This window comes from Streptopelia decaocto, assembly GCF_964273445.1.
Source record: "Streptopelia decaocto genome assembly, chromosome: Z".
Classification (NCBI taxonomy): Eukaryota; Metazoa; Chordata; class Aves; order Columbiformes; family Columbidae; genus Streptopelia; species Streptopelia decaocto.
This window is the reverse complement of record NC_138657.1, coordinates 58,540,524-58,684,702: the sequence shown is the minus strand read 5'-3', so window position 1 is coordinate 58,684,702 and position 144,179 is coordinate 58,540,524. Positions and strand designations below refer to the sequence as shown.

At 39.0% G+C, this 144,179-nt stretch overlaps 1 protein-coding gene across 1 annotated transcript; it reads right to left on the bottom strand.

The window, feature by feature from the left end:
- Positions 1-64,529: 64,529 nt before the first annotated feature.
- FGF10 (fibroblast growth factor 10) lies at positions 64,530-130,801 on the bottom strand. Its single transcript, XM_082074728.1, has 3 exons — positions 130,204-130,801; positions 72,241-72,344; positions 64,530-67,720 (listed from the first exon to the last, which is right to left on the bottom strand). The coding sequence occupies exons 1-3, from the start codon at positions 130,538-130,540 to the stop codon at positions 67,523-67,525; spliced, it is 639 nt and encodes a 212-aa protein (XP_081930854.1). The 5' UTR covers positions 130,541-130,801; the 3' UTR covers positions 64,530-67,522.
- Positions 130,802-144,179: the final 13,378 nt, after the last annotated feature.

The window sequence follows — 144,179 nt, the reverse complement described above, 5'->3', positions numbered from 1 at the left end:
CTGAGTGCAGCCTCAGCAAATTTGCTGATGATACCAAACTGGGAGGAAGGGCTGACACACCAGAAGGCTGTGCTGCCATTCAATGAGACCTGGACAGGCTGGAGGACTGGGCAGAGAAGAACCTGATGAAATTCAACAAGGGCAAGTGTAGGGTCCTTCACCTGGAGAGGGACAACCCCAGGCATCAGTACAGGTTAGGGGCAGACCTGCTAAAAAGCAGCTCTGCAGAGAAGGACTTGGGAGTTCTGGTCGAAAACAGGTTGACCATGAGTCAACAATGTGCCCTTGTGGCCAAGAAGGCCAATGGTATCCTGGGGTGCATTAGGAAAAGTGTGACCAGCAGGTTGAGGGAGGTGATCCTGCCCCTCTACTCTGTCCTGCTGAGGCTGCATCTGGAGTACTGCATGCAGTTCTGGGCTCCCCAGTTTAAGAACGACAAGGAATTACTGGAGGGAGTCCAGTGGCAGGCTACAAAGATGATGAGAGGCCTAGAGCTTGAGTCTGTTCAGCCTGGAGAAAAGAACGGTGAAGAAGACCAATGCTTATAAATATCTCAGGGGTGGATGTCAAGAGGCTGGGACCAGACTCTTTTCAGTGGTGCCCAGTGATAGGATAAGGGGCAACAGACACAGACTGAAGCATAGGAGCTTCTATCTGAATATGAGGAAAAACTTATTTATTTTGAGGTTGCCAGAACACTGGAACAGGTTGTCCAGAGAGGTTGTGGAGTCTCCTCCTCTGGAGAAATTCAAGACCTGCCTGGACACATTCCTGTGTGATCTGCTCTGGTGAACCTTCTTTAGCAGTTGTGTCTTGGACTAGAAGATCTCCAGAGATCCTTTCCAACCCCAGCCATTCTGTGATTCTGTGATTTTGTGAGATGAAGCACACAGCAAGGTCTGGAAAAGTTCTGGACATTTATATGAGGTTTAAGAACATCAGAGTTACACCTGTTAAAGCTAACACATTTTGAAAGGACTCACTGTCATGTTTTGATGCATAAACCATTGTAAAAGATTAGGATTCAAGATGAAAGCTAGTATGACAGATGATTATGCAACACCTGCCTGTGCTGAAATTCTTACACCTTTCTTTGGTAGTTACATCTGGTATTTACAATTGTTACAGATAAGGTACTGGCCTTGGAGTCTGAGTGGCAGAACTGAATGGCAGATGTTGGGATTACTTTGAAATAGTTTATAACGCTTATGCTTTTCAAAAGTATTTCCCAGTCTAGGAGGTGTGAATATGCCTTAATGTACAGGTAGAGAGAAGAGTGTGCTACTTGGCTACTCTGTTGATTTTTGCAATTCTTCTTATACCCTTTACTACAGGTATTTAATACAGATACTGAGTCTTTATATTCAACTGAGATAATGCCATAAATAATAACAATTGGTATGAGATCATGCCACAAAGCTCAGCTTTGATTATGAAGTAAAAATATGTGTTCTGAAAGTTAGTGGGATTTGCTTTTGCTTTTTCTTCTTGGTGCAAATGTAACATTTTATGTATCTATGTGACTGAAATGTATGTATCCTTGCATTCTTTACGAAAAACAACTTGATATAGTGAAATGACAGTAAAACAAATGTAGAAAAAAACACCCAGCCACTGAAGCCACTAAATTGTGCTGAATTCCAAACTGTGACTTTTAAAAATTGTGTAATTTAAACTACAATCTTCTTCTTGAAGGGGAAATGATCTTCACACATGTGATAACCTGCTGGAATCATGCTGAAAGGAAAGGAACCCTACATTCTTGCTTATATTTTCATGTTTCTCTGACTAAAGAGACCACAGCATAGGGCAGAAATACCATGTATCTAGAGAGATTCAGGGAATGGTGAAGAGGTGCTAATGCTGTGGCTGGATGAAAACCTTGGGGAATGGATTACAGTTTGTGAAATTTTGGAAGTCAGTTTATGTTGGTGGCAAAAACTCGAGAACATATATGCTTTGCATATCACATCTAAAACACTTATCTCTCTTTGTATCATTTCTGAAAATCTTGTTTTGTCCATGAATAAAAAAGGTCTTTTGTCCATGAATAAAAGGCAGCAGGAGACAATGAGGTATTTTATTATTCTCTCAGCACCTTAGTTCTCTCCCTGTATTTTCAAGGGAACAATTCATGTGGAACAAACATGTGCAAAGAACACAAGATCCACATAAAAGGGCACCAAGCATCCTGTTTGTGAATAGTTGTCATGTAGCTGCAGCCAGCTGCCAACATGTAATGATGATTTATGCTTTGGCTACCATTTGCTTGGCTTACTTGTGATTGGCTTTTAATCCTGCCTAGATGGAACGATTGGGCTGCTTTCAAAAGACATGGCACTTGAAATGGAGCAGTTGTTAATGCTTTTCTTAATCTGTCCATCAGCTGAAGAGCTCTAATCAATCTGGTTGTAACACTGATGAATAAAACTCACAAAAAAAGGGAGCAAAAGGAGCAGCTACAAGGTGCACATTTGGGCTCGGGGAGCATCAGCCATGCCAAGTAGTCAAGCTGATTTCCCTGTTGTGCTTATGGCAGCATTGATTAAGAGAGATTTAGAGAAAGATGCTTCATCTTGCCAAAGAGTATAATAGAAACTACAGAGAAGAAGGATAATTTTGGTGAAGAGGACGTGTCATTGGTAATCATCTAGGCTGAGGAACAATGAAATTCTGACTGTTTGCATGAGGCCTCTGCTTAAATGGCCAAAAATAGTTACATGTAATTACCAAGTTTTCAGCTGCATAATTTGGCAGGGTTATGAAACATGTGCAGAGGCTTTCCATCGCCTCATGTGGTCTTGTGCTTGGGAAGGGTGAAAAATGCTTAAACTGAAACAGTCCTAATGTATGGGTTCTCTGCTAGACCAGTATTTCTAAGTTAGTTTCCAAAGGTCAATTACTTTTGAGTTGGGAAGTTTTGCTAATTAATTCCTAGCCAACATGGCTTCTCAGCTTACAAAAGCAAGCAAACAAAAAAGGGACAAAAAAACCCTTCCTAGGGGGAATGTTACAAATTAAAAAGAAACCCTCAAACCAACAACCCTTTAAGTTGTCTTATAAAGTTCAAGTTTTGTTTCTGTGAGTAAAAGGCCTTGGCAAAGACACATTCTATCCATGCAACAGAGCAAAAGTGTATATCACTGAACTCTCTGTGACCCACACGTGAAGTACCTAGAATACAGTACCAAGCAATCGAACCTAAAAATACCATCTACATTTTAACTGTGATCTGAAAATGTATGGAAAAAAATGACCTATCCGTATTTGTTTGTTTGTTTGTTTTTTGTTTGTTTGTGTTTTTTGTTTGTTTTGTTTTTTTGGGGTGTGTGTGTGTTTGTTTTTATTTGTTTTGCTTTGGTTTTTTTTGTGTTTTGTTTTGTTAGCATGGATAATATAAGAACTCCTCAGAGTTGAAAATTATGATTTTACAGGTGTCAAGATGTCTCACTATATATTTTTTCTAGACATAAGCCAAACAACATGAGTGGTTCTGGTTTTTAATTGTATATAACCTCTACTTCCTTAGGCATTTTAATTCCTCCATTTCCCATAATTTTTAAATAGAAAGTGCAAAATCTTCTTCTTACTACTATATGAAAAATAATTGTAAAACACCAAAGTTCCAAGTATCCTGGCTCAGCTTCCTTTTAAGTTTAAATGGAAAGTTATGAAAACATCAGTATAGCATCATTATTTTCTAGGTTGAATGTAGAAAATCTGTAGAATTTCATGTGCATGTGTTTATCTTTAATGAACATTTTTAGTGGGTAGAAGTGTCTGCTGTGTAGGTAATTACTATATTATTTCAATTCTCTTTCCGTAAACCATTGACTGACCACATAATGGAGAACCTCTAAGTCACCATTTCTTCCACTAGGACTTCATCCCATTCTATATTAAAGAAATAGTTTACCATTTAGTAAGAAATTCCATGAAAAAATTCATTCATATAAAATTTTATGAATAGGAATTACTGAGGGACTGAGGAATTACTTAAAGACTATTTTCTTTTTTTTACATATGGGACAAACCCAAGTATGAGGTCTAATTAAGCACCCATAGGAAAAACAGTTAAGATTTTCTCAGTTGAGAATATGCAAGAATTTTAATGAGGAAAAATCATGTCATTTGTAGTGATTTTGAAGTTAGTTACCTTCAACAGCATCTATTTAACTGCAGTGAATTATTAAGAAGTAGAACAAAATATGCAACTGTACTTTGGAAATGGCTTATATGAAGCAGCTTAGGTTCATCACTTAGGATTCTCTCCTGGGTGCCACATTGCAATGTGCAAGAAATAGTGAAACATTGTAAGAAGTCAGGTTAGATACTGCATATAATATATACTTACTAGGCTTATTCAGTATGGTTATATAATTTTGAATTGCATCCATAAATTGGAGAAAGAATAAGGTACCTGTGTTAATAACCTTACAGTTAAATACATTTTAAATACGACTCATATTAAGAATGAAATAAAAAAAGCAAATGACAACAGAGTGAAAACTATATTGAAAGCTAAGCAAAATTACTGTCTGTATAGAAGCTGCATGATAGAACCAGACATGGAGATTTCTGATCCACGCCCCTCCCCTCCCCCCATTTTTTTTTTTTCTAATTCATTAAAAACTGGCTGAAAATAGTTTTTGGTATTGTGTTCAATTGTTGCAATTCCAAAGACCACTATGAAAAGCTTAAAATACTGAGTTGCAGCTCATCCTTTTTTTTTTCCAGCTGAAAAGCATACCACTATTTTTTTCCCACTTTTTCTTTCCTTTTAAAAAATTCTTTCTATTTCTAAAATACTTGTTAAAAATTATAAGAGGAAATATCCTGTCTCAGCTTCTTATAAGTTTAATTGAATCTTAGAGAATGTTTTTAATACAGTATCATAGTTTTCTGATAAATTTCTAGACTCTGTCAGATAATACATATTTAAAACAATTAAAACAGAGAGTCTCTTGTTGGAAATAACATGAAAAAACTTAGATAAAACAAATATTTTATTTGTACTTTAAAATGTTTAAAATGTTGAGCAACACTATATAGCCTCTTTATAATCTTCAACTTTGTTAAGATTTGGAAGACAGGAGGAATAGAAGGTAATAGTTGGAGAATGAAATATCTTATTGATGTAAATGGCAGAATTCATGATCATTTCAGTTGTACTGGAGCTAACATATATATAATTTTTTGGTCTTTAGACAGCTGAAGAGAATAAAATAGTTTCACATCATACAAAATAAATTACTCTTGTCAGCAAGCCAAAGACATATAGGTGTATTTTCAATTAAAATATCAAATGTAAATTCATTATTAATTCAGATAATACAATAAATGCATTAATTGAAATCTGTCACCTATTTTTTTTTTTTTTTTTTTTTTTTTTTAATAGAGGATGGAGGTTAACTGAAGTATCCAAGAAAATCAGCATACGGTTAATGGAAATTTGATTTCTTCTTCCTTTTTATTTAATAACAGATATTTGAAGACTTTTCTTTAGTAGATCTCCATCTTTGAAAGCTTTTTTTTTCCCTCCTTGTGTTTTGTTTCTTGTTTCCTTTTTTGCTTTTTGGACTTCTGGACAAAGAGCTGTTTGAATATACTGATGGTTTGGTGGTAGGATGTTCCAGGGTTTTATGAGGCTGGTTTGTTTTCTTGGGATATAACAAGCCCTTTCAGGCTTGCAATCATGAACAGCTTGAATGGCCAAAAGGCAATTAATTACCTCAAGATGAGAAAGCCTTTTGCACTAGCATTTAAAAATTTAGCAAATAGAGCTAATTAACTTTCATCCTGCTGTCAATCTATTGGAACCTAGGCACTAATTTAGGCTCTTAAACTAAGTAACTGTTCTCATTGATTGCTTCTGACTAGACCTATGAGAGGAGTAAGTTTGTCCCAGGAGTAATTACTCTTATGATCCTTAGATTCACAGTCATTCACTTGCATTCAGTAGGTACTTACTCTTGGTGTAGTCCTGGGAAAATTAGGGTCTATTAATGGCTGGCTCTACTCAAAGTGACCAAGTGCGATAGAATATATGGTAGGATGTTCTGGAGGTGTGGAGCTCATGTGACTTTATGTATTATAAGTTCTCCAAATGTAACTCCTTTGCTTTGGGTGAAACACCTGTAATATACTGACACAAAGGATTAGCAGCAAATACCTGTATGGGAGGTACTTAACATCAGATCTGAAAATAAGAGAAATAATATAAAGAACTGTTTTTTACAAAAATGCATATTTCATTTTAAGGATGGTTACATCTTCCGATCCTCATTCACCTGAATTAGAAGGTAAAATTAATGGGAGATAAAGGTATTTTAATGTGAAAAAGATGGTGCCAAAATTATCCATTTAGGGGAAAGAAGAGCCCTAGTTTTCCTACTGAGCTTTACCTTTGTTCTGTTAAACACCATTGGGTTATGTCCTTTAGCCCTTCAAACCATTATTTCTCTTTCTATACTTTGCTAAAATGTTGAGTTCCTTCTTAGGCGTTAAAACTCCTAATAGGGCAGTGAGGTGTATGAGACACGGGGATTCACCATGCCTTATGTAGTTTAAGCACAAATGTATGGAGCCCTGCAACAGCAGCAACAACAGCACTAATGAGCACTATGCATTATACGTAGTAGTATATATAAAAAACTGGACAAGCCAGTCTTTTGAATAGTTCTGTTCAATCTAGTGGGAATACTTACACATGTGATTTTGCAGGATTATAGTTCAAGTCTGTAGAGCCAGTACGTCTGATTGCAAAATATAAAACAAACACGGCCAGAATCCCCTATCCACATTGCCTGTGCAGTAAGTTACTTAAAAGATTTTCAGCAATTATTTGTGTTAAAGATGGCTTTTAAAATGCATTGTTCTGTTTTAGTGTTGAAGTGCTTCAGATATCCCTTGGACAAGTGCAGATAATTAATTAAAGCAAAGATTTGTCAGAGTCTCATGAAAGCACACTTGTCAGGCAATCTTTACTATTATTTTAATCTCCATTGTTTCACAGATTGTTTATGTTAATCTTCCCCTGCCCTTTTTACTGTTCCAGGCAATTTTGTGGCAGAATTGAAAGTGGAGGAGGCTAAGACAGACAGCATGAGGCATGACAGCCGCTCGAGCTCTCCTAGCCTGTGTATGGTTTTATGTGCTTTTAATTATCAATGTGTAGGAGTTTTGTCAAAAAAGCTGGGCGTGTGGTTCCTTTTGTTCTTCTGTGTCTGTTGTGGTTTATATTTTAAATGGGACACAAATGTGATTTATAGTGCGTGGCATGATGCAGTTAGGGAAAATTGGTCTTTTCCAGGCAACACAAACATGAGCAGGAGAGAGTGCACGTGAACAGCATGTTCCTCTCAGCAGAGAAGAAACTCTCCAGTAAAACTCAAGAAATGGAGGAGAGTAAACAACAGTACTCTTCAAAAAAATGAGAAAAATGTCAGTGGCTCACTTCCACTGTGCCTAAAAATACGTATGATTGAAAGGCAGAGCTGTAAGACATCAAAGACTGCAGTCTTTCAGCAGAATCACACTGAAGTGTGAAAAGCACCATGATGGCAGGGAAAGTGCTGTATACTCGCCAGCAAAGCATGCACCATAACACCGGGGTTACCTTTTGGCCAGCCCAACACTGGGTAGCACAGCTCAAAGCAATCCGGCAAAAAGATGCACATGGGGTCCTGGCCTGCCGCCTGGTGATGTGGAAAAATTATTTCCAGACTTACAGGCTCTTGTCAGCCTATAAGACAGGAGGACACAGTACTGTGGCAGGGATGAAAACGTCATGGGTAAAGTGTGTGACCTGGGAAAGGTAAAACACAAGAGAAACATGCCTGTTCCTTTTAAAAAAAATATCACTGCATAAACCAACAGAGACTCTGAGGATTTATTCTTCCTCGTGATGGTCTATGGATGAAGTACACTTCACATTTAATTTAATGAAATTAAAATATGCAGAAATATTTTTGAGGTTTTTTCTTTATACAACCACTGTTTCCTGATAAATGCAATCAGAACAACTGAAAAAAAATGAAAAGGAAAACTCACAGAACACGCTGTTTTTTTGTTTCTCTAATTAAGCGAGTTATTATTTAGGACTAAGGCACAGCATCTGAAATGCAAACTTTTAATGCGGATGTGATAATCCCAAGAAAGTTTTTGGAAAGGTCCAGCCTTCTCTTACTTCTAAGGATGCTGTAATACATTGTGACGTTAAACTCCCTCAAAACGGCATAACTCAAACTGCTTATTTTACTACTGGTAATTAGAGTAACAGACAACTCATGAACCTGAAATGAAACACAGACATGACTTGTGAAAAGAATGAATGCACAGATACGTAATCCAAAAGGCAAAGATAGGAATTCAAGTTCTAATTAAGAGCAGTTCTTCATAAGATAGCACTTTGTAGTAAACGCCTGAACTCTGCAAAGCTCAGTCAGTGGGTGGCAGGGTGTTTACAGAGGCATTTTTTCTCTGTTTAAGGAAGTCTGATATTGCAATGGGTTAAAAAGACCTTCAGGGTGTTTGGATTCTCCCTGGGCTACCTGCTTGGGAAGGATAAGACTGGACTTATGGATAACTCCAAGCCCTGGGACAGTACAGCCCCCAGTTGCTGAATTCTTTAGCTCAGAGCTAGGGAAAAGATTTTTGAGTGTGGCAATAAAAAATAGACAAACGGTGCTAGAAGTATATGCTGCCTGCAATCTGCATTATATTTGCATACAGGAAAAGACAGAGAAATAGTTTGGTGCTTAGAACAGAGAAGAAAGTGAAAACCTATGTGAGGGAAATACATTTTTCAAGGCAGTTTGGTGTGTGGTTTGTGACCCTAAACAGAGACATGCTCTTTAGCACCAGAAATATCTGTAAAGACCTTCTAGAATTTTCCTCAGCTCCTTGTTTGAAGTGTCCCCTACCTCATTCCACAAACACACAACAAAATACTGTGCTATGACAAGAAAACTAAAACCACTTCTGCCTCAGGGTATGCATGCTTTACTTTACTGGATTATATTGCTTCATTCCTAACGTTTCATTCACTTACTTAAATCATTCACAAAAGATTTGATTTGTGTACATTAATGCAAAACACACTTTACTGGAAGTTTCATGCATTCTCACTCTCCCCATTTCAGGTATTTACTGTTTACAGCTGTGGAAATTCTGTATTTTGGCACTTTTCAATTCTCAAGTCTAATGATATCTATATTTTAAACTCACTGATTTAAATTAACAGGCCTGTTACATAAATGAATTGTTAGGTTAACTTTGTCTTGAATACTTACAGTCTCTGTTTAAGGTCGTAGCCAATGCACATGGAACACACAGCTTCTAAGCTGAAAATTAAAAAAAAAACCCTAAAATGGCAGAAAGAATGCTGTACTAATTTGCCCTTCCTTTTAAAAATCCACCAGCTCTACTAAAATTACCTAATCTGAATCGAAGTAGGAAGATCATCTGTGAAATATGCAGTGGCTTCTCCCATCTGTGGCCTTGTCTTGGTCTTCTACTCACTTAATAATTTGATTTTCAAATCAGCACAGGGATCTGCAGATGTATATCTAATTCAGAGTATTTAAGTATGGTCAAGTCACTTATTTTGTGGGATAATAAATTCCCCCAACTCCACACATGCTCTGCTTAATTTCTTGAACATTTAAAGTGGGAATGGAGATAGTTTGCATTTACGGAGCTGACACAGAATCCAGTAAATTTACCTGTAGTTGCACTGGGAGTAAGCTTAGTCCATGTTTTCTCTCTGTTTTCTGAATGATATAGGCAGAGTATTTCAGTGTAAATCTAGGAGTGATATTCCCAACAATCTGGTTTATTGCAATCGTGGTATTGCCTTGTCCCCACACAATTCCTCCTCTCTTCCCTGATGAAATCCCTGTCGAGCTCTGAAGTCGCTCCTATCATGTTTCTCTGAAAAACATCGAACACCAGTGAAGCCCTTTAAACTCCAAAGCTGTGTTTTAAACTAAAAACAAGCAATTTAAATAATGTAGAACAGCAAACTTTTAAAAAGCACAGCTGTGCTGGGGGAGAGAGGATAATACTTCCCCACAGGTGTTGAGGCTGCATGGCAGAGAGAAGAGGGCAAGACAGCTTGCTGCCATCTTGTTCCCTGTTCAGACATTTGCGCTGCCTTCCTCGGTGACAGCAACTGCCACCCAGCCACCCCCGTGCCCCTGGGAAAGGTCCTTCTCTGTTATGGATTGGCTTTGCATCAGCTCCTGGCTCTTCCTCGGCCTCCCCACAGCGTGGCCCTCCCTGTTCTCCCCAGGCGCCTGCAGGTGGGACCTGGGCAGACCACTCAGCAGCTCTGACATGGTGCTCCTTCTGGAAGGTTCCAGGGGGCCTGGAGCCACTGCTGCCAGAGCACAGGGTGATCAGGGCATAACCTCTAGGGCATTTTCTGCTTCTCTACTCAGCTGAAACCTGACCCCGTCCTCACAGCCTGGCACCAGCGCTCTTGCACCCTGTTGTCCTCAGCCTCCATTTCTGACTCGTTCCATCAGCCAGGCAGCACCCTCGTCTTGCATTTCACTGCATTCCTATGGAAACTGTGGCTGTCTGGCCACTCTTCTTTTGGCTAAGCCTCTGTTCATCCTTGTACTATTTGGAGACTCCAGACTAGTGAGAGACCCACAGAATCAGCAGCTGAGGCTGCCCATACAGGCAGTGCTGCCTTCTGCTGCCTCGAGGATGCTGAACCCAAGATTGCAGTGGCATCCCCACAGCTCCACAAGAAAGCTGGTTTTAGGGAGCTCTAAGAAAGGGTTATCAGTAGGATTTTGGTCTCCCCCTTCACCTTCACTGCTCCTCTGACCTCCCATATGCTCTGATTCCCTTAGGGTCTGCAGCCTGTTGTGGAAGGGAAGCCAGGTCCCTGGCTCAGCAGGGTAAACAAGCAGGAGCTGTATCCTGCTACTGAGAGGACTGCCCACCCTACTGTAACGTGGTGTAGGACTCCCATCCCCAGAGTGGCTGGTGAAGGAATGATGATGCTGCATGCCCCTGGAGGGAAAAGAAACTTTCAAATTCACATACTTATGCCTGTATTGAGTCTGACAATTTGTGGTTGAGCTAAAGCATTACTGGTACTTCATTAGCTTCGCTGATGTGTATTAATAAGCACAGCACAAAAGTTTTAACTGAATTCAGTGTGCGAAACTGCTGTCTACTGTGTTTCGGTAATTCAGATTGCAGACACACTAGCTACTGCTGTTTTTACTGTTTTCCTTTCATGCCATTTTTTTTTTTTTTTTTTTTTTTTTTTTCCCCCAGACACTCGTAGTGTTTGTTTTGTCCTCTGTCAATCATCTGGTGCCTACCCATTATCACCTTTTGGGAGAGTTCCTGATTTCCATTAGGCTGGAGTAGGCCAAATTCCTGGAGCTTGAACTAGCTCAGGAGTTTTGATTGCAAGGAATGGAGGAGTTATTTTGAGACCAATACTGCAACATGGAAGGCAATGTGATTACATAGAATTAGGAGAGGTCGTGCACTTTAATCCATCTTTGAGACATTTAACCCCTGCTGGCATAAAAATGTGATGTTTTTTAATGGATATATAAAATACAAATGAACACTAATATGCTAGGGAAAGAAAATCAATGGTGCAACAAGCTCAGGATGATTGCATAACAAATACAAAGCTAACATACCTCTTTTTGGAAACGCTTACTATGCTTTGATCCACCATTATGTTTGTCTTGATAACATATTATTTATGTAACAGATTATGCTGTTGGCTTCTGAGGTTGTAGTCACATGATGAAAAGTCCAGTTTTCTGTGAGTAGGAACATTAGGAAAAACCTTGTAGGTCAGCCAGTAGAAAATGGAGAGTAAAACTATTGCACACTTTCTCTGGAATAAATGACTAGTTACAGGCCAACATGTGCTTGAGGATTCCTGGCAGTTAGAGAAGGTCACCATCTGTTAGAGGTTGAAAAAAATGTCCATAATTAAATAAATGAGGTTAATCATCTTTGCTCAGAGGAACCCAGTTTTCCCTCAGAGCATTGGTGATTAGATTTAAGATTGCAGAAGACTGCACTGTAGGGACAATCTCACACTTGTACAAAGTAAACAACTAGCATGAAACCCAGGTTTTAAGAGCCCTAGTTTAAATAAAATTAAGCATAAAACATATAAATATCTAATAGGCTTTTAAGTATTAGTGGGGTTTAGGCAACTGAGGGGTGGATAAGTTTGTCCAGTCTGGATATCTAACAGATAGGCATCCTAAGGCTTCCTTTAGAGTCAGTGGAGTACCATTTGTTTTGCCATGCAAAGTGACTTTTGGACATCCTCTCTCAGGAGGATATGAGTTGCATTAAACTAATAAGTGCAACTCAAGCTCACATCTCTGTTAATGCACATCCTTATGGTTGCTTTATTACTCTCAGTTGACTGGAGAAAGAGCCTAAATGTTGACTGTCTCTGACTGTAGAAGTTAATAATGTAAATAAAGGTGAGATGAATCTGACCCCTGGTAAAAGCCTGGAGATGTACTTTTCTACATATTATTCATCTAAATACCCTAAAAAAAAGATGAGTAATTTTGAATGAGTATTGTTATTTGTAAGACTATAACATTTTTTTACAGAGCTGAATTTTCCTTCCCTAAACCTTCATTGTTTTCACCTGGCTTTCAGTTGCAGCTGCTGGTTTCAGATAAAGTGACTCCCTTTGTTTCCTTTTCCCAGAAATTAGAAACAATGTATGCTTTACAGTGATTATTTGCATTTGTGATATGTATAATGAGTAACCATAATCATAACATCACTGCACATTACCCTCTTGGCTGCATCTGAGAAGATGAAAATTATGAGCATGCTACTTTGAGTAGTTCAACTGCACCTTTGAATAACGGTTTCTGCTTTGTAAAGAGATTTATCTGCAGGTAGGTAAATTTCTCATGGAAATTGCTTAAATGGGAGTTCCTCAAAACCTTTGAGGGTATAGACAGTACTGACTGCCCAAATACAACTACATGATTTGAAGGTTGGTCTTCTTATAGGTCAGTTAAGTAATCTTTCTGGAAAAATTAAACAAATCGAAAGATGAAGACTCCACAATGTATCTTTCTTACACTGGCATAACAAAAGTTCCAAATCAGAACTTCATGCTTGCTTCCTGGAAAAATAAACATATTTAGGATAGCTACCAGGGTATATACTTAATTAATCTCAGAATTCCCATATTGACTTGTGAATTCTGTTCAGAATTTTGGATTCTTAGTTCAGTACCTTCTTGACCAAGCCATTTGTCCTAGTTGTTAATGTTGACGTTCTTCTCATAAGTGACGAAGGATGGCTTATTGCGTGACCACCCTCCAGAGCACCCGTGTGGCTCTGTCTGAAAGGTACTCTGTCTGAAAGGTACTCAGTGACCTGTCTATGGGTAATATTCATGTTTCCTGCAAGCTGATGAAATTTTGACTGGAAACTGTCAGTGGTCTTGTTCAGTTCAGTACTCGGTATTAGTAGTTATATGTTCATCATTAAATATTAGCCAAGCGATAATTTCATAGTTCTCGTAGCTGTTTTTTTTTTTTAATATCCCCTTGAACACATGATGTTCTTTCATTTTTTTTTTTTTTTTTTTTTTTTAAATTTATGGATAGAGCTGTTATGTCATCTGGTGACTGGTAATGACTGTATTGTTTGAACTGTATTAGGCTTCTTTTTCAGTAGAAAGACTGAAAGACTTATTTGAGGGATAATTGATCAGTTTTCACTTTTGGTGATCATTAGTCACAAACTGTTTTCATCATCAGTTGTAGATCCATTAATGTGGTGTTCTTTAGGCAAAGCTCTATTCACACAACATCTGACTGTGGACTCTTTGGGCCAGCTCTTATGGTTATTAGACTGACATACGCTTTCTGACTTCTTGGGTACCATGCTGTTGTCTAGGAGCTTCCTGTGAATGGTTGCACTTTCCTCCTAGCAGTATTTTTGCCTTCTTCCTTCTACCAGTGTCTCCCAGTGTTCATATATATTATTTTTTCGTGACTTATATTCTGGATCAATAGAAAAAAACCCCAACCTCTATGGGAACTGGCATTTGTTCAAGTTCAGTCTTTCATTCTGTATTTCTTTTGTAGTGCAAAAACTGGAGTGAAAGTCATGCCTACTTTAATTTACCTTTCTTACTGTACGATTTTCTCAGCTATCATGCTGGACTACAAGCAATAAAGACTTTAGTTATGGGTATGAAATAGCAATTGTTTACAAACCTACAAAATCCCTCAGAGGCCAGTTGTAGTCTATTATCTCAAATTAGCTCTTTCCAACTAATAAGCTGTGTGAAAAGAAAGCCCGAAGCTGCAGTAGTTCCAGCAGCTATTTTCCTGCCCTGGTTTTAATGATAAGTATTATACGTAAGCCTGTGACTCACTGTCTGGCCCTCCACAAACTGTCCATACAGTCTTAATTTCTGTGTCCTGATATCTGTGTCCTGGTGCCCATAATCCCCTGCTGCCATGAAATGAACTTACATCACTTCCAGTTCTGTCAGGGAGATTTCGCAGTGTCAGAAGCAAGATTTGTTCCAGTAAAAGTATTATGAGTTTGTTGAAACTAATTTTTTCTTTTACCTATGAATATAAACTAAGACCTATTTTGTGGCATTACAACTGCTGCCACCACTAGGAACATAATCAATATTCAAAGTAATAGAAACAACTTGGGAATGCAGCTTCTTTGTCTTGCCTTTGGTATTTGAGTCACAACTTCTGAATTCCTGCAGGGCAATAGATACATGTTTTCAGCTGCATGTAGAGAGAAGCCTAAGAATTAATAGAAAATTATACATCCTCATAAGTCATACTGATTACAAATTCTTAGTTGTGACACATGTTGTTGGAACATTTTGTTTAGGAGTCACTTGCTACCCTATTTCCCTGAAAATAAGCCCTACTCCGAAAATAAGCCCTAACATGATTCTTCAGAATTTTTGAGGATGTTTGAAAAATCTGGAGCTGTCATGCCAATTTTTTAAGCCTTCCTTCCTTTTTCTTCTTTTTTGGACCCCTACTCCAAAAATAAGCCCTAGTTACAGTTCATTTAAAAAAAAATAGAAATAGTGTCCAGGCAGCTATAAATGTACAAAAGTAAGCATCTTTTGGAGCAAAAATTAATATAAGACCCACTCTTATTTTAGGGTAAACAGGGTATAATCCCAAGAAGCTGAACTGTGGAAATAGCACTCTCCACTCCTGAATATCTTGTTCATATTAATAGGGTCCGTTTTTTGGTGTCTACAAGAACCATGCAATGGTTTAAAGGCACACTTTGTTCTTTAGGAACAGAAAGATCATCTTCAAGCTTCGGCAAGATTTCAGGTAATTTTGTGTCTCCCCGTCACTTACTGCACCACAAGTTTGAATTGTGGTTAAGCGTGTTATTTTGGTGGTTGTTTTTTAATTTACACCCTCCAATTCTTATAGTATTGGAGTCACTGTTATTAGACTGAAGTTAGCCTCCACTCCAGGAGATGATAGCTATTTTGTCCGCAAGAAACTTTCAGATGACGTGCTTATTTAAAACAGTTTTGTCTACATTCCAGAATGCTTGATTCTCTTCAAAAATTGAACTTAGCAAATGGGAATATATTTTTCCCCTGTTTTTGTGTCTTTTTATTCAAATTCTTGAAGTTTATAAGATATAACTTCTTGTCATAGGTACTCAATGAGCTAACTAGGAAAGATGCCCTCCTGGACTTGCTCTTTGTGAATAGTGAAGGATGTGATGGTAGGTGATTTTCTTGGCCACAGTGATCAGGAAATGGTTGAGTTTAAAATTTTCAGTGAAATGAGAAAAAGCAACAGCAGAATTTCTACCCTGGACTTCAGGAGAGTAAACACAAAGATATTTGGGGGGCTATGTAGCAGAGAACTCTGGGAATTTGCCTTTAAGGGCTTAAGAACCCATGAGTGCTGGTCAGTCTTTAAGAACCACCTTACATAATCACAGGAGGAGGCAGTTCCACTGTGCTGCAAGTCAAGCAAGTCAGCTTGGCTGAACAAGGAATTCCTTGCAGAGCTCAAAAGGAAAAGGGAATTTTATGATTTCTGGAAGCAAGGTCAGGCTTCACAGGAAGATTACAGAGCTGTGGTTTGTGTACGCAGGGAGAAGACACAAAAGGCCAAAGCTCTAGTAACCGGTCACTGTTGTGTCAGATAACAAGAAAGGCTTTTTGAAGTATCACACAATCAAAGAATGTTAGGGATTGGAAGGGACCTTGAAAGATTTATAAACATTAATGAAGTAACCCCTCAGCCTCCTCCAAGCTAATAAGCCCCAGCTCCCTCAGCCTTTCCTCATAAGGGAGATGCTCCACTCCCTTAATCATCTTCATTGCCCTGCGCTGGACTCTCTCCAGCAGTTCCCTGTCCTTCTTGAACTGAGGAGCCCAGAACTGGACACAGTATTCCAGATGTAGTCTCACCAGGGCAGAGTAGAGGGGGAGTAGAACCTCTCTTGATCTACTAACCACACCCCTTCTAATATGGTAATAGCAAAAATGTATGTTAATAGCAAAAAGAGGTCTAAAGAAGACATTCTGCTGGAGATGGTCATCTGACTAATTTGGCTGAAGAGAAAGTGGAGTCATTCAATACATTCTTTTCCTCAACCTTTAATAATACTTACAGACCTTGTCCTGCCTGATCTCCTCAGTTGGAGGACCACAGTGTGGGATGGGTGACTTTCCATTTCACAGAATCACAGAATCACGGAATCACAGAATGTTAGGGATTGAAAGGGACTTCGAAAGATCATCTAGTCCAATCCCCTTACCAGAGCAGGAACATCTAGATGAGGTTACACAGAAAGGTGTCCAGGCAGGTTTTGAATGTCTCCAGAGAAGTAGACTCCACAACCTCCCTGGGCAGTCTGTTCCAGTACTCTGCCACCCTCACTGTGAAGAAGTTTCTTCTCATATTTAAGTGGAATCTCCTGTGTTCCAGTTTATACCCACTGCCTCTTGTCTTATCATTGGTTGTCACCGAGAAGAGCCTGGCTCCATCCTCGTGACACTCACCTTTTACATATTTATTAACATTAATGAGGTCACCCCTCAGTCTCCTCTAAGCTAAAGAGACCCATAAAGGACTAGCTGTATCAGCTGAATGTTCAGAAACCCATGTGACCTGATGAAATTCATTCCAGAGCACTGAAGGAGCTAAAGGATGCAACAGAAGGACCTCTCTAATCATCTGTCAAAACTCTTAGAAGTTTGAGGAGGTTCCTTCTGACTGGAAGTCAGCCAGTCTTATTCATGGAATCATAGAATCATGGGGTCATTTTGGTTGGAAGAGACCCTTAAGACCATTGAGTCCAACCATAACCTAACTCTGGCACTAAACCATGTGCCGGAGAAACTAATCTTTACATCTTTTAAATACCTCCAGGGACGATGACTCAAACACTTTTCTGGGCAGCCTGTTCCAGTGCTTCACAATCCTTTCTGTGAAGAAATTTTTCTTCATATCCAATCTGAACCTTCCCTGGCACAACTTCAGGCCATTTGCTCTCATCTTGTGAGAAGAGACCAACACCCTCCACACTACAACCTCCTTTCAGGTAGTTGTAGAAAGTGATAAGGTCTCACCTCAGCCTCCCTTTCTCTAGATTAAACCACCCCAGTTCCCTCAGCTGCTCCTCACAGGATTTGTGCTCCAGACCACTCACCAGCTTTGTTGCCCTTCTCTGAGGTCTCTCCAGCACCTCGATGTCTTTCTTGTAGCGAGGGGCCCAAAACCGAACACAGGATTTGAAGTGTGGCCTCACCACTGCCGATCACTGCCCCAGTCCTGCTGGCCACTTGAGTTCTGATACAAGCCAGGATGCTGTTGGCCTTCTTGGCTACCTGGACACATGCTGGCTCATGTTCAGCCAGCTATTGACTGACACCCCCAGGTCCTTTTCCACCAGGCAGCTTTCCAGCCACTCTTGCTGGAGCCTGTAGTGTTCCATGGGGTTGTTGTGACTGAAGTGCAGGACCCAGCACTTGGCCTTGTTAAACCTCATACAATTGGCCTCTGCCCATCTAGCCAGCCCATCTAGATCCCTTTGTGGAGTCTTCCTACCCTCAAGCAGATCAACACTTCCATCCAACTTAGTGTTGTCTGCAAACTTACTGAGGGTACACTTGATCCCCTTGTCCAGATCATTGATAAAGATACTAAACAGAATTGGCCCCAGTACTGAGCCCATGGGAACACCACTTGTGACCGGCCACCAACTGGATTTGACTGCATTCACAACAATTATTTGGGCCTGGCCATCCAACCACTTACTAACCCAGCAAAGAGTATACCCATCAAGGCCATGAGCTGCCAGCTTTTTCAGGAGAATGCTGTAGGAAACTGTGTGAAAGGCTTTACTGAGATCTAGGTACACAACATCCACAGCCTTTCCCTCATCAACTAAGCAGGTCACCTTGTCATAGAAGGAAATCAGCTTGGTCAAGCAGGACCTGCCTTTCATAAACCCACGCTGACTCAGCCTGATCACTTTCTTGTCTTGTATGTGTTGCGTGATGGCACTCAGGATGATCTGTTCCATGACCTTCCAAGCATCTAGGTCAGACACACAAGCCTGTAATTCCCCGGATCCTCCTCCCAGCCCCTCTTGTAGATTGGTGTCACATTTACCAACTTCCAGTCAACTGGGATCTCTCCAGTTAGCCAGGACTGCTGATAAATGATGAAAAGCGGTTTGGTAAGCACCTCCACGAGCTCCCTCAGTAAACTTGTATGTAATCCCATGGTTTCTGACTATTTCCCCTGGTATTATTTGGGCTTCATTCTGCTCCTCATCCCTGTCTTCCAGCTCAGGGGCCTGTGGACCTGGAGCACAACTGGTAACACTATTAAAGACTGAGGCAAAGAAGGCCAATCTTCAAAAAGGGCACAAGTCCCAGGAAACTACAGTCTTGTTAGTCTAACCTCAGTTCCTGGAAAAATTATGGATTATAGTGGGTGCTTTTCAAAAACATCTAAAAATAAAGCAGTTATCAGCCACAGTAAACAGAGGTTCACAAAGGGAAATTCCTGTCTAACTAATCTGATATCCTTCTGTGATAAGGTCACTCATCTAATGGATGAAGGGAAAGTGGTGGATGTTGTTTTTCTGGATTTTAGTACTACTTTTGATTCTTTCCATCACAGCATGCTTCTGGGAAAGTTGTACAATTCTGGAAGGAGCAGCTTCACAGTGCACTGGGTGAAGAATAGCCTGACAGGCAGAGCTCAGAGGGTTGAATAGGGCTATATCTGGCTGGTGGCAGGTCACCAGAGGTGTTCCTCAGGGTTCAATGAGAGAGCAAGTGCTGTTCATTATATAAATGATCTGGATGCAGGAGCTGAAGGCACCATTATCAAATTTGCTGGTGATCCCAAAGTGGGAGGTGCTGTTGACTCTCTTGAGGGCTTAGAGGCCTTGCAGAGAGATCTTGGTAGATTGGGGCATTGGGTCATCTTTAAGGGGATGAAATATAACAAGTACAAATGCTGGATTCTGCACCAAGGACAGACAAATACAAAGCACAAGTAGAGCTTGGGAGAGGAGCAGCTGGATAGCAGCCCTGCAGAAAGGGATCTGGGAATGCTGGTTGACAGCACCTCAACACATTCAGCAGCGAGTGCCCTGACAGCCAAGAGGGCAAACCACATCCTGGGGTGCATCAAACATGGTATGACAAGTCAGTCAGAAGAGGTGATTGTCCCACTGAATTCAGAGTTGGTGCAGCCTCGCCTTGAGCACTCTTGAGCAGCTCTGGGGCCCACAATTGAAGGAGGATATGATAGTTCTTCAATGTGCACAGAGGAAGGCAACAAAGCTAGTAAAAAAGCTGGAAGAAATGTCCTATGAGAAGCACCTGAGGACTTCGGACTTGTCTTGTTTGGAGAAAAAGAGGCTGAGGGACGAACTCATTGCTCCCTACAGCTTTCTGAGGAGGGATGGAGGAGAGGAAGACGCCTGATGGCATTGTGATTTTAGTGGGCTGACATGATTAGGAAACCCTTGCTATGTCCCTGCCCCACACTGCTTGTTCTCTACGCTGCAAAGGGCATCCATGGTAGGGTTCCACACAGACCTCCCTGATGCACTGCTAACACCCCTGGATCACACCAGGGTAGCGGAGCTTCAGAAGCTTCAAATTCACTTAAACCAGAGCCCCCGTGAGGAAAGGGCTGTTGCAAGGCATGGCCGCCTTTGCCCAGGAGAACCGAAGCAGAGAGGCTTGTGCCTCTGCTCCTCCGTGGACCTGAGCCTCGTCCCATCTCCTGCCCCCACTCCTCTGCAGCCCACAGTGTGTGCAGCCTGTGCCTTGAGTCCCGTCGCCCGGGAACGTGGCACTGCGGTGCCACTCCCAGCCTGCAGGCTCTGTACCCAGTTTCAAGGCTGCTGGGTGGAGGAGGTAGCAGGACCCAGCGGACACGTGAGGAAGCTTTGGGTGCAGCACCAGGAAAAAGGAGAGAAAGCAGCACGAGCGGGGACAGCAACACCACCCGCAGTGTTAGTAATCCTGAGACGTTTTCTGCAGTTTTCATGCCATTATTTACTTTTATTGCCTAATACCGAGCTCTAGTAAGCCAGGATCAACTGGGGGTTGGCCTGATCGTCAGCTGCCATCACGGCCACAGTTTTGCGTCCGCTGAGGCACCCTCCCAGCATCACTGGTGGCTTCTAGGGTGGCTTCTTGCAGATCTGGGAGAGGTCCTCAGGGCTGCTGGCCCTCCTCTTCGGGGCTCGTAGGGGGTTGCTTGTGGACGCGTTGGCTGCCCCGGCTGGAAGTGGAGGGCCCAGGCACAGCCTCCTCGGGGTCCTCCTGCAGGTTCTTCTCACTCCCCGTGAGTGGGAATGGGAGTACTTGGGGGGCTGCCGGGCCCCGCAAAGGGATGGGCCAAGAGCAGGCTCGGGCTCGGGGCTGCCGTCCCGCTCTGAGGCAGCACGGGTGTCCTGGAGTCCCGTCCGACGTTGGAGTCACTCCGAGATGTTTCAGTCTTCCCCTCGGTGACATTGGAACCCCTCACTTTGGTGATATCGCCATCCATCGCTCAAGGACAACACCGTCCTTCTCTCATGGGCCTCACCGTGGGCTGTTCTCACGCACAGCACTTGCAGATGTGTCTGGTGTTACTGCAAGGCCACTGTCCACTCCATTCCCCCATCCCTGTTCTTCTTCTTGGCATTGGTGTTTCACATCAGTCCCACACTCCATGGCGGTGTCTGCCCAGGATCTCTTGGGGAGTGGCCTGAGCTTCAGCTGCTGTCACAGCCACGGTTTGGTGGCCCCTGAGCCACCCTCCCAGCGTCACTGATGGTGGGGTGGCTTCTTGCGGGGCTGGGAGGGGTCCTCAGCGCAGCCGGCCCTCCTCTTCGGGGCTCGCCGGTGCCTCCCATGGGAGCGTTGAGTGCCCCGGCTGGAAGTGGAGGACCCGGGCACAGCCTCCTGGCGGTCCCCCTGCAGCTCTCCTTGCTCCCTGTGAGTGGGAACGGGAGCACTGGGGGCGCTGCCGGGACCCCCCTGAAGAGCTGGGCTGGGGGCAGGAGACTCCCCATGGGAGGCAGCAGGGCCTGGAGCAGGCTCAGGGCTGCCCTCCTGCTCCCCAGCAGCACGGGTGTCCTCAAGGCCCAGCCGACGTCGGACCTCCGTGCTGCACAGGCGCACGACGGTGTCGATGAGCTGCTGGACGAAGCTCCTCGTGCGCCTGCCCAGGGAGGCCTGCAGCACCCGGATCAGACACTCATCATCCAGGCCGAAGTAGCGCAGGCTGGAGGTGACGAGTCTCTGTGCTGCTGCTGCCTCCTGGGCATCGTCCAAGAGCTGCCCCAGCTGCTGATGCAGCCAGGGCAGCAGGGGCTGGAGGACAGCGGGGTGGACACGGAATATGGACGCCCAGACATAGGCATAGAAGCCGCCCACTGGAGCCGTGGGCAGCGGCCCCGCAGCCGGTGGCCGGGCTGCTGCAGGCTGGTGATGCCCATGGGCGGCTGGGTGTCTGGGAGCCCCTGCTGTCAGGCGGACGACGACCGATGGTACAGGTGGTGGAATGACCCGCTCCTCATAGTCGTCGTCCGCCCGCACCGAGTGCAAGATGGAGGTCACCCTCCTCTTGCAGAGGGGGCACTCGGGCTTGGTCTCAGCCCACCGCACGATGCACGGGTAGCAGAACTGGTGCAGGCACGGCAGGACGTAGCTGGCCTCCTCCCAGCTGTCCAGGCAGATTGGACAGCGGGTGTCCAGCTCCGCGGCCATGCTCTCCACGTGCGGCAGTGGGCTGTGGGGAGCTGGGGATGTCACGCTGCTCCCTCTCGCTGGCGCTGCAGCAGCAGGTGTCGCGCTAGAAAAGGAGAGAGGCCACATTCCATCACTGGTCCAGGCAGGGCTGGAAGCAACGCCCAGGCCCCTCAAGAAGGAGAGCCTCTCGGCTCCCCAGGGTGAGCTTTCCCCTCTCAGCTCACCTCTGCTGCTGCAAACGCTCCGCCTGGGTGTCCCGGCTGCCCGAACGAGCCAGGGCCGGGCAAAAACCTCTGATGGCTCTGGGGTCGCGCACTGAGAGTTGCACTGAAGAACTCCCCGAACTCGACCTCAGCACCAGGAACTGCCTCGCAGAACACTCCAACCTCGCGTCCTCGCTCAGCTGGCGTGCGGGCAAAAACCGACGGGGTCAGGCTCGGCGCCCGGATACAAGCAGCGAGGGATGCGTGGTCACAATCCATCTCTCGGTGATGTCACCGTCCATCGCTCAGGGACATCTCCATCCAAGGCTTGGTTACGTCACTGCAAGCCATCCTTGCCCATAACCCTCGCAGATGTGTCTGGTGTTACTGCAAGGCCACTGTCCACTCCATCCCCCAATCTGTTGACCTCTGCTCGGGATCCGTGTTGCACACCAGTCACCGACCCCTCGCCCATGTCTCCCCAGGACCCCGTCAGGTCACTAGTACACGACTGGCGTCTCCAAGCACATGCGACCAGAGGGTTCACTCAACAACGCCTCCTGCCTCCCTGTGAGGCTGCAGCACAAAGTCCCACGGGCTCTGCCCGCACCCCAGCACTGCTGGCCATCCCTCTGCGCTCCCCTTCTTCCCCCCACAGAGGGTCACAGACAGCACTGGGCTGACTCTCAGGGATCCTGTTCTACCCAGGGGGGGATCAAAGCCCATGGCCGCCTCCAGCCCCGAGCCCTGGGTGTCCATTTGCTGAGGGCGGCTGCACCACACACACCCGGTGGAGACATCGCAGGACACGCTCCCTTCTCCAGAAGGGTCTTTGTGTTGGGTTCCTGATGCCCCTTGGGCCGGGCTGGTCTGGATGGGGCCCAGCCTCCCCAGATCAGAGTCTGCAGGGTGATGGGAGCACAGCACCAAACACATGGTTTACAGTCCATAGCCACTTTGTGCCATCCTTGAGCGTGTTGTCCTATTTGTTCAGCAAAGTGCAAAATGGGCCTTATCTTGCAGGTGTCCACAGTCATCTATTGCTTTGTGTTTTCCTTGATGGTGTGATATTGCCCCACTAAATTCTGTTCTTCCTAACAAAGCGCAAAACGCACCTTACCTCACAGGTGTCCGTAGTAGTCTGTAGCCATTTTTGGCTCCATTACGTAGAGGTAATTTTGGTAAAATGAGCAGAACTTTAAAGCATACAGTCTAAGATTTCAGGAAGTTCAGCTCACTAGGTAACATGAAGCAGACAGCATATGAAAAATCACACGATCTTATACTTCTAGGTGATTCGTTCTATCTCATATGCATTTACTCAAACTAAATGATTGACATGAAACTTAAACTGGGCGCATCCAGTGACCTGTGAGTAGGAGAAGACCATTGCCAAACAGCCACACTTGTTTAGCAGAGGGAGCTCAAAGCAGGCTCACCCAGGCATGATATTTATGGAATAAGGTGGTTGGCTTAAAGTCAAATCACATACAGCGGGCAAGGTCTGCACAAGGCTCCTTGTGCCCACAACGTATTGGTGTTCAGTGTGTCGTTCTGCTTCCTTGCGGGTTTCCTAGAAGGAAAGGCTGCAGCTCGGGCCTTGAGCTTCTTTGGAGCTGGAACCAAACTGCTGCTGATTTGGCTGGGGGGGTGGGGTCGAGTGCATCTATTACAGGGTCTGTAGGAAGGAGTCGGTCCAAGGAACAGTATCTGCCTGAACATCGCCATCAAGAACAGATGGACCATGACCTGGAGAGAGGCCTGAGGAGAAGAACTGTGTCGCACAAGTCTCTCCGATCTGGGGAGAACAGCTGCTGTCCGGAAGATGAATTTTCACCTGCTGCTTCAGCCAAACTTGCCCCCCACCTCCTCCCTTTTACCAAGGCCAACAAAGAGGAGCATGCACAGAGGCTCGCCGAGGGTCTTGAGGTCACCCAACGGACCAGAAGGAGACCCCTGAACGCGAGGCCACGCAGGCGCAGACGGGTTCTGGCAGGCGAAGCGAAGATTCTTCGAGCCTGCGCAGTTAAGCTTGGATGGTGAAACAAAGGTGGAGACTGGCCTCGACCCATGGGAGTGAGTGAGTGAGGGTGAAGAAGCCTAGAAGATGGTTCCTGAGTGGACATCGTTGAGGTCTCCCCACCAAAGGATCACGGATCATGACAGAGGACCAGCAGGATGCTGTTCGGGACCAGGGACCATAGGGACGCCTTTGGACGCACGGTGGTAACCAGCCGTCTTTCCCCCTTTTCTTTTTTTTTTTTTCCCTTTCTCTCTACTTTCTCTATCGTGTGCCGCTTTATGGGCAAAATAATAAAGCAGTGCTGTTTGATTGAATTGCAACCCCTTGGCATTTTGGTTGCCTTAATTTTGCGCTTCGAGATCAAGGTAAACGAACCATCACGAGTCCATCACCGTATTTAGACCATGTGTTGTTTTGTTTTAGACTTGCTTTCAACCTTCTGCAGGAGTGAGAGCTTTAAGACATGTCTACACAACCCAGAATCAGTTTAATATTCTCCTGCTTTTTAGGAATAGGGACTGTGAGGCTTGCATTCCATACACAGCAGCTTTCTGACAGTACAACAGAACTTTCTAATTAAGTGTTTAAGACTGTAACAAAGTAATAATAACACTTGTTTCATCAAGTGTATCCACTTTTGGATATAGTTGGCTATGTCAAGAGCCAAACAGCCATGACTGAGACAAAAGCTCAGTAGAATTGCACCATTGTCCCTCTTAATGAAAGGATCCTTGTGAGGACAATCCTTGTTTTTGTTAACTTGCCAAAGAGCCACAGCAGTTCCTGGGGAGTGAAACGTATGTAAATACAAACACTTTGTACACAGCATATCTCCTTGTCTTGGAAGCACCCATTATTACAGCGGTGTTCATGACCATGTTGTTCTGACAGCTTTGTGAGTCAGGAGTAATTCCACTGGAGCCAATGATTTTACCTTTGTTCTTATAATTCCTAGAGCGGTAGAAACAGCTCAGCCTTAACTATTGACTAGAGAAGGCTTTTAAACAAACATGCAAGATATTCTCACAATCACATTTAAGTTACAAATAGCACCTGCTATAAACAAGTAAAATGGCAATGCAGAATCCAGGTGCAGTTTCAATATTATAACTGCTGGTACTGCAATGCCAGTAGTTGATCCTCTTTTATATCCCTCTAGCAAGAAACAAATTATCCAGAAGAAGTCACACAAAGCCTCAAGAAAAATAAGAGGAATTAAAGGTGGACTGCTGGTACTGGTTGCCTGCTACTATCCCTTCCCAACATCGAGGTTGTCCTTTATCTTCAGTAATTCTCATCATCATAAGAAAAAATGTCTGTTATTCGGACTGTACCAAGCCTTTTTCCACAGAGGAATCTATGTTATCTATTGCCAGAGGCTGTTTTTTGGCAGCCTAATGGATTCATACATAGTTACTGATCTAGTGTGATTTTCAGAAGTCACTCATTCATAATACCTTTTATAATTAATTCTTTACTGGAATTCTTGCACCTTAGTCAAGAATGTCTAATTGTTTGAAAAGAGAATAAAGCTGTAGATCAAGGTGATTTTATTTGCTTGGCCACAGGCTGTCATAATGTCATAAGCTCAAGCCACTGAAAACAAATATAGCAGATCCAGTCCCTGCTTCTAGTTCAGCTCTTATTTGCATCACAGTTATATATGCATGTGGCAATGCAGTGATCTGCTGAAATATCTGAGACTTCTTGATCAGAGACTGCCTTCTCCACCTTGGGAATTAATATAAACAGTAAACTTTGCCAGTATTCCTGACAGGCTATGTAAATGTAACTAGGATTTTACAAGTATACTTTTCTGACTGTAACAGGAGACATCTCCTTGATGCATCTCTGGCTGAATTAAAGTCAGTTTTTCAGGCCTTTAATGTGGAATTCAGCTTGCAGATTGAGAAACCTACATTTAGGTAGTTACATATAGGTACCTGCATGTAAATGGTGTACTTAGGCTTGTATCATAGCCAATGGGGCTCTAGCTAACCTAGAGCACAGCTGACCCTCAGCAGCTCAAGACAAAGTATAGATCTTGCTCTTCAAATACCTTCTTAATAGATTCCTCAGTTGGTTTGCAATTTTAGTTCACATTCCAAACTTTTTCCTAAGGCTATTCTCAGACCATGACCCCGGATACAGCATACACGTAATGCAAATGAAGGAATGTATAGAGAGGTTTTGATTTATTAATGATTAGTAGTTCTTTTTCAGGCTTGCTTTCTAATTTCTTGCTCCTTCGAACAATTTTTTGACAGAATGCTAATTTGAATAATGTAAATTTTAAGCAACTAGATAGATAACTAAAACCACAATGATTTTGGAGTACCTCTTGTTTTAATGTTTATTATCCATAACATTTTATCAGAGTTTGAATTTGCTCTTATGTAATGGAAAAGTTTTGCAGTACCATTGAGAATTAGGAGCAGCAGGTTAGTAAGCAGCTAGAGGTTACACAGAAACTGTTTTAGTATCCCTTCTTACTTGGTTAAATATAAAGTGAAATGTGCTTGACTAGAGCATATATGCTTTGTCTATAACACTTGAACCACATTGCAAAGGCAGAATTGAAACCATACGTTAATGGAATGCGGATATTGATGACAGGAAGGATGTTCTCATAAACAAAGCATTGGAAGCTATCTCTCCCTCCTCCTACTGCTTGTTTCCATCTGCTGGCCAAATATATCTCATGACTCAGTTTATATTAGTTATTGGAAATAAATCTAAGAGTAGAGTGGACAATGAGAAAGGTAACTGCTCAAGCACAGCAGCAGCAGAGGTTGTGAAATCATTTGCATAAATGTGTATTTAAACAAAATGGGTATCCTGTGTGTGAGTGTAACCCTCTATTATAAAGGCAAAAAACTTTTGGTGCCAATCGTCATATTTTTCTGCTGTGACATTTAGTTATGGGCAACAAAGAACCAAGGAAACTTTTGGTGTCAAGCAGTTAATCTGTCTTCATGTAGGTGGAGGAATAACTGTGTAATATATATTTGATTGGTTCAAGACAAATCTCAACAGGAACTAAGAAAATGGTTGCTGTGAGATGAACTCTGAGAAAAATGTTGTAGTCCTGAGAGGGGAAACTTTTGCAAAATGTACTTACCTCCTCATAATATATACAATTGAAACTGGCATCTATTTTGCTGCGACTCTGTCATTACAAGCAAGGGAATTATTTTGCATCAAATCTCTTATTCATTATAAAATACTGAAGAGGCCTGGTGGTAAATACATTAAACATGATATAAGACTTCACCATTTTAGAAAACTTCCATGAAAGATTTTCATATCTGCAGCCTATAACTATCAGTTGTCTCTCCTGTAAAACTGACAGTACTTTAGACTGCTGTGGAAGAAGACTTTGAGGAGGTTTAGCATAAAGTAATAATATGAAGTATCATCTTTTCATGTTAAAGCAGATGTGATCATTGAAATTTCCCTATGATAGTTTGAGAAGCCTTATCTTCAAGTTGATGGTGGGTAGGTCCTGACCTTGGAGAAACATAGTAGTTGGGCAGTAATGTGAGTTAGGATGCATTTCATAGCTTGCCTACAGAACCTGTTAGTAGGCCTGTTATCAGTGAATGATGGGACTTGGGGGACGGTACAGAAAAAAGATTGTTCTACAACTTAATCACTGGGATGTTGCCCTGGAGTACTGTCCCTTCTTCTACATTGGAGTTTGTTTTTGTATAAGAAAGTGTATAGCCAGACTTTCCTCTCATGGATGATATCCTGGGATTCCTCAGTCTCTAGATATTCAACTGAGCACCAGTCAGTCTCGGCATTTCTATCTACAGCTAAAGTCAATGAGAAGTATATGGATAACTATTCTAAAAAACAGGTGTAAGTCTTAGATTCAGTTGTTCCAATTCTACAGACATGTTTGACCTTCACAGATGGTGTATACTGTTTATTAGTCTCTAGGGAATGGTATGTCATAAAAAATAGAAGTAGAATACAAGCACTTCTACAGAAAGATGATGACTAGGCAGTAGTTATTTCTAAAGAAAGGCTTTAAATATTTAAAGGACATATTTATAAAAATGTTCTGATGAATGCATAAGCAATGTGCCTTTCAGAATAGATTAACAACATTTACCTGAGGGACATTGTTATTTGATTCTGCTTTTGTTTTAATGCAAGTGTATTCTACTTTTCTCCAGGAAATTCTACATTCTCTCCAGGCAACTCTTAACAGAATTAAATTTTTTTTTTTCATGTCAAAAAAACAGATAGGTACAGTGAGAATACTTGAGGAAAAAAAAAAAAATTATAGACGAGTCTCCTGTGGTTACTGTGCAAAGATCTTTGTGGAAAATGCTGACATACTAGTCAGATATGGCAGGGTAGGGCAATATTTTAGGTAACTCTTTAGAGGGAAAAGAAAGAGTAATTTTGCTAAGAAATGCAGTACATCAAGAGGAATAACATTGTCAATGAGCTGGATTTGACTAACACTTCTTCAGAATTGTGCTTTGTATCATGTCCACGTTGCCTACATTCATATGCTGCCTGTTCCGCATCCAGCAAACTGAAGAAATTCCTAAAGGTAGAATTTTTATTATCTTCCCTGAAATTAAGAAAAAGTAAGCAGCTATGCTGTCTCACAATCTCAACAGTTGCCCAGAGAGATGGAAATACTGCCCAGAAATAGGTGTTTCATTAGGACAAAAAAAGTAATTATATGCACATCTTTCTTTCTATGAACAAACATAAACTCTCAGTTTTCAAGCAAAATCTACATGAAATAACTGAAGTATTTCCTTCACTGAAGATAGTTGATGTTCCTGCCTGGATACTTTACACAGAAGGATGTGTCAGCTGAGTCCCCCTGCCCCTTTCCCCCTTAAAAAAAAAAAAAAAAAAAAAAGAAGGAAAATTAAAAAGTGAAAAGAAAAAAATAAACGGAAAGATCAGAAACTCAGCAATATCAAGAGAGCTGGCAAACAGCAAATTGGTGGAATTTTCTTGCATGGGGGATCTTAAATCTACTTAGTTGGCAGAACTGAACCATAGATACTCCTCTAATGTCTTCAGTTCATCCTCAAAATACAAACAAGATTTCAGATGATTTGTAAACATGAATGCAGAGGATCCAGCTGTGGGAGGAAATGACTAATAAGGAATGCGTGACAACTTGACTTACTGTTGACTTCTCGAGTGACCAGTTCAAATAGCCAGAGGATGTGTTAGCTAAACCAACAACCAGATTCCAGTGGGTGGAGGTTATGACAACATTTGTCTTTCCAATCCCATGCCTGCTGACACAAACACAGGGCAGATTTCTGCTGTTTCTGAAGACTCTCTGACACATGGAGCAGGCTTGAATTTTGCATAGCTCACTTTATATTTGGATTATAAGAAGATACAAAGTAAGAGTAAAGGAGGGAAAGTAACCTAAACAGATTAATAGTAAATAGTTCTAAAACCATGCTGATTTACCTATTTCATTTTGATTTAGGATGGGTTGTACATTTTGGCACTTGTCTAGCAGGTTAGAGAGAAAAGGCTTTATTCATACTAAGTCATTAGGTCAAGATATTCCAGACAAGATACAAAGCATTAAAAGGAAGCATTATGATCCTTCTCTGAGCTTTCCAAAAAGACCAGATCTTTTTTACTGGAGTACTGTAAAGGAACTTAATTTGCAGACTCAGAGAGGATTCTGGCTCTAATAGACTTGAGCTGTGCTCTAACACGTCATGGTGGTTACAGATTTTTTTTTTTTATGGCAGAAGGCATAGGAATCACTTTAGAGACTCCTAATTTAGTCACTTTTCTCATGTTTCAGAAGACTAATTAAAACAATGGCCTGTCATCATGACATGCCCGTGTGCTATTGATATATAGTATATAGCCTCCGTTTCACCCCCTGACAAAAACATGACCTTTGCATCCTTTTACTGTAATGGCAAACAAGGTTCATAGCCCTTAGTTGGTTATTTTTTGTGTGTGTTTTTTCTTTGTGTGTGTTTTTGTTTTGTTTTGTTTGGTTGGTTGTTTTTTTTTTGTTGCTTTTTTTTTTTTTTTTTTTTTTTTTTTTTTTGTGAAAATTGAGACAGAGAGTTTTGTGAGATAATTGCCTTTCTAATTTAGAAATTGTGTTCAGGTCACCCAAGTGCCAGAATGCAAGGAAATAATTCTTCTTATTGTGTTATCCTTGGTCAGTTTTGTCATTTACTAAATGTACAGATAGTATGTGATCAGGAAAATTAAGGACAAGTGCTTTTAAATTCCCCCCGAAGCAGTCTAATTTCTTTCTATCTTCAATCACATAACTTTGAAAACTAGCATTTCAATTTTAAAATTATAAGAAAATTGCTTTTGGCTGGGACAAAGATCTCATTTTTCTTGCATATTCTGGTTAATGCTTTTCTTATATAAGCAGCATTTGGAATATGGAATAGTTATATGGGTGCCCAGAAATCTAACAGATCTGAAGATTCATTTCAATATGGCACCTTCAGTTCTGTTAGCAAGAGTTTGAGTCACTTCAGAGGAGCAAAAATATAGCTGCTGTTTCACTTTAATTTCTGTTCCATTACCCAGACAAAATTCATGTAGCAATCATCTACAATATCATTTTGGACACTCAAAACTCCATAATTCTGCTTCACTAAAATATATTATTGTCTTGAGAATCATAAGATGTAATAAAACGCCTTCTGGGATTTTCTGTCTTCTCCTGCTTGAGTCTTCTAATTTCAGGTGTTCAAGGATTTTCTGTGAAGGCACAAATGCTAAAATAAACTTGATTCTTAAAGAAAAGATAAGGTTTTCACCTCTGCCTTTGACTCCTCTACCTGACTCCATGCCTAAGGAAGCAACAAATGATACTGTAAAACTAACAATAAATTTGTGATTTGGACATAGTCTGGCAAATCCCTAATAAAAGTTTAATTTTTAATACAATTTTGAAGTTACATTTGCATAGGTAAACAAAAACTACACAGCACAAGAAGCTACGTCCACATCTTTGTTTATTCTTTATTCCATAGTTAATAATATGGACTAAAAAGTGTCATTGAAATTATGGCAATCACCAGTTTAACAAGGGCAAGTGCTGGATTTTGCACCTGGGACACGGCAACCCTGGCTGTACATACAGACTGGGGAACAAGATGCTGGAGAGCAGTCACGTGGAGAAGGATCTGGAGATTCTGGCCAACAGCAGGTTGAACATGAGCCAACAGTGTGTCCTGGCAGCCAAGAGGGCCAACCGTGTCCCGGGTGCATCCAGCACAGCATTGCCAGCTGGGCAGGGAGGTGATTGTTCTGCTCTGCACTGGTGCAACCTCAGCTGGAGCACTGTTTGCAGTTCTGGGAGCCACAAGATAAAAAGGATGTAAAGCTACAGGAGAGCATCCAGAAGAGGGCTATGAAGTTGGTGAAGGGTTTGGGGAGCAAGCCGTATGGGGAGCATCTAAAGTTCCTAGGTCTGTTCAACCAGGAGAATAGAAGACTGAGAGGAGACCTCATCCTGTCTACAGCTTCCTCACAAGGGGAGGAGAAGGGGTGTTAGGGAGTGGCTCAAAGATAAAGGACATGAATCCATGGAGCAGTTGCACGATCAGGGTTTGTTCTAATAAGAGTTTGTTCTAATAAGAGTTGTGCTCTAATGTTTGTTCTAATAAGAGTTGTGTTCTGATAAGTTAATGGTTTGACATGTTTTAGGAGCTTAGCATAACCAGGCCTCAATGCCTCAATAGACCTCAGCAGAGACTGCTGATCATGAGGGAACAGCAAGGACACTGTGACCTTGACAAATCTTGTAAACAACTCCAGGGAGGGGGAGTTGAAAAGGCGCGAAACTCATGCGGCCAGCTAGCCGCAGGTAGGAGGGTCAAGGCAAATGTAACCTTTGGACTTAAGCCAATCAGCAGGTGACAAGTATGCATAATTACTGTAACCTGTATAAGTATGTGTCGTTACTGGCAATAAAGTTGAACAATGCGTTATCACTCACATTGAGTTGGCCTAGCTTGTTCCTCCGCCGCTCGCAACTGGCGCCCGAACAGGGACCCTCGCCAAAAAGGGACTTAATTCGACATAAACGGAGACAACTACTACAGGAGCGGCGGGACGCAGAGAAGCACCGGGATCGCAGCGACCGGGGGGTCAAGAGCGACCGAACGCTGGTCATGCGGCGTGTCGTTCCGGAGGCCTGAGCTGTCCGAAAGGGGTTCGCCGTCTGCGGGGGCTACTACAAAGGGCTGCAACTGGTGCCAGAATCAGGGAGGCACCAGCACCTGGTGCCAGAATCAGGGAGGCATCAGCGATAATTATAGGGTAAGAGTATATTTCGTATATATAGATATAAGTGCTGGCAATATGGATCTCGAGGTAGCCCTAGATTTATTACAGCGCTTTTTAGAAAAGTGGGGAGTAGGCTGTATCAAGCATTTAGCAGGGTTAGTAACGTTAGGTAAGGTTAAGGGTTGTTTTCAGAATCCGGATTCTCTTTTTGATGTTAGTGAGTGGTGAAAACTAGGGGATGTGTTATGGGATATGGTTATAGATGACGATAAGGCAGCGCAGAAATTAATGAAACCATGGCGGGAAGTGGCGAACAATATAAAGCGCTATCAATTAGAAAAGAGTTTAGCCGTGGTCGCGATGGAGGGATTCGGGGGGGAAGGAGGCATACCGACAGGGACACCGTCAGCCAATGATATGTTGTTTGGGAATGACCGCGTCCCAATTCCCCCTAGAGGTATGCCGGTTACCGTGACTAAGAAAGTAAAAGCTGAAGTTGCTGATTCTGGAAGCTTCCCCCCAAATCCCTCCGTGACCGCGGTCCCCCTAAGACCCTCCGTGACCACCCCCCTCATCAATCCTGCCACGGCCAACCGTGTTCTGGGTGCATCCAGCACAGCATTGCCAGCCAGGCAGGGAGGTGATTGTCCCGCTCTGCTCTGCACTGGTGTGGCCTCAGCTGGAGCACTGTGTGCAGTTCTGGGAGCCACAAGATAAAAAGGATGTAAAGCTACAGGAGAGCATCCAGAAGAGGGCTATGAAGTTGGTGAAGGGTTTGGAGAGCAAGCCGTACGGGGAGCATCTGAAGTTCCTAGGTCTGTTCAACCAGGAGAAGAGGAGACTGAGAGGAGACCTCATCCTGTCTACAGCTTCCTCACAAGGGGAGGAGAAGGGGCAGGTGCTGATCTCTTCTCTCTGATGACCAATGACAGAACCTAAGAGAATTGCAGGAAAATGTGCCAGGGGAGGTTTAGGTTGGACATTAGGAAAAGGTTCTTCCCCCACAGGGTGGTGGAGCACTGGAACAGGCTCCCCAGGGAGGTGTCACGGCCCCAAGCCTGACAGTGTTCAAGAAGTGACTGGACAACACCCTCAGACACATGGTGTGAACTGTGGGGTTGTCCTGTGCAGGGACAGGAGTTGGATTTGATGATCCTTGTGGGTACCTTCCAACTCGGGACATTCTATGATTCTTTGAATATAATCTTAGTATTTTCCAGAACAAATCATTACAGCATCATTTGTTCATCCTGTTATCTGTTGATGAAAGTGATGGGTTTTTCTTTTGGTAGATTTCATGAAAACTTACACATTGCTCATAAAATTTGTGCGTCTTTCCCCTAAAAACTGTTTATGTATCAGAGCTTACCCTGTCTGCAAAGTTCATTGTTGTTAATTGATTGGTGAGCTACTGACAGTCCATAGTTTTAAGAACTACGATCAAGACCATGGACACTTAATTTAAATCCCTCTTCTCTTCAGTGTCATATCTTCTGAACCAGAGTAGAAGAAAAAACTCTGGAAACATGTTCAACAATTATTTCTTCTTGCTACTTCATTATGTAGTTTTGATTGTCATTTTAAAAAAACTTTTACATATAAAGTTATGCGTGTTTCTCTTAGCTTGGTACATTCCCAGCACTGGATACCCAGGCAGAAGTGTTTTTAACTGTTTCAACAAAAAAAGACCTTTGCATACATACTTGAATATAGTATGATTTCCTTAATAAGATATCAAAATTTGTCATAGTTACAGTCCATAATCACCTCAGTTGTTTTCAATTATTGAAAGTCCAGATAATAGATGTATACCTGATCTGTTCTGGGGCAGCCCCCCAAAAATTAGCTTCCTCCTCAACTCTTTTTATGCACACAGAGAGAAGATTATAAGTAGTATTCTGAGGTGGCTATTAATTTCTTCACTTCTGAAGAGGAAAAAGACAAAGGCTTTGGCCTGTCCCATAAATTGTCACTCTCTGTTTCTACTCCTTTCATCTTTTCTTTCTGTTATGCTGGCTTTTCTTAAGTGGATTAATACTGGTTTCTACTTGGGCCTCACAGGAAAACTCCCTTTTCAGCTTCCCAGCTAAGTAGGAAAACCATCCATTAAAGCTAGAATCTGACCTCCTACATAAGTTACACAAGGCATGAATCTCTTAGGCAATATAGGAAGTGGTTTGCAAACAGACCAAAGCATCTAACTGTTGAACTCTGCTGTCTTTATTAAGAATCCACATAAGTCAAGGTGGTTTTATTAATGACTGAAATTGTGCTTAGGAGAATAGAAATTACTGTAAAGAGCATTGATTGAATATAACACTGATAAAAACCAGGCTGGTTTGCATGTAGGGTGCCTTTACAAGCATTTAGAGTAGAATTTGCTCAGTGCAAATCTGTGAAATTCTGACTTAGAGATATGCTGCTTTATCCTCGTTGAGTTCTATGCTCCTTAAAATGTAAATCCCATAACACTTTTTCTGAACTATTACTTATTTATTATGTGGTAAGTGAGCTACAAGTGGCATATAAATGGTTTTCGAGAGGGATGTGTACATTATACACAGAAAGACACCACATATACACATATGTAATCACATATATACTTGTATGCACATACTCTCTGAGAGTAAGTTGTTACAAGCATGATCATAGCACTGGGCTGGGAGTAAGGACATGTCAGAGGACTGGTCACACTTCTGACAGAATTAAAGCAAAAGCTATAATATTGCAGGTAGTTATTGCAGGACTCTCTCGACAGAGACAAAAGCACTATGTTTACTTGTATTTTACCATACCTCTTATGAAGTGAATCCAATTCTGCCTACTTTTTTCCTGATAAAGGGCAAAAGACAGAAAGTCTCATGTTTAGAATACCCAAGCGATGTACTTAGTGTTAAAAGCATCTGGGATAACATAGTGATTAGCAGAGAATGAATACGTAAAATAACAAAAGGGCTTGTGCGTTCTTAAATCTTTGTATTTTCTGACTTAAGCTAAAACCAAACTGGAAAAATATTAAAATCAGATGTGCTAATAGATCACAAGGAATGAAGTTAATTTTGTCTGTCTGTTCAGAATCAAAGACATGCAAAACCTTTGGAGAATGACTGTTTTCATGTGATTTTTAGAATGAGACCTAAGAAGGAAATGAATTTTAGAAGTATACAACAATAAAAAAAAACAGATTAGCAAGCCTGTCATCCAAACCTCTTAAGGTTTGAAAAAGTTCATATTTTAGGTGGCAGTTTGGATTTATTGATGCTTTATCTGATCTGAGCTGGTATTTCCAGAGGAGCCAGTGAATCTATATAGATATATTTATACTTTTTCTGTTTCTTTGATATTTTTCAATGCTATGCAACAAGACTTGGAAAAGAATGAAGTTTTTTTAGATGTGTAAACAAGGCAAAAATATACTTTTTTCTTTTTTTGGATGCAAGTCCAAAGTCACATATCACCCACAGCAATGAGTTTGTACTCCTTTTCTTCACATTTTAGCTCTGCTTTCTATTTTTTGTATTTGATGACTTTTGCTTTAGTTTGCCTTATAGTCATCATATGAAAATGAACAGTCATCACCAGTTCATGTCTAATCCTGGTGATGTGCTTTTATCCAACTCCATGTATAAGATGTGAGAAAGTCTGTAAAAATCAGAAAGGATTTTCTGATATGTGGAATCAAGCATAGTTAAAAATGACTATAGAAACTGACTTCGTTTTGGCAAAGGTATGGTGAAAAGGTGGAACTCAAAATATGGCATTTGACCGTTCTGCTGAGGTCAGCTGCTCTACATGGCAAGTTAATTGCATCTTTGTTTTGCAATAGTGGAACTTCCTTTGCTTAATTTACAGTTGAAAAAATGCTTTTAAGAGGAAAAAAAAAAAAAAAAAAAGTATGTTCTTCTCAGGTGATGAGTGCACTGATAAATGCCATATTTCTTCAGCTTGAAATACTAAATTCTCTCAAACATATTTTTTTCCAGTGATTTGTGTATTTATAGCAAGAGTACTCTGCAAATTTGCATGACAGCCAAATGTCTGTGATACAACTACTTATTGTCAGGTCCCTGTACCTCTCCCATCCTCTCCATCCCCTGCCATTTAGTGAAGTGTTTCCAGTCACTGAGATTGTTCCCAACCAGAATGATGTGACCCCTGTCTACACTAGTAAACTATTTTAAACCAAAAAACAAGGCAGTGAGCTGCAAGGCGCGTATGGGGAGTGCTCTCTGTGCTTCTCTAGCTGTCACATTATGTTTGTTTGTACTAGTGTAGTTGCTGACCAACAAAAACTTCAGGATGAAAATCATGATTGTTATATTTGAATGTAATTATAAGAAACTTCTTTGTGCCAGTTCTCTTTTGTGCAGGAACGTGTCTGTAACAGATCAATTTGTGGTCTGATCTAACAACCATCACAAAACTCATTGACTTCTACTTTAAATATGAGACATCCTTCTTTGACCTTGACTTTTCTAATGCTGACCAAGATGTATATGTATGTGTAATACAGAATACCACACAAACAATTCCAAATCCACAATCCACCGAGTCTACAGCTCAGCAAGGAGAAGACAGGAAAACAGACATGAGACCATTCATCATGTTTCTTAACGTGGGGCTAAAAGATGCTCTCATGCAGCACTGTTAGGCTTGAGCAGATCAGCTTCTGGTATTTATCAGGTATATTATAATTTAGGTTATGCCTGTTTTCTACTTTTGAGATATGCAGTATAGGTTTTTGGTAACTCCTTTAAGACCATGGCAGTAAGACAGCTCATTAAAATTGACCACTTTACTTTGGGAATTTTGTGTATTATGACATAATCTGTACTAGCACAAGCAGTCTATAATAATAATTTATGATTGCTACAAATATGGGAGGGATTTTTAGCTAAAATAAATCCTGGGATTAGTATAAAGTGTGAAGGACATCCCAAGGATAGCAAAAGCAGGTGCTTCCTCCTGTTGTTTTTCTTCTACCTGTATGTTCTCCATTTGAATTTTCTTTGTTCTTGCATTACTCTGTGTCTTTTTATATTTATTTTCTTATTCTACCTATTTTCTGTGTGTCATTTTTAATTCACTTGTGTATCAGGATTGTCTCCTGAAAAACAAGAAACAAGCATGATAATCACAATGTTTGAGGGGGCTCACAATTAAATAAAGAGTCTTCCATCCTTTCACAAAACATGAAGTACTGGACTCAGTGATCTTGGTTATGCTTTCTGTAACATCAAGACTTGCTAGTGAGTACTGAACACTGCCTGGTTACCAACTTAATTTGTTTGTGTCTTAACCTTTTCCATCCCCATCCAGCCTCAACTATTTTGTGGTTTAAATCTTCCATGATTTTTTTTTTTTCTGTTATTGGTCTATGTTTTTGTCCTTCTGAGTGATAGAAGTAAGTATTTAGCTAGAGATTGAAGCTAATGATGTTTTCAGTGAAAGAAAAAGGCTCATGTAAATAGTGGGCTTTTCCTGTCATATATTATTAAGCTAGTCATTTTTATAAGCTAAAACCTTAGCTAATAAAGTGTATTGATTCTTAGGAAACTGAAATAAATTTCTTGCTTTAATGTTAAATTTCTATGCAAGTCAAAGACCCATTAAAGCCACTTCATGATATGTAGCTTTTAATTTAGCCAAACCTGAGTGATTAAATTGTTACCTGTGATGTAATCTGAGTCACCCAGCAATTTAACTTAGGCAAAAATCTGCCTTGTCATTCCAAGAGGAGTAATATCATCCTTTGCTTCAGTCTCAGGTAGACATTTTGCCCATCCACTGTGCAGTTTTGGTGGACATACATCACAGCAGCCTGCAATGTTTTTGTCCTTTAGTACTGACCCATATTTAAGGCAACAGGCAGATTTTGTAGTTCTGATAGATCAGAGTAGAATGAAAGTGCTACAGTGCTTTCTTTAAAATATTTAGCCATGACCAAGAGCTGTTAATTCTACAAGTAAAAGCCTTTTCTATTCGTATACTTCTTTCTTCATATTTTCAGGCAAATTAAATGCAACTTTAAGTATTCTCTTTAGAAGATTAAGATTGCACTGTTTCTTTGCTGCAGAAAAATCATCTATGTTACGTAGAATTTCTTCTTCCATTCCTGTGTAGACTGGCCAAATCCTGCAGAAGTGTGAATTATCTAAAGCACACTGAACTGAGTGGTGCTCTTTTTAGTTTTTATGGACTGTGGAATCATTATAAGTATATGGACACCAATCTTTTTTCATCCGTGTCTCTTGTGGGTCAGTTGTCACTTCTACAGGGAGATTATATGAAGACCATACCTAAGCAAGTGGAAGAAAAAAAGGATATTCCATTTTAAAAGCAAAGAATAGCCTAGTTATGGGTTGTCTTTTGGTGCCTGCATTTTTTTAGTGGTAAAAAATTGCTGTGATCTGGCATGGTCTTGATCCACAACATTTCATTAGTGTTCCCCTCAATTGATAATACTGCAGCTTCACAGGGATGGTTGTGAGGCATTTGCATCTGGCAGCAAAACTGCTTTGCAAGCAACTGTGTAAAGCAGAGTGGGTCAAATTTCATTTGGTTGCAATAAAGACTGCAAGACCAAATAACAAAAGAGAGGAAATGGGGATCTTTGCATATAAGTCAAGAAATGTTGAAAAATGAGAATTAGAATTGGATGTAATTAAACAGCATGAAGTGAAATTGGTTCTGCTCGATTTCTAATAGCAAGAGAGCCTTTGGATCAGAATGGCCTGAATGGATGAAAAAATCCTCAAAAAGGTAAGAAAATAAGAAGAAAAATATGGAGATAAACAAATAAAATATTCTCTTCTCAGTGTTGAACAAAACTACCTTAAAACATTACAAGAGTAGAAAAGAAGAACGCCCAAAAGTCAAAGACTCTTTTCCATTGGATCACAAGAATTCCATGAGCTATGATGTGATCCTAGTATATTTGCCCCATTTTCCACTCAAACCATGCTAGAGTTCTAGACATGGATGTAACAAAACAAAGCAGAATAGAACCACTATAAAGCTGAGTTATTCCCCGATCAATAATAAGATACTTCATATCTTTCAGCGAATTATAATGTGGTTGTAAAAATGTTTTCCCAGTCTGACACCTAGGTATTCAATCCAGCAGCACATTAGTTTTTATAATATTTGAGAAACCCTTTTGGTTCTTTTTTTGAATTACAGTAGTGAAAATGAAAAAACACAAATAAAACAAGCAAACAAAAAGGAAGTTACTGTTTTCAGATGTTATTTCACACTTCTCTAACTCAAACGTTGCATTGTTCTTTGAAATGTAATTTTTCAAGCCTTCCCAATCCACCCTGTAGTGATTGTGGACCAGTACTTTTGGCTACTCAGAGGAATAAACATTTTAAAATAAATAAATGCATAATTTTGGAAAATCTGCTTCTGCACACGTTTCGGCACAATGCACTCAACCAAAAATGTCAGACAGTTTTAAAACTGGAACATATGGAAGCGGCGCTGAGACATAAAATAATAAGCCACAAGAAGGGTGTGCATTAGCAGATTGCTGGTAAACTTCTTGGATGTGATGCAAGCCTGGAGACCAAAGGCTGAGAGACTTCAGTATCTTTAGAAGTGGGTTAATAGCACAGTGCTATACATTTTGGCATGATTAATTGGTACTAAATGCAGCTTGCTGGTTACATATTTCATTCAACTCTTTAGAGAGTTTCATATCTTTCCACTATGAAAAATAAAGATCAGTAGAAGAATAAGAGAAAAAAATAGCTGTGATTTTCAGTATACTCTCTCATTTTTAACAATTTTTCTTCTCAGCCATATTGGCTTATTCAGTCCCTTTTTGATGAATTGTTTTTGCCCCATGAAGCTGACTTGTTCTCTCAATAGTAGTTTAAGATGCAATGGCTATTATAAGCTGCCACTTTGCAATACTGAAGAGATCCAATTCAGCTTTTGCTTGTGTAAATTTAACTGTCTATTCATGTTTGCTCTTATTATGGAATCACTGTTATATTTCAGTGTTATTTCCACATGATAGATATTTAACATTACCTTGCACTTAAGGCTCTGGAAATGCTTTAGGTAGATTTAACTTGCTGAAAATGTTCGATCTATTCAAATGCTGTGTGCCTCTTCAAGGGCAAAGCAAAAGACCTCTTGCAAGATTTTAGTTTTCAGAATAGATATATGCCTGGAGGTGACTTGCACAGGGATATCCAAAGTATAGATGTACCAGAAGTATTTTGTAATCTCCCTTATTCTCTTCATGCTCAGTTAAAGAACTGAAAATTCTGTGGAGACGCTGTCTCATGGTTTCTGCAAAATGCTTCCTACAGAAACTGTAGAGTGGCAAAATTATACATCACTTGAATTTCTTTTTTTCATAGCCATGAAAGTGGCCTCTGTCCAAAGAATGCCTGTCAGTATAACTGAAAGTACATGTTTCATTTTGTTGGAAAACTAAGGGAGAGATGTTTCTCACCTATCTCTTAGTCTGAGTGACTCACGCAGATACCCTATGGAAGGGGGCTAACACCTCTGGAGAGTGACTCATACTCTCTTAAAATGTAACTTTGTACACTGAATAAAGAGGGTCCCAGCTGCCATTTAGATGGCTGAAGATAAACCAGATAAACCTGTAATCTATAAATCTAACCAGCAGGCTTAAAAATGTACTTCAGAAAAGAGCTTTGTATCTAGCTTACTTTTTATTTAATTAAAATGTAATAAGAACAAACATACATCGTCTCTGAAAAGGAAGTGGAAACTGCAAATGTATCTGCTTAATGAGATAGAACCATGTTAAAGGATCAAAGTGAAGTTTAACTATTTACATCTTTGTGGTTTGACAAACTGTCCATTGTAATTAAAGCAAGATAAAACCACAGCATTATAGTATCGTTCCTACAAAGGAGGACACCATTCTTCCAGATGTCATAAGCAAATGCTAGACTGGCTAACATCAGTTATTGTGGTAAGGATCAATATTTACATCCTGCTTTTCCAGTAGTGTGAAATTATGCTGTCTATATTATAATGGTTGTCCTAAAAGGCTGAAGAAAAGCATGTATGTGTTCCCAAATTGTAATATATTTTTAGCAGAGTATAGACAAAATAAACAATTGATTTTAATGTGCCATATTGTCTGGAAAAAAAAAAAAAAAGATTCATCTTCTGGGCTGCCAACCTAACTGGAAATGCTTTGTGAAATACCTGGCTCTGCATGTACTTTATGAGGGCAGGGAATGCCCAGTGGCTTCTTGTTGTTGTTGTTTTGTTTTGTTTTAATATGAAGGAGACTGGGAATGTAAGAAGGTGTTTTTTCCTTGAGCCATATACTTCTGTGAGTGCAGGTACACAGCAGGATATTTCTCTTAGGCTGCTAAAGGGTGAAATCCTTTTCCTTTCCTCCAAGTTTTTAGTGCAAAGTTGCCACAAAGAATTTTTCATTACTTTTTCTGGATGAAGAATCTAAATATTTTAAAAGTTGTTTGGTTTATGTAACTTTAAATCTCTTTTGTCTTCATTTTCTGTGATTTGCATTTTGACCTTTAAAAGCACCTTCTTGTGTGCAAAGACAACAGCCATTTTTCTTTGAGTGAGGCTAGAAGACAAAACACATACCGGTGTCTCACATGGCAATGTCTTTTTACTTAGCTCATTTTGCAGCTTTTATTGTGCAGGAGAACTCAACACAGATTCAGATTCTGCCTTGGAGTTAATACAGACATGCTAAAAAAGATCCTAAGCAGGCATAAATCAGCACAGATGCCACTAAAGGGAGTGGAACTGTATCTCATGTCAGAGAAGGGTCTGGTTGAAGATTTCTCTCTTGTTTCTTTCAGAACTGAAACCAAATATAAATTTACTAAAAGCCATACAAACACAAGACAAATCTCAACACTTTTTATTCTGCTGGTCAGGATGGATTCAGTAGGAGGTGCTAATGGATCTTTAGACCAATGAACTTGTCTTTGTGTCATGTGAACTTCACATCTCCAGATGGTGGGAGAAGATGTGCTTCTGAATTGCCAACAGCAATTTTGTGGCTACATGCAGTCCCGGTAGTAATAAGAAAATTAAGAAAAGAATGGCAGGAATGGTTGTTTTTCTGAAGTCTTTGCAATGAGACAAATGTCAATATTTTTAAGTCAAGCTGGTAAAACTAAAGTGTTGTCGATGAAATCAAACTATGGGGCCAGTAAGAAAAAATGTTGGCCTCTTCCTCCATTTGTGACTCAGAAGTTAGCTGTATTGAGTCTAATAATAACTCAATAGCACACTTCTCATAAAATAGCAACAAAAATGATTGTTCATTAAACACGTTTGAGCTGTAATGCTGTCTGAGGCACTCAGTGAAAGTGAAGGCAGTATCTGTGAAGATAAATTTATACTGTAGAAAGTACAGCGTTATCAAGTTTTGCAGAAGCCATGAGGGATTATATTACGGATTTACTTTTCTAATAAAATTCAGTCATGAAACTAAGAAAATAGTCAGTCTACAACCTAAAATAAAAAAAAGTTAATTCCTCTAGATGATTTTTTTGTAGGTGGCAAACATTTTAATAAATTAGAATAAGGTATTTTACAGCTAACCCCTTTTTAGCTTTTTCACCTTTAGCTGAAAATTTCTCATCAAATATTTTCCAGAATTTCTCTTAATACCTCCAGGAACTTTGAATCTGTTCCTGAACTACACTTTTTCAGGCACTGGCATGTTACAAAGTAGGTAGTAGTTACAATTTTTAGAAGGTGTTTACTGTCCTGAATATTTTTGTTTATGTTGAAATATAAAATTATTCTTGCATAAGCTACTGAAGCAGCAGATTACAGTCTGCTGGTAAGTTTTTGCTCTCATTGCATTTAGTTAGAAATATGACTGTATTAAACTAGTTTAATTTCTTGTTAGAACATTTTACTAGGATTTGAAATAAATGAGATATGGTTTGTGCATACAAGTATGGTCAATATTAGCTAGACAGGGATAAATCTTTGGAATCTGAGTGCTCTGATAAGTAGAAAATAGGAAGGTTTGACCACCAGATCACTTCTTCAACACCTTTTCTGAAGATTATTCAGCCCAGCATTTCCAGCAGTTTCATGCTAGGATGTAGTCTCAATGGGCCACAAACTTAAAAGTCCTAATGTTGGCTTCTCTGTACTGTGTCTTTCATTTAACAGTGTTCTTTCCATCACTGATCCTATTTTCAGATCTAGGAATTGTACAATGGAGGAGAAAATTCTCTACCTTTGGTGGTATTTGAAACTTACAGACACAGGGCCAACATGGTAAAAAAAAAATAGAATTAGATATGTCCGGAGTTATTTCTCAGATGTCTCAAATTAAACCACTTTTGACACAGTTATTAATTGTACAATATTTTAAAACAAACAAAGAATGCAAACAAGAAATAATAATTGTGTTAACAAAATTAGACCATCTTGGAATTGTATTCTAAGGTGCAAAGCCTATAACTCTGAAAACTCATTCTTAAAACTAGTTACAGTAAATAAGTGCTATGTTCCTTTGTGTACTTTGTGATACGTTGTAAGAATCCAGGGGTGCCATAATTAAGCACCACTTGCCAATATTTTCCAGCACTGTGTAAAGTTAACTACACATATAAAACATATTGTCTCCTGCTGCCGACTTTTTATTGTCCTGTGTCTGTACTAAATGTTGGACTGGTATGCTTAAGGAAATAATTTTGTGCAGGAAACCACAATAAGGTCTGGGAATAATTGTAACACAAGATCAAGATTAAAAGGTAGAATTTTGCAAAAATAATTTCCATTTTTTTTCAGAAGGGTTTATCTAAATACAGTAACTCTTACAATCAGTTGCTGTATAAAGATAAACATTAGTGAGAGTAGCTGATATTTTATGTTGCCGCATACCAAAACAGTTAATGTAAGGCTTGATCAAGCCATGACATTACCTTGTCATCTAGTTCAACACTCAGCTTGAAAACCATTTTGTTATAATATTTTACAATCCTTCTAGCCATGAACATTTTGGCTTTAAAGACTATGTCGTAGACATGGAGTTTGGCTCAGTCTTCCACTGATGTTGGTAAAGCTGTTCTTGAGAACAATTGCCAGCCTTAGAGATCTATACAAGACATGGCTGAACCTAGTCTGCCTTCCATTATAGTTTGTTCTAATGGAGATTTTCTTTCTGATGTATGAGGTCAGCAGAAAAAAAAAAAGTGTTTTATTCAGGCAGCTTCCACTTTGTTACATTCATAAAGTCTCCTCTCCTTGATACACAGTGGAAAGTTACCCTATCCCCTCCAACCCCTACGATTTTGTCCAAAATTCACTTTGAAATATTTATTCTTTTATTTGAGACAGAGAAGAATTGATTTATGGTTTTAGTGTTTCACAGACAATTCAAACCAAGTCCACAGCAACAGAACAAGCAACACTCTAATCTGTACAGCATGTGCCATCTGTAGAGGATGTAATTGCAAAGTGTTATAACCTCTTCTCTGTGGGCCAAACATGTGGAACATTCCCTATATGTTATGTTTGGCTGAAAATGTTTAATGTCTTGGTACTTTGTATTGGGATGAACAACCAGTAACAATGTACTGTTCCTAGGTATTGAATGACTGTATCAAACACAGCATTTGAAGAAGGGCTTGTAAAACACAAGAGTTTATAGACCTCATACAGCCCTCTTTGGGGTCAGGATGGAGGAGCTGCACTTTAGAGCTTTGGTATGAGCTTCATGAATTATATTTAATCATGTTTAGTTAAACTGATCTTGTCTTGATCTGAGAACTTAATTCATACCAGTGGAAACAAATGGACCAATGAAATAAAAAATGAGCAGCTGCTTTCTTTCTTTAGTGGGTGAAGAGTAGAAAATGTCAATTAGTGTTTTTTGCTATTAAAATGCATTGCTTAAAATAATGGATAAACTTTGAGAATTTCTTAATAGCAACAATGAATTACTATCTGTTGCCACAGAAATTCCTGACAAGTTTTGGACATTTTGTGAAAGGAAGTAGCGCATAATAAAGACAGTACTTTTCCTGAGGAGACAAAAATCTTATGAAGGCCCAGTCTGACTTTAGACATATGAAAGTTAGTATTTAGTCCAAGTTGGGTACCTAGGCTAATCGGGAGATAGCTGACTTCTCAGGACGTACATTTCAGGCTGAGAGAATTTTCTGAAGAGCTTAGTGTTAACATATATAGAGGTAACCTCCTGTGAGTTTGTTCTTGGGAGCCCTGAAAACACCCCTGGCATACGTGATTCTTTCTGTGTGGAAAAGGATGCAATGTGGGAAGAACAAGTTAGTAAGAAATACTTCAACTTGTTAGACAGGGCTGTGCCCAAGTCTGCACTTTCAAGAGAAGTCATCACAATTCAGCATTTGATTCTACAAGAAATGTCATTTTTTTTTGATGTGCAGGACAACAAAACAGAACAGACTTGAACATGGATTTTCTACTCCGTTGGCAAACGATCTAACCTACAGTTTAGTCTAAGCAGGTGAGTTAAGGGCATTGTAGAATTTCTAAACTAGCTAGAGACAGCTAACTACTATGAAGTACCAGAAGAAAAAAAAATTACAATTAGTTGTTACTCTTTTAATTTAACCAGTTAAATTAGAGGTATATAATTGTTTCCTTACTAATTGCATCTGTGATGTGATGTGATGATGTGGTGTGGTGTGGTGTGGTGTGGTGTGGCGTGGCGTGGCGTGGCGTGGCGTGACGTGGCGTGGCGTGGCGTGGTGTGGCGTGGTGTGGTGTGGCGTGGCATGGTGTGGTGTGGCGTGGTGTGGTGTGATGCGATGCAATGGACAGAGAGAGGGAGTTTGTCCCACAAGGGTGGATGAATCTCTGAAAAGGTCAAACTTACCTAAGTTCTGAGAACACTGTTCTGAGGGATAGCTAAGGAAAACAGCTCTGCCAGCCACTGTGTTTTGGAAGACAGCAGCCATATTTTTTTGTTGGTTTGCTTTTGCTGATGTAAGATCAGCTGCCTGAGCCCTCAGCTCCCATGAGTACCTTACACAGAAGAAAAACATGCTTAGGGGGCAGCTTGAAACCGAGCATAGGGAATTTCGACCAAAAAGAGAAAAGTGCCTATGAAATTTAAGCAGCAAATGAAAACTGTCAGGTTACAAATTTTGATTCAGGCACCTCTCATCTGTCACAGGAGTACTTTTGAATATTTTAGCCAGTTTTGTTTATATCTGTTTCTGCATGCCTTGCTAAGGTCATATATAACCACCCTGGCAAATGAGATTTGAGGTCAGAATTCCAGTCCAGTACCTTGCCCACAAGATTATCTTTATACTTAGACACTAGAGACATCTTTTGAAAGGTTTGTTCTGTGGTGAAGATTGCAAACAGATTTCCTGTCTTCTACAGTAAACATTTCAAAGAGGGATAGCTTTTGGGTTGAGGTGACACGAGGATCTAGCACTCAACAGTTAGCCTCCGGAAGTGGGAGGCTGTAATAATACATTTAATATGGGTTTTCTCTTGTTCTCCCCATCTTCCACTAGAAAAATAATTTCATTCTGTCAAGGTCGAATAAAATAGAAGTTTCATATTATTTAACCTGCTTTCTTCATCTGAGGTTCCTTAACACTTAAGTGCTCAGAAGACTCTAAGAACAAACTGAAAATCAGTTGAAAAACATGCTTGCTTGAAGCCTTAAGTGCAGCATTAAATAATTGCAAAACTAACCAGTCATTTTGTAATTAAATATGCATATTTAAATCACATCAAGGCACCAGGCTTGGCGTCTTAGTTTCAGCATCAAGTAGGTTTCAGTAAGGCACTGTTTATATTCAGTAACTTGCTCTTAGCATGCACTATAATATCAGAGCCTCTGTAGATTTCTAGTCTCCAAGATAAACTAATCTCCATACCACTCGTTTATCACCCAAACACAATCCAATGTGTCTTAAAGATCTCAAGGGTCTCACTTGCAGACCCTCCTGACCCCCTGTATCATGAGTATATTAACCTTTGTTTTACTGGAACAAGGACATAGAAAACATCTCAGACAGTGCATTGTGGAAATGTTAGCAGATTTATTTACAAAGTCTTCTAGAGCAAGTCTTGCAAAATTGGGCTGGCCACTTGGGACGAATATAAGGCTGCTGTTAGAGGATGTAGGAAGGCAGCTGGGATAGCCAAGGCCTCCTTAGAATTACAGCTGGCGAGAGGGGTCAAGGACGGCAAAAAGAACTTTTTCAAATACGTAGCAGATAAAACTAATACCAGAGGCAATGTAGGCCCACTGATGAATGGGGTGGGTGCCCTGGTGGCAGAAGATACAAAGAAGGCAGAATTACTGAATGCCTTCTTTGTCTCTGTCTACTCTGCCAGAGGCTGTCCTGGGGAGCCCTGTACCCCTGAGACCCCGGATGAAGCCAGGTCAGTGGAGGAGTTTGCTTTAGTCGATGAGGACTGGGTTAGGGAGCAATTAAATAGTCTGGACATCCATAAATCCATGGGTCCAGATGGGATGCATCCGCGGGTGCTGAGGGAGCTGGCTGAAGTCATTGCTGAACCACTCTCCATCATCTTTGCCAAGTCTTGGGAAATGGGAGAGGTGCCTGAGGACTGGAGGAAAGCAAATGTCACTCTAGTCTTCAAAAAGGGCAAGAAGAAGGACCCAGGTAATTATAGACCGGTCAGCCTCACTTCTGTCCCTGGGAAAGTAATGGAACAGTTTATCCTTGGTGCCATCTCAAGGCATATCAAGGATAAGAGGGTTATTAGGGGCAATCAGCATGGCTTTACCAAGGGTAAGTCATGCTTGACCAACCTTATTGCCTTTTATGAGAATGTAACAAGGTGGATGGATGATGGCAGAGCGGTGGATGTGGTCTACCTTGACTTCAGTAAAGCCTTTGACACAGTCTCCCACAGCATCCTCACAGCTAAGTTGAAGAGCTGTGGTCTAGACAATAGAGTAGTGAGGTGGGTTGCCAACTGGCTTAAGGAGAGAAGCCAGAGAGTGGTAGTCAATGGTGCGGAGTCTAGTTGGAGGCCAGTATCTAGTGGAGTGCCTCAGGGGTCAGTACTGGGGCCAATATTATTCAATATATTCATTAACGATTTAGACGAGGGAATAGAGTGTACTATCAGCAAGTTTGCTGATGACACTAAGCTGGGAGGAGTGGCTGACACGCCAGAAGGCTGTGCTGCCATCCAGCGGGACCTGGACAGGCTGGAGAGTTGGGCAGCGAATAACCTGATGAAATTTAACAAGGGAAAGTGTAGAGTCCTGCATCTGGGCAGGAACAACCCCAGGTTCCAGTATAGGTTGGGAAATTACATATTAGAGAGCAGTGTAGGGGACAGGGACCTGGGGGTCCTGGTGGACAACAGGATGACCATGAGCCAGCACTGTGCCCTTGTGGCCAGGAAGGCCAATGGCATCCTGGGGTGTATTACAAGGGGGGTGGTTAGTAGATCGAGAGAGGCCCTCCTTCCCCTCTACTCCGCCCTGGTGAGACCACATCTGGAATATTGTGTCCAGTTCTGGGCCCCTGAGTTCAAGACGGACAGGGAACTGCTGGAGAGGGTCCAGCATAGGGCAACAAAGATGATTAAGGGAATGGAGCACCTCCCTTATGAAGAAAGGCTGAGGGAGCTGGGTCTCTTTAGTTTGGAGAAGAGGAGACTGAGGGGTGACCTTATTAATGTTTATAAATATATAAAGGGTGAGTGCCATGAGGATGGAGCCAGGCTCTTCTCGGTGGCAAACAATGATAGGACAAGGGGTAATGGGATCAAGCTGGAACACAAGAGGTTCCACTTAAATTTGAGAAAAAACTTCTTCTCGGTGAGGGTGACAGAGCACTGGAACAGGCTGCCCAGGGGGGTTGTGGAGTCTCCTTCTCTGGAGACATTCAAAACCCGCCTGGACATGTTCCTGTGCGACCTCACCTAGGTGTTCCTGCTCCAGCAGGGGGATTGGACTAGATGATCTTTTGAGGTCCCTTCCAATCCCAAACATACTGTGATACTGTGATACTGTGTGAAAACTGGAGGCTGCCTTCTTTTTATCTATACATTTTACAAAGAGTTAAAGAGCTTGCAGCTGATGCCTTGCTGATTTTATTCAATAGGTGAACTGAATCTCCTAAGTATTTTTTTAGAGTAAAAAAAAGTAGTCTAGCACTAAATGACAGGCTTTTTTGGTTTGTTTGTGTTTTCTTTTTTTTTCTTTCTTTTTTTTTTTTTTTTTTTTTGGTGGTGGGTGTTTTTTGTTTGTTTCTTTGTTCCCCCAGAACTATTATTTCTTCTGTTTGTTTCCATGAATAATGTGAACAGATAATGATGCTCTGACTCTGTACAGGGGGGACTGACACTGCAGGGTGCAGGTGTAGGAGTGTATGGGATTTGACCTTAAAAAAAAGAAAGCTGAGTTATGCATTACCTACAAAACATAGCGACCCATTCTGAAGTGTGGGTAAACTAGGCTGTTTCTTGGTACTTGGCTTTGCAAGTAGGGTTCAAAAACGAAATGAAAGATATGAGTTCCCTAAAAATTAAGGGGAAGAATTTGGGTTGCACTGGGATTCTTGGTGGCCTACACATCAGTGTGGTGGAGCCCAAGCTGACTCAAGGAGCCCAAGCTGACTTTTTACTCTTATGTTATTTTATTTAATCTTGAAATTTCTGTTTCTTTCATGAGATCCTTATGGAATTATTACTGGAGGTTTGAGTCCTGCAACTTGTGTTTTCTTACTAAGCATAAGAACAACTATGGGTGTGCTCAGGAGATGAATAGAGTGTATTTCATGAATGTACTGCATCCTGATCAGTCCTGTCCTAAGGCAGAGAAGCAAAAACCTAAAAGGCTTTCTAGTGCTGACCTAAATTAATTAGCTACTCATAACCATGATAGATGCTCCTGTTTTTTTTCTGTATTGTATGACATCAGTGGTAATGTTCAGAAAATGGCATGTTACAACAGCGAGACTAATTAGTTATTTTCAGATATTTAAAACATGATATCTGGGATGTGTAGGATTGTTTTAAATTATTACAGATGCAGTTAGCTGTCTGTTAGACACTCAGGCTTGGTGGGTGTTAGAGTAAAATAAACTTGTTACATGTGTTACATATTAGAGTAAACTAAAGTAAACACTTGCCTATATGAGGTTTATATGAAAACTCAGCCAATATAGCTTGACTCTTACTTTCTGGATCACAAGGAGCCAACTGGTTATCTAAATTGTTAGAGCAAGAGTAGATAGGAGGTGGATTGGAGTAGAGGGTAAGGCTGGAGGGCAGAGAGGAGATTCTCAGTTTATATGAATTTTGGCTCTGGAAGGGAATTATCAGAGTCTGGGTTAATATTTATCTGCACTGATTGGATGCTTTCCATGCAGTTCTCTGTTCCATGATCAAGTAAGCTAAGGACATATGGTCTCAGTGAAACTAATATAAAGCGAGGTCACAGACGATCAAAAGCCATCTTACTGACTGAATGATTGCATATAGGTAATGGGCAAGGACTGGCCTGGCAAATGCAGGAAACAGTTTGGGGACACTGATGCAAGTGATGTTCATTTATAAATGAGGCAAATGTAATTCCAGAAAGTTATTAAAAGCATGTCACTTCTTAGATTTAGGAAGTGTTTATTTCATGGCACCTTGTATTGGTAAGCACTTTTGGGAGAGGGGATGCTTTTTCTGAAAGACACAGAAATTGGAGATAACTTATCATAACTAACAGGGATGATAAGCAGTTTAGAAAACATGACCTGCAAAGCAAGTATGAAAGAATTTCATTTGTTTAGTCTGGAAAAGAGAAGAATGAAGAAGGGATGTGATAACAAGCTTCAAATGCATAAAAGGTAATGGCAAAGAAGATGGTGATCAAGTGTTTCCATCCCTGCAAAAGACAGAACATGAATTAGTTAGATTAATTTATAGCAAGGACTGTTTGTATTATATATTAAGAAAAACTTTCACATCAAAAGGCCAGTTCAACACCCAAGCAGGCTACTTGAAGAAGCAGCAGAATTTCCACAAACAGATATGTTGAAACTGTTGAATGAACTTCTGTCAAGGGTGATCTAGATAATGGATTATACCTTAGACACAAGGTCTGTAATAGAAAATTATCAGTTTTATATCTCCAGCTCACTGATAAAAGTAATAAGTACTAGGCAAAGAGAAAATTAACTGTAAATTTTCAGAGAGATTCAGTAATTGTTTCATTGTTTTACTGCATAAGTTACTTATTTTTGTATGCAACCCATTATTAATGATTCATGAGAAACCAAACCAGGATGGATTTTCTTATTTGTTATTTTCCTACAGCAAATAATTGTCTTAATGATTACATTATTAATTTTCAGCTCGTTTGCAAATTCAATGGAAATGGAGATGTGAACCAATGTTCAGCAAATTAGGCATGTTAATGATAGTTTGTTTTTTTTTTTTTTCTTAATCCTTTGGATTCCTTGGGAACTTTCTACACAGAGTACATTCCAAATAATTGCATTAAGTCAAATTCCTCATATGTAGCATATAAAATTGTAATTATCATCAGAAAGGGATACTGGATAAACTCAGGGGTATATTAGCATTATATAATTCCTGCTATGGCTTTGTGAATCAGAGAATGAAAGCATAGTAACACCTAATAGGCGTCAAAAGAAATTTAGACTTGTGAAGTAAATTAGATTTTGTTTAATAAGATAGCAAGTTTGATAGATGAAAGTAAGTGTGTAGATCTACTATGTTTTATGAACTTTTCATTTAGTATCATATTATATGGCAGTTACAGAAATCAACATTATGAAATAGTACCAAAATACATGTTAAACGATATATCAGTTGTCAAAAAGTCGCAATCAGAGAAGACCAGATGAAAAGAGAGTTTAGACAGGAGTTCCAGAAGTGAGCATATTAGGCCTGATGATGTTCAGTATTTTAATCAATGACCTGGACATAAACATAAGCTTCTTACACATCAGTACAACCAAATTCCATAAAAAAGCATTCTATTGCAAAAGGTGAAGTAGTCTCATCCTCAGACTTATCAGTAGGGGTGATAAACCTAGAACTTTTTTATTTGCTTCTTCATGGTAGGATACAGTAGTCACTATAGAAACTGCCACACGAAAAAGAGTCTTAAGCATTATCAGAGAAGGAATGATGCACCTTATGCTGAGCAACTGAAAGAATTCCACCTATTCAGAAATGTTGAGAGTGACCTGATGTTGTATCATCACAGGGAGCAAAACACTGGCTATTGTGGCCTTTTAGCTCCACTGGAAAAAGGTAGAATTGAAACTAAGATTCATATAAACACAGGTAAACAGATCAACACAGTTTTTAAATAAACTACATAACTGGCACAAAACTGGACTCATTCTGCCTTCAGATAATTTTCAAGAGGATATGCCTTAGTCAATCACAAATTAGCCTGTAGTCAGCTATGAGCTATTTGAGTTAAAGATAACTACAACAGGGAAATTTGTGAAGATGAAGTGATATTCCCTCCTGGTTTCATGTTCTTAGGTACATGAGAGCAAGATGAACAAGGTAGTTTTCTTGTTTACAAGAGCAATTACAGAAAACTTTTATATCTGAATATATGCATAAAAGTATTGGTCAAATAGATACTCATGTTTGAAGGCACAACAGTTCACTAAACAGTGTTTGCAGTGAATGTTTAGTTCATTTCTTGTACTCATGGAGTTCTGGTCACTGCAGATAGGATACTAAACCACAGATAATTGCACCAACCCAGGTCTGCCAGCCCACAGTGCAGCCAGATTCCTGCATTTTCTACTTCAGCCTTTTTCCTTGTGTGTCTTGGCTTCTTTAATTTTTCTGATTCCTTCTTTCTTCCTGCTTATATTAGTCATTGTAGGAAGCAATACTTAGAGCAGAGTGGAGTCCTTACCTGAACATGTCATGTAAAACATCAACTACATTAGCTTTATTTGCCATTTTCCCACTGTATAAACCACTTCCATTCTTGCTTTATGTTGCCCTTCCGAAGAGTGAAGTGTGATGTTGTGTGGGAACCGAGAACATCTGTCAAAGTGAAGAACTTCTTCCCTAATGGATTTTCTAAGGCATGTTCGGTGGTGGAGATCTGGTTTACCAAGCATGCTAAACTGTCTCAGCGTCCCCTGTAGAATCACCTGGACTGGAATGGGCGCCATATAATGTGCCTGGGTAAACACAGACTGCTGTGTAGTCCCACAGTCAATGCTGTGGCTCCGTACAGTGCCAGCTCTATGCATTTGCAGGAAAAAATAAGAGTGAGAGTGTGTCTTGTTCAGTTCTACCTAGGTGGCAAGAAATCTGTTGTGGATTTCATGCTCAATAAAAAAAGACAGGAAACAGCACAAGATTTCTATGTATTGCAATAGTACTGCCAGCTGTCCTCTGTTTAATTAGGGCTGTCCTTGTTACATAGTACTTGTTTTAAATGTGATCTGGCTCAAGTTAAGAAAATTCTGCGTATTTACATAAAACACAATAATGTTACCAGTAAATGTTTACAACACAGACAATCTGGGAGGAACTGAAACAAACAAAAATCACATTTAATTTAATAATTAGAACCAAATAGCAAATTGGTTCTAAGACTAGATTTGAAGAAAATTTGAACTTCTCCCTCAGGCTCAGGCCCTGCCCAAAACTTAAATGGAACCTTTTTCTGTGAGGTTCTGCAAAGTTAATTTAACTCATTCTTCCCAATACTTCTTATTTCCACTGCAGTGCTTACTGGTCTAGCCACATTTAAATTATTCTGTTGCTTTTGTGATATGAAACGTATCCTTGCCCAGCAATTTATTGTAGTGATCCCTTGTGCATAAAACTTGTATCACCTTGCTACACTTAGGGCATACCTTTTAAGTAGAGATTAAGGCTCTAATCTTGCTCTACAATGCTGATACAAATTTCTTTTATTCTCAGGTAATATAGCTCTGAGCTATGTATTTAAAGAAGAAGCAACTAGAGGCAAATAATTTTCCATAAAAATTTAATGTGTAGGTCCAGATCTATCCTTCATCCCCTTCCTGCAGCTCTTGGTTCCTACAGTTGATCATGCCACTTCTGAACAGGACTGACCTTTTATGTTGGTCATTACAGTGCATTGGTAAGGTTCATCTTATGCTCCTCTGAAATACATATAATATTTTCTTCCAAAGCACAGCTGCCTTCGCATGATTACTATGTTTTTATCAGTAACATTTTTTTCCAAATTAAAACAAGTCCTGTTTAGAGACTGTATTTCAAACAGGTAAATATAAATTCACCTCTAATTCCTTCCTGAATCTATTAAGTGAGAAAGATGTGCCTTGTTCTGAGAAGACTATCATGGTCACATACTTTAACAATTATCTTCTATTGCTTTTTGGCTTGGATGTCAAGTGTGCTGGGTCCTCTTATTATGAGTATTAAGGACACAGCTGCTAAAATCATTCTTCTGACACAGGGCTGGGCACCCTTTCATGGTCTTTCTATCTTTGGCCACACTTAAAGAGGACGGCTTCATTGAGACTTTCTTTGCTATGCCTTGTATGATTTATTGGTCTAGTTGTGATTGTTGCCTCTGCCTGGATTTGTAAGAGCTGTAAACTTTAGAGATGGGCATTATCTTTGAAGAATGCTGATTAAGCTAACTTGCTACCTAGGTTAGAGAAGCAACAGCAGGGGATAACATTGGTGCATCTGTGGAGTGAAGAAAAATGAAAACAACATGATGAATTTGGCAGGAAACTGCCAGTGGTGTAAGTCTGTGTGCATGTGCGTGGTATTTATGACTACTGGATATAAATATTGTTACATGTTATATACATTAACATAGCTATTTTAAGAAAATTGAGTCTAAGTTGTGCAGCATACTATATATTTTATGATATATCCGTATCTTCTTAGTGCTATAATTGACTGGAAGAATAATTTTACCCTCTTCTTCCTGTATTTTATTTATGCTGAATCTTTGCCACGCTTGCAGAGTCTAAGTAGTAAAAGAATAGTCACGAATACTGTGTATTTTCCCCTCTTCCCTAGAATAAGTCCTTCTTTTCAGGGCTTATACAAAATGGTCATACAGTGTGCAAAGAAGAAACTGCGAGTGGCTGAGCCGTCATCAGTATAGAGGGCTCTGTATAATGCAGGGTCAGTCTATATTTGGTCAACTACCACACTCACTTTGAAAATGAAGAAAAGAAAATAAACATAAAATGAGCACCATAAATTATTTAGCTGCCATCACATTAAAACAAATGCATTAAATAGAACAAATTGATTTACTGGTTAATTTACAGTGCTGTTAGTGATAGCTGAAATATGTAAAGGTTCTTGCACAGTATCCACAGTCAACCAATGCTAGGAGATAGAACATTTTGAAGAAGAGTGGGTTAATGGAGAGTTTTATTCACTGTAGCATTATCCTTGAAAGGAGCACTGAAAAATATATCAATTGCCTCTGAAAATTATCTGCTGCTTTTTCTACAAGTTACTAAATGTCAAGAGGAGGTGGGTGCTGACCTTTCCACATTGTAACTGCTTGGGTCAGTCTCATTTCCTGCAATCAGTGTGCAATGGAAGCTTGAGTCAGACCCAGATTGCATCTCTCTATAATAGTAAAAACGGACCAAATACCATCTTGCTGACGTTTCCTGGAAGAGTTCGTGCTCTGCTGAAAAAAATTACACTTGGGCTGGTTTTAGTCATTCTGATTTCTTTTAATTAGAAAGATTTTAGCTACTTAAATCTCTTTCCTGTTCATCACTGCAACACACTTGTGTAAAGTAATAGGTGCAATGGGGGAACTGAATGGTTCTGGGGATTTTTTTAATAGGATCTCTACATGTTACTGCCTTGAGTTTGAACCTATTGGTAATAATTGAAAGTTATAATTGCAGCTGACTGCGTAGTGTTCTATATAGATTCAGCTGATGTTTCATGGAATCATGGAAAATATTGCTATAAGGGACCCTAGAAGAGAGCTAGTCCATCCTCCTGTCTCTGACAGAATAAACAAAGCAAAAAATTCCTGGTCACTCTTGCTTACTTAGAACCCAGAAAGAAAGTTGTGCAATTATCCTAACCAATTTACTTCAGAACTCTTAGTGTTAAGAAGGTTTCTCCAAGTAGTTAAACTTAAATTTCCCTCACTTCAGTTTGATAATTTTTTTTTTTTTAATATCTGTCATGAAAATAGGGATTTTTTTTTGATTTATCAACCCAACAGAATAGCCCAACTGGACATGTATCAAAAATCACGACAAACAGTTTTGGTTGGTCTAAACATATTTGAAATGGAAACAGGACAGCTTCCTCAGTAGTAGCAGTTCCATCTCGAAGTCAGATGATGCTAGATGTACAGGATGATACGGAAATGCTGTCATATGACAGTCACAAACATGGCTTTTGAAAAGAGGTAAATCTCTAGGATTATCAATCCAGGATTATTTTGCAGAATTTGTTACTGAATACATCTTTCATTGCAATTTGATTTAGTAATTTAATATAAATATTTGGGGCAGAAATGTTTAAGTTATTGTTTTGTGGTGCCACAGTATCTTGATATTCTTGGTCACAGATATCACATGTAGAGTAGAAGCTGAGAGTCTGGCTTCCTGAAATATGTAGTATGTGCCTCGTCTATGTTTCACAAATGACAGGTACCTGCAGTCAGTCTCAATGCTGCCGGGCATACCCAGCTACTGCAGTACTGCTTACCTTAGGATCATAGGATGACAGGTTGGGAGGGCCCACAAGGATCAACAGGTCCAAACTTTCTTGGCAAAAGCACAGTCTAGACAAGAGGGCCCAGCATCCTGTCCAGCTGAGTCTTAAAACTGTTCAATACTGGGGAATCCACCACTCCCCTGGGGAGATTATTCCAGTGGTTGAGATTTCCCTCTTGTGTCAAACTGGAATCTCCCCATGAGTAATTTGTACCCATTGCCTCTTGACTTTTCCATGTGACTCCTTGTAAAATGGGAGTTTCCGTGTTCTTTTTAGCCACCCTTTAAATACCAGAACATCATGACGAGTTCTCTCCTAAGCCTTCTTTTCTCAAGGCTGAACAGGCCTACTTCTTGCAGCCTTTCCTCATATGGCAGCTTCCCAGTCCTTTGTTCATTGTTGTGGCCTTCTCTGAACGCTCTCCAGCCTTTCCAAAATTCACTGAAGTAATTTGAGGCGTAATAAATGACAAGTTTGCAGAAAATCTAATATTTGTGAGCCTTAAACCCAAGCTGAATACCTATCATGTAAGTGCTGAGGAGTTGTTTGTTCTTAAATCTGGTCCTGTGGGTCACAGGAAGTTTTCAGTAGTGGTTGTATTTGCAAGATGCCACCTAACAATTTTCAATTGATTTCATCCTTAGCACTTGTTATTCATAGGACGTGGTGTTAGAAACTTCATGCTGTATTGCATTTCAGGTGCAATGAGGGAAAAATGTATTTGCATCAGGAGTCAGACCCCAAGTTCAGGGAAAATGGTATAAGAGTGGAGGGGAAGAAACACACTATTGCTGGCCGTGGCACAAACTCGCTCACTGTCACTTTCTGACTCTAAACAGAATTTGCCTCATGTTCTATAGCTGTACATGTATTCAGAGTCAATTTTTTTGTGACTTTAATGTGGAGAATAGGTAAGATGCCAGAGTATTCAGTGAAGCAAAGTACCTGCCATAGCTTCTGGAAAGCTGACTCGCTCAACCTGGACATTGAGGCCCAGGCATTCATTTACAACTCAGTGGTGGCTTTCAGTATGAACAGAGGCTGAACCTTGCTGGAGGATTTTGTATTGAGGTCTTTCAACTGTCCTGACATCATATCTCCCAGTTACCATGGAAGTATAACAATTATGGCTATCAGCAAGCATTTTCTCTCACACTATCATTCAACACAAAACATTTAAGAAGCAATCAGTTATAAAAATAAATTAATTAAATCTTACCCATCTCTGTCAGGCAAAGGATACAGTACTCATTTAATAGGATAAGCAAAGCCATATCTCTTCTTCCAAAGCTGGAATCTTTTAGCTTAATTTGTATTTAAGTGAACATAAACAGTATGCTGTAACAGTAGCACTCAGTAAGTCAAACTGGCTGACCACAAGGAAGAGACAGAGGCCGACACTTTGTGTTAAGAGATTGGTGATGCCTCTATTCTATTTTATCACTGAAATAAGGCCCAGTCAAAGACCAGCATAGGTCATGTACTGACTAGTAATTAAGAAAAGCAATGAAGACTGTAAATAACAATAATAACAATCACATCCTTTCCTTCTTTTTCCCTTTCCTTGAGTGAACCATGAAAAGGGAAAGAAAGAGAAAAATACATTTTAATTTGCAACATATCTTGTGCATGGTGGTTGTTATAATAGCCAAGTTATCCCCACAATGCATATTTAACTTTTTAACCTAATTTGTATGTTTACTAGTAACTATATGGGTAGTTTCAGATGAGCCAAGCTTACCAAAACACTACAGTATCACTGAATCTCTGTGTCACGTTCTACATGGAACTAGAAATATGAGTCTTATGTTTGTGGCACTAATGACAGTACTGCAGACATCAGTTGTGCAAGCTCACTCAGTGAACCATTTATGAATCTTAAGGAAGAAATCATAGGGAATTACTGTAACTGGACAGGAAATATATTGCACATATTATAGTTAGCAGTATAAAAGTAAACTGAAAACTACATTATTTAAAAAGATTAAATGAAGAATGTGTTTTTTAAGCTCTTGTTTTTAGTGAAAATTTATAATACCTCATGTCAATACTTGCACTGTGACTTTTATTTACACCCAATGCCCTCACTTTTTATTGTGATTTATTAGAAATATTTTTTTAAAAGGTCCCAGGTTTTTGGTCCTAACATCTAAAAGGTGTTCATTAAACTTGGTGGGACAGATCCAATGACTGGAGTGTGGTGATTAATGGCTACAGGCTGTTCAGAAGAGACAGGCAAGGAAGAAAGGGTGGAGGGGTTGCTCTCTACATCAAGAGATAGGTAGGGTGTGAAGAGCTGTCTCTGAAGAATAGCCACAAGTAAGTTGAAAGCTTATGGGTAAAAATCAGAGACCCGGCAACAAAGGAAACCTTGTGGTTGGTGTCTACTACAGGCTGCCCAATCAAGGGACACTATTGATGCAGCGTTCTGTACTCCAGGTTTAAATTAGACTTGAAGAGTGAGGAAGATAAATATCAGGCTTATGCCTGAAAGACACACCAAGGTTAGAGGGACAGGCTGCAAGTGAGGACCCTCAGCCTGTTGTTCTGAGACCTGCTGGGTCCACTGGAGCACGCCTACAGTCTCATGGAGGTGAGCCAGGGCTCCTGTGGTAATAGGAGCCAACAAAGGAATACCGGCGAAATACATCCGAGGAATTAAGGGGTGTTCCTCTAAGAAGATAACAGAGTCCCTAGCCCAGCTGAAGAGCCTCTACAACAATGCTCGCAGCATGGGCAACAAACAGGAGGAGCTGGAAGCCACTGGGCTGCTAGGAGGCTGTGACCTAGTTGCCATTACTAAAACTTGGTGGGATGAATCCCGTGATTGGAGTGCAGCTATTGATAATGACAGGCTGTTCAGAAGGGGCAGGAAAGAACGAGGGGTGGAGACATTGTCAGGTGAAGTCCATGGTGACTGGAAAAAGGCAAACATCACACCAATTTCTACAAAGGGTAGGGTAGGAAGGAGGGCCCCAGGAGCTACCGACCTGTTAGCCTCACTTCTCTGCCTGGGAAAATCATGGAGCAGATCCTCCTAGAAGCTATTCTAAGGTGCATGGAGAGCAGGGAGGTGATTTGAGACAGCAAGCACGGCTTCACCAAGAGCAAGTCCTGCCTGACCAATCTAGTGGCCTTTTACGATGGAATAACTACCTCAGTGGACAAAGAAAGGGCTACGGGTTTCATCTATCTAGACTTCTCTAAAGCCTTTGACATGGTCCTCTACAACATCCTTCTCTCTAAACTGGAGAGGTATGGATTTGATGGGTGGACTGTTTGGTGGATGGGGAAACAGCTGGATGGTTGCACCTAGAGAGTAGTGGTCGATGGCTCAATGTTGGGATGGACGCTGATGACAAGTGGTTTCCCTCAGGGGTCTGCACTGGGACATGTACTTTTTAATTATCTTAATCAATGACTAAGACATTGGGATCAAATGCACCCTCAGCATGCTTGCAGATGACAACACACTGAGTTGTGTAGCTAACACACCTGAGAGATGGGATGCCATCCAGAGGGACCTGGACAAGGTTGAGAAGTGGACCGGTGTGAACCTCATGAGGTTCAACAAGGCCAGGTGCAAGGTCCTGTACCTGGATCAGGGCAACCCCTGGTATCAATACAGGCTGGGGGAAGAAGGGATTGAGAGCAGCCCTGCGGAGAAGGACTTGGGGGTTCTGGTGGGTGAAAGACTGGACATGAGTCAGAAATGTGCACTTGCAGCCCCAGAAGGCCAGTTGTATCTTGGACTGCATCAAAAGGACTGTCCAGCAGTTCAAGGGATGTAATTCTGCCCCTCTGCTCCGCTCTGGTGAGACCCCACCTGGAGTCCTGTGTCCAGCTCTGGAGCCCTCAGCACAGGAAAGACATGGACCTGCTGGAGAGGAATCTGAGGAGACCACAAAAAGGATCAGAAGGATGGAACAGTTTTATGGTGAGGACAGGTTCAGAGAGTTGGGGTTGTTCAACCTGGAGAAGACAAGGCTCCAGGGAGACCTTATTGTGGCCTTTCAGTATGTAAAAGTACTAGTATAAGAAAGATGGGGACAGACTTTTTAGCAGGGCCTGTTGTGACAGGACAAGGGGTAATGGTTTGAAATGACAAGACAGTAGATTCAGGCTAGACAAAAGGAAGAAATCTTTTACAATGAGGATGGTAAAATACTGGAACAGGTTGCCCACAGAAATGGTAGATGCCTCATCCCTGGAGACATGCAAGGCCAGGCTGGATGGGGCTCTGAGCAACCTGATCTAGTTGAAGATGTCCCTGCTCATGGCAGAGGGGTTGGACAGGATGACCTTTGAAGGTCCTTTCCAACCCAAACTATTCTATGACTCTACTGTTGTTGTTGTTGTTGTTTTGTTGTTGTTGTTGTTGTTTTTTGTTGTTGTGGTTTTTTTTTTCTTCCCCCAAGATGCTGCTGTTCCTGGAGCAGTCTGTCTACAATTGAGTATAATAAAACAGCTTTTTCAGGCACTTAATTACATCTGAAGCCTACTGATGTGGACACTATAAGACCAAGCTCAAGACATTTTGATTGTCCTGAGTGGACTGTTTCAGTACAATTTGGAAATAATTTTACATTTTATGTACAGGATCCTGATAAGGCAGTTCCTTTTCTGAGGGCTGTCTCAACTTGCTAAAATAAATGAAGAGCTAAAAGAAAAAGCTAAAGTGCTCATACGGTTTTGTGATATACGTTTTAGAAACTTGGGGAAGTGAGACTTCGAGAGTATCTCTAATTCAATAGAGTGCACAAATTAGCTGGACACTGTTAAAATAACAGTTTGGAGAGATCAAATTTTTATCCCACTCGAACACACCTCACTGAATAAGGCAAGTTCCTGCATGTACAACATTGAATGTAATGTGTTTTTTCATCTATTTATAGCTAGAAAAGAAGTGCAGATTCAAATGTAGACCAGTGTTTGACCTTCTCCCAGATTTCTGTGAAGACCGTTAGCAAATGAAAGGGTTGGAAGTTCGGTGAGGAATTAGTACACATTTCATTATTAAAAAAATAATATAATTTAAACCAAGCCACAGAATAAGTTTGATGGAGAAATTGTACATCTGGAGTTTGGATTAATGGCTACACTGAAGGTATGCACACTTTACATTTCAGTAGTAATAAAGAACCTGTAATACCTTGATTCTTAATTTACTACATAATTGCAAGATAGAGCATGAGCTTTGATCACAAAATCACAGAATGTTAGGGATTGGAAGGGACCTCGAAAGATCATCTAGTCCAATCCCCCTGCCAGAGCAGGAACACCTAGATGAGGCTACACAGGAATGTGTCCAGGCAGGTTTTGAATGTCTCCAGAGTAGGAGACTTCACAACCTCCCTGGGCAGCCTGTTCCAGTGCTCTGTCACCCTCACTGAGAAGAAGTTTCTTCTCAAATTTAAGTGGAACCTTTTGTGTTCCAGTTTGTACCCATTACTCCTTGTCCTATCATTGGTTGTCACCGAGAAGAGCCTGGCTCCATCCTCGTGACACTCACCCTTCATATATCTGTAAACATAAATGAGGTCACCCCTCAGTCTCCTCTTCTCCAAACTAAAGAGACCCAGCTCCCTCAGCCTTTCCTCATAAGGGAGATGCTCCACTCCCTTAATCATCTTCGCTGCCCTGCGCTGGACTCTCTCCAGCAGTTCCCTGTCCTCCTGATGTAAGCATAGACTCTGTTCTTTCCACTGTGCTACATTATCTATATGCTATCAAAGCCCTAAATATTTTACACGGAACTATACAATGAGGTACTTTGTTGTTGTTTTTCTTTTTTCCCAGATATTATTTCCATAGACTCATATTTGGACAATGGCTGGTATGACATTTATATCTGACGTCACTACCAGCATAGCTATTTATTCAAATATATGAGTTAGTATTCTGCATTAACTACATAGTGTACAGTGGCATCACTAAAAGTCCCAGTGGTGAATTTCAGGAGAGCAAATTCTCCTCTTTTATACTGCAGTAGCTTAGAGTGCTCCCATGTCAGCTACCTGAGTCTTAGTCATGGTTCCTTTATTTTGCCTTTCACAGGAGCATTATTTTCTTTAAATAGCTAGGGTGGGTAGTGGACATACTATATCTTTTTTCTTGGATTAGTGAGTGAAAAGACATCAATCAGGTATTTGATACCAAAACATATTCTAAGAAAGCTTCTAGATAGCTAAAAATGAGGTTCAAATATCTGAGCAGGCAAGGATAACTATAATAATAATCTGCTAGGTTCAAAAGCAGTTAAGTTTTCATATTCTATTTCTTTATTATAACGTGACGGGAAAATATTTTTTTTGTATGTGTTATTTGCAGTTACACTGAAATTGTTTTAGTCAATGAGCTCATTCTGAAAAATACCATCAGTAATCACACATTGACTAGCTGCAGCAGATAATGTTTGTGTTATGTGTTGTACTTTTCCTTTTTCCAATTTAATAGGAAATTAGGAGGATAAATTTGGCTTCACAATCTAACTTAATAGAGTAAATAATGATATTTGATACTTCAAAAGAGGGGCTGTCTTCAAGCAGTACTTTCAAGATCACTCCTTGAAGCAGTTATTATAGAACTGATTGTGTCAATAGAGACCATCAATTTCATCAGGGGCATGAATTACAAAGTGGTGCTAATACACTAGTATTCTTCTGTTACTCAAGCTTACTAACCTTTAGTGGACTTTATAACCTGAAATGTCTTTAATGAAGTCTTAAATAAAATGTAACTGTTTTTCCATATCTAAAGTTTACTTTAAATATGTGAGTACATGTTCTTCTTTCTAAACCCCTTCGTTCTTTCATCAAATGTGCTTGCTTTAAATTCATTATTTTTTCCACTGTATAAACTAGGTGGATTTGAATACTTACAGGAAGAATCTAAAGCATTTGGTTGTTATTAGTGTGGAGATAGCTGACTCACACATGCAAAAAATTAAAGAAACTTACAAATGTTAAAATGATTTTTGTTTTGAGGCTATACAGCACCAAACCACATCCTGTAATACAACAGATCTTTTCCATTTTTATTTTTATTGTGCAGTATCATATCAGGTTAATAAAACAAACAAGGACAATACTCTTATTGTCTATCCCCATATTTTATTATTTTTATTTAAATATAACATACTATACATTGTTGCTCAGTGATTTTTGTTTTCTTTTTAAATCCCTAACCCTGTTTTCCTTTTGCTCAGGAGTCTGTTATGCTGAGGATGACAGAAAACAGAGCTTATAGTTGAGGATCTGTGATACTCTAGATAGAGTGTCTGCAGTTTGCTCCCACTATAGTGGGTATTACAGTATACCAAACACACAGGAATCATTGATTCCTTCAAGGTTTTTTTTTTATTATTATTTTTTTTAATTTATTTTGGTTAATTTTCAGTAACCACTATTCATGTCACAAATGGCTCCTGACTCACTTTGAAAAAGTGATTTTTGCCAATTTTGGCCTCTGAGCAGCATGGTGTTTTGAGTATTATGATAATATTTATGTATAATCCCTCCCCTGAACAAGTCACGTAGGCAATTCTGTCAAAAGAGAATTTCATTTGTACCCTAAATGTTCTTTAAGTGGTCATCCAATAATGCATTTGCCCAAGCTCACACTGAATGTTCACTGTGGGTGGTCCATTGTGTCTTGTCAGTTTTAATTATCAATTACAAATTTTAAACAACAGAAACTTGCTTTTATCATGGCAGTTAAGTTTTGCTGTGACCTGCAATTACATTTAAAAGCTGAAATTATTATTTCCCTTTCTAGAAAAGTCATTTGTGAAGAAGAAAGCTGGAGATAAAGTACTGTGAAATACAGTGTCAGCTATCACCTGAAATGTTGACTCTCAATGAATTCCTAGTTTTAGAACAGCTGACTTTATTTAAGGATAGGAAATACAATCTGACCGTTCTGTATTTTATGGGAAAGCTATTATTTTTTGCCTTTTTTTTTTTTTTTTTTTTTTTTCCAAAAGATCCCCAGCTAGTATTTAAATAACAGATTAAGATTGAAGTGCTGGTTAAACATTGACTTAAATAAGTTATAGAAGATTTCAGCAACACCAGCCTTTATAGAGGTTAAACATTCTCAAAAAGACACATCAAGCAAGGCTCTCCTTTGTACCAAAATACAGTTTCCAAACAATAAAAAATAAAACAAACTTTTTCACAACAAGAAATATTGAAGATAAAACTGCAGCATCAATATAATCTCATAGTTATCACTTAAAGTATTTAGAACAAAATAATATTATACTACTTTTTTTTTTTTTTTTTTTTTTTTTTCTTACTAGAGACACTGCAAAGGCTTATTTATTTATTTAGTGGAATACAATGTGAAGACAGTGCTACAAATTGTTTGATGTACTGTTTTCTATTTATCTGCTCTAACAAAAAAAAATCTCAATATGGATACATTGGTGAGCTATCCAGAGCTCTCTAAAATTACAGAGTAAAGCAAAACATAAAACAAACCTTATGTACCTTTAATTGAACAGACTTCATATTATGCTTAACTTTGTTATACTGCAGTTGCTCAAGTTAAGCCATGGGACTAGTAACACCTCATAAAAATGTGCTGGATATTATGTATTTTGAGCCTTCAGTTACTATGATGGATATAAAAGGCATGCTAAAGCTGGATACCAGCACAGCTTTTTTGTTGGCTCTCATATATAATATACATGTGAATAATAATCTCTGATAAATGCACGAGCATGATTTTGGATTTCCTGTCCCTCAGTCCTTACATAGGTATCACTTTCCACTACGTGCCTGTGATTCTACAAGCTGGTAACAAGGACCAATGTGCTGAATGGGTGCATTAACTGAATAAGGAGTGCAGGACTGTGTTGTCTTCATGCTTACCTTTCAGAGGCTAAATTTTACACTTGGGAATTATGCACTGTTTAATTTTAACATTTGCAATCTCAGTGACTTTAGCAGGGCTGTCCACATCTAGGTTCCAGCCTAATGCTTGCTGCAGAATATTGCACTGATTGCAACGCATTAGATCTTAGTTAAAAATTGAAATCAAGGTCAGATGAATATACACACAGATGCATTGACACCCAAGTACAGGCGTGGCCCCTCCTATCAATTTCAAAATAGCAGAAAGACCCTTTGAACAAAGTATTTCTTGAAGTTTGTTCTTGAGTGCTGGTAAGTAAAAAAAAATCTCAAACATAAAGACACCCAATACCATAAATCCAAGCACTGCTTGTTTGGTCTTTTTGCTTAAGTGCAAGACAGGTTAGAAAAAAAATGGATTATAAACATTAAATTCTGCCTTTAAAGCCTTGTCTAATACCTATTCTCAGAGTACTTCTGTGGTTTTGATATTTTAACCTATCCCCCTCTGTGTGAAGTACTGAGAAAAAGGGAAAATAACAAAGAAGCAAATGAGGAAAACATTTCAAATCAAAAAGATATTTAACATCCTATTAAATAAATAACTTAGAAATAAAAAGAAATGAAGTTAGAACATACAAGCAAAATATACTATTCGTTTTGTTAGAACAGTTTACACTACTTTGCTTATATTCCTTAATCCTATCCATTCTTCCACAAGGCTTCTCCAGAAATGTCATTATTTGTGCATATGACCCAAGTGCTTCCAGTAAATGCTTGCATGTCTAAATGTTCATTGGATCATTAGGCTTGAACGAGCAATCAAGGTTTTTGATATGAGCTAGTATTCCATAAATAACTTTCCCCATGAAGATCACTCATCAGATTGTCTCACATCCCCTAAATTCTGTTGCAGAGATAGAAAAAATTGTTCACACTGGCAATAACTTCCATGCCATTTGATCCAGCTTGTATCCTGATAATAAGATATGTCACTGAACTAAATAAAAGTATTTCGTGTGCCAGCAATGAGTACAAAACTTTCAAAGGCTTCCCCTGCTCCTTTTCAAACAAGCAGATGTCTGCACTATTTCTTTGCATCTACTCTTCAAGAGGATTACCTAATAATCTTGACATAAGAGCCTTTGGTTCAACTGCATCGATAAAACAGCTCCTTCATCTACGACATTACTACCATTGGAAGAAAGTGAGCTGAAGTGTTTTTCCTTCTTGTTTTCTGTCCTCTCTTTGTCGCTCCCCTTCCATTCAGGGCCACAAACATTTGCCTTCCATTGTGCTTCCAATTTAAGGATGCATACGTGTTATATCCATTTTCTTCTATTCTTTCCTTCAATTTGCAATCACTGTTAAACTCCTTCTGTTAAAAGAAGAAAACAAATACTCAAATTCAGAATAAACATAATCTTTCAGAGTTGCAACATACTGAAGGTAGTTTCCAAAAATATTTTGGAAGATTTCAGTGTTCTGTATGTGACACTGTTTTAGGATTCTACAGTGTATTTAAAGAAGAGTTCAGCTGTGTCCACAGCATTTAAAGCAACATCGGTTAGACTACAAAAAGTGAAACCAACAAGAGACATAATCAATTATTCAGTGCATTATTATAGCAGTGAAATAATATAGGTCACTCACAACTGAAATTATACTTCTCTGTGTTGGAATGTAGCAACAGTATTAAACCAAATTCTCAGTCATAAACTCAAAGTATGAGGTAGCAGTCTTGGAATCATCCGTCATATTTCAGTTCTAACAAATACAACCCTTAAATATCTTGAACCAGATTATTGATACCATATGTTAAACATATGCCTACTTCTTATTTAAAGTAAGATCCTTTGCACTACACTGGCCATGAAATGTCCTTTTTTGAATGGGTGCAAATCACTGTTATGCTGATGTTACAATGGATGTGAAGCCTGTGTACTTTGCTGACCTGAAGAGGGTCTTATCCTAAAAATGATCCTAGAACAAAAGAATCATTTTGGTTGGAAGAGACCCTCATGATCATCGAGTCCAACTGTTGACCCAACACTGTCGCTAAATTACTGTCACCTAAGAACATAATCTCTGCATCTGTTAAACCCTTCCAGGGATGGTGACTCCACCACTGTCTTGGACAGCCTGTTCCAGTGCCTGACAACCCCTTTTGGGAAGAAATTGTTCCCAATATCCAATCTAAACCTCCCCTGGCACAACTTGAGGTCATTTCCTCTTGTTCTATCACTTGTTACTTGGGAGAATGACCCCCCCTATCCCCATTACAACCTTCTTTCAGGTGACTGTAGTGAGCCAGAAGTCTCCCCTCAGCCTCCTTTTCTCAAGGCTAAACCCCTCCAGGTCACTCAGCTGCTCCTCATAAGACTTGTGCTTCAGGCCCTTCACCAGCTTACCTTTTTGCAGGAGAAAGACAAGGTGGGTGTGGGACTGTGTGTGGGGCCACAGAGCTCCCCAGTTGCAGGAAGGTTCCCCAAAGAAGCAGAGAGCATTGCTTTGCTGGTGTGAACCAGCACAGGGGATTTACACCAACCAAGGACAAGGCCCCATGCCACCTTAATCATGTATGATCCTGTATCTTATTTACCAAATAAACTTGAAAGCAATTTTGTGCATGATACAAGCGATTAAGGTTTTCTATTTTTAAAGGACAATCAGTTGTCAATTTGTCAGAAAGAATAAAAAATACAGGCATGTGCAAGCATATAGGGGGAGACTATTTTTGTCAATAATGTTAAATGCACTTTTACACAGATCTGCTTCTCTATAACGAAGCCAAGAATACTTTGTTTTCACAAACAAGTAATTCCTAGACATAAAACCCCTCAGTTTTATGAAGTTATATATAATCCATTTAGAAGACTTTTGAAAGTAGGGAATTTGCAACACGCTTAAATTACAAACAAAAAATAGCATTTTGTTGTTTCTGCATTTCAGAAAATAAGATGCTATTTCACAGCTCAGGCAGAAGCATATCAGAATCTCAGAGTATGATATACTAACTACATGTGGCATTTTTAATGTGTCTACAAACATGACATGAAATATCTCTGCATAACAAAACAATTTTCATGGTACAGATAAGAATTTCAGGCATGTTTTATCTTTTGTTATCATCAAAATCCTTAGATATTCTGCTAGTAGAGATAAAGAAAGTATCCACATTAATAAAAAAGATATAAGGCTATTAAAAATATTTATTTTCCATTCCTATTAATTTAAATTAGAATTACTAAACTAGCTAATGTTCAGTACTTTAATAAAGTAAGAATTCTTGGGTCTATACTTAATGTTTTACCTAGTTGTTGTTGAGACCATAGAACATATGTTTATGTATTTGCAACAGAATTGTGCATATTCAAACTCAGTTTGGCTCACAAAGTGCTCTTTGACTTTGAAATTAGTAGTTAGTTGAACAATGACTGTTGGGGAAGGCACTACCAAGAGAAGACTCTACAAAACAACCCTTGATACTGCCTGTATTCACAAAGCTACATATAGATAATTTAACATTTATCTGCTGTAGTATACCACCTCAGGTGTCAAGATGTGAAGAAGGCAGGTGTCCACCAATCACAGTTCTAAATGGCGGTAACTTCTATCTGCTAGCACCTTATTTTGTTCAAGAAACCAAATAATAAGTCTTCTTCTTCTCCCTCATTCCAACCAAATTCAGTCAAATGTAAATGTCAGACACATAAAATTTTCTCAGAAGCTGAATTGTACTCAAATCCAAACTTTTATCTCTATTATTAGATAATACAGAGAGAACAGATAATGGTGTGATGTGGTTAAGAAGTCTTATTGGCAGGTGTTTGACTGTTAGGCCAATACTGCCTTGCTCATTTCAAACAAATTTCAGCATAACCCTGCACCAGTGTCTATTGTGCACATGCTTAAGAGTGTTTTTACAATTTTTATTGGTTCTGTTTTTCATATCCATCTGCAAGCTGCCATGCTGTAGTAATATGAGTCTAACTGCAGGTCTTGGGAGGATGGGAAAAATAATAACAGAAGCATTCTTGAAATCTCTGAAGTATTATGGAATGGATTTTGATAAGTCATTACGTTTTGATTTTATGATGTGAATATTGAAAAATTATCTCAGCTGGAATTAAAAAAAAAAGCTTTCCACATTCGTATCCTCCTGTCAACACTATTTCTAATACACTATGAATTACTGAATCTTATGGCAGCAGTTTCCACCTATGGCACATGAAAGCTGCTTTGACTTATTTTGTGTGTATAGGGTTGGGATGGATTCTCACCACACCAGCTGCAGCTAAACAACTTGGGTAGGAAAACTTCCTCAGACTTTGGGATGAATGCTCAAAAATTACTAAATTAAATGCCATAAACTGAGATGTGTGAACTGAAGATAGTGCTAACGCCTTCACATATGTACAGAAGCATACCCATGATCAATGACTGTAGTTTAACTGACAAAAGGTGACACTGTCAGCAGGTCAGGATACCCTTAGATCTGTCTTGGTGCAGCACTGAGCACTACTTTTCCTGTATTTCTGACCAATGTACTTCTAGAAATTAAAATGCACATTTACAAGAGTTTAAGAAACATTTCTCTGTTCTGGTCTTTCCTTAACGTGACTCTTCAACACTGTCCAGGAGCTTAGAAAGTCGGAGGTAACCTTTCGGACAAGGACTGACTTGAAACAGTGCAGATGAGGAAGGACAGTTTTTAATGTTTGTATGAAGTAAACCCACTCCATAGAAACACTTCCTTAAAAAAGAGGGTCAAATGACTTCAAGCCCCTCTAGTCTCAGTTGAGACTGGCATTACTTTGTTATTTTCAGCAGAGGCAGGAGGCTTAGCTACATTGCCTGAGGATAAACCCAGCCCCAGTACCTATCTGTGACTTGCTCTCATTAAACCCCATGGATGTTCTGAATACTGAGCAAAATCTGAAGACTGGCTTGTAACCTTTGCAGATGACTTGAATAAGTTTACGTTTATGTGGGCTCAGACTCACCGGAACTGGCAAAATGTTGCAAAATCATAAATCAAACCAGATGTAATATCAGAACAATCTGGTGTTTATGTAACCATGTAGATATGTGAGGGTCCACTTGAGATTAGTAGTCAGATTTATAGATCAAATTGCTTCATATTACAAATATTTGAATAGTTACTTCCCCCCCTGCCCTGAATGTATCAATAATGCTAAACATTCACAAATATAAATACAGTGTATACAGACAAATTTCAAATGATACCCGAATTCTGCCCAGTCAATGCTTATGCTGGGCCACCTTGTCCAGATCGTGCTTTTGCCAAGAAAGGTTGGACCAGATGATCCTTGATGTCCCTTCCAACCTTATATTCTATGATTATCTATCTGCTGATACATAAAAATATATCTCTCTGTACTGCCCATAAACTTGTGTATTAATTAATACAATCAATTTAAAGCTGGCTACTCTAGAAGTCTTTCTGGAAGTTGTAGTTTGATAATATGATGTGTCTGCTCCATCAGCTGAAGTTTCCGACATCTCATATACACTTTATTCCACTCCCCCTTCCCCCCCAGCTACTGATAAATGTGACCTTACTGTAGAAAAATAGCAAACCCAGCCTTAAATATTATATTTTGTAGGACCCTCTCCATTGACCGTGACTTAATAAGAAACCTGACTGAAGCAGTAAACATAAGAAATCTCAGCAGTTGCTTTGGTATAAGCTTAACAAACAAAAGAGGGCTTGTGGTGAAGGGGGTTGCTGTTTTACCAGAGGATGAAATTTTGATGAAGAGCTTATTTGAGCTCTAATTAGTAGTAATACACAGACAAGTGGGGTTTTCAGTGGGTAAAAAAGGGAGCCATGCTGATTACTGCAACCTGTTTGGAAGGTGAAAGAATACTTACAGAGCCGTAGACTTTTCCTTTCTTGTTCATGGCTAAATAATAGTTGCTCTTAATGGACTTAACTGCCACGACTCCAATTTCTACAGACGTTATCTCCAATATGCCTGAAAAACAAAATTTGAGCTATTTAATCACATCATTAGAGGATTTTCTCACTACAGAAAAGGCAATAAACCTGAAAACCACCAAACGTCTACTATTTGGAACCAACTGATCAGCAAAGTTTAGGAAAATTCTTCTCTGAACCATTGCAAGAATATATACAAACATTGTTTCTGTTAACATGTTTTCTTTGCTAACCTTGTATTTTAAACCCCATAAATACTGAAACAACTTCATTCTTCTTCACATAGATTTTACTAAAATTTATCACAAGAGACATCTGAACCACAGCATTAAATTAAATCTATAGCATATGTCAATAGAATGTTAAAATTTACCCCAATCTTCAAAACCAGTGGTAACCTATTTATTCCTTGTAGGACATTTAGATAAACTAAGTCTCTTGGCTGCATTGAGCTGATAAATTCACTTTTGGCTAGTATGTTGACATTTTGGGATATAGTGAGACTGACCCTAAAGGCCATGTTATCTTTGTCTTTCAGATATCAGAAACATTTTGCTCTGTTTGTAATAAATACAATTAACTTTTTTTCTTTAAAACAAACTCCTTCTGTGACACTGGATGGCTCAACAGGCCAATAGTGGGAGAAAGAGCTTTTCACCTCTATGTTTTCTGCCCAAGAGCACACTGATTTGGGAATAGTAGAAGTCATTACAATTTAAACAGCAACTTCAGAGACCCCTTTTTGGCTATTACTAGAGTGACTGGAAGGCTATGTTTTTTGGGCATCGTGTCTTAATACAACATAAATATGACCTCAGCCAAATAACTTCTAAATGGTTTATCCAGGTAGTATGCCTGGCTCCAACATTTTTAATGACATTAAAGTAGTCAGAACAACAGCCCACCTAACTCAGTGGTTGGTAATGGGGAAATTACAAGAGGGATAAAAGCGACAAGAAGTTGTAAACAACACTCTAAACTGATCCAAGAAATAAAGTGATAAATAAATCAGCTGGAAAAACATTGATGAGTTGCTACCTGCTTAAAAAAAGAATCTGCAATAACATCCTGCTAAATACGTTCGATGCTTTTTGTCTGAGCAGGGTAGTACTGGAAAATTCATGTTTTTTCATTTAGTTAAAAATTCTTTATGGCAACCACATGTCAACTGAAGCCAACACTGTAACATGGTGTTCAGTGCTTTTTCTGGAAATGCTGATTTTCTGTCCCTGGAAACTGAATGCAGTCTGTTAACTGTGGAACCATGTAGACTTTAGTGTGCAGAGGAGATTAGGAGGAAGTTCCTTCATTGTAATTTTTTTTTAAAATGGCTGCTCTAAATACGATGAAAAAGCCATTCGGTACGGCCATTAGACTGGTCTAAGCAACTCAGGAGTGAGGGTGTTGCTTGTTCTGTAACTAGAAGTAGATGACTTGATGTTAGCTGGATAGCAAATGACTCACAGCTGTGAGTCAAATACTAAGAAGTAATAGTTGATTTTTATTGGGAGTAAACTGGTGATACACTTAACGTGTGTGAAGAAGAAAGAAAACATCAAACTAGGCAATTTAACATGAAAGACCTCATTTTATTGTCAAGAAAGAAGAGGTAGCCTTTCCTGGATGCATTTTAAAATATACATAGAATTCTATACTTATATAAACTACATAAATTCTGATATGAAGTTATATAAACTCCAGTGCAATTAGCAGAGGTTTTGTGTTTACTTACCAAAAAGCATTAGGTTGGCTACAGCTACAAGGTCTATAGCCAATGTATATGAGAAAGACTTCAGTGACAACTGCAGGATAAACAAGAGTATGTCTAGGCTCTAGTAAAGCCCTTCATTAAAAGTGTCATATTAAACCAGAAATAATAATATTAAAAATAAAGTTTATTGTTCAAACTTATAAAGAGCTGAAAGTGGAGCATTATTTTCTTTAAAAATCGATGTCAAAAGGCAAATATAATTGTTGACAGACACAAATTATCATGTATTATTAAAAGAAGAAAAAGCTGATGAAGTCTTCTAGTGTAAGATTTTTATGGTAAGATTCTTAATGGCAGCATGAAAAATCAGCAGTTGTAAGAATGGGTTTGCACATACGAACTATGAAAACTTCACCTATGCTGTGAATGATTTGCATATCCACCAAGCTTCTTACAGCCATGTGAGAACAATTCTACACTAATGGCCTCTCAGGCTGGAAACCGAGACTTGAACACACAGCGTGAATGTGCAGTTACATACAGCACTGCAATTCTGCTACCTGTGAGGGAGTAGGAACAATGGTTCAAAAATCAGCTTAGTCCATCATCAGTAGTATCTAACTCAGTAGCAGCAAAGGCCCTTCTGATATCTGGAGCTGCCTAACTACTGCCAAGCAGAAAAGACATGGCCAGTTATTTAAATGAAAACTCTAAACACAGTTCGCGTTAGTTACTTAAATGTAAGGTTAGCTGTGGAATTAGCACAAGGTGCTTAGGTGGAAATAAGAGGAGCTGTAACTCATGGGAACTCTGTAACCTAGCAAGACCCAGAAAATGTGGGGAAAAAGTCAGTTAAGATCCATGACCAAGTTTTAAGGGTGACTTTTCTAGTGTTGCAAAGAAGCCAGATATAATTTTCCATATATAAAATGAAGAGAATTATACTCTGTAATGTTAAGAAAATTTGTGAGGCCTCCTTTATTAGGTCTTGATAGTCAACTCATATATACCAGTGTCATGCCTTTGATACAAGCAGATCAGTGAGTCCATGCCAGCCAAGGCTGGTAATGCATATGCTTGTACTATTCTTAAAATGTTGCTCATTTTCACAGCAAAGAAAAGGCAAAGTTATTTTCTTGATTTTCTGCAAGCACATTAATACAGAGCAGTGGTCTTTAATACTCCTCTACTATGGGACACATCCTACAGTATTTGTACTCAAAATCAAACAGACTTAAGTGGAGTACCGTATGTAATGTGGATGACAAGCTATTAAAGGGTAAGCATGTGTTGTGAACACTGCTACATCATCCATGAGTGACATGTAGTGGTTTTTGGTTGTTTGTTTAATTTTCCATGCCAAAAAGTGATTAGAAGAATTGAGATAATTCTTTCTACAAAAATAATTGCTGTAACCTGAACTGTCACACCAGTAAAACCAGGCTGGGTCCATTTCTAACAACAGGAGTAACAATAACAACAAAATGATACTTGTGTAACATGGGTCATTATTATTTTTTATGTTGAAATTGATTAAACCGAGTTATATTTTGGCATAATATCCTTGTAACAGTAACACCATATTAGACCATTCAATTTATTATTACACTTGCAGCTGAAGGAGAAGAGTGCTTAAATAATAAACTTGAATTAGCCCATTTTAAGTCTTTTGCACTTGAATGATGGAGATACAACGCTTTTCAGTACAACATCTAAGTTAAAGTAACAGCAGTAGACATATAATTCATGAAAATATAGTAGTTTTTTCCTGGTAAAGTTCGTTTGCAAGCTCACACTCTGTTGTATCCCCAGTGGGGCAGCTGAAAGGAGGTCAAGAGGAGAAATGTTACTACATTTACGTTATATCCACAGTAACTAGCTTGATAATACCTAGTTACACATTACACTACTTAACTGGAGCCAAATGTAGCCAAATGTTTGATCTCATCACCAGTGTTCTGTATTTATTCTCACTGAGCATGTTCTGTCTGTTTGGAAGTTGAAAAATGTATAGTTTTGCATATTCTAACCTCTGCAGTTTTTAGGGGAGGGAAGGGGATATTTTAATGGCTGTTTTTCTTCCAAATGAATTTAATTGTCTTGATCTATTACCCCTTGGGTAACAGGGACCTAATTTGGTACTTATCTACCTCTGTACACCTCAGAAACTTCACTGGAGTTACATGGTAGTTACAGACACAAAACCAGCTTTTGTCTAGATCGCAAATTATTCAGTATTATTTACAGATTTTCTCAGGAGGAGATCCTCCCATGAGTTTGATAGTAATCTACTGAAGGCAATAGGAGTCTTTGCATAGGTATCAGTGATGTAGATACAAATTTCAAAGGTCAGCATGAGAGCACCAACTCATCTGATATGGATCTACAAGCAGAAATCATAAGGACTTTTCAGAAATTTGAAATAGATTACATTTAAATCAAATGCCTTTGATGTAAGGGTGAAAATATGTATTTGATTATTCTTGAGTCATTAATAAATTCAACAGAAATGTATAAAAAAAAGAAATTGAGGCATACAGAATGAAGCTTAAAACTGCAGGATTTTAACCATTTAATGAAACTGACTTCTTTGAGGGCAAAAAAAAAAAATAGTGTTTTCCTCAAGGCTCATGTAGTACAGTCAGAGGACGTGACTGAGCTCTATACTGCTACAATAAAAAAAAATAATTTCCAAGGGCTCTCAAGATTGACTCTGTAAAGTTTCATATTCTTCAAGGGCTGCAGGATTGCAGATAAGAGCCCATGTGTAATCATAGACAATATAGCTGAAAGGATGCCAGACCACTGTGGGTACTCCACTGGCCCTAGTCAGGGAAGTTATTTTTGACAGATGATTGTTCTCAGGCATCTTTAAAACATGAAATTCTGTGACCTCCTGGGTAACCTGTTCCACTATCTACATCACAAAGTTTTTCTAGTGTCCAATGTAAATGGCCTTGTTGTAATGTAAGACCATTAATTCCTGTTTAAACAGTAAACTAACACAAAAAAGATACTTTTTTTTTTTTTCTTTGAAGAAGCTTTTTACATATTCAGGAATTATTATCACACTTACCTATCTACTACCAATTTTTGCTCTCTAAACAAGCCTGTTTTTTCAATATTTTCTTTAAAACTTTCAGGTTTTCTAAACCTTTGAATATCCCTGATGCTTATGCCCACAGAATGGCCATAATAGTGTTAATACATAATGCTGATTCATGCTTCATTTGTGATCCACCACCCTCGGATACATGGAAGAAATATAAGCAAGCATTCCTCATTCTGTAGTTGTAAATTCGATTACTCCTAATTAAACATTGTACTTCCCACACAGCCCAGTTAAGTGGCCTCTTTTTTGTTTTATAATTTCTCTAATTTGTCAATGTCATTTTGAGTTCTTATTCAGTCCTCCAAAATAGTTGCAAATATTCAAAGTTTCATATTGCCTGCAACTTTTATAACCATATTTTCAATTCCTTAATTCAAGTTATTAATGAATTTTTGATTAGGAGATACCTTGAAGAGGCTCTTGTGGAACTTGATGCTTTTGTTCAGTGAAAAACTGCTAATACCTGAGTATGGACTTCCATACTGTAAGACTTTTACTTAGATTTTGTTTGCTGACACTGGTTAAGAGAATATGATTAGAGAAGTTGGTTTCAAAAACATTTCCCAAATTCATGGTATCTACTGCTTCTCTCCTATAAATGAACATTTTTATCTCATCACATTTGAAACCTAGGTTGGTTTGGTATTACTTCTATTTGATTAATTCTTTGATTAATTCTGTTTGGTTGATAATTTCTTAGGTGTTTGCAAACATACATTTAAAAATTACTTTTCCCATATTTTTTTCTCAGGCTATGCTGGCTTGTCTCTAGGTCTTTGTTTTATCCTCTTCCAAAATGGAGCTTATATTTACTACTTCCTCAGTTATTTAGGGAGTCGTTTTTCTCCTGAAGTTTTCAGAATGATTCTCTAGAGTCTTGGCCAACCTACTCAGTAGGATGAGTAAATTTTGTCAAGTGAAAAACAGATTAATCATCCAACTCATTTTCATTTTGTTCTTTTTCTATTCCAACCAATGTAAGCTTCTCCGTGTAGCTCATGTTTATCTTCTGTGAAGACTGAAACAAAAATGCATTTTAACATACTCCCTTGTATATTTCTTGTATCTAATACTATACGATTGCTTGGGCATTTCCATTCCTTGAAACTTTTCACTCCAAGAAAATATGTAATGTAAATAATCTCCATGATATAATGTTACTTGTAATTAGGCTGGATAATAAGCACTAAAAAAAATTAATATTGTTGGAGGGAAAATTCTTGTTAGTAGTTACTCATTTCTGGTTCCATGCTTTTATGAACTTGGCAAGGAAAATAAAATAATTTACAAATAAATAAAATGCTGTGGCCTCCATTATGGTTTTAAAACAGATAGCACAATATTATTTTACAGCCATAACTCTCTAAACTTCAACAATTACAACTAATCTTCTTTGACCACATCCACTGTAAAAGCATGGTTTTCAATACCCAAAACATTTCCAACTCATTATAGTTAGAAATATTTTAAATATCAACTTGAGATGTGCCCTGTAGCTATGCATGTGTTCTCTTTACAGTTCCCAAAGGCTAGAAATATATTCCCAATAGAAACTAAATATATTTAGCTTAAACAAACAGTATTTTTATAGTTTATAAAAGTGATCATTATATAAATGAAAAGGCAACAGAAAGCTGATTGCCTGCCTTGCTCTGCACAGAATGACTGTAAAAAAAATAAGTGAAAAACTGCACTTACATAATTCTGTTCAGTAATTCCAAATGTACATTTTTTTTACAAAAATGTTGTTAATATGAAGCAAAAGAATTACAAAATATCCTAGAACTTGAGTGAAATTATGTCAAGCAATTTCTTAGGAAATTAACAGAGTATCACACATATTATCATAGCAGTACTGCAATGGATCCAAACATACCCTGCAATGAGAACCACTTGATTCTGGGGCCAAATTCAACTTCTTTGCAGTGTGAGGCAACGACCATTTTTCTGTAGCTGCATCATTTGTGTAATAAGTTCTTAACATACCCTTTAAACATCTGCAACCCTAGTTGCAGTCCCCTTAATGTAGAGAAACAGGATCACCTCGCATCTTTCTCCCCCTTTCAGACCTTATCCCATCTATGTGGAAATCCACAGCCAATCCCTTCCTCCCTTGCTTTTTCTTCTGTCTGCAGAAATATCACAGATGAAAAGTGACTTCAGCTGGATGGAATGTGATGATGACTGAGAGCTTCCAAAACTTTTTGTTTTCCCAAGTGGTGGCAAGAAACTGGTGGGCCTATGAAGGCAGCTTTTGCTCTTGGTGGGTAACTAGAGAAGGCAGAACTTGAAAACATTCCTCTAAACTGACTTTTCTGGGATTTCGTTTGTGTGCCCTCCAGGGACCTTTGGTGAAGGGGTACCTTTGACTGTCATTGGCTTGCATTAAACAAGGTTGGTGATAAGGCACAACATTAAACATTTAATAATTCAAACAGCTGCTTCTAGTACGTGGCTTGAAAAAGAGAGAAGAGCTTAGGAAGACTGGTTGGATATGATCATGAAAGACTGAAGTCCTAAGGAATATGAGGCCACTGACTCTTTCCACACCATTTCACCATTTACACCTGCACAAAGCAAGTTGAAAACATCCCCAAATGAGAAGTTACACTGTTATTCCTATCTTTTATTTGTTTTGCATGAGAATTATTGACAATAGAAAGACAGTGGAGTAGAAGATAAAACCAACCTAGGAAACTGAAGATGTGCTAATCAAGATTTTGGAAGCTTTTTCAATGAAGCAAAGTTGTTACACTGAAATGTAATCTTACAGACTTTGCAGTCGTCTTTGGAAGGCAGCTTAGTATACAAAACTAACAACCCATGCCACAGTTATGGGCAGAAATCTCAAATAATAACCAGTCCAAACCATAACCTGAGTTTTGACTTAAAACTAAAACTTTATTTGCCTATGAAGCCAGTTTGGTGCTTTTGATTATTATTTAATATTTTCTTAGACCTTATCCTTCCTGCTGTAAATCAGAAGTGAAAGTACCAAAGACCACAAAGCAAGCCGTTAACATTTAGTATTTAGATCAACTATAGCAAAAATATTAATGTCCCATGAGCTTTTCAGTCCAATTCCCACATCTGACACATCGGATAAGCCTGAGATATGTAATCCAAACTTCTGGAAGGCTGTGGGAACAGGACTTCTGAGCCTTCCTGCATTAGCACAATATCAGTGTAAGATGTGAAATCACTGTGGTGCATAAAGACAAAGTAAAAAACTAATTATTAGACCCCTTTCTCAGACCCACAAGGGGATTAAAGGAAAATAAACTGCTTCTCCTTTCCTTATCTACTGCCTTTATGGCTCTAATTTCAGAGCAGAGCAAGAGCTACTCAATCAGCAGTCCTCTGTAGACCAAGGAAATAGCAGTAGTAGAGTACATGGAAAGAGAGAACCTCATTAGTGATGCAACAGTGAGAGCTGTTCATTGGCAAAAGAGGAGTTTACGTTTAGCTATAAGAATGGCAGGAATCAATTTAGCTAGTGTACATCCTGACAGGTAACAGAAACAACTAGCACACGTAACCTACATTCTTCCCTCTTCTCAATTAAAGGAGGCAACTCCAAAGAACAGTTCTAAACACCACCAGTCCTCCTGTTAAATGTCCAAAGTTATAATAGAAAGGTTAAACTTAAGCAAAGGGAATGCAGGAAATTACTTTGAAGACACATCTATGTTCTCAGTTGAGTACAGATCTCCCTGAAGGCCATCTTGTCTATCACTTTCATAACTAACATGCAAGCATGTCATCAGATTTAGCCAAAATGCTGAAACTATCTTGCAGGAGGGAAGATAAACATGTTTGCTTCCTTCAGGTGGATTTAATTTATACTGTGGAGATGAGATGGCTACAGGTAGAGCCAACTGTAGCTAGCTCTGTTAATCATAGCTCAGATTTCTTGAGCTCCACACTTTGAGCCAAGACAGGAAGACATATAGCCAGCTACGTGAATGTTAATGGAAAATACAAGGGTTTGAACTTCTCAGTGTGTTTGACCCCAACATTGCAAGATCTGATAACTTGTAGATTAGACACAGACAGTGTCAGAATTCATTATCTGATCTGTTTCTGGGATGGAGGAATTGTAACTGAGGACTCATACTGACCAAGGAATGGTAGCAATTCACATGCCAAGAAAAAAAAAAAGGAAAACCAAATATCCTCACCCCCACCTAGCATACATGGTTAGAGGCAGGTTTGTAGTTATCTAATTTGTTAGAGCTCCTGACAAAGATGGCTTAAGGAGTTGCAGCCCTCCCTTTCTCCAGATACTTTTTCCTGCCTCTGTGCTGAAGTTCACCAACCCTTCAAATATAACTCTTTGTGGAGCAGTACTATAAACAATATCTTTGGAATGATCTGGCTTGGAAATAACTCTCAATAGAAAACAAATCAACCTAAAACCCTAAGGACTAAACAATCCAAGTTTTTGCAGTCATTCCTAGTAATACATGTTTCCTAGACCTCCTATTGCTCTCTTTCTGGTCTCTTTCCAGTTGGCTAATTTTTTTGAAGTGAGGTGCCCAAGACTGGACTAATGTTCTAACTAAGGCCTGATGGGTACTGAATTGAGCAGAAAAATTACTTCACGTGTTTATAAGGAAACTTGGATCCCAATCCAAATCCTAAACGAAACTTGGCAAACCATATATATTTCCATTCAGTAGACAGGATCAGGCACTCAGGATTTCTGCCAAATCTTAAATTGCTAGGTCTCCACAGAAATACACAGGAGAATTGAAAGCTTATAAGTGACTAAGACGGCTCAGTAAATTTTCTCAGGGGTGTGTGGAGCTGCATATTTCAACCTGGGTATAATCCTGAGTTATCTTCCGCATTCATGATAATTACATTCACCTCCTGTGTTTTACTATTTGTATGATTTTCAATGTGAATAATTGTAAATTGGAAGAAAGCAGATGGAGATAAGGTTATTCCATTTACTGCGCATCCTAAAATACAGGGGAAGGGATAATACGTAGGCAGTACACTAAGGAGGAAAGAGTTAAAATGTATGGTGACTGCCAGGATAAGCAGCTGTCCATCACTGCAATATCAGGAAATCATAGAATCATAGAATGTCCTGAGTTGGAAGGGACCCACAAGGATCGTTGAGTCCAACTCCTGTCCCTGCACAGGACAACCCCAAAGTTCACACCATGTGCCTGAAGGTGTTGTCCAGTCTCTTCTTGAACACTGTCAGGCTTGGGGCCGTGACACCTCCCTGGGGAGCCTGTTCCAGCGCTCCACCACCCTGTGGGGGAAGAACCTTTTCCTAATGTCCAACCTAAACCTCCCCTGGCACATTTTCCTGCCATTCCCTCAGGTTCTGTCATTGGTCACGAGAGAGAAGAGATCACTGCCTGCATCTCCTCCTCCCCTTGTGAGGAAGCTGTAGACCCGATAAGGTCTCTCAGTCTCCTCTTCTCCAGGCTGAACAAACAAAGTAAGTTTAGCTGCTCCTCACATGGCTTCTCCTACAAACCCTTCACCAACTTCATAGCCCTCTTCTGGGCACTCTCCACTAGCTTTATATCCTTTCTATCCTGTGACTCCCAGAACTGCACACAGTGCTCCAGGTGAGGCCGCACCAGTGCAGAGCAGAGCGGGACAATCACCTCCCTGCCTGGCTGGCAATGCTGTGATGGATGTGCCCAGGACAAGGAAATGCAGGTCTTCACTGCTCAGGCAGTCAGCGGCTGCTCAGTCAGGGGCTTCTAGCAGATACATACAGTACATATATTTGCAAATGCGGCACAAATTATAATTAAATGGAGTAAATTGCTACTTAGGCACTGAAATATGAGCAGATGGAAGTCAAGACTGGGTGCTAAATTGGTCAGGGTACATAGAAACAGATGAAAACCAGCATCCCTAGGAGATGTTGTATGGAAGTTGTGAGACGTATGAAATGCAGTGTGCTGCAGATGGCCTCTGCTACTTGTTTGTCGACAATCTTTATCCAAATGACAGGTTTGCTGCCTCCTGCTGAGACTGTCTGACACATAGTTGTTCTGACACCATAGTTGTTCTAGCTAAGGCTGCTCAGCTGCACATTGAAATGAAACAATTTATCTCAATAGTGATAATTAACTTAGGCCTCATTTGTTCTTATGATGGATCACAGTTCGTCTCCCTGTTGTGCAAGACAACAGGACTGGTAAAATATGGTGTCTCATTGGCTAGTCTCAGTCACTTATCTTCTTGTGGAAGGTAAGAGAAGGAAACTCACTGCGTAACTGTACCATAAAGCTTGGCAATGTGCATTGCAGTGCCTGTGGCAGGTAGGATCACCTCTTAAATCTGTATGGGAATAATGGCCTAGTAATGGGGTAAAATACAAACAGTTTTAGTGTTTTCCCGGAAAATCAGAAAGTTGCCAAACACACTAATCCACCACATCAATTAGTTGTTCGTTCTAATGGTTTATGTCTGTCTTTGCTCCACACAGGACAAAGGAATCCATGGTATTTTAAAATATGGGATCCACATGTTTATAATGCTAGGCTACCCCTGGACAGCTATAATGATCACTCATTTTCATACAATTATCTTTGGTGGCAGTTACTCATCAACACTTTCAGCAGTTTTCTTCTACAATGCCACAAATATTCCTTATATTGCTTGGTCATAATAACAACTTTTTAAAAGGAAACTTTATAATGGCTATGGGAATCAAATGAACATCTGAGAAGTGTAGATTAGGGCAGTATGGGTGATGAGTATTAAGAAAATGACTGCAAAGAGTATTTCAGTTTATCTTAAAATTCCAACTGTTGTTTGTCCCTTGTGGCTTTTTCTCAACAAATTCTTTTCTTAAGTGATCTGGATGTGATCAAGTACAGGGCAGGTCTCTGATACTAATAGTGTTATTTACCTAGTTTGGGTCAATGTTGTGTATGATTTAAGGTGACCAGTCATATACTGTGAGTAGCTCATAACACTGGTCTAAATACTGTCTAAACTTGTTCATACCAAATATTTATTGAAACACACAAATATTACAACAATTGTTATTGCAAAGTCTTGGAGTAAATAAAGAGAAATTTGTTGTTACAATATGAGACTATGTTAAGGCCAAGAGTTTAGCAGCTGAACTCAATGACCTCTAATCACTACTTCATTGCTTTGTCCATTCATTTTTTGTTTTCTCTGACAGAAATAATACTGTTTACTTAATTCATCCTAAATTACAACCAATCAAAAATACACCATTCAATAACTGTATTATTTTTGTTATGATGTTATGTGATCAGCTTCTTACTTTTTAGTGCTAGATTTGTACTTTGTCTTACATATTCTGTACACTTCTTTCATCACCAAAGGTATGCTGAAACACTAAAGCAAGTAACAAGGTCTGTACTCTTGCATACAGATGTAAACTATTGCCTGTTATAGTGCAAGCACCTGATATATGTCTTTCACAGTGTTTTCATCTTTGTTTTCATCTTTAATACTTGACTGTCTCCTAACCTGGCTGGACATGGTATCCTCAGTCTTCTAGTACAAACAGTTGTTTTTTTTTTAAACTCTGATGAGCAGTGATAAGTGCTGTCTTCTTAAACATTCACTCAACACCTCATCAAAAAGCAGGATGACAAAATCATCAATCTTGCACAGAAACATAAAAGGCTGATCTGCAGAGCACAATCACTTCACACACTTCTGCTTTCATTATCTTCAAGTAACCTTTTATATTGTTTCCCATCTTGCCCACTGACATCCTCAGATAGCAGATAACAAGCATGTTTTGCACACAGGATTATTTGATCTATTGCATGTGCTTGCATCTCATATCCTGTCCTTTTATACAAACTCTTGATTCCCTAGACTGGGTTGCTGAAATCTTTCTGGTTTTCCCTTTCCTTGAACTATTAATTCTCTTGCACAAATACTCACAAAACTATGTGTGGGACAGTTAACAGACAACATGATTCAGGTTTTATTAATTCTTTCCAGCTTTTCTACTCAACCTTCCATACTTAAATTGGGGTTTCTGGCCACTGAGGTCTAACAGCAAAAAATCCCAATCAGCCAACCAACCCAAATCAACCACTCAACAGACAGTGAATGCAATTTCTGCTTTGATTCCAGGAGAATCCAAGAGGGCAGGCAGAGAATTTCTCATCTTCTCTACTTTTATGTCAGACTCAGAGATATTGTACCTTTGCTTATACTACTGTCTAACACTGCAAAGAGCATCTGGCCGATAGGCCATTTGGTGAAAACTGCCTGACAGTCATATTTGCACCTTCTAGGGTGGTCTGCTGCATCCTTGAGAGTGCTTGGTTCAGTTTTCCTCAAACTATTACCTCTAGAGACTTCATTCACAGACCTCAGACATGTCTGTGGTTTTTCTGAATGTCTGACATACTATGAAGACTGTGGTAGCCCACCAGTTTGCTGTTTGTATAGTCTGATGCCAAGGTCACATAGCCATCCTCCTGCAGGGCCTGGCATAAGAGTGTATAAAACCAAAGGAACCAAGCCTGGCCTGGTCTTGTCCATATTCCCTCTTAAAGAGTCCCTGCAGTGAACTACCCTGAGAGATTTGTAGAGGTTCATCTCAGGAGGAAGTTGTTCATGCTGTAAAAAGCTAAGCATGAACCAACATGTGCAATGTGAAGGGTCGCAGTGCTGGATCCAAAATTCAACTGGGGTGCTAAGTTATTTGACAGTGTAGACAAAGTCTTAGATAGCTACGGAGATGAGCAGCTGAAGAACAAAGCTGCCATATTTCTGTCTGAGATTTTGCATGTGGAGACAGACATTTCTGAGCAATTTCAGAGCAATGATGCATGTGCTACTAGTACAGCCTGGGCATAGATAATAAATGTAAAGCTACCTATGTACAATATCTTATTGCTTGTGCAGAAACCCACTCCACAATTACATTCCAGGAAGCTTTTCTATACGTGTTGCATAGCTGATGTGCAGATCACATTAAATAAATAAGTAATGGGTTAAAAATAGGGAATAAAATTAATCAGCTTTCTCAGGAAATAAATCAGCAAAGTCCTGGCATTGTCTGTGCTCAGCACATTCATTAATGATCCACAGTAGTGCCATGACAAACTCTGTTGATTATACTAAACTATTCAGCGTAGTAAATCTGAAGTAACTGGGAGTAACTGCAGAAGAATCTCAGGATCCAAGCTGACAAGGTGATAAAATACCAGATATAATTCAATGTAGGTAAATGCTGTAAGAAGTGGCACATACACAGAAAGTAATGTTAAGCTTATAAACACAGAATGTGTTACAGAATGGCTTATCACCCAGCTAACACTTCTTAGTCTTAGATAGCAAAACCAAAGTTAGGATTGTACAAGACAGGACCAGGGAAAGATTAGGAAATGGAAAATACAGCAACAAAGTTTAAATCCATCTGTGCTTACATTTTGAATACTCATGCAACCTTAAGTCTCTCATCTCATAAAAGATGGGAGTTAAAGTGAGAAAGCTACAGGAAAGGGCAACATGCATGATCAGAAATAAGGATTAACTAACTATTGTTTTAAGAATAACTAAAAGTTCAGGATTTGCAGGGTATAACAAAAATGGCTTGAGGAAGAGAAATACATAAAACTGTAGGCAACCTTGAGAAAGTGAAGAAGGAACAACTACACACTGAATCTCAAATGAAATTTGATGTTTAAAACAAAATCAGGCATTTTTTTTACATTTGCTAGGTTACAGCTGTTGGTGAGATGTCATTTTACATGAACTGCAAAGCAATCAGTACAATTAATTCCAAAAATGTGTTCCTAGGACAAGTAAATAGGTACCATCATTAGTCTCTGAATTGCATAGTGATGGACACAAGGAAAGTGTAACAGAAAGCTATCAGTATATGCTTGTTCTTCTCCTCTTCAGGCTTCTGGTACTGTTGTCAGAGACAGGAAACCAGACTGACCTTTAGTCTGAAGCAGTGGAGTTGCCCTTCAATTCTTACATATACATCCCCTCATATAGAGAAACAGAAGAAAGCAGAGAAACAGCCAAAAAGATTGCTCAAAAGTAAATTCTGTTAAATCTAATTTCATTTTATGACAACGTAACAGGTCATATAATGAAATAAGCTATGTAGTTAGACTTTTGACACTATCACATTACGTTATCATGAATACAACAGTTTCATATAAAATTATATTTTAAGTAGGATGAAAAACAGGTTACAAACCCGTATTTAGAAAATTATTCTCAATGATTCACTGCCAAAACAGAATGAAGTATTGAAGAAACACCAAGACAGGATGAAGAAGACTGAGAAATCCATTCTGCAGAAAAGTGTCTGGGTGGTTAGTGGCCCACAACTAGCATGGTCATAGGTCTAAAACACATGATTTGCAATGGTAAATTAAAGAAATTCATCCTGTTTATCTTAAGAGGAGGAGACTTGGGAAGAGAAAACATATCAGTAACTTCCAAATACTTTAAAAATACCTGGAAAGAGGAGGTAAATATTCTACGCAAGAAGCAACAGAAATAATGGGCTCAACAGCACAGATGAGCACAAGACATTATTAAGAATAATAAGATTTCAAAAAGGGTGGTAAAAACTCTGTGTATTCATCAAAAATGCTCTGGAGTGCATGCAGTCTTTAAGAACAGGTGAAAAAAGTGTCTAGCAGATTTGACAGTAGGTATCATCCATATGTACACTGTGGTACAAGGGGATGCACCTCATAATCTCTTGAGATTTCTTCCAAGCCTATAAAGCTGTGTTTCCACACACAAGAAGTCAATCAAATGTTTCTGAAAATGTTGAACTTACTAAACCCACAGCAGTATTCTGTACAGTATTTACATAGGAAGTCAGACATTTCTAGAAATGTATGGATTTATGGTGTGCATGGTGTGCAGCTGATGTCCTGAAATATTCAGGATGTTTTGTTACAGAGCAGCCAGTAAGAATTACTGCATATTTCTTGTCAGTGCATTGGAATCTCAGAAGAAATGTAAAGAATCATTAAAAAGTCCAGTCAGCAAATGTTCAGATAAGTGGCAGCTCTAGGTGACAGTAGGAATGTGATCATTTAGACTTTGATCACAAAAACTTCACAAGACTATGAATTGTTTCACAGTGCATCGTCTTTACAGATTATGTATAAAATTCAGAGATCTTACCTTTAAATTGTGAACTTTACATCCCTTATCCTTATGTTCTTCATTTGTATGTTTGTGCTTATTGATCCCAGTTGATAACTGATCAAATGCAACACTAACCATAAATCCTTTTTGTTTTATTAGAAACCATTCAAATACTGTAGTCAGTGGTGCTTAGAAATGAGACACTAATTAATTCCTCTAATGAAAAACATAATTATGACAACAGTACTAGGCCTGCAATACTGAAATTTCACGGGACATCTACTTAAAAACAAACCAACAAACCAACAATGAGCTTACATACCCTTACATAAACCCTACAGAACCTGGGATTCAGTATCTGAAATTTGGATTCCAGCTCTAGTTCCTACACACATTACAAATTTGTGGGACTTCTTTCACAGATCAGGCTCACAGACAGAAAGCATTCTACAAAGCAAAGCATGAAGATATCAGAACCACTTCTAAAATTTGATTCATAATGTCCATGTTCCTCTGCGCACCTCTAGTGAAATATTTTCTTTCTATTCATCATTTTTCTGGTTCCTCTTTTTCCTCTCAAGCCCACACTGTAATCTCCTCCTCCTACCTCTGTGGTAGACACGAACAAAACAACTTGATAGTAAAAGAGTTAGTTAAAACATACGACTAAGAATCACAGAGGCTGCCTTTAAACTGTCAATCTATTTATTCACTGTATTTATTTTGCTGTTTTGAAATTGGTGTGTGCCAAGACCACGCTCTGGGAGCTTCTCGCTGTGTATAAACTAACACAAAAATCAACAGTTTCAAGACACTGCTAAATCTATTGTCATGCATCTGCAAAATCATAATTCACTTCCATGTAACTACAAAGCAACTGGACTGCCTGACTTCATTCAGTCCTACTCACTGCATTGCCAACTGCCTATGAAAAAATGAAAGCCCTCAGAAAAAGCGAAAAATCATTAAACAGTCTCTGGTAGGAAAGACAGAAGAAATTGTTGTATCAGGATAGCAATTATATTGCAAATATTTCCTTTGTTATGACAATAGAGTAACCTCAATATATTAATGACACTATCTGCAGGTGATTTTTTATTTCCATGTACTATATGTTTCACGTCCATACTGAACAACAGCTAGCACTCTGTAAGATCTTTAATAAGACAGAGATGATGAAAGCCCATCTGGCAAACCACCTTTGCAATTTTCTAGTATCAAAGCAAAGCAGTTATGGAGGAAGGAATTCTAGCACATTGCCTGAATGAACTCAAAGCTGTCAGTGCCACTGCTGCAAATGTCAGCTGAAAGGACTCAGTGCTCACTGACCTCAGCGATCACACAGACCTTTCTAATTGATCTTAACTCTTTGAATATCAATCTCTGATTTCCAGTGTAATAATTCCAGTGCTGTGGGGCACATAAAAGGGAAATCTGTGGCTACATTCTCAAATTCAGGCAGTCTACCCATGGTCAGGAAGACTGGAAGTTTCCAAAAAGTTGAACTAAGTTTATGACAGATCTATCCTTTCTCCTTCAATCCCATTTCAACAGGAGATCTCAGACAAATCAATAAGTGACTAGACTGGTACAGTTCTCAGCTGGTTCATCATTAGTTGTTCAAAACCAGTCCAGTGCTCAGAAATACAAAGATGTTAATGACCAGTATGCTCTGATTTATGAAGCCTCATCTCTTCTTAGTTAATTTGTAACATGTAGAGCCAGTCACCAGTGATGTCCCAAAATACACTGTAACCATCATCTGATACTTCAGCAATTCCTTATTTCTGTGCTGCTTCTGTCAAAATAAAAATAACTTTGAAAACTAACAAAAAAACATTCTTGCAGATCTCTGGCCTGTGGTTGATTAAATCTACTATTTTTCTTAGCCTAGAACTAATAATTTATAACTTTTCTGTTTTCTTGCCTATTATCTCATACAAGCTATATATTTGTTTACATGAAAACTCCAAGGTATTCATTAACAACCCTGAATTAACATTTCCAGCAGATGGAAAATTTATTAGGAGATCGCAACTAGCATGAATACTTAAAACCTGACTTCAAGAAACCTGACATTACCTCTCCATAACAAGTAGGCCAAAGCAAATTGCTGATGGATTTGCTATAGGACCACTCTATAATGTCTTCGCAGACATATCCCACTTCCAGGCTTGTGGGATATAGAAAAGGTTTCCTGATGCCTTTTCAATTCATGCAATAATTTAGGTTGGAAAAAGCCTTTGGAGGTCACCTGGTCCAAACCCCAGGGGCTGAATTCAAACCTCTGTTAAGTTGTTTTGTCTTCTTTTTGGTATCTATGTTATCTCTGATGTGGCTGTCCTGGAAAAGTGTTAAGTGACTTCCATGAATGAGGATCCTCAGAATTCATCTCTATCAGCCATCTTTCAAAAGTGGATCTGCCATATGCAAACTGAAACCTCAGTGGAAGTCACTTGGGCAGAACAGTCAGGTTCAGAATCTGAGTGGAAGTCAGTGGGGTAGAACAGTCAGGTTCAGAATCTGGTCCTGATTCCACTGTAAATTAATTAGGAGCATTAAGCTCAGAGATGATCACTGACTTTTGACAAGAAGGTGGCTAATGGGGAACTGTAACACATATGAAAGAAGACACTGATAGTTAACTCTGATTTCTCTTCCAACATGTGGATTATGTTACATGCACCCAAGCGCTGGGCTTTCATTTCAAATAGTTGTGAAGTTGAAGGCTTCTGGGTGTCTCATTCTCTAATTATATCTGACTTAGAATTCACTTGACTTAGAGTGACATGGATAGGAAGTCAAGTTCTGTTAGCTGTTCCACCTTTCACCTTACCACACATCTGGGAAATATTCAGATCAAGATCATAACCTTGCATTTTGGCATTAGCTACCTAAAAAAACATTAAGATATCACCAACAATTTGCCTTTGACTGGGAAAATTAGAAGCATATTTAAGATGTAAACACTGTTGTGGCACCAATATTGCTGGTAATGATTAAAGGCTGCTACTTTAACCATAACGGAATAAACCAAAACTGACAGTCTTAGTGCACGCCCATTTTCAGTTTAAATAAGATAAGGAAATCCCAGTGGTATATCGTATTCTGAATGAGGGGGAAAGCTGGCAATATTTGGAGATGAGTATTTTCAATGAGGTCTACAAATGGAAAGCAGTATATGTAAAGTACTGTAAAAGTATTGCAGTTACAAAGTAGAAGTGAAGATAAGACCCAGCTCTTCCTGCTGTAACAGGCCTCTCTACCACTTGAACTTAGGAAGAATTGTCTTTAAATAGGCTAGACATATGCATGCCCTAGAGTTGACACAGCAGAGGGCAGCATTCATTAGCCAATTTATTTCATATTAATTAGCCAATTTATTAGATTATCATCACCATCATTACTGTTTTACTTCAAGAAAAAAATATCAGAAATCAGAAACTGGTAGTGTAGGAGTTCAGGAGGAAGAGCAGCTGGGGCTATCCACATGCAGGAATGGGGAGATCCAAACTCCTGTTTCCCTCGTGTTTTCAGCTCCAGCTTCAGAACTCAGGTTTAAAGTTGAGCATACATTAGGAAGGATTTGCTGCTACAATCACACTGGCAAACCTTGCTCACTTCTAGGATTATTTCTGTGTTGAGCTTTCTGCTCATTTAAAACCAAAACCAACCAACCACCCACCCTCACAAATGAACAACAAATAAACAAACAATTACAATCTAACACAAAATACTCAGAGACTCAGCAGACATCGCATTGTAGGAGCTGAAGCCACTAAAATTTATTAAGAATGAAAGCGCAACATTTTAACGAAAAATTTTGATCAGGCTTTGGTACAAGCTATCAAAAAAAACCCACCAAAACCAAAACAAAACAAAACACCAACAAAAAGAGAAGAAGGTTCTCTATATATTGATATGTCTAAACCAAGACTAAAGCCTGTTTGGAATACAGGATTAGCCAAATATTAGTTATGCTCAAAGTGGAAGTTACTACTCTCTTTGCAGTGTTAACTGTAGGAAATGCAATAGGCTATGATACATAAACAGTCAGACTAGATGCTATGGATCTTTCCAAACTATTAAGAACTCTTCAGAATTGCTGTATATTTGCAAATTATTATCTACTTTTTTTTTTTTTTTTTAAGTTGTATTTTTAGGTTAGATTTCTTATTAAAAAAAATGGGATTTCCCTCCAGAAACAAGCATTTCCTACTGTATCAAATTTTCACATCCATAAGCACCAAAATAGTAATTCTGTCAAATCATGAAGCTGTATATGCTGCTAAAGATTGTGAAATGAGATACAGCACACATTAACAAAAGCATCTGTCTCGCATGTTTAGGTTCTCAACCCTTTGATGTGTTTCAAATATCAGTAGAGCCTTTTCGCCATCTTCCCCATTGCACTGCAAGTTCAAAGAAATGATATTATAAAAAAGCTGAATTGTTACAAAAGCTTCCTAGCAGCTTGGAACTGACACATACAGTTTTAGCATTTTTAAGAAATGCTGTAATAGCCAGCCAACATTTAGTTGGTGACCATTTATCTACCACAGGAAAAATAAATGAGGGTGGTAGAAATAAACTATAGATGCTTAGGGACATGGGGGTGATACAGGCTGTACACTAGCTATAGTATTTACTGAGAAAAATTCAGTTCTATAAATCAAATGTAACATAGAAGTTTAGCCAAAAGAAAGCAGAAAACCCTAAGCATGCAAACATTTTTTACATTATAAAAAGAATTATTTTACCTGCAACTGGATGTGGCTATCATTGCTCCTCATGGAAGTGATAAGCATAGCTCATGTATGAAGGAACTACTAAATGCAGGTAAAACTCTAGGAAAGGTAGAAATAGATACAAAAATTTGGAGCCACTGTTGAATATCACCCCACGAAAGGAGATGGAAGTGGACAGAGACAACATGATTTGCAGAATCCAAGAGACGAGGTATTTTCACAGTCTCCATCAAATGTAAATATTTTTAAGTTAGTTAATTGATCAGTAACTCATTAGACTTATCTAGCCAGTATATGCTTTATTTTTAATTTAAAAAATTAATAAGTTTTCTCTTAGGAGACAAATAGAAAGCGTGCCTAGTTCTGCCATCCTTAGTCTTTAAGATTCTCCACCATTTTCCCTCTGTTGCTTTGCCCGAAACCACAGAATAAATCAGCATTGTAAACAAAGCAGCACATCTACAATTACTTCTAGGTACACAAGGCTAAAATAGTGAATACAGACTTATACCTAAACTAAAGTAACTTTGGCATTCACTTCCTTCAAACAAGTGTTCATTTCGAATACAGGTTTTTGAAAATCTGTGACAATAAAGTTCTAAGTAATACATATGTAGATGTGTAGAAACAACATGTATAATCACATGTGTAGGTGCTGGACATAGGAGTTTGCCTGCTAGAGAGAAATGAAAATACCTTGGTGTAAACTGAAAACCACTCTTCTGAAATCCTTGGAATTCATTAGTGTTTGTGAATAGAGAAACTTGAGTAATGTCACTTACAAGAACAACTAAAATTACAGAGGTTTTGCAACAGTGGAGGCAGTATAGACAGTTTTTTTAAAAGGAAGCATGATTTGTCTACTTGTTAAGACAACTCAGCACCTGAGAGAGCAGCCCTGCTTGTGTAACAAACTCCCATGCAGGCTAGGACTCTGCACTGATTTATTTAAATTATTTAATTTGAATGCAACGCCTTCAGAGGTGTTACACCCTGTTAAAAAAATAAAACACAAGCAAATAATATGTTTAATGCCATGACATTTTTCAGAGGAACTGTCTCCTATTTTGTATTTATACTGCGTTTAGCGTAATGGGATTAGCACCATGGATTTCTAGGTGCTCAGCACACAGTGTGTTACCTCTACAGAGGGATGCAGCCCAGTGGCTTGACTGCTGCTGATACTCAGGCTAGCTAGTTTAAAGAGAGAGAACAGCTCTGTAATACCATGGTGAAGAAACATTGTATTTTTTCCAGAATAAACCTCAGCCTTTATGTTTGACTCATTCTGTTTCTCTGTGATATAGCTTTCTCCTGCATTAGATGCTGTCTTTTCGTGGGCCATTTGTCCAGTTACTAGTGATGTTTCCACTTCATGTCTACAGATGGTATTTATAAACTGGCATCTGGTTTTAAAGGCTAAGTTGCCGTGAACAGTTCTGCATGTCCCTTTGCTTAAAATACAACAGAAATACAAATGACTTTTAAGTTTAGCAACAAAACTGAACTGATAGAGGTCATATCTTTACCTATGTACCTGCAAGTAGCTAAATTCATTATATTCACAACATTAAATTGCATGTAGGAAAAGGTTTTTATTACATCTGTATTTTTGTATATGTATTAAACATATGTATCATTGTATGTATATGTACCGTACTATGTCTCTGATAATATAAATATAGATTCAACCATAAATATAGATTCAACCAAAAATATAGATTCAACCATATGAATGTTAGCTACTGAAATACTGTTTATGAAAAAGTTACCGTTTAACCCTGGGCAGAGGCTAAAACAGTAAGCAGCCACTCTCTCTTGCCTTTCCTTCACCAGAGGGAAGAAAGGGAAAAGGAGGAAAGACTGGTGGGTTGAAGTATAAACAGATGTAATAGAACTATAATAAAAAAAGAGTGAATAATAAAATGAATATCATAAAATATACAAAGCTATACAGATAGACAAAGCAGTACCTAGCTGATGGAACGTGCACTAACAGCAATGAATGCCAGAGGATGCTGCAAGTGCAGCGAGTTCAGCAAAACACAGAGATGGAGCTTTGCCCAGAGCAGGAGTGGGAGAAGGAGCCCTCGTGGACGGCTGTCGTTGAGGAAACAGCAGTCCCTGGCAACTTCCCACTTATATATGGATCATGACATTCATGGTATGGAATACTTTTGTTGGCCAGCTTGGGTCAGCTCTCCTGTATCTGCGCCTCCCCACATTATACATCCGCTTACCTGCAAAACATGACAAACTGAGGGATGACCTTAGTTTCCCTAGGAACTTATATCAACATTGGTTTTCCTAGCATTTTCCTTGTACTAGAAACTAAAGAAAGGGCACTTGTGGAAAAGAGAATCAATTCTATCCCAGCTAGGCATAAACATTATCTAGGTAATAATTGTAAATAATAGGCATCATCAACACTATTCTCATGCTGAATTATAAAATGCTGCAGTTACTTGGAAGTAAATTGATTACCCTGGCTGAAACCAGGACAGAAGACTTTATACATACTGAATATTTCACACATAATTTAGAAATGTACTCCTAAACTCTGAAGAACATCTAACTGGATGTGAAATTACCTGTATATTTCCCATCAGAAGCCAAATTGCTGCACAGCTATCAAGCTGTTCATACTCTCAAATTATACTGAACATGTACAAACCACACTAATTAGTAATGAGTCTTTCTGATACAGAAAATTATGTAGAAAAAGAAAACTTACAGGATTCTATATAAAGGCAAAATGATAGTGATCTCTTGTAAATACTTCAGGTAATCCAAGGGCACAGGGTGAATTTGCTTCTCTTAAAATTTGATATATTTCAGCACAGGCATGAAACACCACTTATCTTCCCTTCTCATATTTCTACCCACAACACAGATATCAATGTTTTCCAATGGATAGATCTTGTCTAAGCTATTTCCCATCTGGAGGCAGAGCAAACAAAAGAAATAACAGCTAGAGCTAGAGAAGGATGTCTTTCAGAAGTATTACAAGCTTGTCACTAATTACATGTATCTTGTTAACTCAGCTGTGTTTAGCCAACGTCTATGAAAAACACAATTTGTTTCTGGTGACATCAGATAACATGCATGTATACATTGATATATCCCTAAAGATAATAATATCTCCTAATAGTAATCTACTTGATGAATATTAAGCTCATTAATACAGGTGTTTGCATCCCTCTCCATGCCACAGAAATTGTCTGCCAGCTGTCCCAATGCATGATTTCTCAGTATATTATAAGTAAGCAGAAACATCATAAAGTGACATCAAGGAGAATAAATAATGAAAATGGAAGTTGATGGACTCCATTGCAGTGTATACTTCAGCTGAAGCGTATTCACATACCATGCTCACGGACTAAGCTCACATACATCACAAATGCATAATCAAAAAATGTATCTGTACAGGGACACTTCATTAATAAAGAAGAGATCACAATGAAACATTTGGCTGGCTTTGCTGAAAAGCAATTGTGAAATGTAATTATGAAATGCAGTGTCTGAAAATGGGTGCACAAAATGGCTGGAGTTTTTCTTCCTGTGAGCCATGAGCAGGGCTGGTAAATACAGTGGTGACAGCAGTTTTAGTAGAGATGTGTCAGCCAAAGTTAAATCTCAAGTTTGCTCTCTGCCTTCTCCACATAAAATACTTTCACTTTACAGCCTGGAAGTCTTGCCAACACTGGAAACAATCTGCTGCTTGAAAAAAGGCTCAGGTCCCTGGAAACATCATGAACAATAAAAATCATAGTTTAGTGAATATTGCAGAACTAGTAGATATTATAGTACACAAGAACATCTACAGTTCATCATACAGCAACATTACTTTGTGTTGTTTATAGCAGTAATATTTTATTTGTGCTGGTAGAGTGGGCAAATAAGATAAATGCCCAGTGACATTTAAGATTGGCCTATATCTGAACAGTTCATTCTTATGCTAAAACTGCTTCCACTAAAATCAATGTTGAATTTCTTTCAACCTTGCCTCTGACTGTTCCTTTACAATATTATGCCTCCTCAATAGCTACTAATTGAGCATATGGCTCTTAGGGACATAAACAGACATTAGTGGGATTGCATAATAGTAGGGTGTGCGAAAGTCTGAATACAATATTAGTCTTTGTACTGGGTTTGGCTGGCATAGAGTTAAATTTCTTCATTGTAGTCTACACGGTGCTGTGTTTTGCATATGTGATGGACACAGTATTGGTAATACAGGGATGTTTTAGTTACTGCTGTGCTTACACAGTCACGGCCTTTTCTGCTTCTCACACCACCCCACCAGTGAGGGGGCTGAGGGTGCACAAGAAGTTGGGAGAGGACACAGTTGGACAGCTGACCCCAACTGACCAAAGGGATATTCCATAGCATATGGCGGTGTGCTCAGCAACAAAACTGGGTTCAAGAGGGTATTTGGCTGGGGTTGCCATTGCTCAGAGACTGGCTGTGCATCAGTTGGTTGGTGGTGAGCAACTTTTTTTTTTTCTCATCACTTGTTTCTCTTGGTGTTGTTGCTTTTCTTCTTTATTGTTTTCTTTTTTAAAACAATTATTAAACAGACTTTAGGGTCAACCTAGGAGTTTTGTCACCTTTACTGTTCTGGGTGGCAAAGTGAGCAAGTGGCTGTGTGGAGTTAGCTGCCCACTGAGGTTCAACCATGACAGTTTTGAATCACGGAAGTACGATATTAAATGAAGTAGTACACTTACTAGGTGTCAAACACTTGAGTAGTAAAGAACATGGATGAAACACTTTGCATCAGAGTTTTAGCAGAGAAAATAACTTCTTCATCATGATTTATTCAACTTAATGTTAGTAAGTCATCCATGCCATGTTAAAAAGTTATTTGGATCTTTAAACATAGTGGAATTTGTAACAGGAAAGGAATCAATGACTACAAATAAGGTGTCAGAAGATGAGTTCTACTACTTTTAAAAACCCAAAGGAAACAGTAACCAGAAACAGCTAGTTTAGTATAACTGCATATACTTCTTTTGCTTAATAAATTAGTTCATACTAAATGCAAAGCATGTTTTGACAAATTACTCTTTATGTTTCCAACACAATGTAATTTAATATAATTTAACTAACAAAACAATGTTAAATTGTTGGGTTTGAATTTTTTTAGTTACATGCTAATTTCTTTCCAAATGTGGCTTGACAAAAGCCATATGTAATTTATTATCTTGTAAATAAATAACTTATCATCCACCATTTTCTAGCAAAAACAAAAAGGAAAAATTACAAATATGAATAACTGTTCATTAAACCACATAGCTATACACATGCAAATCTGCAGATACTTTGTGGTTTCTAAAAAAGAGTGTTAAACAGTACTAGGCAGTGAGAACCAACAAAATAACTAAAACCAACAAATGCAAAATGATTCTTTATAAATTAAATCACGGTAGCATAAAGTAGGGTAGTAGAGCTAAGTTAGGTTGTTATGTGAAGCAATCACATTATATAGTCCTTTAATGAGCTGATAAACCTTAATCCTTGCTTACATTTTTGTTGAATGAGCATTTTAAAAATCTCCTGTATTGTACAATTAAATAATATAAATTCCAGCAACGTTTTTAAAGAGTCATTTTTTTACCCATTTTCTTCTCTATCATTAGTCTCTTCTAGTTTAAGAAGTTATCTTGCTTATTTCCAGATCTGTAAGGTTACTTCTTTTTATCTTCCCACTTAGAGGTATTAACAGAGAAGGCTTGCATCCTCTTTCAGCCTTTCCTTTGCTTGGTTAAATAAGCAAGTTTTTTTTTCAGACTCCCAGCTGAGACTGTGCCTCTCCATTGCAGAGCTATCCACTGAATCATGTCTGCCTCAGCTCCAATTTCCATTTTTTCTTGACAAGAATAATGCATTTTATTTCAGATGAGCTCTTAATATTGGCAGAGTTGAAGCACAATTACTCCACCTATGCAGGAACTCTCTAATGTAGAACATTAAAGGCTTGTGTTTTTATTTCTCATGGCTGCATCACATTAGACATTCTTATTCATTCTGTGATGAAACTGTATACTGAAGTCCTGCTTTCAAACAAATCAATAGTTACCTATAATATATATTCCTGTTACTAGCCCATAAAGGTCTATCTTGCTGTTTAAACTTTCAAATTTTCTTCCACCCCTACACTCACCAATCTCATAAAATACTTTCTACTACCACTATTTCTTTATATTTTTGAGATTTCTCAATATCACACTATCAAAGGTAATTTGCTTTGTTGTCCAAGTTACTACCAAAAACACTGAAAATGTATCAACACTCCTGAAGTACAGCCAGGTAGATGAGATCTCATTCATTTTCCCTGTCTAGAAAAAACAATCATCAAAGAAAGATATCAGATTGCCCTGACTTATGGCCTTTTGGAAAAAATGTCTTAAATTTTGTCCAATTTTTTATTTATTTCCATGCATTTAAAGTGAATATTGAAGAAGAGGATAATTATGTCCTATGATTTTCAGATTATCTGATTTTTAGTTGTGTGGATGACTCAAAACCAAACTACTTGAATGGAATCAGCAGAAGAATCTAAGAGCAGTCAGAATTACTAAGAGCAGTCTTTGAATCATCAGTAGATTCCAACACTGCTGATTTTTTTTTTTTGCCTGATAATAGCCAATGGCAAAGCATCCCATTTCTTTTTTTGATGCCACTCAGTGGCCACTCAGTTGCTAAAATCTGTGTTTAAGACCCCATGTCCTTTGGAAAAAAAGCTTACCAAGTGGTGTTCTCCAAAAAAAAAAAAAAAAAAAAAAAAAAAAAGAAAAATTCAAATCCATCTTGTGGGAAAAAAGTTTATGTCCTAAACAAGAAGGTCACTGGAAAGGATCATCTTCTGTCCTTGTTCATCAACAGATGGAAGTGAAATTACAGCCTTCCTGTCTTCATGCAATTGAAAAGTGAATGCACATGCAAGTAGGGGATGAATATAGTAATAGAAAAGACAAAATTATACCTCTTATCTTGTAAATATGCTTTATCTGAACTTAATATATGCAAGGCTTTGTGCATTGCAATAAATTACACCAGATCTTTGTCCATAACCATATCTCTACATGGTCCTGCTCAAAACTTCTGAAGCATGTGCCATGCTTCTTGACAATGACAAGAAGAATTTTCCTAATACGGAAAGTTGGGCTATGTATGTATGCAGATGCATAAAAAATATTTCTGCTTAGCTGCAATGGTACTTGGAGACCTCATGCAAGATCTGTCACCATATTTTGCAGATCTCTGTATTCATACTCATTCTTGAACTGATTCACAAGAGTTTCCATCCTAAAAAATATTGACAACATGTAACAAATAGGGTGAGCACAAGTTAACATTGTTAACTTGTTAACAAGTTAACAATTAGCATCAGTTTTCGGGGTGTGATGATACATGAATTGGAAGCAGAAACCAGAAAGAATGGTGTCATGTTTTTTACATACTTTTGGAAGTATAAGAAAGGTGGGAAGAAAGAGACAAGAAACAGCAACGACATTTGTAAAAGCTGGAGTAATGCTCAATAACGACTAACATGGCTAGCAGAAGCCAAACAAAACTTTTTCAAGGTAACAGTATTCAGAATTCGTACTGACAGAATTTTGTCAATGAGTCATAGCTTTGTACTTTTACCATTTCTTCGTGCAGATAAGAATACTCCAAAGATGAATTCTGGGCATAGTAATGCCTGCGTGAGAAAAATGAATTGGAAATTGAGGGAAGATGGGTGGGTGATGAGAACGAACGATCACAGTGAGATCATCTCCAGATGTCAGAGACCTGAATCTTTAAGGGCAGCCATGTGTCCAGTAGGGCCCTTTGAGAAAAAAATGTGTTCAGAATAAGATGCTGTCAAGGATGAGTTCAAAGTCATGTTGAAATTGCTATACAGGATCATTTTTCAGGAAGATGCATGCTTGTCTTTAAGGCAAAGCAAGAAATTTGATACTTTGTCATCCATCCCAAGCATACAATAGTTTTTATGGATCATTAAATCTTGGAAACATAAAATAGGAATCTTCTGAGGTACTCTGAGAAACAGTGATATAACTATTTCTGGGCTTTTCAACTTTTTTATCTAAGCTAAAACATATTTTAATTCTTAGCTCTACTTAAACAAGACAGTCATATTGGAAGTTGATTTATCTGAAACTGCATTTAAACCTGATTCAAAACTCCCATTTAAAAGTTAAGGTAAAGAGTAGTTCTTGAAGATGAGGGGCTTAAAAATAAAACAAAATAAAAGCCAACTGTATGTTTGAAACATTTTCATTTTCTTCAAGTCACAAAGAAGTATCTGCTTTTTAACACCACATTTAACAATTTAGGGACCAACCTCTCTCATATAAAACAATGATTTATACAGAACTGCAATTCCTATGAAACTAATTGTTGTTAACCTCCAGTTGTGAACCAAAGTGTAGGGCAGTATGTTTCAGTAATCTATGAAAATAAGGTATCTTTAATTTGATATTCATTAGGGACCAGATCTAAAGCTTGCTGGCATCAGTAGAAACACTTCCATGAACCTCAGTCTGGACCCTTTAACGGCACATTTCTCAGTGAAGTCCATTTCCTCGCAACTCAAACTCAACTCTCAATCAGAATAAATATTACTTTATCACAATCAGAAAATATACACACAACACAGAAGATGTCTGTAAAACATACCAAATTACGTATTAATGTATGTTGATGATTGGCCATGTCTGTGCCAGATACAGGGAACAGTTGTTTTTTATCAGTCTACAATGAGGGACATATTTTTTTCAAAGAACAATAATTACAATCACTTTATCAACAACTCTCAACAAACATATACAAGGGGGCATCTCCTACTCCACCTCTAAAAGCGAAATATTAGAACCCCAAAAACAAAATAACAAAAATACTATCAAGCCTTTCCAGGTCACAAAAACAAACAAAAACTTGTGTAACAGTAAAATAGAAGGATCAAACCCTCATTTACTTGATATCAATGCTGACCCACTGGAATCAAAAGATTATCTTCTTACACACCTCAATGAGGTCTTACTCTGTCCATTAATATTATTTGGGTAGCATAAAAAAACCTTTTAATTAGTTTCTTGGATGTAAGGTTGTTTCGTCTTTGTGAGTAGGATGATATGGAAAGGTGCTGGTGGTGCTTAACAGACTAATGAAGTTTTCGGTTTCTGGAATATCAGTGATTTAGTAACTTTCAAATGGGGATGCCTAGACCTTTTGTCACCCACTGAACATAGCTAGAAGTCCACAAAGAACCAATGCCCAGAAAATGTTTTTCTTTATTTCTGTCTGTGACACCAAATTAAGAGGCTACTTAAAAACACACAAAAAAAAGACCTCAGCAATTTCAACAGAGATAAATAGGCCTGAAGCTAAGACACCCAAGAATCTGTCTCAAATTGTCAGTTTGCACACTGTTACGCTATTGCTGCATAAAATGCCACTGTAAGTCAAAAAAAAGTGAACATTTTTTTGCTGCTAATGAACTACTTTATCTACTAAGATCTTCTATGCATCAAGACCCTTGGGAATGCCTCTCTCAGTGACTTCTATCCAGGGCAGTATGTTTTCAATGGATAAATTTGTATGTGGTAAAATCGGCATGACACTCTTAACACTTGAAGACTGTGAAAGGTAATTCAAGGGTTGCTTTAGAAGTGCCATTATTCAGAAATCAGTGGTTTACACTCTAGTGAAATGTAAACTGGCCCTACTCCCAATGAAGTTAATAGAAAAACTACTGCTGGTTTGAAGGAGAACACCAGGTCCTGAAATCCCAGCTGCTACTTTTTTTTTCCTATGGTAATGAACAGATGCATAAAATCCACTGAGGACGTGATACCGACTTTGTCTCTGTCAGAAAACTAACTTTTGCCAACTTAAGCAGTATATTTTGTTGCTCTACATCTATCACTGATATGAGATTGCATCACAGTGTCATGGGAAGATAACTTTGATTTACACTATAAAGAAAATGTTTGCCTTGGATTTAAGCAAGAGCGCTTTAATGCTTTCCACCAAAGAAAGAAGAGCATAAATCAGAACTGTGCAAATTGCTTGAAATTAAACAAACAAACAAAAAAAAAAGCTTTCTTTTAAGGTTTATTCTGATAGCTTTCTTTCCAAAGAAGAGGCACTAAAATGCATTAACTGCTGAACTTTCTGTTCCCCCGGTAGCCAAAGCTGAGGCTTCTAATATACTGCTACCCATTTACTCAAGCAAATGGAGGGTCAAGGTCAATTTCTAGTGCCTTTCAGTGCTCATTCCCCATAGTTCAGTCTAATCTCTGAGTTTGCACCAAGAACCAGTCTCTTCTCACCCTTTTCACCCAAACTGACAAATGCGCTTGGGGCACAGATTACTCCAGAGCACATTGCAGTTCTACTTAATCTTCTCTTACACTAAACTTATACCTATAGAAGGAAACATTTTGTTGCTCCTAAACCAGAAGCAAATGCCTCATTTTGTAATCTTAAGGTCCTGCATTATTACAACAAATACTGAAATCCCTAGTCTGATGACACTTCCTGACATGTCCTCTTTCTGCTCATCTTTTCCTTGCCACTTCCGAAGTCAAAAATTAAAGGCTTCAGTTGTGCTGGGACTAAGTTTTCTTAAATGCTCGTAGAGCAGCTCAGAAAGTGGCCCATGTGGTTCCAGCACCCAGCTTCTTCATACAAAGAAAATTCCCACCAAACAACTAGAAACAATGAAAGAATGACCTGACATCTTTTAAGTGTACTTTCAAAAATATTCTGTAATTCTTTTTATGAGAAGACTAAATCAAGATGATGTTACTATATGGGAGAACCTATTCAATGTCTTTAGGTTGTAAACAACACACAATTTAGAGCAATCTTTCTTTCAATTGCAGCAGCAGAAAATCAAATTCTTTTACTTGCTTTTTTGTTAGAAAATAATACATTGTATTCACAAGGTACTTTCATATACACTTGAACTTAGTTTTAATTTGTAAGTTCAATTTTCTAATGATTGGAAATACAGAGGTAGCTTACTGATAGAAACCAGAAATGAAATGCATTATGAATTGCAACTGACTGATTTGCTTTGGTGTACTTTATTAAATGGTTCTGTTTACTTCGTTTCTTTGCTTAAAGAGTACCCATTAGAGATAGCTGAAAGGCAACATCTGAATGGCAGTATTTAGCACTTTTGTACAGAGTTTAGACTCAACAAATCTTTCCTCCTGTTTTGTTTGTACTTCTATTATGCTAGGCAGTAGCACTTACAAAATAAAACATGGTGAGATAATGATGATCATGTAATTTCAAGCAGTTAAAGTAGAAGAATACTTTGAAACCAATCTTAAAATCATAAACAAAAAATCTGACTTGAGTAAGATGATAGACTCTGTGCCATTGTGAGGTTTAGGAATGAACACCTGTCCCTCTAACAGATTTTACATTTTATACGAGATCATCCTATAATATTGTTAAAAACTACTGTTTTAAAAAGAATTCTTGCGTGTGGGTTTGAAACCTCCAATGAGCTCCATGAAATGAAGAAAAACTCTCAATATATTGATGCCTACGTTCTACTTAGGCCCCATGAGTATGATGGGAGTGGGATAGTGGTACTCCATGCACCTTACAAGAGAAGGAGAGGTGGTTGCCTGTTGTTTCCAGCCACAACATTCGTGTTTGGACCAGGCTGCAATGGAAGCCCACAGTGTACATTATATGACTCTTGCACCCTAAGTCTCAAGTGAGGACAAGACATAGAAACCATGCCTTATTATTTCCCTTCAGAGTTAGAGAAGAAGCTATATTTGCCAGAAAGGCATCTTCTAACTGAGCTAAGATCTGTATCCACTGGATTGGAACCAAATGACTTCTCAGCCTGTTGAACTATTTAATAGCAAAAGACAGGTACACATCTCAATTTTCTGAATTCAGTTCACAAGTTAACAGCATAAGATATGTGACGCTCAGTATGGTTCCAGCCAATCTTTATATAATGGAGAGCATTTGCAAACTGATATTTATCAATTTGAGGGTGACCGTGCTGCTCTCATACTTTTGTGCCATGGATTTCTGAGGAGTGCTGACTTCAGAGCTGACAAAGATGTGAAAAGCTGTCTGCTGTCTGCCCCCTGCTATGTACACAGAGCGCTCTCATCTACAGGAGTCAGCCAGAGGACTCTGCTTTTGTTGGTCCTTTGCTTTCTGCATGGATGAGGTTTTCTGCAGAGAGTCACCAATTTGCCTCCAGGCTGGAGTTTGTAATGAAAGTCTTGGTGCCAGGATTTTGTACATTCTATTCTGCCTCTAGTCAGGATGAGGAAACTTTCAAAATAATTATCCAATTTTAAAGACAAAAAGTAACAAATGGGTATCCAAGGAGCTGTAAGGTTCAATATAGCTTATTTCCTCATACAGTTAATATTGGCCTACAAACACCAGGCCTAAGTTTAATAGTGATTAAGATTGAAATCTCTGCAGAGCAAAAGAGAAATAAATCTGTATTGAGGAAAACTGCTGTGGTGGGAAAGCTGCCCTCTACACATTACCACCCACAGCGTCTTATGGGGATTTCATGGATAAATATGCAACTGCTAGCGAGAAATGGGTGGAAAGCCATGTCTTTAGCCAAGGAAATGTTTTGGGATTTCAGAAGTATTCCCATTCTGCATCAAGGAGGCTGACCAAACCACTGCTATCACTGGTATCACATAGGTGGGTTTTTGCATCCAAAGTAAAATAGGTTACAAAGCAAAATAGACAGTGACAAGAATGGTTGCAAAATTTACAGAGTTGCAGGGGGGGTGGGGAAAGGGGGGCAGAAAAATAATAAAAATCAGACTTTCTCACCACTAGAGTCTGAGAGAAAAATCAGAATAGGAAAAACCTAATTGGAGTCCTGGTAGCCTGGCAAAAATAATGTACAGGAGAGTGGACAAAGCCCAGAAGAACTAAAGTACCCTTCCCCTTTCTCTTTTCTAACTTGAATTCTTTAGTGTGATAGCATCTGGTCACTGGATAGTTTATGACAGGGGTGAGAAAATCTTGACTATCACAGGACAGATCCAGAGAACCACAATCAAGCTGATGGCCTATACCCTGCTGCATTCTTTCCTGATGGCCCTGTGACAGGGGCCACAACAAAATGTGACTGTTCCTGATGTGTGCTCTTGATCAAATCAGAAATGCAATTCCCTTCCCGCATCAAAGGGATGGTGATGTGAGGTCCTTCAGTGCCTCTCTACTTTTAACTAAATCTTACCAAAATTTGTCATCGATTGACAACTACATTACAAGACAGTTCATGAAGTATTTGATACCACATCCTACAAATGGCCTTAATAGACAAACTACATGTCATATTACTTATAAACAACTAAAATATTTCCCTGACATGAAGACAACATTCAGACTGACATGAGAAATAAAAATTTCCCATAAGAGCTTCACAAAGCTACTAGATGAGAGACGTAAAATCCATTGACATCTGTCATAATGCTACGATTTTTCATTGATACCAGATAGCCCAAGAAGTCTGGGAGCAGAACAGGACGTAAACTGAAAATGATGCAAACAGCAGTGATGGTAACAGGTGAATTTTCTGCATTTTTATTAAATTTAGAAGACTTCATAGAGAAAAATTATTACGTCACTTATTACGCTATTACTCCAGCTAATATTCAAGACTATTTCTCATGCAGACGTGTAAGCTGATTATGTTATCCTGTTACAACACATTCAAAGCATTACAGGACTTTTATTGCTTCCTGTGCTTCCAGAACATTAATTAACTAATGTCGCTATGGCTTTGAAAATTTGAAGCACAAATGCTAAATATTATTCTATTCAAATGGTTGATTAGTATTTCATCTCACAGATTCGAACCTTCAAATAATAAACACGTAAAATTCAGGATAAAGACTTTTTTTGGCTGGTGAAGTGTGCTTGTTCTGTATTTGTTTGGCACACTTTGTACAGACAAGAAAACGATACTTTCTCCAAAGCCTCCTGATCTATGAAAAGGAAAAACAGACTGAAGAACAGTCTTGTCTAAGCATAAAAGACACCTTGGAATGCTGTGTTTGAAGGCAATGCTGCAATATCATCTCAACTAAATGTTCCTCCTGTATATATAGGAAAGAAGCCATCAAAGCACACTGATGAACTTGACTGTCTGATGTATACAATGCAAATATTTCAGTAGCAGTGAAACATTGTCCAGCTGTCTGTTCTAAGCTTTCAATTCAGTTTAGCAGGAAGCCAAATGGTCCTAGGCTGTTCCATAAATTTGGTGACATCTGAAACAAGTGGTGTGCTCAGTTCAACAGACAGGTTTTCCATGGGAATATGCAGTATTAGGAAAGTTATAAAGCAGCTGGAGTTTTAATACAGAATCTGTGATGGATAAAATCCAGGGCTACTGGCTGTGCTACTGCCTGCCCCTAGTCACACCATCTCTACTCAAGCAACACATGCAATGTATTAATAACACAATAATTAGTACACATTCCTGTCTGCTACTTAAAACTTCACTCCCAGATGCTGCTTTGGTCTGATCTCAGTTTTATTACCTTTGATGATTCCCTGCACTTCGTAATACCAGGCTCCATTGCTATTCATTAGACTCAACAGTGGTTAGGCAGACACTAGCTGAAGCCAGGTTTCTAACAGGAATGCCCTTGCTTTTATTTAATGCGGCTAACTTCAGTAAAGTACTGTAAATCCTTCCTCCAAATCCCCTGCAATGTATACCCATACATGTGTGTGTCTAGGCAAAACAACTGTAGCCATGAGAACAAAACCAGGCAGCTAGGTAACAAGTCAAATGATTAATTATTAAAAAAAATATTCAAGAAAAAAAAGTTATTTTGCAGTAAACCACCCCGAGTAAAATGATATCTGTTATTTAATCTATTCTTTGTACAATACACACTCACACACACATACACACCCCTACTCTTTTCAATTCTTATGGTTTCTCTACACCTATAACACAAGACACCTAATACTCTCCTACAGCCAGGCAGGCAGACCCGGTCATTTTACATTAATATTTCTGGGAAGAAAATGGTCATGAGATGTATGTTAGTGATAACACTGTTGTTTACAACTGTATATGAACATATCTCTCATATTTCATCTTCTTGTTTGGGGCATTTTCTTGTCTTCCTTATCTACTCAACTATTTTGTTCCAATGTATGTGAGCAGAGTGAGATTATTTGGCATGTCCTTCTGGACAGGAGCTATAAATGCTTGAATGTGCAGAAAAGTATGTACATTTGGACACTATCAGTGGATACCCAAAGCCTTAGCTTCCAGCATCAAAGATTTTGAAGTTCTTTTAATTTAAAATAAAAATGAAGGGAAAGATTTTATATAAACACAAGCTGTCAAGGTTTGACTTGAATCGATCCAAACAAAACAATACTTTAACACATGTTTAGCTGCTTCTTTGCTTATTGCTACAGCAAAATAAGCTAAGGAAAATGGAGCCCTCCCTTCTCTTTACCTAGTTTGCAACAACTGGAAATATTGACAGTAAAGAAAGAAATTCTGAAGCTTAGTGGACATTGACTTCACTGAACATTTTGGGATTGAGTTGTGGCAGGTGTTTATACAAGTCATTCAAAAAGGAACAGGGCCAATATTTTTGTCTATGTGGAAATCTCTCTATAACATGAATTTTCTTCTAATATTTTTATACAGTGAAACCCAAACTAGAAAGCTATTGCTCAGAAGAAAGAGTAGTATGCAACTAAACTGACAGCACAACTGCCATTGTTGATTTTCAGACAGTTTTATTTCAAACTGGCTTAAATACATTGGATTTTCATATTTTGACTTACTTTTTTTTCCTAGAAAAGTGCTCAATTTCATACTCAGACTTCAGAGATATCCGTAGCTACAACAATGTCAATCCATCCCTCTCTTTTTCTGATATACAATTTAGAAGAGTGTCACTTCTCGTTGCACAATCAACATGAATTCACGAATGGTGCAATGGTTTAACTTTTGTTACCCATAATGAGCAATTTTTCAACATGGACATTTCACATTATTTTCTGTTCCAAGATATGTCTTACACTACTGTACTTACTGATGGGATGGAATAAACAAACAAAACCAACAAGTTACTCAAATTCCTGGGATCGGACAATGACTAATTAAGTGTTACTGTCCAGGAAGGGCGTCAAACCAAACAAGGGACAAATAGAACTTGTTTGCCACACTCTCAATCAAAAAACTACTTATGAAACATACAACTGGTCATCTTGATAATGGAAAAATAAATAACAAACATAAACAATAAAAGCTGGGGTGTGCAGATTTTGTCCAACTCAAAGTGCCTGAGCAACATGCAAGGAAACCAAAGCTGAATCTGCAAACTCCTCCATCCAAGTGATATTTAACCTCAAGAAAATTATCCAAGTGACTACAATAAGGTTTTGACATAAGGAATGAGATCTTTCAAATTGTACGTGTAGTATAATTTACAAAAAAATGGAAATGGCTGTACTTATTTTGAGAATCAAGATCTCATTTGACAGAAGATAAAGTACGCTAATTCCACAGGCCAGTTTCTACCACTGAATATTTAACTGTTTTTTGTTTTGTTTTTGATTTGTTTGTTTGTTTTTATTTCATTTTGGTTTTTTTGTTTTTGGTGGGGTTTTTTTGACTCACACTATGAGGGGACATGGTTTAGTGCTAGAGCTAGGTTAGGTTATGGTTAGAATCAATGATCCTGAGGGTCTCTTCCAAGTGAAATGATTGTATGATTCTGTGAGTTAAAAGACCCTTTCTCCAGTACATGGTTCTCCTGGGACAAGAAATATCTCACCTGTCTCAAAGGAAAGATGGCTACACAGACTCTTGCTTACAGAGAGTAAAAGCTCCACTTTAGACTATTTTGCTCTGAAGCAAACCCCTTCCAAGATGTCTTCCTAGAAAAAGCTACTGTCACATAGCAGTTAATTGCTATTTACTGGCATTACTATATCAACAGTTTAATCTTTTTCAATCAATATGAGGTAGAATTCAACCCTCCTTCCACACACTCTCCCCAAAACCAATATTAAATATAAACTCAATTTAACACCACTCTGCCAAAATTCAATAATTTCATTAACTGGACTACGTAACACTCTTTTATTACACAACATACTAAATTATATAAACATATTTTTTGGCACATGTGTATTTTAATTCAAAACCCAAGTTGGACAGCACAATGCAACATTTGGCAAATTGCACATCTTATCTTGGCTTTTGTAGTAATAATGTCTAAACAAAAGTAGACATTTACTGGCAACAGCAAACAGCAGAACTTGTGTCTTTTCCTTTTCACAATTCACAGTATCATGCTGGCATTTGTTATACATTTCTAAGCACATTTTGACAGCTAAAAATGTCCCACATCATATCTCAAGGTAATGGCTGTTTTACATTACGTTTTTGTATCTAATCCACTTAAAAAAAAATGATGATCCAATTATTTTTGGTACAAAAGAATTCCTTAGAAATTCTGGTAATTAAATCTAGCAACCTGGAGAATTCCTTGAGTGTCCTATGATTTTTTTTCTTCTGTGATCTCATGTAGGCAAATTCAAGACAGCTCCTATGCAAGCAATGTCTAAGTTGCTTCAAGCATACGAGCCATATCAAACAGATTTAAAAGATTATTGTGCTGCTGCTCTGAAGAAGCAGGAATGAGGTGAGACAGAAGTGAATTGCCACGCTTTGAGCTCACTGGCTGACCTTCCAACCCTTCCTCAACTTGTTCCTGCACACTCCAAAGCATTAAGCTGCCTCTTCTCTTCAAAAAGAGTAAAGAAAATGGTGTTGGAATGTAAGAAAACATCATAACAAGAGATAGAGGGAAGCAGGTACTTGCACTTTTGTTCGTTTGTTTTGCGTAGGAGATAACCAATTTCACTGGAGTTTGGTTTGAAATAAAGTAATCTTAAATGAGGCATGATTGTCCTGAGGACTGCTGTTGTTTGAAAACCTTATGCTTTGTGGTTTTAAACTAACACTTACAGGGATTCTATTAAAAAGAGAGCAATGATTTATCAGCATGCTTACATTGCACTCTTGAGAACAGTTCCTTTCAATCAGTTTTGTTAGTTACCTGATGAAAGCTACTTTCCAGCTCAATATGGAATTTTCTTCCAAAATGTGATCACTGAACCTCAAAAGTCTGTGACAAGTGTAATATATGCAGGTGTTCTACCAAAATAACTTTAAGCTTTTATTAAAAAAAGTAAGAAAGATTAGTTACTTGAAATAAAAATAAAGCTTTAGAAATTACCATTTAGGTGTTAAATTAAATTTTAGATAGGTAGGAATCTTTTCCCTTACATATGTGAAAGCAACAACACACACTGAATGTGCAGCTGACCAACAGACTTATTTGAACGCATAAATGACTCATGCAAAATGTACAACCACATGTAAAGTCTTTGAAAGGCAAGCAGACAGCGCAGAGGCTGGGAAGTGCAGCTCTCCTGCTTTGCTAATGAGAGCTTCTGCTGGATTGTTTATGTAGTGTGCCGAGAGTGTCAACTGATGTGGGCAGTGCTGGAAACTTTCAGGCATAATTAACCTCTGTAGCCTCTTAATGCAGTTTCACCAATAATCCACAGGTACATAACAGAGAAGAGCAAAGAGTTTGTTCAGGCCCAATTGCAACATTTCACTGAGAAGTCACTGATTAAAGCCAGATGTACAGACAGCAAAAAGAAAAGGAAAACAGAAAAAAAAATTGTCATGTGGTGCCCATTATCTCCATATATCAGCTGCAACAGTCCACACTTCTATGACATCTTGATGCATTCAGGAGATCACTAAGAATAGCTTTGGTTGATATATCTATCTTAGAATGGCAGGAACAAGTGAAATTATACCTAAAGGCTTCGGGAAATACTATATTGAAAAGATCTGTCACAATATGGAAAAAAAAAATTGTCAACACATTCTTTTCACCTCTCCTCAATACAGAGGCAAGAGACCTAAATGGATTATAAAAAACGCAAATACACAGCCACATTTAACCCACAGTTTCCTAAAGTGCTTTTCTAAATATGAATGTGCGTTCAACATAGAAAAGATACAACTTCACGAAAAAAATGTCCTGGTTGCTCAGCTTGCTCTGTATGCAGAACAAACGGCAGTTGTCTTGTTACTCCTGAAAAAAATCAGGGGAAGCAATGCTTTGCTTGGGGATCAGAAAACAAGCATATTTCCTAATGTTTACCCTAAAATCATTGATAACACTGGGGAATGAAGCCAAGGAAGTAAAAGTAGAGCTCTGCCTATTCTCTCCTTGTGGGACAAGGAGATAATGAGCAATGGGCAGGTTTCTGCATGGAAGCAACAGTTTTGCACACAGTGTTAAGCCATTCTGTGCCCTACTTCTCTAGAATTTCTAATTCAATAATTCAGTAACTCTTAGGGACTGAAGCTACCTAAGGACTAGCTGGAACTGTCTCCTCTTTCAGTTGTACAGACATCAGTGCCTTGAGCTTCAAGTATTAACTTAGACATTTTACAGATGGTCGAAGTGCTTGCCTGGAAAGAACTTGGACACAGGCCTGTACAAAACACAACATAGTCATTCTTTGTGTTTAGCATCATGTCAATGAGGAGCCTGATTATTTTGGCAAAGAACACCACAACTCTCTTCTGAGTATTTGTTTGCTCACTCTCCAAATCTTTTCCTATTTTGAAATTAGTAAGCTATATATGGAACCTTTAAGACCAAGCATTATTTCATTTGAAAATATCCTATTAATTTTGTTTCCTCATAGAAATAATGAGCTTCAATCAAAATTTAAATTCAGCTTTCTAAAAATCATGAAAAAATGTATTTTTTATACTTTTAAAAGAAACAGAGAAACATCTTGTTAGGCTTCTGATAGTAAAGAAAGAAACTCAATTTGGATAGTTTTGATGATCTATTTCTAACTAATTTCCGCAAAATGTCATGCTTCATCTGAACTGACATAATTTTGGACTTTCATTTTGTAGGAAAGTCTGTTTCAATATTCCATATTCACTTTAATTTGAAAATGCCTTAGCATTTCATCATTGTTGAGAAAGTGGGGAGAATAAGTTCCTTTCTCAAAATACCCATAAACCAATATTCTCCTTTCAGATTTCGGGAGAAGTCTCAATGCAAATCAAAAAGAATAAAATATTATGTGATAAATTGTTTCACTCCACCTTTGTCTACAACAGCTGTATTTTGATCATCACTCTTAACAGAGTACTTAAACATTCCAACACTCTGTCCTGTCAAACACACTGTAAACCAGGCCCATTTCTATAGTCCACATTTCTTTTACTAATTGGGCATAGAGCAGCCTTTGCCAAGTGCCAGATGTGAGGTCTGTTTGGGGGGTTTGTTAGTTTTGGCAATCTTGGAATTCTTCTTTTAGGTCTGGGACATGGTCCATAGTTCTGGTTTGAGACCAGGCACCTAGAAGCAGTTCTATAAAGGTGGGAGAATGAAAGCATTATGTGCAAGAAAAGGGCATGCCTACACAGAATCAACCAGAAGATCCACATGGAATACTCCAAATTAAATTGACACGGAAAATCTATTACACTTGGCTTTGGAAGGGAAGACTTATGTTTCCAGGGTGCACCATGGAAATGAATATGCTCCACCAAGACACATTGCTTATTAACCTATGGTGATATAGGTAAATTGCTTTGCATCCAGAACCTGCAGGAAGATGGTGGGCTATGTCTCAGCACACTGTTCTCTGTTTAGCAATGAACTTGACATACTAAGTTTAGCAGAGTCAAAAAAAAAGATAATATAACTGCCTCCAATATGTACATTGTGGTGGTGAACTCTAAAGAAAAGCTGTGGTGCAGTAAAGAACACTACTGGGACAAAAGAGCAGGAAGAGATGTGCTGGTTATGAAGGTATTTTGGTTGAAAATAAGAATTATTTATAGCCCTTAGAGAAGTGAGATTGTGGAACAGCCTTCAGCCAAGGAGTGTGGTGAGAAAACCTACCTGGTGTTAATTGAACTTGGTAAACTTAGGATATTTATATAACAAGCACTGGCAACAATGGGCTACGCTGGGGCTCCCCTGAGGTTTTCTTTAGTTCTGACTTCCTGTGACTTGACACCTGTTCAATTAACAGACACACACCAAACAATTTTAACAGATGCCTAGGGGGAGGCTGTGCAGGCAGCAGAGCTCCCTAGTCATTGTAAACAAGAGAGCAAAGCTGGCTGGTTCCTGACCCTGGAACAGATGGGCTGCCTGACCACTTTGAAGTGATCCACAAAAAGTTGATATTGAAAGAAGACAGAGGAAGATGAGAAAAGATTTGGGTTTTCGGTAGCATAAGTCCACTGGTTAAATATTAATGGCTTGGCAGAACATCCCCGTTCTACACCAAGAGCCACAAAACACTCCTTACCCACCTACAGCTCTCCAAGTGCCACAGACAGGATGTCTGTAGGTGTGGGAGGCCACCTGGAGGTTCCCATCCTGTGGATAAGGGAGCGTTCTAGAAGTGTAGTAAAGATGCTGTTGATACTGTGCATAAACTGCTGTTCCTCAGAAACTGCCTGCTGAAGCTATCCAGTGGGAATGGTTCCAATATTAGTGCTTTACCTTTGAAATTTACGCACATAAGGAGAAGATAGAATTTCTAAGGTAGTTGCAGGGCACAACAGATGAGGCGCTTGTTGTGTGAATTCAGAGGGCTCCTGCCCCTCTCCAATGCAGCCTGCAGCAGAAAGAATTCCTTTTTAATTTCATTTTCCTCTTTATCCCATGACTGACCTTTTCCTTTGGCTATTTCAGCCTTCTGTAAAGCTGACATCTGCAGCTTTTTCCAGGATTGGCACAACGCATAAAATCGACTGGTATTTTCTCCTGGACTAGGTTCTAAGGTGGTATTATTACTTTTATAAGGTGCTGAAATGATACTCTTGATAGAAATTGAAATCACAGTGTGAATAAATTGGCTTCTTTACATTGCCAATTTCAGAGAAATACAAGGAATGCATAACTGAGATCCTGGACTGTTACATACAGGGTCAAAACTCCTTCTTCACTGTGAAAATTCTAAATAATTTTGGTGATTTTCTATCAAATGTCACTCCTTTTCACACTACATTTTTTTCCTTCTAAAACATCCCGCACCCCTGTTATAAATCATGACTAAAGGGAAAAAAAAGTATACCAGCCAGTCTTTATGTGATTTCCCTAGATGAAGCGTAGCTGCTCTCCAAAGACTCCAGTGTTCACTTGCTTTAAATAGTATCAGTCAGGATGACTGAAATCTTGTATTTAAGTCAGTAAAGCTACAATGTGTGATTCTGCATGAGGAAATTATGGAATCCTAATGTGAGTTGCTGAGATTTAGTAACCTCCACCAGAGGAGTTAGAACAAGCTGCTGGAGGGCTTCTCCTCTACTCACTTCTGGTAGTCATTCCCTGATTGCAATAGTCTCTGCATTTTTTCAATGTCAGACCTGTTTCTCCTGCCATTCTGTAGATAATTTTCTTCTGTGCCTGGGTGAATATCTTTTCTTAAGCTAAATCTCTCCTAAACACTAACTTACCCATAAAAGCTTAGCAATATGACAAGGAAACAAAATTAAGAGTTTAGAATCCATATGCAAAATCTGGTGTTTTGCAGACTGCGTCTCTCCACCTGGTATCTGTAGTGAATACATTCATAGCACTTAAAACATTTCTCTTTCATGACAAAACAGATTCAGTTCCCAGACTCTTCCAAAGGATAGCTTATAGGCTACCAGCAGCTCCTAGCTTTGCTCATTAAGAACCAAACATTGCCAATTTTCTTGACTCTACTGGCTGACAGGCATTTTTACCAGGAGAAGGCACTTTCCAATACATCCATCTTTAAACAGAACTGTCTATTGCCTCTTTTCAATCACTTTTGTAGACTTTTCTTCACTTTCTGTATCTTTAACTAGTGTTAAAGTTGTAATTTAGTCTGTCATACATAGACATGTATGTTGGAGACATACTCTGCTACACAAAATAAACAGTATTATACTTTATCCTTCAATTATCATTGCTATTAGAAGCATGAACATCGTGAAATAAGGAACAGAGTAGAATCATCAGTCCAGGGATTTATGGTGTAATAAACTGGAATAAAGATAAAAGAGAGAAAACCTGGTCTTTAAACTCTCTGCCTCAGTCCCTGTATCTGAAGAACGGGAAAATAACACAGCCATATTTCAAGATTTGGTTACTTAATGTCTCTGGAGATGGAAAAGTCTAACACCGAATAACAAACCTAAGATCTGCAGCATGATATTTCCAGATTTTCTTTAACACATGAGAATTTTAACTACTTGTTACTTTCATTTTTGCTGCAACTAAACAAAATTTCTGCCATGACTTATCAAAAGTAAACATGGACTTATTGTTCTAAGTATAGATGCATCACTACAGTAAAACAGCCTGTCGGTTTAACACAGAACTCTGTAATACTGTCTTTTTCTAAAGAGCTCTAATCCAGTTGAAAAGTTCACCTTAACATATCAGTTATTTGTATTAGAGATATTTAACTTTTTGTTCCTAATGGAAGCCAATTAGAAAAATAAGGGCAAGAGGTTAAACATACATCTAGTCTCCCTATTTAACACAGAGGTTTATCTTTTGCATGTTGCTGATGATACTTAGAAGAAGGGCCACAAAGGAAAATAAAAACTTCCCTGCCCTAACACTTGTATTTTTTTCTGTTACAAAGATGGCAGCCCCCATTTCTCATTTGACATATGGAATAGCTCTGCCATAAAAACCTGTATTTTTCAGCTTTGTGCTTAGTTGTTGGAGCCAAGAAAAGGAGGTGAAGAAATAAGACAGATCTTAGTTGGGCTGACACTGTTTAAAAAGGAGGCTATGGCAAGCATGGCTCTCATTATATTTAAGTGAATTAGTTTGTTTCCTTTAAAAAAGGGGAGACAGGGCAGGGGGGGCGGGGAGGGGAGGTGGATAAGGAGAGATTAACAAGCCACCAAGGGCTTGCTGTAAGATTTTGACACTTTTAGTGTCTGGTGACATATGACTTGTGAGTATCAACTCTCCTTCAAAATCAGAAAACAAATCTACCATTTGGATAAGGAATGCAAAAGAAACAAACAAACAAACAAACAAAAACACACACAAAAAAAAAAAACAAGAGCAAAGAACTTTGCTACAAGGTCATGTTAACTAGGATTCTTTAACAAGATATTTATTGGAACAGGAGAATGAGACAAGTTCTTTAACTGACTAAACTCTGAAATGATTATTAGATTATCTAGAAGTCTCTATCATTTGCCATCCTTTGCTGGGTAAAGCCGATGCTATGTTTCTCCTGAAGACATGAATCTAATGTGTCCAAATACTGCAATAATGATACAATTTTCTACTTATTCTCAAGATGTTTCACATCATGAAACCTTTTACATCATAAACTTGACAGAGCAAGCTTTCAGAAGTGTTCACAGCAATAGCTGCACAAGGACTACACCTGAAAATGTGAGTGTGCTCTTCAGTTAGGGCCCTTACAGGTTCTTCATATTATGCGGTACATTAGTTGCATCATCATGCAATCTGCTCTTGCATTATCAGTATGCCCGTGAGAGTGTACCAGGAGTTTTGCATGTAGAAATTCCATAGCATGACAAACAAAACACATCTGTAAGTGAAGAGCTTAAATATGCATTTCTGATTGGCTACTGTGAAAAGCAGAAAGATTCTGAAAGTACCATGAAAAAATATTTAGATGAAAAACTGACATCATGAATATTAGAAAATACCAGACTGAAGTTTACTCAAACACCGAAATGACATTCCCAGCACCATTATGGACTTAATGAGAAGTCTCTGGTAAACTCAGCTATAAATTTTTCTGTTAAGTAGAAGGTAACAGAAATTAGTTAGATGTTTATATATACTGTTTTTTCCTGCTCATCATTACAGATACTTCCTGAGCCTGCATTGTTGTGTGAGCACAGGTACTCATACTCCTCACATCTGCAGCTCCCTTTTTAATGATTTTAAACTGTGATTAAGGTTTGGAGGTCCCTGGATAAGAGAGCTGACTAATGCTTCCTCCACCCTCACAGCGGCAATTTTTGGGGTAGCATTATTGAATTCAGTAGTTCAGACAGCACTAAAGATCTTCGTGAATATAAGCACTGTGGTTTGCTTTTTTAAAAAATTTCATTTTGGACACTGGAGTTACTATAACTCTGTCTGTACTGACAAGCTACTTCACTCTTTGTTATGCCCTGAGTATGGTTGAAAACAAAAAGATTACATCTTCCTGACCTTTATGGTCTACTGTGTACCTTTATAAAATCACAAAAACCAAAAAGGGAAGAGTTGCACAGAAAAATTATTATTATAGATATTTTACAATAGTGTTTGTCTCCAAATCCCCATCTTTGCAAAATGTTTCCTGTTTCATAAGCAGAATCAGCTGCAAGCTGAGTCCACAAATGCATGTGTGGCAGAACTGAAGAAATAAAGCAAGCATGGTGAATTTTGAGCAAATCTGGATAATGCTTTGAGGAATTATTTGGTGTGTGGTCTGAGGCAAGAAGCCACAGAGAGGCGGAAGTTAATCTTATGTACTCCCCAGCTGCAGATATATCTTTTTGAGAGCAGACTGCAGCAGGAGACACAGAAGAAATGACCAAGAGACCAGATTAATACCACATGAGCCAAGTGTCAGCCTCATTATATGTGTTTTCACTAAAGTTGAAAAGACTTTGACTTGGATGGCTGTCATTTCAAACAGAAGTTGTGACATGTAGAAATAACTGCAATAAATTAAACTGAAAGAATGATGTCTGTGACACTGAAGGGGAAGTCCCAATAATATTAATAATAATAAATGGTAGGAAAAGAAATTAAAACAAAGTAAATAATTCCAGTACCTTAATTCTAACACATAGACAAAACTTCAGGGAAATTAAGGCAGTCCAAAAAATATATAATAGGGACAAAGACAATAAATACTAGGTGGAGATCATGTTCAAATTTCTTCAACTGATAGGCCTGACAGTAAAGACAGTGAAATTGCAATTATATTTTAACTCTTTAATCATGGAAATTATTACATATCCTTGAGATGAAACATCCGAATGTTTGTACCTTTGAAGTAAAATAAATGTTGACATCACTTGTAAATATAATGTTCATGCAACATAACCAAATCTAGAGGTCAGCTTGACAGAAGGACAGATCCAATTTGCACCTACACCCATGCTGTTTGGTTGGGAGCTATCTTGCCAGTAGCTTTGTATTATGCTATGCAACAAATTTGTTGAGTAATCTTGATGGAAAATCTTGCAAGAAAGTCTATAGAATAATTTCTTTTCTGGGGAATCTTAAGTTTTTTTCTAGTCAAAAGATAAACACCCAAGTATGCTAGAATTGAGATGTAACCTACTCCTTCTTGTGCCGTAAGAGGACAAAACTGCCCTTGCTCTTCCTTATATCCAAACCTTTCTGTAAAAAGAGAACGATTACCCTCTGGGTCGATGTTTTTTGTCCTGGCACTCATCATAGTGTTACTGATGTGCTCCACAAATAATTTGTTTTCATAACACCCTTGCTCGTGTAGGAAGTATTACTATTCTCATTCTATAAGCAGCAAAGAGCCAAACAGAGTAGAGTCAAATGCATTTATAAATTTTGGGGTACAATGGATAACAAATATACATAGGACCTGATATTTCATAATACCTAACACTACATGGCACTCCCTAGAGTATCCTTGTGCCAAATGGTTCAGTCTTCTTCTCTCTCCCTTTAATCAGATTCATCCTCTGCATTGCTTGACCAGGAGCACAGGGGAATTAGAAGAGGCTTTCAGCTCACTTTATGCCCAGGATATCTTCCCAGCACATCATGAAGGACATAAACCTTCAGTTTCCCACAATCCTACATATTTATTCCAGCCCTTTCGTGTTTCAGTCTTGTTTTGATTAAAAAATAAATAAATAAATAAATAATCCATTGTGGTCATTAAGAATCTTTATAAAGTTAAAAAAACACACACAAACTCTTCTACAAAGAAAGCTGGTGTTGGACCTTTTCTTTCACAGCCAGTTTAGTTGCACCCTTGATGGAGTAGCTGTTCTCTGAGGTATAACATCCGGCTGAAATGCATTTCCTCATTCAAAGCCCTATAGCAAGGTATTTTACACACTACATTTACTAATGGTTATTTTCACGTCTTCCATACATTGATCTTAAAATGTTTTTACCAATGTCAGTGGGTTCAGTCTTGCAGCTCCTTAACACACAGTTAACAGCTTTGAAGCAATTTGCAGTCCCTGTTCTCAACTGGTTTATGCCATAAGAGAAAAGTACCAAGGATTAACTAAGTAATATATAGCTGTTACATAGTCTAAATGCCATGGGGATGTACAGACTAGGTTCCAATTCCCACTCCTCAGGCAGGTGAAGCTGTGAGAAAGTGGGTCCATTTCTCTACTTAATACTTCGAGCAGAGATTTTTGTCCCCCTTCCTCCATCCTGCAGTATATCCCACTGTATGTTGGCTGTAGGAAACATCACCATTGCCGGCATGGTTGGAATTTACAGTCTGCATGATCTCAGTGTCTCCCTCCACCCTTCCTGGCCCACAACTAGGACTGCCCGCAAAACAAAACCCAAGAAAAGCAGCAAAACTGCTTGGATTGAATCACCTTCTGAGCCTCAGGAAGGACATAACTTGCACCTCACAGTGCTAACCCTAGTAAATTTTGGTTTAGCTGCTTAAGTGGTTTAAACTATACATTGCTGTAAGAAATGAATCATTGCTTGTGTGTGCCTATGCATATTTGGAAGAAGAGGTGATTCTGGTCTGTGAATAAAAGCTAACAGTAAATGCCACTGTTCGTAATAATTGACATACTTGCATGTGTGCCTTCACCCAGCATTTTCTCCTATAAGAAGCTCAAACAATCATAATTTCCTTGCATTTCTTACATGCTACTCACTTTCCAAGCTATTTCTGTCAGAACCAGGTGAAGTGATAATTTAAAGAGCTTGCAATGTTTTGGCTGCCTGGTTGTACCTCAGAAACTCAGGTCCTACTAACTTTCTGCTCCAGTTTACACATGATGGTGCCTTAGCCCAGTCCTTTGGCCAGATTACCTACTGCTGACCCAGCTACCTGGTAAGGTTAACACAAAACCCACACATGTGCCTTTTATGGAAGGAGGTTATCTTTTCAGCATTTGAAGAGCCAGCTGAGCAACCAGCCCTAAAACTTGAAGCAGAGTAACAAAAAGTTGCCCCAGCTCAGCTCATGTGGTTAGTTCCAGGCTCCTGCTGCTTCTTTTCATGTTACTATTAGTTTTGCAGTCACAGCTCCTCAGTGAGCAGACAACTTCTGTATTGCAGTTATTAGCAGCAGTGTTTTGATAAAGAAAAGGTGTCCTGTCATCAGAACGTGGGCCATGTGCACTATTCTGCTTTCTCTGAGACAGGAGAGAAGGACACGGTGAAGGCAGCTGTTACAGTTCAGGGGAAAGTTTTCGTTTGCTTCCTTGACTCTGACAGGTACCAGGGGTACTAAGACACTTCACGTGGATGAGAGAGGTACTCCAAACTGATGTAGTTTACACTTTTAATGTTTACCTCTAGGAAAAAATAAGTATCTGGGAAATCCACAGAGATCAAACTTTGTTCTGCTGAAGTCAAAAGACTGTTTCAGCGAACATCAGGAACTTTAGCAGCTCCTAGAATGTCACTAAAATGTATTAAAAGAAGACACTAAAACTGCAGTCTTATAAAATACACTTCATATAAATACAGTCATCCTGTATCCTATTTTAGAGCATATATTCCTTTACTCACTGTAGTAACGGTTACTGAATATATGAACTTGTAACTATGTAACTACTTCAAATCTTAAAGATAAGCTTACAAAATATGACATACTTGACAACACTAAACATATCAGTCATAAAAATAGCCCATTCCACCTCAAAAGATTAAAACACTTAGAAGTTTAGGATATCTTGATGTCCTTCATGTGTATGTTTCTCATAAAAATATAGTGGATACTACTAGCATAGTGAAAAATTGAAGAAAACCCAACCAACCAAAACCTCTTCTTTAACACAGGTTTGCTCGTGGCTGCTTTAAATAGTTTATTACTTCCAAAGGCAAGTTTGCCCACCTTTCTGCTTGCAAGTAGTCCTTATTGACTTTCACATTAGCAATAAAGCGGGTTATTAATCCTCTTGAAGAGGGCAATGTGAAGAAGAGAATCCCAGAGCAGGTACCAAATAGTATCTAGAGAACAGGGTCAGAGAAGACACAATGAAATTGGGAGTCGGAAGAGTTTATATCTCCATGCTGATTACGTGCTTTTGACAACTTCAACAAGCACCTTAATGGCTTCACAGGTTCAGGCTGTGAGTAAACTAGTGATGCTTTGAGATGAGGCTAGACAATTCAACATCACTGATGGTTCATAGCTGCCAAAAAGTGTGGCCATGCTCCCCACTCCTCTCCCACTTAAGACACATGCTGCCCCTATTTCTTTCTTGTCATCCTTTCTGGCAGTGCTCTGGCACTTGTCACACTTCCCATCCCCTTCCTCTAATGCAGGCACAATATCATTGATTTATACTCAGCCTCCACTTAGCACCATGCCTTAATTCTAATTAAGCAACATCCTGAATGCTTCCAAAATGTTTCAGCATTCCCTCCCCAACTCCCACACACACTGACTACAGCTGCACAGATGTGCATCAGGAACCTGAAAGATGACTTCCATTTCCTTTATTTCTATGCATGCTTGCATTTCTAATATCAGCAGCAGAAGAAGGGAGAACAACTAGAGTCCTCAGGCCTCCTATTTTCACTTCAGCTCCCCATGTTATGAAAAAGAGTCAGGAACTGCAAAAAACAACTAAGTTTATTGTCCTTCACATATATTTTCCACCGTGAAAAGAGTAGGCATCATATTGCTTTACTAAACCAAGGTTTGTGAAAGATCTGACCCTTGTTTTTATACAAAATTCATAAGCATTCATGTTTCTAGTATCTGTAGCCTTTTCCTCTCTTGCGCAACATCAGAAATTAAGGAAGGGGGAGGGAGAAAAGAAATGAAACTTTCTGCTGTAGTTTCAACATTTCCTTTTTCTTGAAAGTCAGCTTCGATGTGTGTGAAAATTCCTCTTTGACTATAGAAGACATACACTACTGACAGATTATTTAGAGGTAAATGTGAAAGGGGACAGGCTAATAATTCTTTAGGCTAACTATAAAATAGGGGAATGCTTTACAGCTGACACTGTGAGTATATCAACCCAGTAATTGGATGCACGTGTTAGTAGCAGTAAAAAGGCACTGTCCAGTTGTCCACCTTACATGGGAATCTACTTTGAGTGTATTCTTTGATTTACTGTTGCAATTAGAACTGAATGTTCAAAGAAAGAACACAAGTGACCTAATTTAAAAGCAAAGAGTGCCTCCAAAGCCATTATTTAGCGTGTGACCTGACTCACTTGCAACCATTTCTTTCCCCTGCAGTTTCCATTTGTTGCACTGTACTCATTAAGCAGCATAATCAGTTTTAATATTCCACTCAGCTAATTAATTCAGTTGTAATATCCATTCAGTGGTTAAAGATTAAGCCACTTCCTCCTCACTCCTACCCTTGAAGATTTTCATTTTCTTCATAAACACAGAGTTTTCCCAGGCTGAATTTTCAAAAGTATTTCATGTCTGCTTTTGACTGTATTGTAACTAACAGAAATGTTTTACAACAAGTTGGCACTAGAAATACAAGCAACTAACAAGCTAAGAAAGGATCTTTCTAGTTAACAGAACTAATGGTTGCAAGTATCATTGACTATTTTTCTGTGTTTGAGTAATGAAAGGCCGCAAGGTATTAAAATATTGCATCAAAATAAGTTGTCAAATCAAAAGAAGGAGAATGTGTTTGATAAATACAGACTAGTGGTACTAGTACACCTATGGACCGAGAGATGTACATGTGCTAATATTAACTAAATGCATCCTCCACTTCTGATCTGATAATTTGGCTTTCATAACTCAAAGCAACTAAAGGTTACTTTTCCATGCAGATTTATAAAAGATGAAATCACTTGTTAATGCTGATAAACATTCAAACTATTTGTGCTGTTCAAACTGACAAAGAGGTCATTAGGTGATAAACCCCAGAATATTAGGATAAGGCAGTTCAGTGTCTTAAGGGGACTGCAAGCAATGGCAGTAGAAGTTCAAAATGTGCAAACTGAAATTTCAGCTCTGTGCTATTTTGGGGAAGAAGGGACTGTAAGAGCTTGTTTAGTAAAGCTCTTCAGAAACTGAGGAAAAAAAACCTTCCAAAACAGGTCAAGAAGGGAACACTATAACAAATCCCAAATTGACAAAATTATTTCTCTGCTTTGCTGACAATGTTTCTATAATCCCAAATATTAATCTTAAGAACAGAAATACAATACTGTTCAACAAAGGTGGTGGGGATTTTTGTTGTTCTTTTTGTTTGGTTTGGTTTGTTTGGTTGGTTGGTTTAGTTTGTTTTTTTTTTTTTTTTTTTAAAGCTATTTAGAACCTTCCTTGTGTACCTATATTACTTGCTCAGTAGAAAAGTCAGAAATCCAGCAGGACATGAGATGTTGCCCTATGTTCATACAGGTACCTGCAATTTTTAACTTAAGACACACAGGTTAACAAGATTTGCTCATAGAAGGATTTTTCCTTTTCTAAAATGAAAGGTTCTGTGGAATAAAAGGAAAATTTCCTTATTGAAGGATCTAATCTGACTCCCATTTGAAGTGAAAAGGGCCCTATTCACACACACAGCTCAAAGACATCTGAAAGTCATCTTAAAATGCCTTATTTCAAAACAGAGGTTCTTATCCTGTGAGTGAATGCATCCAAGATGTTTCAGAAGTGTAAGCACATTCTACAGTGCTCACTCAGCTAACGCCATCTTCCAGGGAAGCTTTGACTGAGCCACTACCTGAAAACTCTCCCATTAAAACAGCAGCACAGTGTCTATAAGTCTGCATATCCATTGGTTTCTTTCTTCTGAAGTTTTAAAAAGAACACACTTCCAATTGCCCCTAACTTTTTTTTTTTTTTTAAAAAGTGGCCATAAGTTAGATTTATGAAGACGAAAAGACTTCTTACAACTGTATATTTTGAACAGATTTACGACAGGGCTACAGTACCAACATGGAGGGTCCACAAGGTAGGAATGCAGTAAGGGTAACAGGAGAGTGTCAGTAGATGTTAAATAGTACAATTCTTTCCACATTCATAAATCCTAAGTGCCTAAGGTTGTATACTACTGGTTATAAATTATGTAATTGAGTTCTGCAGAGGAGGAAAAAAAAAGAAAAAAGGACTTAAAGTGAGAAATCACCTCTGTAAGAACTTATACATTTCATATTAAAGAACCTAAGTTTCAAATTGCTTCACTAAAACAGTATTATTTCCTATTTTTAGTCTTTTGATTGCTAAGAAAATAAACTAGATCTCTACGGAGAGTAAAACAACAAAACACATACCTGCTAACAAGTCTTCAGAAAAACAGAAAATTTCTCACATATAATTTACAAACAAGAGCTTATGAGGAGTTGATAACCCCAAACAGCTAGCTTAAAAACTGTTTGATAACAAAAGAATCATATTTTATCAAGTATTTTAGCCTGGTTTTAACTTTGCAGATAAGGTTAAAGTATCTGTCAAGCTTTATGATTTCATACCTGACATCAAAATAAAAAAAAACAAGTATCAAAAAAACAAAATCAAAAAAAATCAAAAAAACAAGTATCAAACAGTATACTTAATCAAAACACATTTCATGCTATTTTCATGTATATAACCCAATATCTAGTGCTAACTGTATTTAAGTGTCATGTATATATACACACACTTAAGACCCCCAGTAGTAACATTCAGCATTTCTAGTAATTAGAGTGGTTGTTAAAAAATTTTTGGGCTAGAGAATGAGGCTCAAAACTTACTTGCTATTAGTCACCGCATTTCTACTCTGATCCCACACTATCTAAAGCAAAACCAAAGACTATTAGGGACTTCAGCAGATCCTAAAGCTATGTATAAAAGATAATTGCATACTCAGGGGCAAAGCCTGGCATAGGTTAGCTTGTGAGAAGCAGCTAATTATTTCATGTTAGCTAGCCCAGTGAACACTCGTACTCTGCAATTGCAGTGCCTTTGTGCTGTTTGAGTGCTCAGAAGGCCAATTAATAATAGCCTCTCAGCTATCATTAAAGGGTGGAAGCCCTTTTAGCTTTGCTTGAGCTAAACTGGCTCATGCAGGGGAGGACCCAGCCCCTCCTTGTCCACCTACTGGGCGCAGAGGTGGCACCAAACAGTGGCTGTGCCGCCATCTACTGTAGGTTTTTCACAGCACCGCTTGGCCCAAAGCCCTCATGAATCACTCCAGCAATCTTTCCCACTAATATCCAGGCTCAAGGACACAGACTCCACTCCCTAAACTTGTAGTTAAATTATGCCATGATCAAGTAAGCCTGGCTTAGGTGGAACTCCCTCCACAGACTGCAGGTTAGCTGCTTCTAGTATTGCATATTGCATTGCTGTTCTTCAGCTACTAAGATTGGTCATGTAAATTTGAAGTGTGTGTGCTTCATAGCACTATTAACAGTTGCATTAAAAGTCAGTTGAAAATAGCACAACACTCAAAAATATGTTCAAGTTTTCCTGAACCAGCTTATCATATACCATGTATCCCAATACATGCCATCCATTAAACCCGAACAGTTTCACTATCTTCAATAAAGCTTTCTGGGTGCAAGTCAAGTCAGAATCTGCACACATGCTGTTCTCTCTCTGGTTTTTATGTATGGCTTAAGTTCCTCTTCATCACCCCAGATCTCAAGTTATGGTGAAAGCTTTTGTAATTGCTCTTTAGAGGCTTTTTGGTTTTGGTTCTCCGACAACCCCCCTACCCCCAAGTACTTAAGTCACCAGAAAGCAGTACAGCTCTTCTTATTCATGCATGCAAACGGCTCTATCAAGAACAGAGGCAAGGGACTTCACAGCTGTGGTGTTGCAGGATGAGCTAGTAGTTGAATTTTGGGAACAAACTTCCAGATGCAAGGAACAACAAAACAAAACCTAAAAAGCATCTTACTTCTACTTAGTGACAGACACTCATCCAGCTATGCCAAATTCTGCAAGTTCCCCCTGCCTCCTGACAGAGCAGTCAGAAGGCACCTCTGTTCCCATTAACCCATAGGTAGAGGAAGGCTGATGGAATAGTTCCAAGCAATCGAGTCTGAAAACATCTGCCAGAATAAACTTTAATTTAGCGCACCCTACACAATATTTATAGAGCAAATCTATGAATGCTGCTTGAGCCGTTTAAAGGCTGGAGACTAAATTCTGTTTTCCGAATGTTTATTCTGACTTTCTCCAACTGTTCTTTGTACTTGACAGTGCCTAACTGGCAGTCAGCCATGAAAGCTGTTGTCTAATTACACAACATATCATGATCTCACAGTCCAACAGATAAGGCTTTACTGCAGCATAAATAGATTTTAAACATTAGCATAGGAGAAAAATAAAATTAGCCCCAAATTAGAATATTTCAAAGTCTTGTGTGTCAATAGTCACTATTATTTGTTTAGAAAAGCGTGGTTTCAAAAGAGGAATTTATATTAGAGATTAAATAGCCTTTAATGTTAAACAGGCTGCGATTTAGTGGGCTGGCTGGCTAACCCTTTGTGCATGGCAGAAATCTATTCACATGTAATTACATATTTTAGACTATCATAAAGATACCATGTCTTTGTATGGAATCAGTCCAGCTGGGGATTATGGCAGTATTATGATGGCACAGCTACACGTGAGGTCAGGGAAAGCACAGATTTTGTGAATGTCTTGCAACATTTTGCTACACTGACACCCTTGAAAGAAAGGCAACTGTAAATATATTCTTAAATGGTCTCAGACTACCTATGGTAACAGAAAACACAATTTCACATTGCAAATTATAGTGACTATTAAAGAAGAACATAACTGTTTTACTTATCTTCTGCTAACAAGGTCGTAATTGTTTTGTATTAAAGATATTCTACACTAGGTCTGACTTTGTGATGTAAGTGCAGTTAGTAAGTTGCAAGTTTTAAGATTATGGGAGCCCTTTCTTCACTGCACATTAACTTGAGAGACAGGATACAACTATGTATAATAAAGGCATTGTTTTGCTTTTATATGAAACAAATTACATGATCTTTTCTGTCAGTAGATACTCTGGAGATGCGACAATAACCATGACATAACCAAGAATGCCAATTCTCTTTCTGATGCACTGACAGGAAAACTAGGGGGAAAAAAAGAATGACATTTTATAGTTGCAGGGGGTTTCTCTTGCATGTAGACTGGAAGAGTAGAAAGATGTGTATGTGCATTTCAGTGCATTCTAACTCTTCTTGGCAAGATCTTGCAGAAGCTCATGCATGTGTGCAACTTTACTCACTGAACAGTTCTGCTGGCTAAATGGGACTGCTCAGGTGAGTAGTTACTTCTCTGAGTGCACTGTTCTCAGACTAGGCCCATTATAGCTTTTTTGGCAACAACGTTCTGCATGGAATGGCTTAATGTTCTCAGAGACATGAAGCTTTCAGAATCCCATTTTAGTGGAATGATGCTGTCTTCCTCCACAAACAAAAGAAATCTAAGACAGTGCTAAGATCTCATTCTACACAAATTCATCAAAACGAAGCTTTCATCATAGTTCTGTTCTTCAAGAACTTAGCTTTCCATGAAATACAGAAAGAGAGGTGGTAAGATTCAGCTGTTTTGACTTCTAAAGCTTTTATAAACATTAAGTGCATGATAAAGCATGAAGTTGCAAGGTGGAGCAAGTGTAGTAGTGCCATATGATACAACAGCCCTCTCCTCCCTGTTTGTAAGCCTATGTTATGGATATTTAATAGAAATACAGCTGAATTAACAGTAATGTCTATCATACAGCATGGCAACCTGCCGAAGTACTCCATACTTTACACATTAGCTAACAAGGGATCTCCTTAAGCCACTGAGTTGTTTTAATTTAACAGAAGATTTATCCCCAGGTTTATCTGGATTTATGTAAAACAACCCAAGAACCAAAACGTGGTTCTCCACCAAGTGAAGCAAGCCAGAGAGTTTCCTCCAACACTTGCATAACAGAGCTTGCTTTCTCAGCGTGCTGCTACAGTGGGATGCAGTCACTTGAGAGTTACAATGCAATACATTGTGATTTACTACAGCAACTTCAATTTGAGATTGCACAGGCAAGGAAAACCGAATAAAGGTTACATTTCTAGAACTGGCAGCCAAAAATACATTACCAGAAGCACACTATTACTAAAAGCATAATTAGTGCTACAGAAAAGCTACAGCCATGGAAACAGCCATATGGCTTTTACTTTGAAATATATATATATATATATATATTTTAATGACAATGAAACGCGTGTGAGGTCTGTGCGAAGCCAGCCCCAGATGTTTACAATGGAGCGAGCGGCGGTATAGCGGCGCGGTGGCGGCGGCACCCGCATCGCCTCACCGCGGGCGGTTGCGCGCCCGCGCACCTCCGCTCAGCGCCCGCCGGGCACCGCCAGGGCGCGGAGCAAACCTGGGCAGAACCCCACCCCGAAAGAAACTGCCCCCTGTCCCGGGGTCGGGCAGGAGGGAGCGCGGAGCAGATACGGCTTGCGAGGCGCGGGGAGAGTAGCCTGTATGTGCGCGGGGAAAAATCGATGCATTGTTTCAATATAGCGTTCTCGTCAAGGCGCTTTAATGACAGGGGATAATGATTTTCAGATTTGGGAGACAATGTCCCGTCTCTCCCCCCCCTCCCCCCCAACTCCGCACCACATCCTTACAAATCTTTCTAATTTGCTCTTCTGCCAGGGAAAGAAACAAACTGTGCTCGGCGAAGCCATTTGCGAAACAAATGTAACAAGAGAGATTTGCAGATACGGGCTGGCGGTGTCCGGGATCCCGGAGAAGCCCACCCCACCTCTTCCCCGCGCCCCCTCCCCGCCGTGGCGTCGCCTTCCCCTTCCCTCCCCAGCGAGAGGCTCGGGCTGTCCGGGCCGGGGCTGCCGCGGCCGGGGCGCTCGGGGGGCGGCAGCCGCTGCCTGGCGGCGCGGCGGCGGAGCGGTACTTACTGAAGGGGCAGTTCTCCTTCTTGGTGCCGCTGACCTTGCCGTTCTTCTCAATCTTGAGAAAGTACTTGTTGTAAGAGTAGAGCTTCCTCTTGCGCACGTCTCCTTGGAGGTGATTGTAGCTCCGCACGTGTCTCCCCGCACTGGAAGGAGAGGAGAAGGACGAGGGGAAGGAGGAGGATGATGAAGAAGAAGAGTTGGTGGCCTCCGGGGACAGCATGTCCTGGCCGAGGTCATGGCAGGTGACAGGCACGGAAGACACCAAGAAGAGCAGCAGCAAGCAGCAACAAGGCAGGTGGGAAAAGGCTGAGGCACCATTTGTCAGTATCCATTTGCACATTGTACTGAAACTCTGGGCGCTGGAAAATGTCTTATCAAATGAAACATACTGGAAGGGTAAAACCTGGTAAAAGGCAAGTGGAGAGCCGGTGGTTGCTGCTTCTGGTTAGATCCCTCTGAGCTCTGATCTGGCCTGAAGTAAGTGCACCAACATCCATAACTCAGGGGACAAATCGCCTCAGAAGTTGCTGCCTTTTAATCCTTCGAGTCCTCCCTCAGAAAAAAGAGCTGTTGGGTTTTTTTTGGGGGGTTGCTGTGGTTAATCCTCTTTTTCTTTTCCCCACCCCACCCCTCCCCACATACACACACACTCCCCAACCTGGTTTGAGACTTCCCAGTAGTTATTTTGTTCTCCTCCTCACTCCTTTCTTCACCATCTTAGATGCAGAAAGGTCTGAAAAATAGATGACAGCAAAATGAACAACAACAAAAATAAATAACAACCAGTGGAAAGGGGTACTGGGAGGGATTTTTCACACATACCCCTTTACACACATACACACACAAGCACTCACACTTTGTGGCTTTGCACCTTCTTCTGATCCCCACCCCTGCCTTTTTGCAAATCCCAAACCAGTTGCACAACTCGTCCTTTCTCACTGACAACCCCAGAGGAGGCAGTTTCTTTGTTTTGCTTTGAATTCTCCAGAACAGTATTAAAAAAAAAAAAAAAATCGAGAGAGAGAGAGAAAGAGAGAGAGGGAAAAAAATCCCAACTTGTCCCCCCCGCCCCTTCTCTTCCTTTCCCTCCCCCTTTGGTTGTAAACAGGTTGGAAGCTGTAGCCTAAATGTCAGCGATTACAAGTCAGAGGTGGGATGTGCCTCTGGTGGTCAACCCTTATTTGCAGGGGGTCAAGCAGCGGTGGGACATCTGAAACCCTTTCGCAGTTGCAGCGAGCGGTGCCTGCTGCGGAGGGAGCCCCAGGAGCTGCCCTCGCTTCCTCCCGGGTTTCAGCGGCAGCAGCCGCCGCCGCCTTCGGCTCGCTGCTAATTGCTCCTAAAGCGTTCTTCTCCTCGGAGAGCCGGCCACCAGCACGGCTTGGAGACTTACGCTTTACTAATTTCCCTGTCTTCCAGTCTGAACCAATCCCCTCTGGGGAGGTTTTCCTCCCCCTTCACTTCACCCCTGCCCCCCCCGCCCCCCCGAAAAGAAACTTGTTTTCTAGCGGAGGATTTTATTTTATTTTTTTGGCAGTGAAGTGCTTGAGAAAACCACCTGGAGCTTGTTGCCTGCGAGATCTCCCCCTCCCCCCTGCTGGAGGAGGGGTTGGGTGAAGGGGTTGGAAAGAAGTGTGTACTACAGGCAGACCCTGGAAAAGCAGATTATATGCTGGTCAGAGAGAGTAAAAAGGGAAGAGACATAATTAGCTCCTTTTCCTTCTTCTTTGCCAGCTTCCATGGGAGGTCTTTCTCCCTTCTTTAATGAATCACTGATTTCTGACTTCCGTTGCTGAAATGAAAAGTTCACACTTTAGCCTGTTCTTCCTTTTAAGGCACTCAAGATTTATTGTGTCTCTTTCTCCACCCTCACCCTCCTTGTCTCAAAAGAAATCAGGGCCCTAAATGACCATTTTCTAATTGCTAACATGAGTCATTTACTGAATCACGCATCTGACTTCAAAGCAAAAGGGGCTTTATTTGGATTGCAAAGGTTTCCCCATAAAATCTGAGTGTTTTGCTGTCTTTAAAAAAAAAAGGAAAAAAAACGAAAAAAAAAAAAACCCAAGGCAGTTTCCTCTGCCAGAAAGAAACAAATTTTCCATTTTCAAGGCTATTTTAAAGTGATTTTTCAAGCTATTATTTTCCTGGAGGGGCATATGTTGTTGGTTTTTCCTTTGATCCCATCTCTCCTAATGGATTTGTCATTTCACATACCGAATGTTATGACAGATTCATATTTCTAGCCTATCACTGAACCGTCAACTTTCCCAGTAATTAATAGGTATCTCCTATATGATGTAGTATCTTTTAACACGAGAATAAGGGATCAGAGACTGACAGGATATCGGCAGCATGCAAGACATTAATTTTTGGTGTTGTATTTATTATTGTAAAATAACTTTTGTTATGCAAGTAGGTTGAACGTTTACTAAGAAAATGGAGTAGCAATGAAGTGAAGCAGTACAGAAACAGTGAGTAGCTCAATATGTAAACCCAGGACTTTTTTTTGAAATAGAGGTAGTTTAACAATGCAGAGCAGTGGAATGCAATGGAAAACCACCTATACAATTACATTTGGAGTAAATCTTGAACAACAGAAAATGCAGAAAATAACAAATACTTCTAAAATTAGACCAATTCATTAGGTTAGGTAGTTAAATATATTGTTAGCTTCACAACAGAAATTAGAAATGATTTTCTCCAATTATGGTGTTTATTCTGGAGAGAGTCAGCTCCTAAATTTATGTGTTCAGCTTCTGGGACTGACATTTAAACAGCCTTAAAAATGAAACCATTTAATCTCAGAATCAATATCTTTTATGATGTTGTTTATGGTACTTCAGAGTATTTATTCTGCATGTATTTGCACTGAGTGCAAAGCATTTGAGATTTTTTTTGTGAATCTGATTAAGGCTTTCTTTTTTGTGGCAACAAATAATAATAATTTAAAATATATATATAAATAAGACAAAAATGAAAAGCAAAAGCCTACTTTTTGGTGAATGCCTGCCAGCTTACATGTATGTCTACAAAGGTGATGTCAATGATTGCTGTCTACATTGCGAAGGGTACAACACATTATTTCTAAAATTGAACTTATTTTGATTCCAGCAGCTTAAATAATAAATAGTTACTATAATGTCTTAAAACTATGCATTTGAAAAAAAACTTTCATTTTTTCTCTTTTTCCTGTCAAAGGCTGGAAAATACAAGTTTCCCTTTTAGGATCTCTGGTGACAGGAGAAAATAGTAGTTTGGGGGTCTAACAGATATATTTAACCCCTACTCATTAAAACAAAACAGGTAGTGTATTGAATTTACTCAAGAAGAGTTCTGCTTAGGCCTGTTTCTAGCTTGTGATGGGCTGTATATTGGTTGTAAGCTCTTGTGGTTAAGAACAAAACCCACATCTCTGGAATTTCATAATAAATCTGCTTTCTGGCAGGTGCAATATTCAATGCAGTACTTAAAACTACTACAACGCATAGTGTCCTTTTCTATCCTGTGTGATGACAGAGAGGGCATTTACAAAACAGAGTCCAAATGAAAAGCTGACATAGCTTTTTAGACTATATCTCATTCTTTTTCCTACTTTCTGTGTAGCCTTTCTTTTATAGCACAGTTGAATCCCTAAATACCCCCCTACTTTGTATTGTCAGGTCACCTCTTAGGTTAGCCTGAGAAAGCCTGAGAAAAGTTCCACAGGAAAGATGCACTATTTAACGGAATTCAATCTGTCCCAATAGATTTGAATCACTAACATAAATGTATGAATGTAGATTATATCTCTGTAATGAGGCCTGAATCATTCTCAGTTACTTCAAAGGACTGAAATTCAACCTTCCTTTTTAGCAGCAACAATCAGACCTTAATGGGTTCCTTTATTAATTGTTCCATTGCTAAGCCTGAAAAGCAGCTACCTTCAGTACAGGTCTTAGACTAGAAACGGTACCTGCTGCTTCTAAAACAGTGTTTCTGTTTTGCCTTTTACCACTCTTAAGATCCTGTGAAAAGTTTCCTGTGCTGCAATTTTATGAATGCTGAATTAAACTGACCCATCCAGAATGAAATAAAAAACACCCTGTATAAAAAAAATGTGCAAAAGGTAGAAAATATATTTTAAGAATGTTCTTTTCAGGCTGCTTTCTTTCCCAAGAATGTTCAGGGAAATGAATTGCACAGGTGAATTTTAATGAAAAATAATCTTAACAAAATATTATTTTGATACTTGTAGAAATAGTTTATGTCATGATTTTGTCTTTTCGTTGGCAAGGAGGGATGTTTTGAGGTGTTGCCTCTTTTTTTTTTTTTTTTTTTTTCTTTTCCTTGTTGCATAGATGGCTTGAATCAGAGAAGGGATATTTTAAGGTAGTTGGAATAGATTTTGCCTTGCATGATTTCACTTAGGTAAGGCATTATATTTTTCTGATGTTGTAAATAAGTTCTGTCTATGCCTTTGAGTGTTAATGTAATCAGCTCACTCTCGGATGTCACCAGCATCTCAGTTGGGATTGCTAGATAGCAATTATGAACATTTACATCTTACAGTATGATGAGAGGTTCACATCCATCTTCTGATCATGGGACCCAATTCTGTTCCTATTCAAGGTGTTTGGAAATTTGCCAGTGATTTCACTGAGAGAAATTTGGGCCAGGAATGTCCATCCAGAGAGACAGTTCTGCCAGAAATTAGGTGAGAAATACCATTGATGGCTCTGATACCTCTGTTCATATGTCATTTCTGAACTGCAGAACTTGGCAGTATTGTAAAACACTAATCTTAGTTATAAAGAAAAGTCAGTAGCACATAGTGTCCACAATTACCAACAAGCAACGAGACAAGCTACTTGGTTTGAGATGCAGTGCTACTTGCTTAAATCTTTATATTGTGGAGTCCATGTCCACCAATGGGGACTGAAGGCTATTGCATTTTATCAGAATAAAGTATTCCTTAAAGCTTGACAAACAAACATTCATCATTACAGTTGTTTTCTTCTGAGAAACACGCAAAGTCATCATAATTGTATTTTTCCCACCATTTCATGTGCCTCCATGTCATTTAAAAAGTGTCAAAATACTAATATTATTCCAATTTTATGTATAAAATGAGGTATAAAATAAGCCATTAAGTTGTCAAAGATCAAGAGTGAAGGTGGCATAACTCATTTGTGTGTATGAAGCTGGAATAAGACATATAAAATCAGAATACTGTTTTAGCTGCTTGTAGTGGGATTTGGTAGTGTGTGGAGCATACTCTTTGGCTTCTGTGTGCGCGCTCATTTCCAACTCCATTTCTTCCAAAATGAGAGAAGAACTTGAGCAGAGTTCAGCTAATTTTAGTTAATAAAAATGCCTGTTGCAGCATTTCTTTTTTTTATTTCAAAGTGACCTGCATTGCTAGGTCAGAGACAACAACAGATACATGCAAAATGAGTCTGTGATAACCAAAATGTAGTTCAGCTAGAGGTGGTTCCACCCAGTCTGCATAGTCAGTAGTGACAGTGACCAAGTGCCCTGCCCAGGCTGAGGCTATGGCCCTCAGGAGGAGTTAGATGGTACTCTGAGATCTGCTGAAAGAACCAGGAGTTGGCTGGCCTAGCAATGCCACTGGTGATAAATAATTATTAGCTGCAATATGCCCTATTTTATGTTTTTATTTTAAGAAAGACGATCAAAATATTGCAGGTTTTAGGATTGCATAGGTCATCTTTTTGTGAACAGACATATAAATTATGGGACCAGGCATGATTTACCCATTACCTAAATTAGTACTATGTGTTTCTCTCTCATGGATGTATTGGCAAAACTGTCTGAATACTGTGCTTCAAGCAGGCAATTAAGAAAAATGTTTATTCTTCTTGAAATGCTAATTATGGCTATTCTCCTAAAATATGTTTATAGTTACGTCTGACAAAGAAATTACAAAAAGAGGTATGACATTTGAAAATATCTGTATTTTTTTGTTTGATAAATACAGCTATTAAAAAAAGAAGAAGAAGAAATAAGTAAAAAAAAAAAATCCATTCTATGGAGGTCAGCTAGAGGAGACTACAGACCTCCAAACATTGAGCTGCAGTGCCATAAATAGCTATGTGCATGGGTTGGACACTGACCGTGTTTAGTAATGGTCTGCTGGCAGCCAGTTTTGCATACTTTGCGGCACAAAAATAATTAAAAAGGCAATATTTTCAAGGACTTACTTTAATCTTAGAGGATTTGTTTTTCTTTCTCATTTCATCCAGAACTACCATGAATGCAGGCCACTTAAGTACTCCTATAAATACGAATTATTGCGAACAAAACTGTCAGGAGCTGCCAGTCAGGTCTTTGCAGATTCTTTTTCCCCCCAGTCAGTCTCATCTAAGTCTACATTTTCCATGGGGAAACCTATCAGGACTCTGAGGAAGTACTTTGTATGTTCTGATACACCCCCACTCCACATAAACCTATACATCTGTGCGTTTTCTTGTAGTGGATAATGCTGATGGTAATGGTTTTGTGGTGTTGTGTGTGGTTTAGTTAGTTAGTTTGTTTGTTTGCTTGTTTTTTCCCCATAGTGGTTATTCTAACTTTTTATACAAGGTCTCCTGAAGAAAAACTGATCGTTCCCAGGATCCAAACCTTCAGCTGAAACTAGGTGTTGGCTTATTTGTGACATTGAAGATCCCACTCCCTGAAGGAACTTTCCAGAAATAGAGATAATTCGATATTTAAACATCATCTTTGTATCTTTGAATTGTGTCTATAAATTTACTAGAAAAGGTCTTTGTGTGGCATATAACTGAGGCAAAACCAAAAAAGTTATACAAGCTTTTTTATGAACAGGGTTGTGTATTCTGGAAGGTGCTGTCCAGTACTCTTCCTGCATCCAACCAAGATCCTTTTTAAATAGGCAGCGAAGCCAAACCAAAACTGCAGCTCTGCTAGGCTCCATCCGTCTTGAGTGCTACTGGAAGGGAGTGAAGAAGTTACTTGTAGGCATTGCTTGTGGAGCTATTTGAAACAGAGCTGACAGCTAGGAACATCAGCCCAACAGCTGAAGACGCTTGCTGCGCCGCAGGCAGCCAGGGTAGCCAGCTGGGCTCCCTCTGAGCTAGTTAATAGCTCACACATTGCAGAGGAGGGAGCTCACACATTGCCTCTCCTTTGTCAGTTAATTTGTAGCAGTCACTGGGATTACTTCTGTGAGTAAGCACCTCTCAGTGTGAGGAAGGATGATGGAAGGGAGCCCTTTGCTTGCAGGGAAGTGTGGGGCAGGGCTGGATGGCAAGGGACAGTTCTGCGTGCCTTCTGCTGAGCGGTGGTGCTGGAGCTGCTGTGAGCCAGGCTGGGCACCTGTCAGCCTTCCCACCTATGGCATAAACCAGGAGATGCGTGGCACACTATCTCTTACAGGGTATCTTCCACCTGTGTTTCCACAGGAGTGCAGTGCAGGGTTGCATGCCACCTTTCCTAAGAACATACCTTCACAGAATCACAGAATCACAGAATCGACTGGGTTGGAAAAGACCTCAGAGATCATCGAGTCCAACCCTTGGTCCAGCTCTAGTCCGTTTATTAGATCATGGCACTAAGTGCCATGTCCAATCTCAGTTTAAAAACCTCCAGGAACGGCAAGTCCACCACCTCCCTGGGCAGGCCATTCCAATGCCTGACCACTCTCTCTGTAAAGAATTTCTTTCTAATATCCAGCCTAAATTTCCCCTGGCAGAGTTTAAGCCCATGCCCCCTTGTCCTATTGCTGACTGCCTGGGAGAAGAGACCAATCCCCACCTGGCTATAACTTCCCTTCAGGTAGTTATAGAGAGTGATGAGGTCACCTCTAAGCCTCCTCTTCTCTAGACTAAACAACCCCAGCTCCCTCAGCCTCTCCCCATAGGTCTTATGCTCAAGTCCCTTCACCAGTCTTGTTGCTCTTCTCTGGACTCGCTCCAGCACTTCAATGTCTTTCCTGAACTGAGGGGCCCAGAACTGAACACAATACTCCAGGTGTGGCCTCACCAATGCAGAGTAGAGGGGAAGGATCACTTCCCTTGTCCTGCTGACCACGCTATTTTTGATACAGGACAGGATACCATTGGCCTTCTTGGCCACCCGGGCACACTGATGGCTCATGTTGAGCTTCCTGTCAATTAGTACCCCCAGGTCCCTTTCTGTCTGACTGCTCTCCAGCCACTCTGCGCCCAGCCTGTAGCGCTGCAGGGGGTTGTTGTGACCAAAGTGCAGCACACATATGTGTGACAAACGTGTCTCATCAAAGATGCCACGAAGACAAAAAACAAACGTGGAGCCATCTCAAATACATGGGATTTTTTTCCTAAGCAATTCATACCTTAGGACATGCTGCTAACCTTAATATTATTAGGAAGAATACCATGACTCAGATATAATTGCCCAGCTAGATCCACTCTTCTTATTATTTAGTCCTGGATTTCAGAAAGAACAGCCAGGCTTCACCACTGTGCTAGAGTCTGTATCAAAGAATGAGTCCCTCAGAGTCAGCATATTGCTGAGCTGTGGTCTTTTTAAAGATGATTTTCTTCTGTTATAGGGTACTCTCCAGCTGCTGATTATGGTTTTGAAATGCAGCTTAGTTAGTTCTATATATATTAGCAGATTTTTTAGTTTTTTATTGAGATCAAAACATAAGGATAACAATATGGTATCTTCTTTCTAGCATTATTGAAAATCTTTACAGTATGTTAAGATTTAAGCAGCTCTCTGAAGAGCAGTCATCCATTCTGTGAGGCTTAAAGAGATTGCTTTTCTTTACAGCATATGGGTAACAACTGGCCACAGAGATCCAAATTGTTGCAGATTTTAACCATGTTACCAGTTACTGATGACAATGATTAGCTTCTACATGCCAGATTCAGTAAACCTGACATCACATTTCATGTATCCTACATGCAGTTAAAAGCAAGGAACTCTGAAAATGACACGTTGTTTTTTGCATGCTAACAAAATACCTTACTTGGGTATTTCTAAATACTAAAAATAATGCTGCCTTTTTTTTTTTCTTTTTTTTCAGTGCAGCTCTGGGATATGTGGCCCTTAAACCAGGCCAGAATTTGCCAAACCAAGAGATATTACTGATCATAACAAGCAGTGAAAGCCTTTGTATTGGGTATAAGCTCACCCTGAGCAGTTTTCAAAAGCCTACAAAAGCTTCTTGCACCCAAAGAATGGAGGGAGGGAAAAAAAAAAATCAAAGCATTTACAAATAATGTATTAACTGAGACTGTACCATTTAATTATCAAACAGTCTTTCTGGTCCTCGCTCCCTATGGACATAGGTTCAAATTTGTTAACAAATCCCATCACCAGGTAAGCAACCACAAGCCCACTCACTGAGGAGAGGGGGATGAGGGAAAACAATGCTTTTTTCTCTACAGTTAACAGTAAAAGGTGCTCCTCCAGCAGTCTAAGACTGGGAGCTTATGCACAGCTCCACCGGACAAAATGGTCCCTGGTGGTCTTCAGAAGAAATATCCTTGCCTTCTCTTGCAAATGGTTAGTGTCCTCAAACAGGAGCTAGGGAAAAGCCACACATCCTCAAAAATGGAAACTTGACCTTGAACATCTGTTCAGAAATGCACAGTATTGTGGACTTTGAAAACAGCCTATCCTATACCTGACATGGAGCATCTGCAGAGAAGTGATGGCTGGGATGTTGTCTCCCCAGTTTTTTGAATGATGGTTGACATGGTAGATCTCCTTTCTGAAGACTGAATAAACTGCAGGCAGGGAGTGGCCTGGCACTAAGAGTGACTATGTCCAGCCTGGACTTCTGACAGAAGCAAATCAATCAACGTCAGCTAATATGTAAAAAGTATTGTTCTCTACAACAAGAGCAAATGTGCAAGTCATACTTACGAAGGGACAATGACTAAGCTTAATGTCAGGGAAATGAATGCAAGTCAGCTCAGCAAATCAGGGCATATAAAATGCTATTCATAAATAAGACCCTCTAATCTACTGGGCTTGGTCCTACAGAACTTAGAGCCCTTTGCTAGCTGTCTAGACAGTTTCTTACACATGTGCTTAAGCACTTGCATATTCCAATAAATTTCAATATGACAGCACGTGTGTTCAAAGCTACGTGTGTGTTTAAATGCTCTTAGGGGAGGATTATTCAGCTTTTCCTACTCAGACTTTCAGCTGGCTTATAAAAAGTTCCTCAGGTGTGGAATTCTTCTTATAGAAATCTAGGTATCAGGAATGAGATTGTCAAGATTCTAAGGGATTAAAAAATACTCAAAATGCGAAAAGAAAAGCTACATTTCATCACACTTTTTCAAGTCTGAAAGATACTAGCATTTTCATAACTGTAAAGAATGGTACCAAAGCAGTTGTTACATATCCTCTCAGGAGAAGGTCATTATATGGAAACAATGCTTTTGATGAGCATTACAAGGAACCAGCAGGTTGTATGATCTTTTTCATGGGAAGTTTCAAAATTAAGTTAGAAAGAAATTTGTTGGGTTCTAGGTGGATGTGATCTGATGCAGGGATTGATTTGGATGATTGTTGGATTATTTTCCTATAGTTTTCATAATTTTGAACAAACCAAATATGTCTCGATGAAAAGTTTAACAAAATGCTTGCATTACTAAGTGACATCTCCTGAAAAACTACAGCATAAGCAAGAACAGAGCAAGCTCTGTCATCCTTTCACAATAATTTATTTTCCATTTCTTTTTGTGAGGATACTCTCTCTCTAAAACTCTAATTCTGCAAAACATAGAGAATAAACAGGACTCAAATTTCAGTTGATTCTGGGCAGCTGAATTCAACAGATTCTATGTGGTTTTCCTGCACTGACCAAATTACAGAAAATACATCAAGGCGTGGCAATTCTAGAAATTCCCTGGAAATATCCAGTATAGACTAAGGAAGACAGTATTAATGCTCATTCAGTGTTTGGTGTTTTTTGTTTAATTCTTCCTATATTTTTTTCCAGTGTACTATATTTGTGTCACATATGCACACCCACTAGGAGTTTGATTTAGTGGTTTGTTTTACACTTTATACTGAATACCTGTCAAACAGTATGACTATTTGGTCACATGTGAGTGAAAAAATCAATAGCATAGCAGCAAAAGGCTTGTATTTATAATCCTTGTCTTTTGTGGCTGGTTGGTTGTTTGCTTTTTAGCTATGCTATGCACTCATATAGAGGGTTTTCTTTTTGGTTAAAAAATAAAAAAAAAAAAAAGAATGATAACAGTGCATTAGATGATGGGATACAAATTTCCCCTAGATTAAAAATGACATTTGCTTCAAGTACTGTGTTCTTTTTTGATAATAATTGCTGGGTGATTTTGATTTAGAAAGACAAGTGAACAACATTTAAAGTCTTCAAGACTCACTGTTGCATTACTGTAACATATGAATAACTTTGCTTGTTAAGTGAACATTTGTAACCAATTAGACTGAAGAATGCATCCCTACAGCTGAGGAAAAGAGAACCTCTTCAGCTACCCTTGTTCTGCTGTCTTGGACATTGGTCTGCTATGGCAGCAGTAAGTAGAACTCGTATGTACATGTGCTTGTTGCACCAAGGTATTTAACTGCGGGTGCTCAGGGCAAAGAATAGGTAGACTGAGTTCCTTTTACTCCTCTGCTGCTGAGTTAGGAGAAGAAATCTTTTGCTGGTGATATTATCAACCTTCATAGAAAGGGAGGAAAAAAGTAATGAGAGGCTATCTGACTCAGAAGGGCTGCTTCTGTTATGATGCTGTTTGTTGCACTCTTACTCAAGTCTACATTAGCAATCCAGGTCCTGTAAATGGTCCTAGACCAATTCTGCAGGCTGTTTACTTCTGGAGCTCCTGCTGGTTTTGAATTTTCTCAAAAATTTAACTGTGTTAATTGTGTTAAAAATCTAACTGTGTAACTATTCCATCTGTTTGAAGTAGTCTTGTCTTTGTCTTTTATCAAGCCATATTTTGTGGTATTTTCTGTGTAGATAAAAGATGTGAAATATAGGAAACTATGCCAAGAATCACACCCTCAGATGGTTGGCATTCAAACAAATAATTAAATAATAAAACTCAGGAAGTTGTAATTTATGCTGTGACAAATACTGACTGAATCAACCTCTTCTGGAATGTGTGCGCATACATGCACCCTCACCCCTTGTCCCTTCCACTGACAGTTTTTCACAACATTCTTGAAATTCACTGTAATAAATATGACAGTGGGTTAAGGTACTAAGTACCTGAACTAGACATTGACACTGTTTGACTCGTGTCAGTTTAGTTACTGATTATGACTTTACGTGACTGTCAGAATGTCCTTTCTTTCTGGTAAGTACAAGATATCTAAAACATTCTTCCTACATATTTTTATGAGAAAATGTATGAGTTACGAAGTGGAATCTGAATTGAAACACTGTAAGAACTGCCAAACATTGGTGGGTGTCTGGAGACATCGTCGTGTCTACAATTGAGCTCCTGTTTCTGTGCAATATAACGAGGACAATATGTTCATAGTAAAGGATTTCCACGCTGTCAAGTTCATCATCACAATCCTTAAGTATCAGATGTTTTGTGGTTCTAGAAGAACCTACAGCCTATTGTATCCAGGTTGTTGTCTGTATACCTAAAAGAAAACATTTTGCCCTGGTTACCATTCTGCTGTAGACCTAGATGCCTTCTGCTACTTTGAATTTATAGACACTACAGGTATATCTTCTTTGTTCAAATGAGGTAGCAATCAGTACTTTGAAACAGAGATGAAAGCACAAGTGGCAATCACTTTTCATCCACAAATTCTTAACAATGTGATGGGACTTTTCAGTTAAAATCCTTCTGTCTGAAGAGGATTTAGGTCCGTATCTCCAGTCCAACAAAGTGATCAATCCCTTTTAAGTGAAATAATGTCTCTTCTTACTCAATTCCAATGTCATTTTTCTACTTTGCATGCACCCCTGTCCAGAAAACCACTGTGTCCTAGGGTTAAAGCTTTCCTCTTAAAATAAAGATCTAGGTTCCAGTCAAATGCTCTGTGGTATGCTTTTGCGTTTTATGACTGCCTAATGCAAAAATAAATAAGCAGCAGTTCAACCTGGCATTGAAATTCAAGCCTTTCTTCTCACAGGTATGATTGTTAACAGTCACTGGGTTGAATCCTTTACGGAAATAAACAGATTTTGTTTCAGAATTCCAGCAGGACATGCACCTACACCATGATATAAGGTGTGCACAAGGGCTCAGAGTTGCTTGGTCCTGGCCAGTTTTAGGTATTTAAGTTCTTTTTTACACACTGGAAGAGAGTCTGTAGTTGCCAGAGCACCACTGTTAAAGCCTGAGGCCCCTATGAGCTTTAAATAATCTCTGAGCAAAGGTTTTCAAAAGTTCAGTTGATTAGATGTGTAAGTGCCTTAAACTCCATTCTGGATACTGCAAATAGCCCTGGGTTAACGTTATTCGCCCAAAGGTAGTGCTGTGGGACAGATTATATCCCACATGCCCAAACTGTATTTTGCCTTCAAAAAGGATAAGACCAAAGTAAAATAAGATAACAATATAATTTAACTATGAGAGTGTTACCAAGAGATCTCAAAATACTTTTCAGAAGAAATCCATATTACATACCACAAAATTCAGGTAAAAGCTATGGAAGAGACTTGCTGAAGGCAACTGAGAAGACCAATAGCAGAGGTAAGTGCCAACACTTCATAATATGAGCCCATTACACCATCTATGCAGCAAATTCTTTCTTCCTATTTAGTGTCCACTAACTTTGGATTGTAAAATTGCTGAGAAAACAAGATTCTGCTCATCTGCTTATTTATTCACTTGCTATTTTGCTCATCTGATGTACTTTAAAATTTTGAGAAATAAACCATTGAATTTGCTTCTATATTTCTTAAGTATTTATTTCTTTTAAAATTACTACCAGTTTTGTAGCCCTGTAGCTTTGTACATGGTAGGTTTTCTTTAAAATATGGAATAAAATTTACAGCTGTTATT

Excerpts from the sequence above, each read along its gene's own strand:
- FGF10 (XM_082074728.1), bottom strand. The coding sequence starts at position 130,540 with ATGTGCAAATGGATACTGACAAATGGTGCCTCAGCCTTTTCCCACCTG. Across the intron at positions 72,345-130,203 it reads GAAGGAGAACTGCCCCTTCA|GCATATTGGAGATAACGTCT; the intron begins GTAAGTACCGCT and ends TTTGTTTTTCAG. Across the intron at positions 67,721-72,240 it reads AAGGAAAAGTCTACGGCTCT|AAGGAGTTTAACAGTGATTG; the intron begins GTAAGTATTCTT and ends TTCTTTTAACAG.